Raw genomic sequence first — 144,179 nt, 5'->3', positions numbered from 1 at the left:
AGGGATGCATTGTTGCATTTGTTGTGTGACCCTACATTCCTGGTAGGCCTCCAGTTTGGCTGCATTTCTTTCTGCCTCACTGCGAACCTTGTGGAAGACCGTCTCCAGCTTGGTCGATATTCCTACAATATCAGCCCTAAGGGCAGCTGAGATTCTACTTGCGGAGTCTTTCAGTTTGTTTTCAAACTCCACCCAGAGGGCTAAAACCTAGTCCAGTACCGTTCCATCCGGCAATCTGGGGTGTATGGTAGGCTGAGGCTGCTTACTTAATTCTTCGCTGTTCTCTGGTTGGGGGGGTCCTCATTGTTTTGCTGGTCTTTCGATTCGCTTTGCGATCTTGTCTCCATTCCCGTACTCGGGGCGACATATTTCTTGTATTTCTTTTTTGAAGTTTGTTGTGGCTGTGCTCCATCGTCGTGATCATTCTTCTCTATGTTTTGCAAATCATCATTTGCTCTAGGATAGGTTGTTGCCTTCTTCGTTGGTGTTCATCTTCTGGCTGAAGTTCAGTCAATTTCTGACTATGGGTAATCATTTTGTCGGATTTTAAGAATCAGTTTCATATTTGCAACTTTCCAGTCATCAGGGAAGGTGCTAGTGTGTAGGCAGAGATTGAGAAGGTGCAGCAATAGCTCCGGGGAAAGCTCCACAATCTTCTTCACAATCTCAGGCTCAAACAAGTCAGGCCCCGGAATTTTTTCCCTTTGATAAGAGCTGCTACGGCTAGGAGTTCTTCCTGTGTGAACTGCGGTTCAACTTGTCCAGTCCAATAGGTTTCATTTTCTCTGCAGATCTCATGCTGCTCAGTTGTTGGATTAATGTTTGGATGAAAAACGTTGTTTAAGATGTTTGAGACTGAGTCCCTCCAGGTGGTGGTTAGGTTTCCCTGTGGGGTTTCCGTAGCGGTGTTCACTTCCCCCCTGGGGAGTTTGTTTGTGGTGATTTTGTACACCACCCCCCAGGAGTCAGAATTTCCCGTGTAAGAGACAAGTCGCTCCCAGGATTGCTGCTTTGATTTCTTTATTCTTTCCGTATACGCGTTTCTTGCTGTTCGATATACTTGTTTAAGTTCTTCGACCTCCACATCAGGCCAAGATCTTCTCGCCCTTTGGAACGCTTTTCGTTTGGCTTGTACCTCCTTTCTCATCCTTCGAAGCTCCTCATTCCACCAGGGCACTGCTCCCGGAGAAGGTTTTTTCCTTTTAATTGTGGCATTGCAGACTTGTGTTAATAGGGTGGTAATCTCTTTTTGAAGAAGGTTTGGATTTTGAGTTTGCCTGAGTTTCTGCTGCTGTTTTCCCACCATTTCCAGCAGGGCACCCCTAAAGGTGTCCCAGTTTGTTTTTTCTATTGCATATCTATGTTGCATTACTCTGGAAATTGGTTGTCTATTACGGTTTTTTGTGATCCTGAATGTAATGGCTCGGTGGTCCGAGGTCGTCCAATCATCTTGGACCTTCCAGTAGGAGATATAGCTGGCTGTGTTTCTTGTAGCAAGAGAAATGTCAATGGTGGCCTCCCAAAGGGTGCTGCTGAAAGTGGGGAGGTTGTTTGGCTGATTGAGAATTCCGAAATGGAGTTACCCAGGTAGTTCTCCAGTCTTTGGCCGTTTCTTGCTCCTCGACGGTCTGGTGTTGTGCTGTACCACGCGGAAGACCTGCAGTTTACATCTGCCCCAACGATAATTCTCCCTCCAGGAAGAGTGTTTAGTACACTTTGAAGGTATCTTATAGCCCTGATAATATCTTCGCCTGGACGGCAATATAGGGCGAGGACGTAAAAGTTTCCAAGCGCTGTAATAATGTGGGCACATACGGCCCAGGCTGTGCAAAGTTGGGTTATCTTTGTGGCTGTGATGTCAGGGTTTCTTACAGCTATTGCTGCCCAGGGGGTTTCTCCTTCCACCTGGATGACTTTGTAGGTCAGGGGATAGCCTCTGACCTGGTTCTTATGGGTGTACGGCTCTTGCAGGATAATTACATCCGTGTTGTCCTCGTCTGCCCGAATCCCGATTTGGCCGACCACAGCCCGGGCCCGCTGCGCGTTAATTTGCATTATTTTTACCTCTTCGGAGTTAAATTTTTTAAGGTGTCTCCCCATAATCGATCCTTTGTTGGTGCTGACCCTTGGCTTTTATATATGTTGGACATATTCTGTCTCTGATGGAATGTGCTGAATCCATTTTGAAACTTTTACAGTTCACACAAATAGGATCTTTGGTTTTGTTAGGACAGCTGTTAAATTCGTGGCCTTTTTCAGCACAATGGCCGCACGTTGGCACTGTCTGGATACAATGTGTGAGGTGTGGCCGAACCTGCAACACTTGAAGCATTTAGGCACAGCCACGTGTTCGCGAAAGTGGTGGCTGCCCCAGTTTATGTATACCCTTGCTTGATTGTTAAGGACCTTCCAGGCGATTGGGTTGAGTTGAACAATCCAGTTTTTGCCTTCCTCCTCCTTTGACTTTTTTTGAGTATTTAGGTGTGATTAAGGCATCTGCCTCTAAGTGTGGGAAGTACTCCTGCAAGTTCCTACAGTATAGTTCCTCAGTGAGTTGCTGTGGGGTCAGGTTGTCACTGAGATCAAAAATGATGATAGAGGGCCCCAACTTTTTTGGCGCCTCGGCCTTTAGACCCATTGTCATTATTTTTGCATTGGTCATAATTTTGTTAGCTTCTTTTTTAGTTTCCGTTTCGATCACTATGCCTGTATTTCTAGTTTTTCTTATTGCTTTTATTTTCGTAGTTTTGAGATCATCTTTCAACTCTGTCATTATTTTGGTCTTGATTTGTTCACTTGTATGTGATTCTTTGGAGTTAATGGGTCTGATAACCACCAGATTCTGCTGTTTTATCAGGGTTCTCTTTCTTATATGCTGAGGGTTTTGTCGACTGGTCTGTGGTGGATGCCCTTGGATGAAGGCACCCAGTTTAGGGGTTGGAAGGTTCTTAAGTACAGCACCGGCATAAGAGGGCACTGTAGATGATTCAGGTTCTGTGGTTGGGCCCAGTTCCCGCTCGGGTGAAAGCTGCGGAAGCTTAGCGCAGATGTTTAAGGCCTTTTCCAGTATTGTAGACCTTGTCTTGATTTCTTCATTGACAGCTTTTAGTTTCTCATTCTCGATTAGAAGAGCTGTTGTGATTGTTTCTAGGCTTGTCCAAAGCTCCTGGACATAGTTTCCAGTGGCTTTGGTGAATCTTATGCAGTATTGGTTGAGGAGCGCCACCAAGTTCCTGTGCAAGACTGAGATGATCTGATGGAAGGAGGTGGTGTCTCCCTCATTAAGGAGGCCAGCCAGAACAGGTGGTGCAGGAATGGTAAGCATACTGGATGGAGGGATCCCAGATAAGACCACTTGGTCCAGAGCAGACGGTAGTTGTGTAGCCAAGAAGTCTGCTGGGGCAGTTTGAAGTGGCAGAGCTGATGAAGTTTGGTGAGCACCTGAGGAGATTCGCATCTCAGGAGCAGCAGCTACAGGAGTGTTTGGAGCTGCAGGTAAGGCTGCAGTTGAGGTGGAGTTTGGCATCGATTCGAGGATGGAGGCAGCTATTGGTGTAGAGATTCTTTGGTCCAAGGTGGAAGCTGAGTAATTATGGTCTATGAGAGGTGATATACAAATATTATTCATCTGTGCAGGAAGAGGAGTGCAGAGGAAAAGCTCTGGACCTTCCCTTGAACTTCTTTCTCTTGGAGGAGAATTTGCCAGGTACTCTAAGAAGCAGTGAATTAGAAGTCTCCGATTCGTCTCTCTCAGACGTGCTAACCTCATCCTGTGAACTTTCAGCATTTTCATTATTTTCAACCATCTTACTCTGCTGGGATGAAATATTTAAGTTCAGGGGGTGAATGGTTCTACTGAATTTTAGTCAAATCTCCAGAAATGGCTAGTGAAGAATTTAAATACTTAACTGAAAAGAATAGTTTCCAACTCTTGTCGGTAGGGGGCGCTGAAAGAGATGGGAATAAATTTGCATATTGTATTCTTGGGCGACAGAGGATTGTGACGTCACCCGAGGATCAGTAGTCAGATGTATCAATGCACAATAAAAGAGAGTCCCCTTCAAAAGCTGCTATGTAAATAGTATGTTCCAAAATGAATAACCACATATTAATTAACTCAATAGACAATCAGTATTAATTACTACTGACATCATAATTAATAAATAAATGTTCCTAATTAAAAGTTCTAACTTAAGTTCCGGGCTTCAGGAGAACCAATGGCCGATCGCCCTGGAGGTCACGTGATTTGTTATTTCAAACAAAGTGGCCGAAGAAAAAAGGACGAAATTATTCGCGCCAAAACAATATGTTCCTCAAATCACAGCAATCAACACAATTTCACTAAAATCAGTATCAGCTGATACGAAATTAATTATGGTATCCATAACTCTCTAAAAGATAGAGATATCTAAAGATAAGTGGTCTAAAACTATGGCAAAGAATGATAGTAAAAAACAACGGCCGGACCTATAGGGCGTAGCCATTATGAACGAGCCGTGAATGAACGATAAGGGTGAAGATTTAAAATCGTTCATAACTGGAGAACGCCTTAGAAGTTAGGCATAAAATAAACATCAGTCGACTCACCGAACCAAACAGATCCACTTCGACTTTAATTTCATCCAAAATGATAAATTGGCACCACTTTAAAAAACACACTCTGAAGAGCACCAATTAACACAACCGGACACATGAATAGGTCGCCTCGTAATCTCACCCAAGTATAGTGGGAAAGTGAATGCTGTGAAAAGCAGGTGGTCGCTGCTTTTGGTGGCGATGATGAAGCTACTGCCAAAGGCTTTAGATGGCAACCAGGAGCTCTCGCTAATAGAGGCTTAAGCATTAACACACATGGGGGGTCACCCTCCCCACTCAATAATGCAGATCACTGTAGTCACACCCTCCAGTTCAAGAACAATGGGTGAAGCAGAATGTGTGTCGTCGCAGGCCGTCCCAGTGTAGCACGCCTCAGTAAAAAATAGTTCTCTACACTAAGTAGAGAACTATTTACACTAAGGTAGAATGGTGATATGGTTGGTTAAGGACCTGAATTGGAGAAGACGAGAGGAAATCTTCTAAGCGCTGTCCATTCTGGGAAACTGCATGGTCATCTATCCGGCTATGCCACAAGCGAGATCTACAATTGGCATCCATCGTTATGAGGATTTTGCTGGAAGGTAAGAGAGTTATGACTGACTGGAGATATCCAATATATGGTACAATTTTATCAGTTCGCGGTCAACAGTACAAGGAAACTATGTTCAGAGAGCCTCTGGTCTGGTTTATACGTACTTGCCAGGCCGCTGGGCTCAGCTCTACAGACCAGTACATGTTCAAAGCACACGATTTTACAAAATTCGGCGGTTTACGGTACAGTTTTGGAGCGGTCTTACAGCTCAGTTTTAAACACAGTTTGGGCAACTCCCCAGTCAAGTGTAAACTACCAACGTGGCTTCTACTTTACATCAGTGCCTCTCTATGGCCCTTCTGCCAGCCACATGGTGACCATTGTAGTCTGACAACAAAGGACACAGATAGTAACGCTGGTAATTTACTAAATTCCCAATAGATATTAAAACTAATCTCACCTACGGAATCCTCCAGATAAGCTCTTTCAGGTTGAACACGTTTTTAGACTGATTTAACATTTTAAACACTTAATTTCCACACAAATTCAGGAGCGCGAAATAACGTGTCCGGTCGTAACGGCCGGCCAAGGTCAGTCCATGCATGAGGTTGTGCCAGCTCTCCAACTCTCTGCAGATGCAAGGAAGGTCATCTGTGATTCCCAGGGCTGCGAATTTAGCCTTAAAGGCACCATCGCCAGTTAGCAAGAAGGTCGCATGGAGTCCCGGCATGAACCATGTCGGAGCCATTGAGTAGAGTTTTCCAAGGTTGGGAAGGAACCACCTGGTGATTTCCCGCTTTGGGGAGTTCTCCCATCTGGTTTGCAAGGTTTGCTTTAGATGATTTGTGAGTCCCATCTTTTCTGTCGAATGGTTGACAGTGGGATCCACATCGAAGGCACAGTCATTTCCCTTAGAGAATTTGTAGAGTATTCTTCTTTTTGCCACATCGAGGTCCAATGCTAAGGTTCCAGCCAGAACCTGCACTGCATGGGTACTGACGGTGCTACAGGCCTCGGTTATAGCGAGCCACATGGCTCTATGGATGGAGTCTAGGATTCTGCAGTTTACCGCCATGGTCGCTTTAGTCTACCATTCCCCGTAGGCTTAGGTGGCAATCGGGAGGAAGGCAGCTTTGTAGAAAAGCTTAAGGGTCTTGCTTTTCAATCCCCAATCCCTTTTTGCGACTCTGGCGACAAGGTCTGTATAGCCCTGTATCTTCCAGATGTACTTCAGGTGTGCCTTGAAGGAGAGAGAGAGAGAGAGAGGGGGCCCAGTATTACTCCCAGGTATTTCAGTTCCTTGGAGAGTCATAATGTGAAACCATCAATCTTAATTTCCAGGGATCTCCTATAGTCTAGGGTGCCCTTGAGGTTGGAATCCGTTTTGGTTGCTGAGATCCTAAGGAAGTGGGTATTGATCCTCTCCTGTAGGGTTTGAAGGGCATATTTTTGCCTTTGTTTCCAACTGGGCTGTACTGTTGCCTCTATCATCAGAATTAGGTCGTCCGCAAAAGCCTGTGTGGATGCCTCTTCAATATCAGTGTTTAAAAATTCGTCCATGATGACATTCCATAGTGTAGGTTCTAAAATGGAGCCTTGCAGACAGCCTCTGTTTATTTTTCTGGTAAGTGTTTTATATGGAGTGTTCGCCATGATGAGCCTGCAGGAGAGGTAGCTTCAAATTGCTCTATATAGGTTTTCCAGCATCCCGGTGCCGGCCACCATAGGGTGTCAAACACCACGGCAAAGCCAGGAAGTATTTGTTATCCATGATAGCTGCACGTGCAAGGGGGCTCCTCAGGGCATCCACGATTGATGTTCCAGGGCGGAAGCCATACTGGTTTAGGGACATTAGGTTTGCCTGTGAGTAGTGAGCCTGAATTGTGATTAGTAGGAGTCGTTCCAGGAGTTTACTGCCCACTGTTATTACAGCTATTTGTCTGTAGAAAATCAGTCGTTCTGTTGGCTTTGTCGGATTTTTCATTATGAGTTTAATGTTTGCTTTTTTTCCAGTACTTCAGTAAGGTCCCTGTTCTGAGATATAATTTGAAGAGGTTCAGTAACATATCTGGCGATATACCCCACCACCCTCCTGACAATTTCTGACTTCAATAGGTCCGGACCTGAGCATTTCTTACTTTTAATAAGGTTTGCCGCGGCTTGTAGTTGCTCTATTGTGAAGTCCTGTTCCCTTGTCTTCTGTGCAGTACTTGTCATTCTCTGTGCACATCTTGATTCGTTGGGGTTTCTGCGGCGGGTCTCTATGAGGTTGGAAGGTTGCATCCAGTATATTACTAATAGATGCCTCCCAGAAATTGGTGACATCTCGTCGAGTTATGGTTGTTGATATTCCCTCTCCCTGGGGAGTTTATTGGTAGCGACTTTGTAGACCCCCACAACGGTCAGTGTTGCCAGTGGTTGTGACCAGATTTTCCCATGATAGTTGTTTGCTCCTTCGTATAAGCGAAGTGCAGTGATTTCTGGCTTCCTTGTAAATTTCGTGCAATGTGTTCACTTCAGGAGCATCTGGCGCTTTGGAAGGCTTTTCGTTTATCCTGGACCTCTCTCCGACATCGCTAGATCTCCAGACTGACTCCACCATGGTACAGCAGCTGGGGCAAGTTTCTTTGCTTATGGCAGCGTTTATCGCTATAGTAATAATGGCTGTGACTGTTTTTTGTATTTATCCGGGTCTTTGATGGTTTGAATTGCGGCTTACTGTGCATCCTGTTCCGCTATTAGTGCATCTCTCAACTACTTTGCCGTTTGCAGTATCTGTGTAACGTTTTCATCTCGGGATGATGTCTCCGATGGTCTCTATCTAGTTGAAGTTCAAGACCCTGTCGTCAGATGTTCAGGAATCCTGAACCCTCCAATCCGTTATATTGCCGGCAATATTTCTAGTGGCTGTTTCATCAATGTTTCCCTAGTGGCTGTTTCATCGATGTTTCCCTAGTGGCTAGGGAAACATCGATGGTTGGCTTCCATCAGAGGTTGCAGTAGGTTGGTAATTGGTTTCATTGGTTTCTTCCAGGCGCTGCCCATTTCTTTTCCCCTACCTGTCCGGGGAATGGCTGTAATAACCTGGCGACCTGCATTTCACACCTGTTCGGGTTATAATTTTCTGACAGTGGAGGATGTTAGTTACATTTTCTAGGTATCTTGTAACCAACGTTATGTCCTCTCCGGGGCGGCAACACAGGAATACGACATAGAAGGCTCCCAGTGCAGAGATAAGATGTGCACAGACCGCCCAGGCTGTGCAGAGGTGAGTGATCCTGGTGGCTGTTATGGCGGAGTTCCTTCCAGCAATAGTGGCGCATGGGGTTTCATTTTCAGACTGAATGATCTTGTATTGTAGGGGGTATCCCCCTTACTGTTTGACAGTTACATATGATTCTTGAAGTAAGATGTTAACAATGTTCTCGTCATCGGCTTTCATCCTTACCTGGTCGGCAGTGGCCGACCAGGTAAGGATGAAAGCCGATGACGAGAAAATTTTTCCAACCGTTTAGCTGGAAAAATTTTATTACCTTGGTGTTAAATTGTTTACGGTGTGTTGCCATAATCGGTTCTGGATTGGGTCAAGCTCTTGTATTTCTGGGACACAAGCTGTCTCTAAGGGAGTGTGAGGCACCCAATTTCTGCTTTTGCAGTTCGCACAAATGGGATTTGCACTCTTATTTGGACAGTTGGTGAAGTTACGACCCTTACCAGCGCAGTGGCCGCTGGTCCGTACAGCCTGCAGCATGTGTGTGACGTGTGTCCGAACTTGTAGCAGTTGTAGCATATAGTGACATAGTGTTTTTTGACAAGCGGCACCAGTGCTTTCGCACAACTCCGCATTTGGATCTCTTGTGAAGTAAGACAGTACTGTCAAGGCCAGATAGCATATTTTATTTTTTATTATTATTTTAAGGTTGCCCGTAATTAAATACATTAAAAACCTGTGGTCGATTCTATGGTCGATTTGCCTGTTTTGCTGGACCAAAAAACCCCAGTTACTGGGGAGAAAAACCTTGCTATCTACGCCTGAGAGGAACTAACTCAGCCACGGAGTGAAAAAGGCCCACTAAAGTTCCTCCCGTCACCGACGGGATTCGAACCCGGGCCTTTTCCACCCGGTGTGGGGAGGACGGTGACGGTACCACTGTGCTACCCACGCAGTACCAGATAGCATATATTAGTGTATGTTCATGTTTGCTTAGTGTGGGTTATGTTGTTCGTCAGGCCGCTTAGCCTACAGTCCGTGGAACACCACAGACCGCTAGTTACCGTCACTGGCACTGTGAGCCGGACCAGGTAAGTAGGAAGAGAACTCTGGCTGGCCAACCCCAGGGTTAGCCTTAGCTCCTCAGGGAGGATCCAAAAAATATGTTTTTTGAAATAGGAGAAGGGGTGGGAGACTGAGGAGAAAAGACAAGGTAAGCAGAAGAAAGAGTGAGAGGTAGGGTGGCACCCTCCAAAGGGGGAAACCACCCAACCTCAGGAAAAGGAGAAAAGATTGTGAGGTCAAGTTACCCACAACGTCAGGTTGCCTAATGGCATGATCCTGCATTTGATAAGTAAAATGCCAGTCCCACTCCTGGAGGGGTATTTATGTGAGTTCCTACTCATGTAGGAAAATCAGATATTGTCCTACACCTCAAAGAGAAGAGGTGCCACCAAGTGATGGATCCCACACTTGGCAAAAGCAGCGTCAGCAATTAAATCTTCTTTGGCCAAGGGTAACTTGTAGGCAATGAGCAGTGTCCCACGCTGGGCGGGGGATTTGGATCATCTTCTCAAGTTAGGGGATGAGAGGAGGCACAGGGATTCATGAAGCTCAACGATTGCTCGGAGTTCTTGTGTCTATTGTAGAAAAGTCTTTTTTGGGTTGGTGAGTTTGTTGGAGAATTTCCTTTGTGAACGTCGAAAGATTCCTGTTATGTCAGGATAAAGATCAATATCCTGTTGGTGTTTTCTTTGATTCCATTCAGGAGATGTTCTGTGAATTGAGTTTTGAGTCATTATAGGATGGGGGTGCATTGAACAGTTTGCTGTAAGTGGATTTGATGCATTTCAAGTACAGTCTGGGCAAAAGTAGTGAAGGCTTTGTAATCGGTTTTGTCAATTATGTAGAGATGTTCCTGCCCGTGGGGTATATTTCCAGTTCTGGTAATTGGGAGACTTCTGGGTAAATCGTAAAGAGAGCAATTATACATGAGGTGAATCCAGTCTTTGTTGTCACCGCAAGTGCAGACTAGAGAATCGGTGTGACCCTGGGCATGCAGCTTGGCCCAGAACGAGACGTGAAGGCCTGGTGACTGCCACGGGGGAGATTTTTTGGTGCAGTAATCATAACTTGTTAAAGAAATCTTTTAATGGTTTCACCTTTGGCTATTTGCTCTCAAGTTCGTTGCCAATTCCGCAATACCGATTCTTGCCTTTGTCTCCTACTGGAACCAACTGCTATATCACTGCCCTGTTTATGCTGACCTATGGAAATCCCCACAAGACCGTATAAGCACCTTCTCACCTGGCAACGAAAAACATTTAGTAGAATCTGCCTCACACCTTGCAATCCTACAACAATTTGCTTCTGATTTATTTGCTAGAAGAAAACTTCTGTTGTGCAGTCCCACTTCAACTTCACCTCCTCTAGCACCTTCAATAATGTCAGCCTCAACAGTGAGCGGTGCCTTGCAAAGATAAAATATTGTCACCTTGAATAGCTCTTAGAAGATCACATAGATCCATTTTTTTTTTTTTTACTTTTATCCCCTTAGCCTGGGCAACCAGAGGATTGCTGGCACCCACTGGTATTGCACTGCCTCCAGTGGATGAGGGATTTGTCCACTCTTAGACAATTTACTTTTATTTTTTTAACTATTTTTTTTTATTTTATTTATCTATTTATTTTTTAATATATTTTATTTATTTATTTTTGTGTAATTTTGTTTTCTTCTGTTTTCTTTAGCTGTGCTGTACGGCTAAAGAAAATAAAAGAAAGCCCAGGCAACTGGGGTTTTTTTATTTTTATTTACCTTATTTTATTTGATATATATTTTTATTTTATTTTATATTTACAATCATTACTTATTTATTTTTTTTGTTTTATAATTTTTTTATTTTTTTTAATATAATTTTACTTCATCTTCATTTTATTTATTTATTTCTTGTATTAGTAATTTCCTTTTTTTACTTTGTATCTATATATATTTTTATTATTTTATTTTATTTTATTTTACATGTTTTTTCTTTTCTGTTTTTAATACTGTTTTGTTTTATTTTATTTATTTTTATTTTTTAAATTTTTTTTCTACTCTTATCTATAATTTTTTATCTTAGTTTATTTTATTTTACTTTTTTTTAACTAATTTATTTACTTTATTTTTTTTAAATTATGATTTTATTTAATTATTTTTTTCTCTATGCTGGTACCCTAAATTTGGGTAGCAGTGGGTACTGGAATTGCTAGCACCCACTGGTATAGCACTATCTCGAATCGGTGCGGGACTTCGCCTCTTCGGGGCAGACAAAGATTTTAATGGTCACCTCCTCATGGTGTGATGGGCACCGGGCACGCTTTCCATTATATCGCCTACCCGGTGGCAAAGAGTCCAGAAACAACTAAACAACACAACAACAACAACACATAATATACACAAAAATAACACTACACGCTTCTGGCCGCTCTGCACAGTTTTGGATCATCACAGAGTAAGATTGGGGAGATGAACCGGAGAGATAAGAATGTTAACGGAAGAGAGGAAGACCTGCAAGGCAGGATTACTGAGAGTACAGCAAGCTCTGGTCACAGTGAGTAGGACATTACGTTGAAGTGTATGTAGCTTTGCTTTATTACGTGCCATGATGCCACGAGGAAACCATATGCCTGCACTATAGCACACAGCTGGTAAGAAGATGGTTTTGTAAAGTCTACCCTGCTAATTCTTACAATCATGGCGTATAACAACATAGTTTGTTGGAGAGGTAATTAAGATGAAGTAAGAATGTTAATGGAGAATTAAAGGTTACTCCTAGATATTTGAGTTCTGTTTTGAGTTGCAATGTCTGCCCAGAGATTTTAATTTGCGGCGGTCTTCTTATGTCCAAGGATCCTTTGAGGAGGATAGTCTTCGTTTTGTAGTTGTTTGCCCAATTTTGGAGGATCGTTAAGGCAGGGGAGGCAATTTGCTCAAGCTGAGTTCTAGAATTAGCTTTGAAAAGGAGGATGAGGTCATCTGCATATGCTTCTTATTCCCTTAAGAAGAAATTCATCTAGTATTAAATTCCAAAAGTAGCGGCCAAGAACTGAGCCCTGTAGACAACCTCTAACAATTGGTCAGGAAGTTTTCTGAAAATTTGTTTGAACAGTTACTGTGTGATATAAGAGGTAGTTCTGGAGACAGCGGTAGAGGTTAACTGAAATGATGAATTCACATAATCTCCTGACAATGCTGAGCCACCAGATGGAATCGGAGGCACCAGCAAAGTCAATGTAGATAGCCAGTAGATATTTTTCTGTGGTTGAGTTTGGTGTGTTGAGGGGATTGTTCATAGTGTCTTCAGTGGAGCATCCTGGCTTAAAGCCATACTGCTTTGGAGAGTCCAAGTTGGCTGTCTGGCAGTAGGTAGATCATCTGGATTGAAGCAGCTGCTCCATTACCTTGCCCAAGACCGGGAGAAGAGCAATTTGGCGGAAAGATTTGGGGAGAGTAGTATCTTTTTCTGGACCTTTTAGGACGAGTCGAAGCACCACCTGTTGCCAAGAATCAGGGATTATTCCTTTGGCAAGGCATTTGTTGAACAGTGCTAATAGGTAGTTCGGAAGATGTATAGCTGCTTTCGTGATGACCTCAGCCTCAATATCATCGTGACCAGGGCATTTATTTATTTTTCTTCTGTCAAGGGCTTTGTTCATTTTCCTCAGAGGTGAAAGGAGGTGCTATTTTTTGTTGGAGAAGGCCCATTTGTCTTGTTCCATTTGCGTTTCTTCATCATTGATGGGACTGTCATCAATATATGGTGTGCTTGGGTGTCACATGAAGTAGCAAATTCAGAATATTATTAATGGATTTAGGCCATGTGTGTGTTGGATTGCCGTCGAAAGTAACGGTTGTATTTAACATCTCTCCCCTGGGCAGCTTGTTCATAACGATACAATAAACGACCCCCCAAGTATCTGCATTACCATTAGTTGTCACAAGCTGCTGCCAAGACACTTCCTTGTTCTGCCGAATGAGGCTTGTGTAGTCATTACGATATCTTCTATATACTTTCTGTAGAGCCTGGATCTAAGTGGGGGGGCCAGCAGTGCCTGGCTCTCTGTTAGGCTTTTCGGGCAGTGTTGACGTGGTGCCTTAGGTTTTCTAGGGCCCTGCACCACCATAGGACTGCTTTTATGTGCTCCCGATGTTTTTTCATAGTTCTCTCATTAGCCTCTTGGACTGTCGTTGTTAAAAGGGAGAGGTGCTCATATGGATCAAGATGGTTTAATTGGGATGTATCCATTTGTAGCTTTGATTTTATATTATCCTTGAAGGCATTCCATTCAGCTGTTTTAGTGGAATATCTGATGATATCGTGGTATATGGGAGGGGTATTATCAAGTTGTCTAGATAGATGGAAGGTGATGGCCCTGTGGTCTGAGATGGTCCAGATTTCATGAACCATCCATGATAAGAACTTTTGTGCTATAGACCGTGTGGTATGGTCAACGGTGTTTTCCCACAAGGTATTGCTTAAGGTAGAATGGTGATGTCGTTGGTTAAGGACCTGAATTGGAGAAGACGAGAGGAAATCTTCTAAGCGCTGTCCATTCTGGGAAACTGCATGGTCATCTATCCGGCTATGCCACAAGCGAGATCTACAATTGGCATCCATCGTTATGAGGATTTTGCTGGAAGGTAAGAGAGTTATGACTGACTGGAGATATCCAATATATGGTACAATTTTATCAGTTCGCGGTCAACAGTACAAGGAAACTATGTTCAGAGAGCCTCTGGTCTGGTTTATAAGTACTTGCCAGGCCGCTGGGCTCAGCTCTACAGACCAGTTGACTGTTCTCAAGGATTTTCTCTTGAGGGTGTTCTTGGTCTTCACATGATCGTTTAGATTTGTCTGGCATACTTTTGAACAAATTTTTGTCAAATAGTTTTCTTGCGACCACGAGTTTGATGTCCTTATCTATATCATATATAAGTATGGAGGGCCCTTTCCTTCTTGGGGGTTCAGCCCTTAGTTGCAATCTTTGATTGGCTAGATTCTTTGTTTCTTTGTTTTTCGTGCCGATTTTATTTTGTGGTCCTCAGGTCATCCATTATTGTTGGATGACCTGAGAGGTTATCCATTATTGCCTGTTTAATGCCTTTGCCAGAATGATTAGCCATTTATTTAGGGGTCTCAGCAACACAAGGTTTGGTGGCCGTGTGGTCGGTTTCATCTTGGTTTGTACTGGTTGGGTGGCTGTGTGGTCACACTGTGCCAGAGTCCTCGGTGCATCTGAATATGAGGGAGTGCCTTTGTGGCAGGTTTTTGCTTCTCCTTCCATATAGGCCTCTAGTTTGGCTGTGGCTTTTTCACATTCTAAGCATGTTTGGAATAAAACACTCCATTTTATTCCATAGATAAAAATTTGGCTTCTGAGGTTTGCAGAAACTCTACTGGTCCCAAAATAGGTCCTCCAGAGCTGTCTTGAGAATGTCTTCAGGGGAGGATCCCTCTGGGAGTGCAAGGTTCAGGAGAGAGTCCTTCAGCTTGTTTTCCTAGTTGTAGGGAGCTAATGTCATCATGATCTTTGGTTTGCTCTGGTTTCTAGTCTCTCTGTCCGATTTAGGGATCAACGGTCAGCATTCACGAGCCGTTGCAGACGAGATTAGAATAGCTGCCGAGAATCATTCTGTTCACATCATTTCAATCCAAGAACCTTATGCCTCCAGAATCCCCACGGGTGAGGGCCACAAAATTATGGGGTACTCAACGCACACCAGAGTGATACAACCTGTCAAGGTTGATCCAAAAACCTGTAATGTGGTGCTGAACGATTAACTGGACATATTGGTAATCCACGGACTCTGCACACAGTTTGCCCCATGTGTTCAGCTCCGCTCCTCTCCTTTTTCTTTTTACCTAATCTCATTATACCGCCCCTCCTCCAGGGACTGTGCTGACTCACTCAACTACTTGGAGTATGCACTTGATTTTCTGAATGCCAGGAATACAATTATTACAGCAGATACCAATGCAAAATCCAATTTCTGGCACTCCCCAGCTACTGATTACCGCGGCCTGCTGCTCGAGGATCTGATACTAACTAGAAACTTAGCACTTCATAACCAGCCTAATCAGCTGACCACATATTGTAGCTCAACTGGACAAACCAACATTGATATCACGACTTCAACTAATGATCGACGAACGCAGATTTCCAGACTGGACACTGAGTGATCATAGGGTCATTCTCTTTTACCTCTCTCTCAACACCCCTCCCGCAGCCTCCAGCGTTAGACCGACTGACTTTGTGCGATTCTCAACTAAAAAGATCGATTGGAAAGCCTTTGACGAACTAATCAGGCGCGACCTCCCGAATACAGATCACTCCTGCTTTGAGTTAACAACCCCGGAAGACTTCGTCGAAATAATCCAAAATTCTCTCGTGAAAGCCGCTTACTGTTCCACCATGAAAAAGAAGACATACCCGATGCCCCGCCTTTGGTGGACACTGGAATTGTCTTGCCTTGGGCGAGAAGTATATCAAGCAAGAAAACGATATCAAACTCACAGGGACTGGCCGGCCGCAGAGGTTGAAAGACTCCACAGAGAATATTTTAGAACAAAAGCCAGTACACCATGGCAATATCTAAGAGAAAAAAAGAAACTTGGATCTCTTTTGTGAAAGAATCAGGCAATGCTAACCCCTGGGGTCTCCTTTACAAGATCGCTAGAGCTAAAAGCTTTGCTCAGATATATTCGGTACAGTCCAAACGGATGCTTCTGAAACCACTTGTTGGGCTGATTCGATTTATCCAATTCTGGACAGACTCTTTTCCCATGGCGATCCCTCAGAAGACCTGCCAGAACATCAGACTGTTAGGCGACAGAATGCTGCATTCAACCCACCAGACAATGCTGATCCATTTAATGATTGAACTAGAGACAGTGCTCAAAAAGATAAATAATAAAAAATGTCCTGGAATTGACTGTATTGAATATCTAAAGAATTCAACGATTCTTTAGAGTAAAACCTAACCACCTTCTACTTCTGTTTAACAAATGCCTCTCCTCCTCTCAGTTCCCTAAGGCTTAGATGGAGGCCCATCTTCATCTCATGGCCAAGCCCAACAAACCACTGAACCCAGGGTCCATTGCCCTGCTGGCCAACCTTGGGAAAATCCTTGAGAGACTGATGTCCTACAGGGTTACAAACGTCCTATTGTTAAAAGACTTGATATCCCCTTCACAATATGGCTTCGCCCCTGGTAGATCAAGTGAGGAGGCCCTTTCTGACCTAGTCCTTCATCTGGAGAATTCCCAGTCCAAATATGAGCTGGCCATGTTCATCGACTTTGAGGGCGCCTTCGACAGAATATGGTGGGAGAGTGCCCTTCAATGCAGATTGTCCGGCCAATCTATACAAGCTTTTTTAGAAATTACTTTACTGAACGCACCATTATTGTCAAATCCAAGCATCAACAGGTCTCCAGGGTTGTTCACAAGACATGTCCCCAGGGTTCGGTCTTGGGCCCCCTAATTTGGTACATGGTCCTATAAAGTTGGCTCGGCAATACATTTGAAAACACAAAAATAATAGCATTTGCAGATGATCTCACCATCACTGTTTCTGGTCGGTCTCGCTCAGTAATTGAGATGAATGCTCAGTGGGGTCCTCGACCATCTGTCTTCCTGGGCAAGACTGCACAAACTCCATATTAATGCAGCAAATCTTTAAAACATCGATGGCACTCAGTCACCACTGGTCCTGCAAACTAAAGTCCTAGGAGTAGTTACAGACCACAAGTTGTGATTTCTTCCCCATCTCCAGCACTTGAGTACAAAAGTCAAGAAATTCACAGCAGCATCTATAGTTAGGATTTCGAGATGTGAGTGGGGACTGTCTCGCAGGACACTCCTCTTATACTATAAAGCTGTATTCTTGCCGATTGTAACTTACGCTGCAGGGGTCTGATTTCACCGAGTGACTGTTGTAAAAATGCCAGAGAAACTCCAATCAATTCAAAGAAGTATGATCCTTGCCACCCATCGTTTCTGTCGCATTGTGTCCACGGCGGCCATCCAAGTCATCGCGGGGACAATCCTGCTGGATTTGGCTGTGATCTTCCGAGGCCTCTGCTTTCGACTAAAGAAAAGATTCCCAACCTCCATACTTGGCATAGAGCTAAACCTCGATAATGACATCAAGCGAGAAAAGACTAGATGTTACAATGAACTTATCAATCTGTGGCACACCAGATGGGACACCTCTACCACTGGAGAAGTAATTTAAAAATCCTCCCGATGGTAACCGTTACAACATCTAAAACCATCTCATGGTTTCATCTCATGGTTTTCATTGAGTCTAGAAACTACATACATTGTCACCGGTCATGGTTCCCTTAATGATAAGCTCCACCAACTGGGATTGATCAATACAGATCTTTGGATCTGTGGCAACAAAGAAACTGGTTCCATATCCTTTTCGAATGTGATCTATATGAAGAACAACGTGAACAACAAAAGACAATTGTCTCTAACTTTGCAACTGAACAACTGGAGCAACTCATCCAGTACCCTGAGAACCTCCCCTCCTTCCAGGAATTTACCAAGGCTGTCTTTTCGAGGCGTCGGACCCTGCTGGCCAACGCTAACCCAGCACCTGAACCCAACAATAATTAATACCATAATCTCATTATAATTATTATTATTAGTCTTTTTTCTTTTTTATTTTAATATTAATTTTTTTTTCTCCCTTCTCCTCTCTCCGCACTCCACTCTGACTCTAGGGCTGTCCTCGGAGTTGCTCTTCTCTGCACTCCCTTTTACCTTTTAGTCCCATGCTGGATGGAAAAAATAATTTTTTTTTTCTTTCTTCTTCGCCTTCTGCTTCTCTGAACCGCGGCCTTCCCAGGGCAGGGCAGCCCCTCTTTCTCAAAAAAAAAAAAAAAAATAATAATAAATAAATAAATAAATAAATATATATATATATATATACAGTATATATATTAATTTATTAATTATTATTATTTGTAAAATAATAAGAGGAGTTTACCTCAATATAGTGCTGTAGAACACTTCCCTATGATACTCTCCAGAAATTAAAACGAAAAAATTGAAAACTTACATTATAGTAAAAAATAAATAATTAAAAACCAATTTAACGCAATTAAAAATTAAAAAGAATCTAACGAAAATATTCAAAACGATTTTCTTTCCTGAAGCTGACAATGCTTTTCGACCTATGTCGTGATCACAGGAATGAAAATTACCGAATAGGGTTGAACCTGAAACTTAAATAGTGATTATTTGTCTTCCCGCATGCGCGTAAAGGTCCACGCATCGGAGATCAAATATGGCCGCCGACCATTAACGGAATTCTCGTGTAATTTAATTTCCACGGTTTCTGCAATTAATAGTCGCGTATAATTACGTTGAGCATTAAGTATTTTGACCTATTAAATAAAAAAGTATGTTTTTCGTTATTGGCATGAAAGGCTAATACTGACGCTGCTGAACGAGAAGCACGAACTGAGGCTTCATATTGATTTACACGAGTATTCAGAGAAAATCGCGTCGAACCTTGGTAAGACGAGTCGCAATCACCGCAAGAAATGTATACCAGATCACTAATTTGTGTTGCAAACGCAGAAAGAACTGAGCGATTGCTTTCAGGTAGCCAAGAGGCCAATACACAACACAGTATAACAAGGAACACACAGACAGTATTTATTCTCTTTCCTGTCCTTCTGTGCGGGATGAACTTTTTTTTTTTTCTGTTCTTCTTCTTTCCTCTTTTTTCTCTCTCTCTCTCAACTATCCATTTCCTGCCTGTGCAGGAAAAATTTTCCTTGCGAAATTTTTTTTTTCTTCACTACTCACAAACGGGTCTTACCTTTATAGTCTGTTTTAAAAAAGAGTAAAAAGTAACCTGGCGGAGTTGAACTTATGTTCTAGGAGCCGCCCACACATATAATACATACATACATACATGGCCGATTTAGGGAGTGTTTGTTTTTCTTTTGGACAACGGTGTCAGCTTTATTTCTTGGGAATGGATCTGCTGTTCGGGGTTTATCTTGCAATCGGAATCAAGTTGTAGCACCTCAAGCTGATCACTGTCTTTTCTGTGAGGTTCTCCCTGCATGTTATCCATTTCGGTTTATCGAGTATCCGGATAATTGAGTCGTCTTTTGTGTTTTCTTGTAGGGGCAGAAATTCTGAGTCAATCGACATATCACACAAGTCCTTACGTTGAATACTCGCCTAGTAGGGTGCGGTTGATTGTTTGGGCTATCTGCTCAGTCACTCAAGGGGAGAGAAACATCCGGGCTCAAAAATTCCCCTAGAAAGATGCAGTTAATTTTTTATGAGGTTTTGGGGACTTCTAAACACGGTGATAGCGAATTTTCAGCAACGTGCACAGGTAAAGAGTTATAGCTTTCCATGGACAGTTTATTATTATTATTAGCTACATGTGCAAGGAAATCTGAAGCTTATGCTGCACCAGCCAAAAAAAAAAAAAAAAAAAAAACCCCGAGTTACCCTGAGAGAGTCAAAAGTAGAAGGAAATCACTAAGAAATAGAAGAATGATGATATCCAGCTCAGGACCCTGGGTTTGCCAAGTTCACACTCACCAGATGTGAGTCCCTGTTTAGTACATGTTTCCTTAGTAAAATATTCGCTAAAGGCACAGTTTAATGGAGCACTGGGTAGAAATTCAGTACCCCTTTCAAAATGGCGGCGAGTAGAGGAGGGGGAAAGCAGTGATTGACGAGTTGTGACCCGGCCACTCACTGCTTTCCCCCTCCTCTCCTCGGCTGGCGGATGTCAAGCGACACGCGGATGGCACGTGGCACAGCAACAAATATGGCTGCTGAAAACAAAGGATAAATCCAATAATTTTAAAAATTTAAGTAACAGAAATGAATGTTTTTCTGGATCACAAAATGTTAGTTACCCCGAACAGCTGCGTATGCGAGACGAAATAAGAAAATTTTGACAAACTTTGTATTGTTGCAGTCATATGACAAATACTTGCAATCATACTTACTGCAGGAAGTATGATTTGACGTCATACTATTCAAATATTCCAAAAAGTTAGAACTGGAGATATCGTAATGGTCACGAAAAATGCGTCAAGCACTCTAAACATACTACTAGTGAGTGCTTCACACAGGCTAGTGGTCTGAGCGTGGGAATAGCATCTGGCAGACGCCGCCTAAGACGTCACTGCCGTGACCGATCAGATTTACTATGTAGGTACCCCTCCCCAAAGGATGTTTCACATCAAAAAGTCGGCAAAAGTGCGAGCCCATTGTTAAAATATTTACAGCTCACCACTGAGTATGCTGTACTAATATCATGTAACTATATTTTGTGTGAAGTTTCTCGCGGTTTCCTCATTTCATGATTTGTTTATGGCACACCATCATACCAAATTTTGTCTCGCTTCATTGCAAGTTGCACCAGATACACCTCGTTTACTACGCATTCTGTTAATTTTGTCGAGTAGTGTAGAAGTTTTGCTTTAAAATGTGAGTAAAATCACCAGGCTTTGAACATCTTGACCATGACAGTGATGTTTTAGAGAAAATTTGTTCCTACCCCGCCAAGTGGCGCTGCTTACTTCCCGCGTGTTTATTTTCTATTCTGCCAGGTGGTGCTGCTTTCTTTCAGTTGTGTTTCTTTTTTCTTCTGTCAAGTGGCAACTGTTCATTTTATTTTTATTTTTTCTCCCTAGATGATGTTAGTAGTATTTTTTCCTTGAGATGGTCTCGATCTTCGTTCAGCACGCTGCTTGTTGGCGAGGTATTCTCAAGGCTGGTTTGAACATGAAAATGTTCAAATTTTCATGTTCAATCAAACACTTTGGTACAATCGATGAAGCACATGTATATGAGCTTATGTAGCATCAGCCGAAAAAAAAAGGAAAAAAAAAAAAAAAATTCACACAACTATTCCCTCTAAATGTGCATGTGTTTACCAGTGCCTCTGTGGGGGGTGGGGTTTCTGTAATTATTTTTATTTTTATTTTATTATATATATATATTATATATTATGGTAATATATATTACCATAAGCCTCAGGCTTCCTTGCACTACATGGCTAGTAATAATAATTTGTGTAAAGAGATTGCCCATGTGCCCTGTTTTTGTTATTATTTTCTGTTTCTTTAGAACGCTCGTTCCAGTATTATTCTTTGTATTTTCTGGCTGTCCTTTGGAATTCTGCATTAAGCCTTCTTGTCTCATCTTTATCTTTAGCAGCTTTAACTTTCCTTCCTTTTTCAGCAATTTTGATGGTTTTCTTCTGACAGCCACTTACCCGATTTTGCACATTTTTTGTCTGGGACGTATTGCTGTGCTGTTTCATTGTCTATGTTTCTTATTTTCTCCCAAAGTATGTCTTGTTGCCTTTCCATATAGTTAAACAAGTCGAATCTATTTTTTACCTCCACTTCGTACAATAGTGAAAATTTTCTCTGTCATGTTTTCGTGGTGCCGCATTTGTTTTGATGCTACAGAATTCGAACTTGACTTTGGTTACTAAAGGTAGCCCGAGCAACAGGTAACATTTTCACTGAAAAAAATAGAGCTTTTCCATCTTGGACTGTTCATGATGTAGTCAATTTGACTGCGGTGCAATCCACGTGGGGATGTCCTTTGGTTGGATAAACTAGGTGTTTGTAATCCTTAATTGATATTTTTTGACATAACTGCACCAGTCAGTTTCCTGTCTCATGCCTATCCCCACACCAAATCTATCAACGACCCCATCTCATTCTCTGTCTCCTATTTTTGCATAGAATTCTCCAAAGACATATACAATGGGTTTTTTTGGTGTTTGATTCAGTGAATTCTGAGCTTCAGCATAAAATGTTCAATTTTGTGTTCAAGTGCATTGTTGGGTGTATAGACTTCAAGAACTGTGATTAAGTGGTTTTCGATTAATGCGGATGGCCATTACTTTCTTATTTACTGATCTATAACTTTCGACTGATCTGGCAATTCTCTTGTACCCTATAAATGCCACAACACATGCTTATGGCTGATGCTGCATAAGCTCATACACTTGCATCACATGCCACAACTACTACTACTACACTCCTGATTTTTTCATTCCCAGAGTAGTAAACTGTAAAATCGTCTGACTGAAATTAGAATTTCCCGTCCAAGTTATTTCACTGACATCTTCGGTGTCAGTGAAATCTTGGTCTAACCATTTCTCTCTTAATAATAACCAGCTTTTCATGATTTAAACTCCCAACATTACATGTCGATCTCATGTGTTTTTATAAAGCGTAGACTGTTCCCTCCATCGTGAACTGCCTTAGCAAACAGGCCTCCCGAAGGCATTAACCAAATTGGCCATCCTACCCACATTACTAGAAAAAGGTCGTCACTTTTCTCCCGTAAAATATTTGATACTTTCCAGCCGGAGGATCCGCCTTTAGGTATCATCTCCGATAATAAATTCTTGAGCTCGTTCATAAAGTTTTCTGGTGGAAAATACTGGAGTAAGTCTTTCTCCAATCCCCCAATCCCATTTATCCAGACTTGGGACCGGCGTATGTATGCGTTAACATCCATACTTTGGTCCCAAGGCGTATGGATGGGATTCGAACTCGGGCCTTTTTCAACCAGTGTGGAGAGGACAGTGACGATACCACTGTGCTACACGCGCAGACAAATTGCTTCCATAGTTAAGGGGAAGTCTTGCCTGACCAACTTGATTGAATACTATGATGCAGTCACAAAAGAACTGGATGCAGGGAATAACTTCGATATTATATACATGGATCTTAGAAAGGCTTTTGATACTGTTGCACATGGAAGACTGCTGCACAAATTGGAGCAGTGTGACATTGGAGGCAAATTGCTGCTATGGATAAAGGGGTGGTTGAGGGGGAGAAGACAGAGAGTGGTAATCAATGGACACTGCTCATCGTGGACTAATTTTATTAGTGGAGTCCCTCAGGGCTCAGTGTTGGGTCCATTATTGTTTTCTGTATTTATAAATGATATTGATGATGGTATATCAAGCTTAATGTCCAAGTTTGCAGATGAAACAAAGGTTGGCAGGGTTGTCAAGGACACTACTGACACTATGCTGCTGCAACAGGATCTGGAAAGGTTGAGCAGATGGGCTGAGAGGTGGCAAATGAAGTTTAACATTGACAAATGTAAAGTACTACACATGGGAAATAGCAACCCCAGAGCAACGTATCAACTCTGTGGTACTACACTGACAGTGGTAGAGAATGAAAGGGATTTTGGGGTGGTTGTTCAGGCAGATATGAAGTTCTCTGAGCAGTGCAGACGGGCTGCAAGAGTAGCTCATGGAGTATTGTCAATGATATATAGGAATTTTTCCAGCAGGGATAAGGAGGTGATTATTCCATTGTATAAGGCAATGGTCAGGCCACACCTAGAGTATTGTATACAGGTCTGGAGGCCTCATTTCAAGAAGGATGTAGAGCTGCTGGAACGAGTACAGAGAAGGGCAACAAGATTAGTGAATGGAACAAAGGGGTGCTCTTACGAAGAAAGGCTTAAGTTTTGCAAATTACAGTGTCTGGAGACTAGTCACCAGCGAGGTGATCTGATAGAGGTGTATAAAGCCTTGAATGGTTTAAGCATGCTCAATGCTGATGGGATTCTTCCTCTAGCTCAGAAAAATCACCTGAGAGGGCATAAATTCAAATTGAGGAAATACAGATGTAAGATAGACGTGCGGAAATTTGCCTTTAGCCAGCGGGTGGTTGGTTGGTGGAACAGACTTCCATCCCTTGTGGTGGAGGTTGATAGCCTAAATAAGTTTAAGGCTCAGCTGGACAGATATTTTGAACGAACAGAGGGGTGGAGTGGAAGTGGGTTTTTTTTTTTTTTTTTTTTTGGCTGATGCTGCATAAGCTTGCTTTCTTGCATCAAATGCCTCTACTAATGCTAATGCTAATGCTAGTGCTGAGATGACACATTAAACCAAGTGCCACCTCCGCCTACGTTTGCTTGGCCTTGAAGTCGACTAACGGGCTGCCATCTCAATGAGACATCTAAACGACGATAAGTCTGCACTTGTAGCACAGTGGTATCGTCACCGTCCTCCCCACACAGACGGGAAAAAGCCAGAATTGGAATTCCATCAATGATACGAGGAACTTTAATGGACTTTTTTCACTCCGTAGCTGAGTTAATCGGTCTGAGGCGTAGATGGCAAGGTTTCCCCACCCTCCAGAAAATGTGTTCTTTCGTCCAGCAAAACCGACCAGAGATACACAATTTACAGACATAATACATAGACGGGCTATGTAATTATTTACGGGTGACCCTAACATAATATAATAATTTCAACGACGATGCCTTGCCATCCTGAGCAGGGGCGGGCCTTCTCGAGGGTGAAAGGGGTGCACTGTACTCGGATGAAAACGTTCAAGGGGTTCCTGAAAATCTGTAACTTACATACACATATGAAGAAAATTATAAAGGGGTGCCAAATTTCAATTGGCATCTCGGCGTGATATTGCGATTGGCACCCGGGCGCCACGTACCCTAGGAATGCCCCTGATCCTGAGTATTAGAGATGTGGTCACAACCCGTGTTTTTATAGTACGAATAATTTGCATAATGTGCGGGTCTATAAGGTGGTAGATCGATTTATTATTATTAGCCGTATGGTGAAAGAAAGCCTGAGGCTTATGCTGCACCAGCCAAAAGAAAAAAAAAAAAAAATTCTGAATTACCCTGAGAGAGAGAGAGAGAGAAAACAAGAGTCAGAAGTAGAAAGGAATCACGAAGTAAGAGAAGAATGATGATATCCAGCTCAGGACCCTGGGTGTGTCAAGTCCATACTCACCAGATGTGAGCCCCTGGGGTTATCAACTGGATACTCGGAATTTGCATGCCAGGACAGCTATTATATCAAATATTCGCCTTCGGCGATACTGTTAACAATAAAATATTCATGAAAAACATACTTGGTTTTGTTAATTTGTTCCAGCAGTGTATTTTTCATTTAATAACAGCGAACACGAAAACACTGTAGCTTCCTTCATCAAAATTAACAACGTTGATTGTAGTTGGAGATATAATGATGCTACAAGCTAAAATTAAGCTGGAATGAAATCGTCTTGAATTTTTAACTAACCGTTATAGAGTATGCAAAACCAACAGCTACCGTAGTTTTAGTTTACCTGGTTCAAGCTCGCGTTAATGCGAAATATGGTGCTGTTCTATTCTTCCCATCTTGTTAGTTCCAATGTAGTAGCCCAGGAGCATAAAAAAAAAAAATTGAATTTATTTAACTTTCTCAGGATCGGGGAAGGGGGTATAGGCCCGATCATCCATCTCTAAATACAAAATTTTCAATGCTTTTTTTTTCTTTTTCATCCGTTTGTACAAAGATAGATTTGACAATGCGTGTTCAACGCTCTCTATATTGAAGCGGTAAATTCGATTTCTTGTTTGTTTTTGTTGAGAGTTCATTTATTTATCATTAGTATGCCCAAAATACAATTACCTAATTGGTATGCAACCGTAGTAATATAAAATATAATAATAAACATTTTTCGGTAAGTCATCATAATATAAGCTGGGAATTAAACACCATTCAGTATTTACTTAAGCACAAACAACTGATAATAGAAAATTCTCAAAAATAATCTTTTTGAGAATATTCTTGAATACTCTCCAAATTGTCAAGAATACCATTCCCTACAATATTTATGTGACAAAATTATATATTCACATGTTATTTATAGGCATATCTGTCTTATCGCGATTACTTTCGTTTCTGTCAGTCTGTGATTTGGATGTGCCCTTTCGCGAACGGCGAAATATTTGTACGTGGGATGACCTTATTACCTTTGGTGAAAAGACGATCCGTTGTAGGTTCCAGATAAAGATGGAACGGCGAAAATAGGGTTGCCAACTCTCACAGACTTGGGTCAGAGATTTAGCATTAGTAGAGGTATACGATGCAAGAAAGCAAGCTTAATCAGCATCAGCCAAAAAAAAAGAAGAGAAAAAAACTCTCCCATTTCATCCCTCCCTTCGTTCCAAATGCCTGTTCAGCTTAGCCTTAAATTTATTTAGGCTATTAGCTTCCACAACAAAAGATGAAAGCCTGTTCCACCAATCAACTACCGACTGGCTAAAGGCAAATTTCCGCACATTTATTCTACAACTACTTTTCCTCAATTTGGAACTGCCCCCTCAGGTTCTTAGTCTGAGCAAGACGAAGAATCCCATCAGCATTCAGCTTGCTCAACCCATTCAAGGCCTTATGCACCTCAATCAGATCACCTCGCAGGTGCCTACTGTCCAGGCGTTGCAATTTGCAGAACTTTACGGGGGGAGGAGTGGATTGGCTTTTGAAATTTGAAAGTAATATTTTATATACAGACAGTTAAATAAGCAATAAAATTTTAAAACTTTTATTTCATAAAGCTTCATAAAACAAAGTTACAAAAAAAGTTATATTTATATTTTAATCAAAGATCGTAAGTTAAGGGTTAAGGTTGCTAGTGAGTTGTAGTTGTTACCGTTGAGGTACATTTAATACTACTCAAAATGTCTGTAGTAAATTCAAGTTAAAGATGAAGTGGAAATAAAAACACGCCCGCCGATCAATAAGAAGTTCGTTCACGTATGGTTCGCGCAAAAAAGTAGTTTGGTAGCATTGGCCTCCGCGGGGGGGGGGGGGCAAACGGGGGACTCGCCCACCATGGGATCGAGTAAAAAATTCCACAAATTATAATCGTAAAAGTGATTGAGATATGTGACCTTACACCCTCGACTAAGGGATGCTTTGTCTGCCTTAAAATTTTATTATGGGTTAGCCGGTTTCGGCCCTCAGTGGGGTAACCATAGAACACGTGTTTCATCGATTGCAGCAATAAAACACGTGTTCCTGTTTTTGGTTCATCTTTTTCTGATTTGTGAAAAAAATGTTCATTACTGTTGTGAACAGCGCCAGTTTGTTTGTCCTCTGTGGCTAGATTAGTGGATGTAAAAAGTATTAGTTCTGCTATTTTAAATAAATGTACTGAATATGGTTTGGACGTGAACAAATTAATTGAACAAGGATACGATGGCTGTGCAAGTATGGCAGGAAAGGAGGCTGGTGTTCAAGCCCAGATAAAAAATATATATCCAAAAGCCACTTACATACATTGTACTTCTCACAGATTAAATCTAGTTGTGAATGACCTAAACATTGTACCAGAAGTTCGCTAGACAATAGGAATTATAAAATCTATAGTAAAATTTTTTAGAGAAAGTCCAAAATGAAGAGCTGCCATCGCGCCAACAATTCCTTTACTTTCAGAAACTAGATGGACTTTGAAATATCAAACTATATCGGTTTTTTCAACTCATTTTCAATAAATTAGAAGAAATTTCTATGAACTGGACAGGATCAACACATCAAGAAGCGAATCATTTAGTGACATCATGTAGTACTTCAATGTTTATTATTTGTTTAAATATAATATCAAAGTATTCTGCTATTCTCGAACCAATAACCCAAACATTACAAGCCATAGACGTAGATTTGCTAGCCGCTCACCAACATATTGAGGACTTTAGCATTAACATTAGCATTAGTAGAGGCATTTGATGCAAGAAAGCAAGCTTATGCAGCATCAACCAAAAAAAAAAAAAAAACACTTCCACTTCACCCCTCTAAATTCCTGTCCAGCTGAGCCTTAAACTTATTTAGGCTATCAACTTCCACGACAAGGGATGGAAGTCTGTTCCACCAACCAACCACCCGCTGGCTAAAGGCAGATTTCCGGACGACTATCCTACATCTGTCTTTCCTCAATTTGAATTTATGCCCTCTCATGTGATTATTCTGAGCAAGAGGAAGAATCCCATCAGCATTGAGCATGCTCAAACCATTCAAGGCTTTATACACCTCTATCAGATCACCTCGCTGGTGCCTAGTCTCCAGACACTAATTTGCAAAAATTAAGCCTTACTTCGTAAGAGCACCCCTTTGTTCCATTCACTAATCTTGTTGCCCTTCTCTGTACTCGTTCCAGCAGCTCTACATCCTTCTTGAAATGAGGCCTCCAGACCTGTATACAGTACTCAAGGTGTGACCTGACCATTGCTTTATACAAGGGAATAATCACCTCCTTATCCCTGCTAGAAAAATTCCTATATATCATTGATAATACACCATGAGCTACTCTTGCAGCCCGTCTGCACTACTTACTTAAAATACTTACTTAAAATACTTACTTAAAATATTTGCATTTCATAGGGAAAAATCTAAAGAAAACTTTGAAGAGATTTATAAACTTTCACTAGATATGGCTGAAAAATTAACAATAAAAATCGAAATACCTAGATGACGTTCCAAACAGAAATATAGATGCAATTATCCTGGAATCACACCTGAAGACTATTATCGGCAATCAGTATTTATCCCATACTTAGATACTTTAATTCCATCCTTAAAATCAAGATTTTCCTCAGATAACGATATAGCATTTTCAGTATTTCAGTTTCATCCCAAGAATATTCTAAAAGTAGATAAAATAAAGTTCCAAAACAACGTCAAAAGAGTAAGCGAAAAATACAATTTACAATATTTAGAAATAGAGGTAACAACATGGTATGAAAAATGGACAAATTTTCCTTCGACTGATATTCCCCAAACTTTACCAGAAGTTTTCGAACATTGCGACTATTTCCCTTCTATTAATTCGGCAGTAACTATTGGTATGACATTACCTGTTATGACCTGTACCATTAAAAGAAGTTTCAGCCTCTTGAGACATGTGAAAACATGGTTCACTAGCTCAGAAACTCCCTTATCAGGTTTATGTATGATTTGTGTGCACAAGAAGAAACTAGAAGAGGAAGCGGTAAAGAACAAATTTATTGAAAATGTCATCAATAGGTTTGCAAGTGATAGAGGGAGAATTCAATTCTTATATGATATGTGATTATTGAAATTATTATTATTATTATTTTTTTTTTTTTATGTGAACCCCAAACATGAGAGGTATTAGAACCTATAGTACTTAGTACCGTGCTTGGGTTGGAGGTTGAGAAGACGAAAGAAGATATTTGTTGACATTGGATTTGAACTTCTGTAGATTGTAATTTTCAGGAAATATGTATGAAGGAAGGTTGTTCCAGAAAACAGCAGTTGAATGAATAAATGAGGAAGATGAAAAGTTGGTTCTGTGAGTTTGAAGTTGGACAGTAAATGGATGTTGGCTGGTGATGGCACGTGTTTCGACTGTTTTGAAAGGGAGAGCGGGAATTATAGAAGCCAATTCAGAAGAATAGTGCCCATGGAAGTATCTGTAGAAGAGGCATGCAGCAGAAACAGTATGTCTATGAGAAAGCAAGTGGAGAGACTCTGTTAGAGATGAATCATTAATTAACTTAACTGTACTCTTCTGAATGGAATCAAGAAGCCTGAGAGAGGTTTTGGGGGCACCACCCCAGATGTGAGAACAATATTCCATGGCAGGGCAGATTTGCGATTTATACAGAGTGAGCAGCTGTTTGAAAGAAAAGTAACGCCAAGAGCGAAAGAGAAAACCATATTTTTTATATGCAGAGGAAGCAATATTTGTAATGTGCTTGTGCCAAGAGAGATTAGAAGTCAGGGTAATCCACAAAAGAGATATATCATTTTGCCTAGAAATCGGAGTGTCACCAAAGATAAGCATAGGAGCAGAAGAATCCTTTTTGCGAGATATAAGACAAGACTGAGTTTTAGAAGGGTTGAAATCAACTAAGTTGTCTTTGCCCCACTGAAGAATTACCTGAAGATCGGCATTTAAGGAATTGGTAGAGATTTTCGAGAAGTTGAAGCTGATTGAGCAGGACAAGTTTTCTCAAAATGGAAAGTGGAATGCAATGTGCTATCATCGGCAAAACTATGGATAGGATTTCCAGTCAATGGAAGAAGGTCATTAATATACAAGAGGAAAAGAGTGGGGGAAAGAACTGAACCTTGGGGGACACCGGCATTAGTGGAGAAGTTAGAAGACAGCGAGCCATCTACCATCACCCTCAGTGAGCGATCAGAGAGAAAACTGGATAACCAATTACTAAAAACAATTGACAAACCATAAGATGGAAGCTTGTTTAGAAGACCTTTATGCCAAACACGATCAAAAGCCTTTGAGATGTCAACAGCAACTACTTGTGTTTCACCGAACCTTTTCACTGAATTAGTCCATAAATGGGTAACATAAGCTAGAATATCACTAGTGGATCGACACTGATGGAATCCATACTGGCAATCGATGAGACGGAAGGTTTCTAGGTAGTTTAAGAGTTGGCAGTTAATTGATTTCTCCATTACTTTAGAAAGAGTAGAAGTAATTGCAATGGGACGATAATTGGATGGGAGGGATTTGTCACCCTTTTTAGGAACTAGCTGGATATGAGCAAATTTCCAAGCAGAAGGAAAAACACCTTTGGAATAAGAAAGTGAAAAAAGGTAGCAAAGAATAGGAGTAAGTTCAGGAGCACAGATTTTGAGAACAAGTGGAGAAATACCATCAGGACCTGGAGCTTTCTTAGCATCAAGATTCATCTATCTATATATATATATATATTAATTCTGGTTTCGTTTATAATGTAAATTTATTTACATTATATATGTGTTTTTGTATTGATATAATCTACTTGTGAAAAAAAAACCCTTAAAACATTAAATAATTAAATAAAAATTTATTGATGTAATTATTTGTCTCCAAGCTTTCCCCGTCCCGTGGAAAATTATCAGTGGATGCCCACGTTTGGTAGTAGTTTAATTGTAGGCCGCAAATTTAATTTAATTTAACTTGATACTTGATACTTTTATTATTTTGATACTTGGCCTTTTGTTGGGCCAGCCGGAGAACTTGAAACCTGAGCCGGAACATGAAGAAATTAGAGGAAAGCTGGAGTCTCCGGCCCAAAAGTACACAGTTGTCAACCATAGGCGAAAATAGCCTCATTTTTTAAAGCAGTGTCATTTTATTTATAAGTAGTATATGAATACACATGCATTTCATAAGTGGTACTCTTAAAATTTTGTTAGATGTTGGTCAAGTTTACTGCAGACCATTCGAGACCATTTCATGGCTATACTCCAAAACGTGGGTACAAGTTTTCTCTACGCAGTGGGCGTGGTCTTAAACGGAGATATAGTATGGCCGAGTTCTGTGATTGGGTAATCACTGTGAAAGCGTAATTTTTGTTTCTGATTGTTTCAGTGGATGTAGTAGTAGTAGTAGTAGTGGCATGTGACTCAAGAAAGCAAGCATATGAGTTTGTGCAGCATCAGCCAAAAAAAAAAAAAATTACAAAACAATCCCCTCTAAATATTTGTCCAGTTCCTCCTTACATTTATTAAACCCATCAACTTCCACAGCGACAGGTGGAAGTTTGTTCCAGCAATTAACCACCCGCTGGCTAAAAGCAAATTTCCGCACATCTCTTGTACATCTAACCTTCCTCAATTTCAATTTATGACCCCTTAGGTTCGTAATCTGAACAAGTGGAAGAACCCCATCAGAATTCAGCATGCCCAACCCATTCAAGGCCTTATTCACATAAATCAGATCACCTCGCAGGTGCCTAATCTCCAGCCACTGCAATTTGCAGAACTTAAGCCTCTCTTGTTAAGAAAATCCCTTCATTCCCATTACCAATCTTGTTGCCCTTCTCTGTACATGCTCAAGCAAATCTACATCCTTCTTAAAATGAGGCCTCCAGACCTGTATGCAGTACTCAAGGCATGGCCTGACCATTGCCTTATACAGAGGGACAATCACCTCCTTTTCCCTGCTAGCAAAATTCCTGTATATCATTGACAAAACCCCATGACCTGCCCTGGCAGCCTGTCTGCATTGCTCAGAAAACTTCATATCTGCCTGCAGATATGAAGTTTTCTGAGCTTTTTCCCAGGTCTTTTTCATTTTCTACCTCCTTACATGTAGTACCACACGGTTGGTACATTTCTCTGGGGTTACTTCTATCCATATGCAGTACTTTGCATTTTTCAATGTTAAATTTCAGTTGCCACTTAGCCCATCTGCCCAAATTTTCTAGATCCTGTTGCAGTAACACACTGCCATTACCGTCATTAATTACCTGATATACCTTCATTAATATCATTGATAAATATACAAAGCAACAGTGGACCCAACACTGAACCCTGTGGGACTCCACTATATTAGTCCACGAAGAGCAGCCCCCAATGATTACCACCCTCTGTCTTCTTCCATTCAACCATCCTTTAATCCATTGTAGAAATTTACCATGAATACCATTCTGCTCCAATTTCTACAGTTATCTTCCATGTGCAACAGTGTCAAAAGCTTTCCTGAAATCCGAGTATATGATATCAAAATTAGTTTTTGCATCCATTTCCTTTGTAACCACATTATAATAACCAATCAAATTTGTCAGATAAGACTTTCCCTTAACAAACCCATGCTGTGTCTGAATTACTGCTGCAGTCTTGTCTAGATGATCGTGCAATGCATCTTTAACCAGTGATTCCATTATTTTACCCCTAACAGAAGTTAATCTAACTGGTCTGTAATTACCCGTGTCACTCTTCGATCCCCCTTTTGTGAATTGGGGACACATTTGCACATATCCAGTCTGTGGGGACCTCTCCTGAGTCCAAGGATGCTCTCATAATTATGGCTAAGGGTTTGCTTACTTCCTATGCCGCCTCCTTTAATATAACTGGATAGATCCCATCCCATCCACCCCAGGTGCCTTTGTTATGTTTAACTTCAACAATTTCTCCTCCACTTTTTTTCAGTTATTACAAAATCATTAAGCACCCTGTTACAATTTGATAACCTTGTGGCATTTTCAAACTTTAATAACTCCTCATGTGTGAATGTTGATGCAAAATACTCATTCAGTTTGTTTGCTCTCTGAGCAGGATCATCAACAGTTGAACCATCGAAGTGGACCAATCAGATTCAACCCCTTCCTTTTAGAGTTTATATAAGTAAAGAAATCCTTGCTGTTTTTCTTAGTATCCTTTGCCAAAGATTTCTCGTAATCTACCTTCGCCTGCCTAACCTTCTTTGTGACTTGATTACAGACTAGCTTATATATATCATAGGCTTCTGTGTCGCCTGATAATTTATAATGTGAATTTAGTTTGGTTTAGAGGGAAGTATGAAGTTATCATTTGCACATGTTTCGGTTGGTTATCTGCAGTCTTAGTTAGGGTGTTCCTCCCCTGCTGTTTTTATAGTGGAAAACGAGTGTTCCCTATTTAAAAACATTGTTAACGGATATTTTAACCAAAGGTTATGCCCAGCCCTCGCTATCTGCAGTCTTAGTTAGGGTGTTTATCCTCCCCCCCCTTACCGCCGTTTTTATAGTGAAAACGAGTTCCCTATTGAACCCCCGCTTTACCGCCATTTTTATAGCGGAAAACAAGTTCCCTATTTGAAAATAGCTCTAACGGATATTTTAACCAAAGATTATGCCCAGCCCTCGCTATCTGCAGTCTTAGGGTGTTTATCCCCCGCCTTTCTGCTGTTTTTATAGCGGAAAACGAGTTCCCTACTTAAAAAACCAACTGAACTGTAAAAGATATTTTAACCAAAGATTAGGTTTTTACGAAACTTCGGAAGTGATTTAAGTAAAAAACGGACTTAGTTTTCAAAATTTGTAATTATTTTCACTTATTTTAATAACGTATTGCAGTTTTTATTTATGTTCATTTAAGCTTTCATGTATTATGATATCATGTGACTTTAGCGTGTTACATGTGTGCAGGGAAAGCAGTGAGTGGCAGCTGTCAACCACTGCATTGTTTCTGACCATTAGTCAAAATTAACCCCAAGGGGCTCACATCTGGTGAGTATGGGCTTGGCACACCCAGGGTCCTGAGCTGGATATCATCATTTTTTTTCTTGGTGATTCCCTTCTCTCTCTCTCTCTCTCTCTCTCTCTCTCTTGGTAATTCAGAAATTTTTTTTTTTTTTGGCTGGTGCTGTATAAGCCTCAGGCTTCCTTGCACCATATGGCTAATAATAATAATAAAAGATAATAATATTGACTTGTACCCAAGATCTGGAGTATTACCCATTTCATTTATACCACGACAAAAGTATGTCCATGACATCACAAAAAAACAAAACAAAACATAAATATATGGGACTTGACACAAGATCCACTGGTGTTATCTCTCCCCCATAGATATTCAACAGGATGCGCCTCCCTTGTGCTCATAGCAACTATATGGAACAATTTGGCAGCATGTGCAGTGGCAGAGCTGGTGATATTGTAGCTTTGCTACAGTGACCATTCTTCCAGTCTTGTGCCTGAGGGCAGAGCAGGTGTTTCAGTTGAGGTGATAAAACAGTTAAGGAATTTAATTGTTTAAGTTCATGTCATGTGGTTAGCTGTGGATGAAGGAATGGGATGCGGAAATCTAATTGAGCAAGGACATGCACAACGAACCTAACACGGATTATCCGTTTCCTAATATCTGTTAGAATTGCACAAATTATTTCTGTGTTAATATGAAATGTTTCTTCCATTGCTCAGAGTCATCCCACAGTCTTAGAAGCCAGTGAAACATGTGAATGAGATTAACATAGTTACCATACATGCTTGTTTTTGCACTTGTGTGGAAACAAGTGCTTCAGTTACACTTTCTCCTGAAACAAAATTGAACGTTTCCTCATTGTTCCATCATATAACAACAAAACAGCTTTAATGTAATGAAAAACTCACATCAATGAACTATGGATAAAAGGGTGGTTGAGGGGGAGAAGACAGAGAGTGGTAATCAATGGACACTGCTCATCGTAGACTAATGTTATTAGTGGAGTTTCTCAGGGTTCAGTGTTGGTTCCATTATTGTTTTCTGTATTTATAAATGATATTGATGATGGTATATCAAGCTTAATGTCCAAGTTTGCAGATGATACGAAGGTTGGCAGGGTTGTCAAGGACACTACTGACACTATGCTGCTGCAACAGGATCTGGAAAGATTGAGCAGATCGGCTGAGAGGTGGCAAATGAAGTCTAACCTTGACAAATGTTATGTACTACATATGGGAAACAGCAACCCCAGAGCAACGTATCAACCCTGTGGTACTACACTGACAGTGGTAGAGAATGAAAGGGACCTGGGGGTGGTGTGCAGGCAGATATGAAGTTCTCTGAGCAGTGCAGACAGGCTGCAAGAGTAGCTCATGGTGTATTGTCAATGATATATAGAAATTTTTCTAGCAGGGATAAGGAGGTGATTATTCCCTTGTATAAGGCAATGGTGAGGCCACACCTTAAGTACTGTATACAGGTCTGGAGGCCTCATTTCAAGAAGGATGTAGAGCTGCTGGAACGAGTACAGAGAAGGCAACAAGATTAGTGAATGGAACAAAGGGTTGCAAAAATTTGCAAAAATTAAGCCTTAAATTTGCAAAAATTAAGCCTTATGAAGTAAGGCTTAATTTTTGCAAATTAGTGTCTGGAGACTAGGCACCAGCGAGGTGATCTGATAGAGGTGTATAAAGCCTTGAATGGTTTGAGCATGCTCAATGCTGATGGGATTCTTCCTCTTGCTCAGAATAATCACACGAGAGGGCATAAATTCAAATTGAGGAAAGACAGATGTAGGATAGTCGTCTGGAAATCTGCCTTTAGCCAGCAGGTGGCTGGCTGGTTGGTGGAAGAGACTTCCATCCCTTGTCGTGGAAGTCAATATTGGTTGATTTTAATTAACAATTAGTGTAATTTAATTAATTGATTTTGATCAATTAATTCAATTTAATTAATTAAATTAATTTTTAATTTTTTTACTAAATTGAAATGGCAATCTATTAATTATGATCTGGTGAACTCAGTTAAAAAATATCGAGCAAAATTAAACAACAGAAACGAATAATAATAATAATAAAAAGTTTTTATCATATTTTTTAGATTTTTCCATGTCACTCATCCAAATTTGCAGCATTTGGCAGATGTAATTTGAATGTCTTTATTTTTGTTAGCTGTTCACATTTTACCATTGAAATCTCTCTTCCAAGATTAGACATTTGTTGTTTACATCTCATACTTGCAATGTGGGAATGAGAGTTGCCTGGAATATAGATAGACAATGTTTGCTCACCTGGCTGGCATATGCTAAATACCAAAAAAAAAAAAAAAAAATTAATGTGTCAATTCACAGTATAGAAGTAGTAGTAGTAGTAGTGGCATGTGATGCAAGAAAGCAAGTGAATCATCAGCCAAAAAAAAAAAAAAATCACACCATTCCCTCCAAATACCTGTCCAGCTCCTCCTTAAATTTATTTAACCTATCAATTTCCACAACTACAGATGGAAGTTTGTTCCAGCAATTAACCACCCACTGGCTAAAGGCAAATTTCCGCACATCTATTCTACTTCTGTCTTTTCTTAATTTGAATTTATGCCCCCTTAGGTTCGTAATCTGAACAAGTGGAAGGATCCCATCAAAATTCAGCGTGCTGAACCCATTCAAGGCCTTATACACCTCAATCAGATGACCGCACAGGTGCCTAGTCACCAGCCACTGCAATTTGCAGAACTTAAGCCTCTCTTGGTAAGAGGATCCCTTCATTCCCCTCACCAATCTTGTTGCCCTTCTCTGTACACGCTCAAATAAATCTACATCCTTCCTAAAATGAGGCCTCCAGACCTGTACGCAGTACTCAAGGTGTGGCCTGACCATTGCCTTATACAGAGGGACAATCACCTCCTTTTCCCTGCTAGCAAAATTCCTGTATATTATTGACAAAACCCCATGACCTGCCCTGGCAGCCTGTCTGCATTGCTCAGAAATCTTCATATCTGACTGCACAATTACTCCCCCAGGACTTTTTCATTTTCTACCACCTTAAGTGTAGTACCACACAGTTGGTACGTTTCTCTGGGGTTACTTCTACCCATATGCAGTACTTTACATTTGTCAAGGTTAAACTTCAGTTGCCACTTTTTAGCCCATCTCCCCAAATTATCTAGATCTTGTTGCAGTAGCACACTGCCATTTTTGTCATTAACAACCCTGCCAACCGTTGTATCATCTGCAAACTTCGACACTAAGCCTGATATACCTTCATCAATATCATTGATAAATAAACAAAACAACAGAGGACCAAACACAGAACCCTGTGGGACTCTACTAATAACATTAGTCCATGAAGAACAGCACCCATTAATTACCACCCTCTGTCTTCTCCCACTCAGACATCCTTTTATCCATTGTAACAACTTACCCTTAATACCATTCTGCTCCAATTTGTACAATAATCTTCCTTGCACAACAGTGTCAAAAGCTTTCCTGAAATCCAAATATATGATATCAAAATTATTTTTTGCATCCAGTTCCTTTGTAACCACATTATAATATGCTATCAAATTTGTCAGACAAGTCTTTCCCTTAACAAACCCATGCTGTGTCAGAATTATTGCTGCAGTCTTGTCTAGATGATCCTGCAATGCATCTTTAACTAGTGACTCCATTATTTTACCCCTAACAGAAGTTAAACTAACTGGTCTGTAATTACTCGTGTCACCCTTCGATCGCCTTTGTGAATTGGGGATACATTTGCACATCTCCAGTCTATGGGGACCTCTCGTGAGTACAAGGATGCTCTCATAATTATGGCTAAGGGTTTGCTTACTTCCTTTGCCACCTCCTTTAATATAACTGGATAGATCCCATCCACTCCAGGTGCCTTTCTTATGTTTAACTTCAACAATTTCTCTTCCACTTTTTTTGATTCATGAATGAGATGTGTTCTTATAATTTATATAGTGTATTAGCATCTAAGATGTGTAGAATTGTGTGCTTATGAATTGATTTGGATGTTATGCACATGAATAACTTGCAGTAAAAAGATTGATTCCTTTGCTTGATTAACTACAGCCTCCATCAAGAAGATTTTTTTTTAAGAACTTCTCCAGTTTCCAGCAGGATTTCGACCCAGACCTCTCTGATTGAGGGACATGGCGAAACCACTATTCTGTGATGGAGTGATTGAGATGTGGGAGAAATAATTACAGTATAATGTTATTTTAAAAAAAATGTGAAAGAAGCAAATGATTTTTAAATGAATATAAAAATAATTATCCCATTTAGTACACCCCATTGTTACTATTCTGGTGTTTCTTCCTCCCTCTCCTGAATGCTATTTTAAAAAAAAAACATTAATTTATTATTATTTTTTTTTTTCATTTTTTTAACAGTTAATTGATTTTTAAATTTCCTTCTTAACTAAATTAAATTCTTAATTACATATGCTTCAGTAAACTTTCTGGGTGCTTCAAATGCCCTGCTTTGAAATTAGTAAAACTGCCAACAAATTTAAGTTCTTCTTTAAAAGGTGTCTTTCAAAAAAAAGAAATACACAAAAACTCGGAATAATACTGCAGCACACAAGATGGATGCACATTCACTTTATCACATATTTGCTGTGGACTGTTTCAAATAAAAAAAAAAAAAAGAAGTAAAATTATTCTTATATCTAGGAATAATTTTTTTTTTTTTTTTCAGTTTTTTAATAAAGTTAAACCTATTTTCCCCATGTCTTTTTGGGCACAAATAAAAAAAGTGATATTGTTTACAGTTAAATAATGCCCATAATACTTCTTTATCGATAATGTTTATGGCATGAGGAGTTTAAACCATTCTCTATATTTTAGCATATTGCACTTAAATTATAGTGGTCAACTTGTAAAATGTTACGAAAACGAAAATACCCAATCGTGACTAATTTCATTGTGCTTAACATGAAAATTACATTAAATTTGTCAATTGGCTCTTGTTTTTGAATTACAGTTGGGGTCTCTCATATTAGGGAAATGGGGAACATGCTTTGTAAAAAGGATAGGTGGAACAGGACCAAGGTATGTCTGCCAGGGGGCAAAGGATGATGACGTTGTAGAGCGGATATCATCTTTTAAGGGCACAAAAGGTGATATAGTTGTACACTTTGGCACTAATGATATTACCAGCAGAATTACTTAACAAATACAGATCATTGTTGAAAAAAAGCCGTGAATTAGGGTTGAATTTGAAAGTGTCTGCAATTCTGCCCAGACATGATAGCAGGGAGTATATGATGAGAGCCTTGTCAATCAATTCGGCCCTGGAAAGATTGTGCAAGGCTCCAGGGGTAGAATTTTTTTCAGCCTGGACTGTACTTGTTAACAGGAGAGATTGCTTCTACAGGGATCGCATCAGCAAATATTTGCTGATGCTATCGACGCAGTGTTAGGTGGGTTGGAAAACTGCTAGCTTGGGGGGATACAAGGACTAATAGATTAACACTAGCTACTGGCAGAGGTGAAAGTGATTCTTGCAGTGCTTCTATTGGAATGAGCAGAAGCCTGAAAACAAGATGCAGGATATTTCAGAGACTGCTGGGAGTCACTGCGGTACAAGAAAACACATGGATTGTGTTAGGGTAGCTAAGAATAGAAACAGGTGCATGTATACTTGGGTGTACACCAATGCTAGGAGTTTGGTAAATAAATTTGATGAATTTGAGGTATTGCTCAAAGCATCAAAGACAGATATTGTTGGGATATCAGAGATATCCTGTTGTCTATCCTTTCTGTAGACAATGTCTACAGAAAGGATAGACAGGATAGGAAGGGAGGAGGAGCTATGCTATTAGTTAAGAAACACATAAAATCCAAGGAAGTGAAGCCAGTCGACATCGATGGACAGGGCAGTGTCGAGTCAGTTTGGTGTGACATAAGCATAGGGAAATCAAAATTGAGAATAGGAGTGTGCTATAGGCCTAATGACTCTGATGAGTATAATAAGAAACTGTACAGGGAAATAGAGTGGGCCAGTAAATCAGAGAGTCTTATAATGGGGGATTTTAATTTCCCAGATATTGACTGGAATTTGTGGTTTGGTCACTCACACACTAGCAATGCTTTTGTGGATTTATTGGATGATTGTTTTCTACATCAGCATGTTCGGGAAGCAACTAGAGGGAGTAATACTCTTGATTTGATTATCAGTAGTGTTTCTTCATGCATTAAGAATCTGCAGATAAAGGAATCACTAGTTGGCAGTGATCACAGTGTGCTGAAGTGGGATTTACTCAAAGTGGTAACTACCATGAGGGGTAAAGGGAAGGGTTATTGCTTTCGTAAAGCGACTACAATGGTCTGAGACAGTATTTAAATTCTGTACAGTGGGACCAGCTGATGATGTTACCAACAGCAAATTCAAAATGGGAAGCATTTAAAGAACTTATTTTGGAAGCTACTAGGCTTTACATACCAACTAAGAAATATTGTTCAAGGTTTATGCCTAAATGGATGGCAGATGAACTAATGAGACATATGGCAGAGAAGAAAAATGCATGGGATACATATAAATTAACACGTGACACAGAAGCCTATGATAGATACAAGTTGATCTGTAACCAAGTTACAAAGGAGATTAGGCAGGCGAAGGCAGATTACGAGAAAGCTTTAGCAAGGGATGCAAAGAAAAACAGCAAAGAGTTCTTTACTTATGTAAACTCTAGAAGGAAGAGGATGAATCAGATTGGTCCACTTGATATCGATGGTTCAACAGTCGATGATCCTGCTCAGGTAGCTAACAAACTAAATGAATATTTTGCATTGACATTCACATGAGGAGTTATTCAGTGAGGAAAATGCCAGAGGTGTATTCAACTCTGGCATTAAGCTAGAGAATCTTGTAATAACTGAGAGTAAAGTGGAGGAGAAATTGTTGAAGATAAACATAAGAAAGGCACCTGGGTGGATGGGATCTATCCAGTTATATTAAACGAGGCAGCAAAGGAAGTAAGCAAACCCTTAACTATAATTATGAGAGCTTCCTTGGATTCAGGGAGGTACCCATAGCCTGTAGATGTGCAAATGTGACCCTAATTCACAAAGGAGGATCAAAGGCTGACAAAAGTAATTATAGACCTGTGAGTTTAACTTCTCTTCCAGGAAAATTAATGGAGGCACTGGTTAAAGAAACACTGCAGGATCATCTAGACAAGACTTCAGTTATAGCTCGGACACAGCATGGTTTTGTTAAGGGGAAGTCTTGCCTGACCAATTTGATTGGATACTATGATGAAGTCACAAAAGAACTGGATGCAGGGAATAACTTTGATATTATATACTATATAACTTTAGAGATTATAGTAGATTATATACTATATAACTTTAGATCTTATACTATATGATCTTAGAAAGGCTTTTGATACATGGAAGACTGCTGCAAAAATGGCTGCTATGGATAAAGGGGTGGTTGAGGGGGAGAAGACAGAGAGTGGTTATGAATGGACACTGCTCATCGTGGACTAATGTTATTAGTGGAGTCCCTCAGGGTTCAGTGTTGGGTCCATTATTCTTTTCTGTATTTATAAATAATATTGATGATGGTATATCAAGCTTAATATTCAAGTCTGCAGACGATACAAAGGTTGGCAAGGTTGTTAAGGACACTACTGATACTATGCTGCTGCAACAGGATCTGGAAAGGTTGAGCAGATGGGCTGAGAGGTGGAAATGAAGTTTAACATTGACAAATGTAAAGTACTACATATGGGAAACAGCAATCCCAGAGCAACGTATCAACTCTGTGGTTTAGGCGCATTATAGCCAAAGTAGCTTATGTGCCATCAAACACCAATATCAACAACAAACAACATCAACTCTGTGGTACTACACTGACAGTGGTAGAGAATGAAAAGGACCTGGGGATAATTGTGCAGGCAGATATGAAGTTCTCTGAGCAGTGCAGACGGGCTGCAATCGTAGTCATGGTGTCTTGTCAATGATATACAGGAATTTTTCTAGCAGGGATAAAGAGGTGATTATTCCATTGTATAAGGCGATGGTCAGGCCATCGCCTTATACAATGAGTACTGTATACAGTACTGTATACAGGTCTGGAGGCCTCATTTCAAGAAGGATGTAGAGCTGCTGGAACGAGTACAGAGAAGGGCAACAAGATTAGTGAGTGGAACAAAGGGTTGCTCTTACAAAGAAAGGCTTAAGTTTTGCAAATTACAGAGTCTGGAGACTAGGCATCGGCGAGGTGATCTGATAGAGGTGTATAAAGCCTTGAATGGTTTGAGCATGCTCAGTGCTGATGGGATTCTTCCTCAATAATCACCTGAGAAGGCATAAATTCAAATTGAGGAAAGAGAGATATAGGATAGATGTGCGGAAATTTTCCTTTAGCCAGCGGGTAGTTGGTTGGTGGAACAGACTTCCATCCCTTGTTGTGGAAGTTGATAACCTAAATAAATCTGGTGAGTATGGGCTTGGCAAACCCAGGGTCCTGATCTGGATATCATCATTCTTCTCTTTCTTGCTTTCTTGGTGATTCCCTTCTACTTCTGACTCTCTCTCTCTCTCTCTCTCTCTCTCTCTCTCTCAGGGTAACACGGGAATTTTTTTTTTCTTTCTTTGGCTGGTGCAGCATAAGCCTCAGGCTTCCTTGCACCATATGGCTAATAATAATACAGTAATAATAATAATAATAATAAATCTAAGGCTCAGCTGCACAGGTATTTCGAACGAACGGAGGGGTGAAGTGGAATTTTTTTTTTTTAGCTGATGTTGCATAAGCTGCTTTCTTGCATCATATGCCTCTACTAATGCTAATGCTATTAGCAAGTTAGAATACATTATAAATTACAGCTCTCAGCAAAATGCACAGTAACACTACAGCTTCAGTACCAACACGCTTTTCTCATGTGATTGGCAACTGTCACCTCGCTCTTCATCACATGATAAGTTGTTGTTACTTCAAATGTGTCTTTGACTCTTTGCTGTAATCCTTGAATACGGCTAGGTGTTGGGTGATTTGTTCTCAGTTAACGGTTGTTTTCTGCGAGATTTCTACTTTTTGTGCAGTATTTGTGTCATATAAGATTAATATGCCCTAATTGTGTGAATAGTCTGGATGACATTCAGTTATGAATGTGGAGGTCACGTTAGCTTCAAGAAAGCATCCCTTAACTTGAACCATAAAAAAGGCCTACTTCTTATACTTTGGGTGTAAAGTAGGCGACCAGGATAATAATTGGGCTCCACATATATGGTGCACTACCTGTTCATCAAAATTCAACATGTGGGTGAATTGGAAGTGAGGGAGACAACAAATCATGTCACAGACTGTTACTTATGTATGGTACCTCCTATTTGAAAAGGGATAACAATGAAGAAGTGGACAGGGATGTACCCAAATATACCGTCTGCAATTCGTCACGTGCCTCACGGTGAAGTACTACTTATTCCCGAACCATCCAACCATTTCTCTCTACACTCTGATGAAGATGAAGATACTGATGAACATCAACTTGATATACACAAAGAAGTACAGCAGCTGCCATTTTGTCCAAACTTTTATCCTTCTGATCCACGTAAGTTCACAGAAAGGGAGCTTAATGACCTCATCAGGGATCTTGAACTGCCGGACAATAAGGCAGAGCTTTTGGCCATTAGGTTATAACAGTGGAATCTTCTTGATCATTCTGTAAAAGTGAAAACCTTTTGTACTTGAAATAAAGATTATGATAAATTCTATCAAACAGAAAGTGAACTCACTGTTTCTAAGGATGTTGATGGTCTAATGGCAGCAATGAACAAGGGCATCTCCATAGCCAGGTGGGCAGGAGCATCAGTGTGTTAGCACACACTTCTTGATTAAACCGGGGTTCGAGCCCGTGACCACCAAATACAGAGAATACGGAAAGGTCAGGGAATGACCACCGCATATCCCCAGAGCAGTATGACCTTAGTTGCTAATGCTCCTAAAAATCAAATAACAACAACAGCAATGAACATGAGGCATGTTCCTGAAGAATGCCGACTATTTATAGATGCATCTAAGGTTAGCCTTAAGTCTATGTTATCACACAATAGAAATATGCTGCTTTCAATACCTCTTGCATACGCTGTCCACAAAAAATCCAACATGGAGAACATCCTCTTAGGTGTACGCTGAAGAAATTGTTGAAGATAAACACAAGAAAGGCACCCAAGGTGGATGGGATCTATCCAGTTATATAAAAGGAGGCAGCAGAGGAAGTAAGCAAACCCTTAGCCATAATTAAGAGAGCTTCCTTGGACTCAGGGGAGGTACCCACAGACTGGAGATGTGCAAATGTGACCCCAATTCACAAAGGAGGATCAAAGGCTGACACAAGTAATTATAGACCTGTGAGTTTAACTTCTGTTCCAGGAAAATTAATGGAAGCACTGGATAAAGAAGCACTGCAGGATCATTTAGACAAGACTTCAGTTATAGCTCGGACACAGCATGGTTTTGTTAAGGGGAAGTCTTGCCTGACCAATTTGATTGGATACTATGATGCAGTCACAAAAGAACTGGATGCAGGGAATAACTTTGATATTATATACTTGGATCTTAGAAAGGCTTTTGATACTGTTGCACATGGAAGACTGCTGCACAAATTGGAGCAGTGTGACATTGGAGGCAAATTGCTGCTATGGATAAAGGGATGGTTGAGGGGGAGAAGACAGAGAGTGGTAATCAATGGACACTGCTCGTTGTGGACTAATGTTATTAGTGGAGTCCCTCAGGGCTCAGTGTTGGGTCCATTATTGTTTTCTGTAAATGATATTGATGATGGTATATCAAGCTTAATGTCCAAGTTTGCAGATGAACAAAGGTAGGCAGGGTTGTCAAGGACACTACTGACACTATGCTGCTGCAACAGGATCTGGAAAGGTTGAGCAGATGGGCTGAGAGGTGGCAAATGAAGTTTAACATTGACAAATGTAAAGTACTACACATGGAAACAGCAACCCCAGAGCAACGTATCAACTCTGTGGTACTACACTGACAGTGGTAGAGAATGAAAGGGACCCGGGGGTGGTTGTGCAGGCAGATATGAAGTTCTCTGAGCAGTGCAGACAGGCTGCAAGGGTAGCTCATGGTGTATTGTCAATGATATATAGGAATTTTTCTAGCAGGGATAAGGAGGTGATTATTCCCTTGTATAAGGCAATGGTCAGGCCACACCTTAAGTACCATATACAGGTCTGGAGGCCTCATTTTAAGAAGAATGTAGAGCTGCTGGAACGAGTACAGAGAAGGGCAACAAGATTAGTGAATGGAACAAAGGGGTGCTCTTATGAAGAAAGGCTTAAGTTTTGCAAATTACATTGTCTGGAGACTTGGCACCAGCGAGGTGATCTGATAGAGGTGTATAAAGCCTTGAATGGTTTGAGCATGCTCAGTGCTGATGGGATTCTTCATCTCGCTCAGAATAATCACCTGAGAGGGCATAAATTCAAATTGAGGAAAGACAGATGTAGGATAGACGTGCGGAAACTTGCCTTTAGCCAGCGGGTGGTTGGTTGGTGGAACAGACTTCCATCCCTTTTCATGGAAGTTGATAGCATAAATAAGTTTAAGGCTCAGCTGGACAGGTATTTTGAACGAACAGAGGGGTGAAGTGGAAGTGGATTTTTTTTTTTTTTTTTTTGGTGATGCTGCATAAGCTTGCTTTCTTGCATCAAATGCCTCTACTAATGCCAATGCTATCAGAAATATGAGTGCCAGATATGTGGTGATTTAAAGGTAATTGCCATTTTATTAGGAATACAAAAGGGTTACACTAAGTATTGTTGCTTTTTCTGCAAGTGGAATAGTCATGCCAAGGATATGCGCTACGAGAAGAGGAGTTGGCCTCAATGTAAATCATCAACACCTGGAATGAAGAATGTAGCTTTTGAACTTTTGGTAGATCCAAAAAAAGTTTTGGTTCCATCACTCCACATCAAACTGGGGCTCATGAAAAATTTTGTGAAGGCTTTGGAAGTGGATAGTCTTGCATTCACATATTTGCAAGAAAAATTCCCAAGACTTAGTACAGAGAAGATTAAGGTAGATGTTTTCATTGTTTCACAAATAAGGCAACTCTTCAAAGATGAACAATTTGAATATGTGCTTAGTGATAGCAAGAAATCAGCGTGGAAAGCCTTTCGAAATGTTTCAACTGGTTTTCTAGGAAATGTGAAAGCTGGCGACTACAGGCAGCTTGTGGAAGATCTGAAATTTGTACATTGATGTAATTTTATTTAGTAAATTGAATATGCCTTTGTATAAGAAAATTTATTTTCAGTTCAGAATGAATGCCAGAATGGCACTTTTTCATTGTATGCATCCACAATACGTGTTAACTACCTTATGTTTATTATTTTATCTAATATATTATTGATATCAGTAAAATATTTAATTTTTTGAATATGCATGGAGTCTACTGTTTTTAATTTTTGTAATTTAATTGACAAGCAGCTTTTGATGCCATAAAAATAATTTGGGAAGTATTTTTATCCAGTAATCAAATTGGTCTGGGATGATACTGATGTTCTTGTTGTTAAAATTTTTCATTTTGAACATTGCATCAACATTTCCTGACATTTAAAATTTTTCAGTTTGATTTTTGCTTGTAACCAAGCCTCTTTCCATAGTCTTGTCTTGATGACAAGGATTTCATGGTGGATCCAGAAACATTGTGTATAAAATTTAGTAGTTTAAATTAATGGATGATACCAAGTTAAGCAGTTTACTATCAGTTCTCTGTACCTATTATTGCCTTAATGAACTTAATGAAAAATTAACTTAATAATTAAGCGTAAAAAGTGTTTATTTTATTTATTTTTAAACTTAGGACTCAGAATGGCACTTGGTTCTCATCTAGAATACATGTTAACTTCCTTTTATCTGTTATCCCGATGAAATTTTTGCTTATATTAGGTTTAACTTAGTTAAATCTATTATAATCATGTATGTACTGTTCTTTTTGCATAATATTACAGCTGTTATGGTCCAATACACTTAGGAGGCCATTCATACTTGGAAACTAAAACAAATCAGTTTTATAAAAATATTTAAAATAAAAATAGCGAAAAAATTATTGTAAGTGGATAATAGCAAACTGAAAGAAATACTTGGTTATCTGATGAGCTAAAAAAAATTTGTCCTTTCAGTAATTTTTTTGGCTAATTTTAATTTAAAAAAATTTTTACAAAATCGACTATAGTATTTTTATTTTAACCCACCAGAAGGTGTGTAGGTTTTATAACTCATTGGAGGATCAGGGAGTCTCATTATCCTGTTTTCAACTTTTATAGTACAGCTAATTTTTGGTTTTTTCCCCTCACCAAATGCCAAAACTATGTGGAGTATAAATACAAAATATCATTTAACCTGAGTTTAAATTAAAAATGTTCTTAGTTTGAGATTACAGTACAGAACATTAGTATTTAGTAGAGGCATATGATGCAAGAAAGCAAGCTTATATAGCATCAGCCAAAAAAAAAACAAAAAAACCTTCCCATTTCACCAATCCATTCACTCCAAAAGTTTGTCTAGTTCAGTGTTGAATTTATTTGAGCCATCAATTTCCACAGTGAGAGATGGAAGTTTGTTCCAGCAATCAACGACCCGCTGGCTAAAAGCAAATTTCTGCACATCTGTTCTACAACTGTCTTTCCTTAATTTGAATCTATGCCCCCTCAGGTTCGTAATCTGAGCAAGCGGAAGAATCCCATCAGAATTCAGCGTGCTCAACCCATTCAAGGCCTTATACACCTCAATCAGATCACCTCACAGGTGCCTAGTCTCTAGAAGCTACAATTTGTAGAACTTAAGCCTATCTTGGTAACAGCAACCCTGTGTTCCACTCACTAATCGCATTGCCCTTCTCTGTGCTCATTCTATTAGCTCAACATCTTGACTAAAATGAGACCTCAAGACCTGTATGCAGTATTCAAGGTGTGGCCTGACCACTGCCTTATATAAAGGGATAATCACCTCCTTATCCCTGCTAGAAAAATTTTTATATATCATTGACAAGATCCCATGAGCTGCAGCCTGTCAGCACTGTCCAGAAAACTTCATATCTGATTGCACTATTACTCACAATCTTTTCCATTCTCCACTACCCTGAGGGTAGTACCGCACAGTTGGTATGTTACTGCTACCTATATGCAGTACTTTGCATTTCTCAATGTTTAACTTCAGTTGCTACCTGTCAGCCCATCTGCTCAATTTCTAGATCCTGTTGCAGCAGCTTACCATCCTTACTGTCATTAAAAACCCTATCAACCTTCATATCGTTTACAAACTTGGACAATAAGCCTAATATACCTTCATCAATATCATTGATAAATATAGAAAACATCAATGGGCCCAACACAGACCCTGGGGAACTCCACTAATAACATTACTCCATGAAGAGCAGTGTCCATTGATTACCACTCTCTGCCTTCTTCCACTTAACCAACCATCTCTTTATCCATAGCAGCAACTTGCCCTTAATGCCATACTGCTCCAATTTGTACAGTGGTCTACCATATGCCACAGTATCAAAAGCTTTCCTAAAATCCAAGTATATGATATAAAAATTATTTTTTGCATCCAGTTTCTTTATGATCACATCATTGTATCCAATCAAATTGGTCAAACAAGACTTCTCCTTAACAAACCCATGCTGTGTCTGAACACTATACCTGCAGTCTTGTCTAGATGATCCTGCAGTGTTTCTTTTACCAGCAACTCTATTTTCCCCGGAACAGAAGTTAAACTAATAGGTCTGCAATTACTTATGTCACCTTTTGATCCCCCCTTTGTGAATTGGGGATACATTTGCACATCTCCAGTCCGTGGGGACCTCCACTGAGTCCAAGGATGCCCTCATAATTATAGCTAAGGGCCTGCTTACTTCCACTGCTGCCTCCTTTAATATAACTGGATAGATCCTATCACCCAATGTGCCTTCCTTATGTTTAACTTCAGAAATTTCTCCTTCACTTTGCTCTCAGTTATTACAAAATCTTTTAACTCTTTGTTAGAGTTTGATAAGCTTCTGGCCTCCACTTCCCTACAGAATTCCTCATACATGAGGAATTCTGTAGGGAAGTCAAGGCCAGAAGGAATTCTGTAATTATTTCATCTGACATCCATTTAGGCCTAAACCTTGAACAGTATTTCTTAGTTGGTATGAAAAGCCTAGTAGTTTCCAAGATTAATTCCCTGAATGCTTTCCATTTAGAATTTCCTGTTGGTAACATCATCAGTTGGTCCCACTGTATAGAATTTAAAAAATCTCTGAGACCACTATAGTCCCCTTTATGAAAGCCCTTCCCTTTACGCCTGATGGTAGTTACATCTTTGAGTAAATCCCACAATAATACACTGTGATCTCTCCTACCTTGTGGTTCCTTTATCTGCAGATTCTTAATGCATGAATAATCACTGCTGATAATCAGATCAAGAGTATTACTCCCTCTGTTTGCCTCTCAAACGGCACCTCCGTAGCCAGGTGTGCAGGAGCAGCAGTGCGTAGCACATGCTTCTTAATTAGACCAGTGTTTAAGCCCATGACCACCAAATACGGAGGATGCGGAGAGGTCAGGGAATGACCACTGCATATCCACGGAGCAATATGGCCTTAGTTGCTAATGCTCCTAAAAACCAAATAACAACAGCCTCTCAAACATGCTGCTGTTGACAAACATCATCCAGTAATTCCACAAAAGTGTTGCTAGTGTGTGAGTGACCAATCCACATATTCCAGTCTATACCTGGGAAGTTAAAATTCCCCATTATAAGACAATCTGATTTACTGGCCCACTCTATTTCTTTGTACATATAAATATAATGAATTGTAAACTGCTATCTTGGTATGTGAGACTGATGGTGTCTTAAGGGTAGCATTATAAGGGTATAAGTATTTGTGATTATCTATTTACTTAATATTAATTTATTTAATTTTAATTATTAATCTTATTAACTAAATTAATAACAAATGTAAAATTATTTAAAACTGTTAAAATTTAATCTTTACCTGACATTTGCTTATAGCTCACTCAAGATCGAATCCTAACAAATAATAAATGTGTAATCAAATTAACAACTTTATGTAAATAAAGTCATTATAATTTAAAAATAATCTGTAATTCCTTAAGGAAGTAAATGCAGATTACATGCCCCATGCTGGTTTAATTGCTCATTATTTCACCAATTTCCAATTCTGAAATAAACCAATACTGAAATAAACAAATATTTCCCATTGAATGTTTTTCTGTTAGTAGAGAATAGTATAATCTTTGAGAATGTTTAATATTAAATTCATATCTAAAATAGTTATTTTTAATGAATTTTGAAAATTTTTAAATAAACAACTCTCAAAACGATAACACAGTGGCATATGAAGATTCATTATTCTGGCACCCTTTCAATGGAATTAAATGCCTTATGAAGGATGACGTGTTACATAAACAAATGAATAAAAACAGCTATTCTAAATTGTTTACATGTTTCCTTGCTTTCCATGGGAGCATGAAATGAGAAGTTTCAAGCAAAATATACAATGGTCAGATATCGTCATGTGAAAAGTTTAAAGATATAGACTGCCGCCTCCCGTGAACAGATGCTGGTCAAATAGCTACACTGCTTTACATACATGACTTGTCACAAAAATTTGTCTGAGTTACAAAATAATGGCTCTTCTTTCAAACCTATTGGGATTAACCAACACAGTTTTAGATTGTATTTTGTTGTACAGTGACAGCAGATAGAGGTGGTATTATTAACAAAAAATTTGTTATACTTTTATTTGAATAATGAGTTTCTTGGCAAGTTAGGACTATTCTATCTTTGTTTTCAGATACTCTAGATATCCTTGGGGCTTGAGTCAACCCCCAAGGATATCTAGAGTATCTGAAAACAAAGCCCAATCGAGTATTAATTGGTTTATTTACTTTTTTTTTTTAAGGCACATGCTCTGAAGTTGACACCAAGGGTGGCCATCATTGTTCATTAATCTTGAATTCTTCATATGAATACTTGAATATTTTACACTAGTGCTTTCCACAGTGAGTGTTGTGTCATGTCCAAAAGGGTGTTGCCAAATTAGCATCGTATCATATTGTTTTCACTCTAAGTTTCTTTCAGTGCATATAATGAGATGATTGATTGATTAAAATATAATCATTGGGTAATGAATTAAAATTTTACTACATTTATTTTTTCACTTGCTTAACACGTGGCAAGCCCCAGATGTGTTCTATCTTTCTGAAAGCTGAAAACTGATATAGGCAATTTCAGATGGCCATGATTAAGCTTGTGATCAGCTGCATGTCTTCCTTCTCTTTTACTTTTGATACATGTTTTTGACTAAAAAAAGAAAAAAGAAGTTGTGCACCTTTTGCATTTAATATAATCTTAAAGATAAGGAACAAAAGGAGTGTGGATGTTGAATAATTACAAAATATGGAATTATTTTTGTCATGTATGCAATGCGTCAGATTTAAAAAAGTTTGGATAGCATTGCTTAGCACAGTACAATATCATTTTTAATTAAAACTGAATATTTGTATTTCTACATCCTAAATTTAACACAAAAATTTTTTTCTTATTTTTAAAATAAGAAAGAAAAATGGTTAAGGAAATTTTATACATAAACTCAACTAATTTCTCATTAAAACATATATATATATATAGTCTGAATGGCTGTTTTTTATATAAATAATATTAAGTTTTACATTAACCATAAGTAATATTATATTTGTATTTCAGTATCTGATCTCTCACTTTCATATATGACTGTTCAGTGATGGAGCCAAACTCAGGTAAAATTCATTTTCATCACTAAATGTTGCATTATATAGATCACATTCATCATAAGTATAAAGTTTAAAGTTAGGGCCAGTTATCATTAGCATTAGCATTAGTAAAGGCATTTGATGCAAGAAAGCAAGCTTATGCAGCATCAGCCAAAAAAAAAAAAAAAAAAACACTTCCCCTTCACCCCTCTGTTCATTCGAAATACCTGTCCAGCTGAGCCTTAAACTTATTTAGGCTATCAACTTCCACGACAAGGGATGGAAGTCTGTTCCACCAACCAACCACCCGCTGGCTAAAGGCAAATTTCCGCACATCTATCCTACATCCGTCCTTCCTCAATTTGAATTTATGCCCTCTCAGGTGATTATTCTGAGCGAGAGGAAGAATCCCATCAGCATTGAGCATGCTCAAACCATTCAAGGCTTTATACACCTCTATCAGATCACCTCGCTGGTGCCTAGTCTCCAGACACTGTAATTTACAAAACTTAAGCCTTTCTTCGTAAGAGCACCCCTTTGTTCCATTCACTAATCTTGTTGCCCTTCTCTGTACTCATTCCAGCAGCTCTACATCCTTCTTGAAATGAGGCCTCCAGACCTGTATACAGTACTCTAGGTGTGGCCTGACCATTGCCTTATATAAGGGAATAATCACCTCCTTATCCCTGCTAGAAAAATTCCTATATATCATTGACAATACACCGTGAGCTACTCTTTCAGCCCGTCTGCACTGCTCAGAGAACTTCATATCTGCCTGCACAACCACCCCCAGGCCCCTTTCATTCTCTACCACTGTCAGTGTAGTACCACAGAGTTGATACGTTGCTCTGGGGTTGCTGTTTCCCATGTGTAGTACTTTACATTTATCAATGTTAAACTTCATTTGCCACCTCTCAGCCTACCTGCTCAACCTTTCCAGATCCTGTTACAGCAGCATAGTGTCAGTAGTGTCCTTGACAACCCTGCCTACCTTTGTATCATCTGCAAACTTGGACATTAAGCTTGATATACCATCATCAATATCATTTATAAATACAGAAAACAATAATGGACCCAACACTGAGCCCTGAGGGACTCCACTAATAACATTAGTCCATGACGAGCAGTGTCCATTGATTACCACTCTCTGTCTTCTCCCCCTCAACCACCCCTTTATCCACAGCACCAATTTGCCTCCAATGTCACACTGCTCCAATTTGTGCAGCAGTCTTCCATGTGCAACAGTATCAAAAGCCTTTCTAAGATCCAAGTTTATAATATCAAAGTTATTCCCTGCATCCAATTCTTTTGTGACTGCATCATAGTATCTAATCAAATTGGTCAGGCAAGACTTCCCCTTAACAAAACCATGCTGTGTCTGAGCTATAACTGAAGTCTTGTCTAAATAATCCTGCAGTGCTTCTTTAACCAGTGTCTCCATTAATTTTCCTGGAACAGAAGTTAAACTCACAGGTCTATAATTACTTGTGTCAGCCTTTGATCCTCCTTTGTGAATTGGGGTCACATTTGCACATCTCCAGTCTGTGGGTACCTCCCCTGAGTCCAAGGAAGCTCTCATAATTAATGCTAAGGGTTTGCTTACTTCCTCTGTTGCCTCCTTTAATATAACTGGATAGATCCCACCCACCTTGGGTGCCTTTCTTGTGTTTATCTTCAACAATTTCTCCTCCACTTTACTCTCAGTTATTACAAGATTCTCTAGCTTACTGCTAGAGTTGAATACACCTCTTGCATTCCCCTCGATGAATAATTCCTCATGTGTGAATGTCGATGCCATTTAGTTTGTTAGCTACCTGAGCAGGATCATCAACAGTTGACCCATCGATATCATTCTTTGTAATATACCTCTAGCTTTGTTGTGATGAAGGAATATTTGACATTGCTAATTATACTAATACATTTTTAAAAATTGTTTACAGTAATAAGTTCATACTTCTACACTTCTGAATTAAAAATGCTTAGTATAATTATAAGTTTAATAATTATTAAGTAATAAGTAATTATTACTTATTACTTAATATATGCAACTTGATATTATATATATTGTATTATATATTATATTATATTATATACTTGATATTATATATACGCAACTTGAGGCTTTTCCCCTAAAATGCGATGTAATAAGTAATATTAAAATATATAATCACATGTGTACTTAGAAAAAATAATCCCTTTTATAAACTGACATATGGGTTAGTGCAATTGAATAATTTTTATATGTAGCAAAGTACTCAAAGTAGGTAAATGGCATCATTTTAATTATATCTTGTATTGTGAATACCTTCACAAGAGGTTTCCATGATATTACACTACCTTGAATAAGTAACCGCTAGTATCCACTGAGAATAAGTAGCAATAATCTTCCGACTGGTGAAGCATTACTTATTCGAGGTAGTGCAATATCATGGCAACTTGTTGTGAAGGTATTCACAATATGAGATATGGCCCCGGGTGCCAAGCGAATGTGATCGAGCGTTTTCTCTGTGCTTAAAAAGTGATTATATAAAAGCGATTTAAAGTTATATTAAGTTACTGCCCTTAAGAAATTTATTTTTTATATCAGCTACTGTCACAAAAAGTACTTGTACAGAGCAAGAAAGAAAAGCTACCTTTCTTTATTTTTCATACTTCTTTTACTAACACTTAATACTCTACGCTTGGTCACACCGGGCACTGCTCCTGCCTCCTCGTGGCGGGGCCGGAAGTCTTGGCAGAAAAGCTCATCTGCCAAGGACTAAAAGGAGCAAACATGGATCAACATGCCTTTCCGCCTCTCGAGCCGACAAGCTCTCGGCCAGAGTTAGACCCTGACCATAATACGTCGCAACCCAAGAGGTTGAAAACCACTTCCTCAGCGACAAATTGTCCTGCATTTCTTATAATGCACTCTCTTGCAGATCAGCCTCTCAGTAAGCTCTCTCCGTTCCTTATCCAGAAACAACTGGAAAGTTTGGCAGGATCTCCTAAGACAGTCAGGAGATTACAATCAGGCGACCTGCTATTGGAAACAGCGAACAGTAGACATTCAGAGAAACTGCTAAAACTTACAAGTTTTGCTGGAATTCCAGTAAAGGTTTCTCCCCATGCCACCCTAAATACATCTAAGGGTGTTATATCCAGCTGGGATCTATTGAATGTCACGGAGGAGGAGTTAACACAAGAGCTTCAAGATCAAAATGTCACTGCTGTGAAAAGAATTATGGTGAAAAGAGAAAATATACTCACACCTACAAGGAATATTATTCTAACTTTTAACACGCCAAATCTACCACCATCGATAAAAGCAGGCTACCTACTCTGCCGCATTAGACCATATATTCCTAACCCATTGAGATGTTTTAAGTGCCAGAAGTATGGCCACTCTCAAACGGCATGCAGAGGAAACCAGGTTTGTCCTAATTGTGGGTCCGCTGACCACACCCAAACTGACTGCTTGGCAAAAGAAATGACTTGTCCCAACTGTAAGGGAAACCATCCTGCCTACTCAAGGACGTGCGATAGATGGAAAACTGAAAAGCAAATCGTTAAATATAAGATTGAAAATAAAGTGAGCTTTCAGGAAGCACGGAAATTAATTGCTCCCAGTATGAATAAACGTACGTACGCCAATATTACGCAAAAATATCAATCAGTAGCCACTCAAACTGATGTTACAGTCCCTTCTACCACCTCAATCTCTGACTGGGCTCGGACTGTTCTCTCTCAGCAACAGTCCAATGTCCCGAAACAGTTGAACCAGGCAAGTAATACTGCACTTACAGTACCAGCTACAACTTCTTCTCCTTCCCCAGTGATTTCTTCTATACCGAATAATCGCAACTCAAATTTAAAAAAGAATATCCAAGAAACGTCTATGGATACTATTGACTCATCCAGACAGGAAGAACCGATCTTAGAAATATATGCGGAAGAAGAAATGGACACCGGTCGACCATTATTCCCAAAAAAAGATAAACCAAGGCCTGAACGTCACAAGACAGTCACATTAAAAAAACAGTCAGAAGCAGCTTCTTCTACTAAACATCAGTAATGCCTTACATTCTACAATGGAATTGTAGAGGATTTCGTAGCAACCTTAACGATATTCAAGTCTTAATTAACCGCTACTCTCCAGTTGGTTTCTGTCTACAGGAAACCTATCTAACTCCGCAAATTTCCACCAACATAAAGAACTATGTAATCTATCGGCACGATCGTAATAATTCAAATACTGCCCGTGGGGGTGTGGCCATCTTAGTCAGCTCAAATATCCCGACCAAGCAAATTTTTTTGCAAACTACAATTGAAGTTGTCGCCGTACGTTTGATAACCCAGATTGCTTTAACACTGGTATCAGTCTATCTCCCACCAAGTCATACCTTCTCTTACCAAGACCTTGAAAACCTGCTAATGCAACTAGAACCCCCTGTCTGTCTCTTGGGTGATTTCAATGGCCACAACCCCTTATGGGGATCGACAAAATTAGATATCCATGGCCGCTTAATTGAAACCTTTCTGGATAAGGAAAACCTTACTGTTCTTAATACTGGTGCACCTACTCACATACAACTACCAACTGGACAAACCTCTGCAATCGATCTATCAATATGTTCCCCGATTCTGTATCCAATTATAGAATGGTCTGTTATAGACGATCCCATGGGCAGCGACCATTTTCCGATTATTTGCGACCTGCTCACTGCACAACCACCATTAATCATACCCTGCAGGAAATGGAAGTTCTCTCAAGCCAACTGGGTCAAATTTCAATCAGTTGTCACCCTGGATGAACAATATATACAAACACAGTCGATAGATGAAGCCACAGAGTATATCACTTCACATATAATATCTGCAGCTAAATGTTCGATTCCATTGTCGAATCCCCAGTCCCGACGGCACCTTAACTATTGGTGTAATCAAGAATGCACAATAGCTAAGAAGTTAAAAAATAAAGCGTGGAATTTATTTCGTAGATCCCCAACCACAGCTAATCTTATCAATTACAAGAAACTAAGAGCAAAAGCACGTCGCACTCAAAGAGAAGCAAAGAAGAATTCTTGGATTCGGTTTGCATCCACCATAAACAGAAACACTAACTCCAGGATAATATGGAAGAAAATCAGGCAGATTTCTGGAAAATTTCCAACCACCCCTTCACCAATTCTTTCATGGAATGGGCAAGAACTATCTGCTCCTCAAGACATTGCAAATGCCTTGGCTAAAACTTTTGCCGAAGTTTCTGCGGCATCAAATTATTCTCCGGATTTCCAGAAAATAAAGACCCAGACTGAACAACGAGCCATCAACTTTCGAACTTCAGTTTTCTTTCCATATAATCAGCCTCTGCAATATCATGAACTTATACATGTCATTAAAACAACACGCAACAGTGCCGCTGGACCAGATGGAATCTCTTACATTATGTTACAACACCTTGGTGAGAGAAATTTACAAATACTGCTGGTCTATTATAACCGGATATTTATGGAAAACATTTATCCCAGCTCTTGGCATCATGCCACAGTTCTTGCCTTTTTGAAACCCGGTAAAGATCCTACCAGTCCTAACAGTTATAGACCTATTTCTCTATCCAGTTGCCTCGGTAAATTACTTGAAAAAATGATCCATAATCGCCTTGTTTGGATCATCGAAACGCAACAACTAATTAGCAATAATCAGCATGGCTTTCGAAAGAACAGGTCCTCCTTAGATCTCATGATCAAAGCTGAGTTTGCAATTCGTAATGCCTTTGTGAAAAACGAACATCTTGTTATGGTTTCCATAGACATAGAAAAGGCATTTGATACTACCTGGCGTCGTGGCATTCTCAGTGACCTCCATGCTCTAGGTCTACGAGGCAACCTTCCTATATTCATCAGGAACTTTCTCAGGACTCGTTCGTTCCAAGTTCAATACCGCAACTCGCTTTCTATGACATTTTTACAGGAAGAAGGAGTGCCACAAGGGTCCATACTTAGTGCAACCCTGTTTGCCCTAAGAATCGATTCCATCACAAAAGATCTTCCAAATACTGTTGAGACCTACCTTTATGCCGATGATCTCTCTATTTCTTGCCATTCTCTGAATATGAGATCCATTGAACGGCAGCTGCAGATATGTTTAAATAAAGTCCAAAGGTGGGCAGAGTTAAATGGCTATCATCTATCACAGCAGAAAACTGTTGCAATCCACTTTTGTAATCAACGGAAAATGCATACAGATCCCGAACTTCAGATGCAAAACTTTACTGTTCCAGTGACTAACAGCATCAAATTCTTGGGCTTAATCCTTGACAGGAAACTGAATTTCCTTGAGCACATTAAATCTGTGCGTATATCCTGCCTCAAAAAGCTGAACATACTAAGAGCTTTATCTGCCTTGTCTTGGGGAGCAGATCGTACATCTTTGTTGCTCTTATATAGAGCATTGATCAGATCCCGATTGGATTATGGTGCTCCTCTTTATGATTCCGCCCGTAAGAGTACATTGAAATGGCTGGATCCTATACAGCATAGCGCATTGCGGATTGCACTTGGTGCTTTCAGGACATCTCCTACTCATAGCTTGTACATTGAAGCTGATGAGCCCCCCCTTCACCTCCGCAGAAAAACGCTGCTTCTAAAGTATGCAGCCCGAATACAAAATTGTGGTCATCATCCTGTTCAGCCATACCTCTTTAATCCACCACTTCAAAACCTCTATAGAAATAAACCCAGTAAAATAAGACCAGCAGGCTTACGCCTCATTGAGTTAATGCAGAGTTGGAATGTTCAGATTTTCAACAGGCAACATTTAATGAATTACTCCCAACCGCCATGGATTCCGCCTCCTCAGTTATATTTCGATACTTATCTTGACAAATGGGGAAAGAATCGTCTACCAACACTCAATATGAAGCAACTCCATGCAAGTCATATTCAGAAATACGTTGATTTTTTGCCCATATATACTGATGGCTCCAAATCACATTCAGCCGTTGGAGCAGCGGCAGTATTTCCCTCTACTATCATCTCAGCTGCCCTTCCACCTGAGTACAGCAGCTTCTCCGCAGAACTTCATGCAATAAAATTAGCTTTAGAAAACCTGAATCTCAACCCATCTGTAAAATATGTTGTATACACAGACTCTCTCAGCTCAATAACTGCAATGCAAAACTCCTCCTACAAGGCTCATCCTGTGTTAAATCAAATCGGAAGACTCCTATTACAAATTGAAGAACGTCATCAATCAGTGACCTTTTGCTGGATCCCAGCACATTCGGGGATAAAGGGTAACGAACTTGCTGATGAAAATGCTAAAAATCCGTCAACCTTTGATTTAACCTCCAGTCCGGTTCCAGCCTCTGACTACTGTCACATCATACGAACAGCAGGTTTCGCGAAGTGGAAAGAGCTATGGCACACACAAAAGAATAATAAACTCTATCAGTTGAAACAGGATCCAAAGCATTGGCGCTCTAGCACCAAAACAGTGCGAAGAGAAGAAGTGGTTCTTGCACGGGCACGTATTGGACACACATATCTGACCCACCTCCATCTGCTCAGAGGCGAAGATCCTCCTCAATGTCCATACTGTTCAGAAAATTTAACAGTAAAACATATTCTGATAGACTGCCCTCAATATCAACAGGACAGAACATCCGTCCTCTGTTCCCTGAGAAATCTACGAGAACCAATGACATTGCAACATATTATTGGAGATGATGCAAACATCAACGAGTTTTTCTCTTATCTGAAAATAATTGGACTTTATGATAAATTCTAAAGTATCTCTGTAAACGCAACCAAGCTGTTATGCCTAAATTATGTTTTTAGCTATGCTTAAATTTTGTGTTTAGCATTTTCATGTGAATAGGCGCATTATAGCCACAGCAGCTTATGCGCCATTAAACCCCCATAACACACACACACACACAATATGAGATATAATTAAAACAATGCCATTTACCTACTTGGGTAGTTTGCTAAATATAAAAATGATGCGATTGCACTAACCCTTATGTCACTCAACTTCCATGTAGCTTGAGGCCTTTGCCCTAGAATGCTTTTAGTCTAAATTACTGCACACCATCAGGCATCTCTCATATTGTGGAGTTATACTTCATAACTGAGTCATCACTATTCAATATCTACAACAGTCCACTGGTCTTCTCCAACAATAGTCTTCTCCATTGGTGAAGCATTACTTATTCGAGGTAGTGCAATACGATGGCAACTCATTGTGAAGGTATTCATGCACAATATGAGATATTAACCCCAGGGGCTCACATCTGGTGAGTATGGGCTTGGCACGCCCAGGGTTCCCTTCTACTTTTGACTCTCTCTCTCTCTCTCTCTTTCTCTCTCTCTCTCTCTCTCTCTCAGGGTGTAACTCAGAAATTTTTTTTTGGCTGGTGCAGCATAACCTCAGGCTTCCTTGCACCATATGGCTAATAATAATAATTAAAACAATGTCATTTACCTACTTGGGTAGTTTGCTAATATGAAAATGATGCAATTGCAGTAACCCTTATGTCAGTAACTCCCATGTAGCTTGAGGCCTTTGTCCTAGAATGCTTATAGTCTAAATTACTGCACACCATCAGGCATCTCTCATATTGTGGAGTTATACTTCATAACTGAGTCATCACGATTGCAACACCAGAGTACCTGCCCAAAAAAAAGCCAAAAAGCCTTGAAATGGTGCCGTCTGGGTGGTGCTGGTGGTATACACCAAGAATAAGTAACAATAGGCTTCTCCATTGGTGAAGATATAATATAATATAGTGAAGATATAATAAAGGTAAAGGGAAGGGTTTTTGCTTTCGTAAAGGCAACTATGATGGTCTGAGACAGTATTTAAATTCTATACAGTGGGACCAACTGATGATGTTACCAACAGCAAACTCAAAATGGGAAGCATTCAAGGAACTAATCTTGGAAGCTACCAGGCTTTACATACCAACTAAGAAATATTGTTCAAGGTTCAGGCCTAAATGGTTGTCAGATGAACTATTGAGACATATGGCAGAGAAGAAAAATGCATGGGCTACGTACAAATTAACTGGTGACATGGAAACCTATGATAGATATGAGTTGGTCTGTAACCAAGTCACAAAGGAGATTAGGCAGGCAAAGGCAGACTACGAGAAATCCTTGGCAAAGGATGCAAAGAAAAACAGAAAAGAGTTCTTTACCTATTTAAACTCAAGAAGGAAAGGGATGAATCAGATTGGTCCACTGGATATTGATGGTTGAACAGTTGAGGATCCTGCTCAGGTGGCTAACAATCTAAACGAGTATTTTGCATCTACATTCAAACATGATGAGTTATTGAGGAAGGAGAATGATGTAGGTAAAGTAAACATTGGCAGTGAGCTAGATGATTTTGTAATAACTGAGAGGAAATTGGAGGAGAGACTGTTGAGAATAAACATAAAAAAGGCACCTGGGGTAGATGGAATCTATCCAGTTATATTAAAGGAGGCAGTAAAGGAAGTAAGCAAACCCCTAGCCATAATTATGAGAGCTTCTTTGGAGATGTGCAAATGTAACCCCAATTCACAAAGGAGGATCAAAGGCTGACACAAGCAATTATAGACATGTTAGTTTAACTTCTGTTCCAGGAAAATTAATGGAGGCACTGGTTAAAGAAGCACTGCAGGATCATCTAGACAAGAATTCAGTTATAGCTTAGACACAGCATGGTTTTGTTAAGGGAAGGTCTTGCCTGACCAATTTGATTGGATACTATGATGTAGTCACAAAAGAACTGGATGCAGGGAATAACTTTGATATTATATATTTGCATCTTAGAAAGGCTTTTGATACTGTTGCACAAAATGAAGACTGCTGCACAAATTGGAGTATTGTGGCATTGGAGGCAAATTGCTGCTATGGATAAAGGGATGGTTGAGTGGCAGAAGACAGAGAGTGGTAATCAATGGACACTGCTCAACACAGACTAATGTTATTTGTGGAGTTCCTTAGGGTTCAGTGTTGGGTCCGTTGTTGTTTTCTGTATTTATAAATGATATTGATGATGGTATATCAAGCTAATGTCCAAGTTTGCAGATGATAGAAAGGTCGGCAGGTTTGTAAAGGACACTACTGATGCTATGCTGCTGCAACAGGATCTGGAAAGGTTGAGCAGATGGGCTGAGAGGTGGCAAATGAAGTTTAACATTGACAAATGTAAAGCATATGGGAAACAGTAACCTGAGATCAATGTACCAACTCTGCGGTACTACACTGACAGTGGTGGAGAATGAAAAGGACCTGGGGGGTAATTGTGCAGGCAGATATGAAGTTCTCTGAGCAGTGCAGACGAGCTGCAAAAGTAGCTCATGGTGTCTTTTCAATGATATACAGGAATTTTTCTAGCAGTGATAAGGAGGTGATTATTCCCTTGTATAAGGCAATGGTCAGGCCACACCTTGAGTACTGTATACAGGTCTGGAGGCCTCATTTCAAGAAGTATGTAGAGCTGCTGGAACGAGTACAGAGAAGGGCAACAAGATTAATGAATGGAACAAAGGGTTGCTCTTACGAAGAAAGGCTTAAGTTTTGCAAATTACAGAGTCTGGAGACTAGGCACCTGCGAGGTGATCTGATAGAGGTGTATAAGGCTTTGAATGGTTTGAGCATGCTCAATGCCGATGGGATTCTTCCTCTTGCTAAGAATAATCACCTCAGAGGGCATAAATTCAAATTGAGGAAAGACAGATATCGGATAGATGTGCGGAAATTTGCCTTTAGCCAGCGGGTAGTTGGTTGGTGGAACTGACTTCCATCACTTGTTGTTGAAGTTGATAGCCTAAACAAATTTAAGGCTCAACTGGACAGGTATTTCGAACGAACGGAGGGGTGAAATGGGAGTGGTGTTTTTCTTTTTTTTTTTTTGGCTGATGCTGAATAAGCTTGCTTTCTTGCATCATATGCCTCTACTAATGCTAATGCTAATGAATGAAGTAGTGCAGTAGTGCAGTATCATGGCATATTCATAATATGAGAGATAATTCAAATGATTTACATACTTTGAGTAGTTTGCTACATATAAAAATGATGCAATTGCACTAATCAGTATGTTAGTAAACTCCCACATAGCTTGAGGCCTTTACTCTGGAATGCTTTTAGCCCTTTTATAACTTTAGAAGTTGGCAAAAAATAATTCAAAATTGTTTAATTTATTTTCAGCCTGTTGGGATCACAACCGTGAAAAATCTATTTTTTATACACATCGGTAAAGGTAAAGTGCAGCCATTATCAACCCACTGCAGGATGGAAGCCTCCTCAACAATTCATGCTGAGGGAAATGGGCCATAATCTGCCACGCTGGTCCAGTGTGGATTGGCAGATCAACCGTATTCAGCAGTCAGGGGCTTGAACCCCGGTCTACTCAAAGAGCATGTGCTACTGCACTCCCGCTCCTGACCACTTGGCTACAGAGGTCGCTTTTGACGCTTGCCAACCATGGGGGGATATGTTGCTGATAAGTACTGCATTTGGCAAGACTAACAATGATAAGACTGATGATGTAGCCAGACATACACAACACACATTCACTTTAAGTATTCAATTGTGCATTTAGAGGACATAATAAAAGATAAAATAAATGCCAATCAAATAAATTTTCAAAAGATTATTAGCACATATGAAAACAAGTTCAAAATGTGTCCAGGAAAAATACAAATGTTAATCAGAAACACGAAAATCTACAGAGGTGGCAATACATCAACATGCAACACTGTATATATCAGGTTTCATAATTGACTGTCTGCATCCAGACTGTTAATGATATTTCATAATCCACATGGTTTCTGAATATGAGCTAATAATTATTAGCTCATATTCAGAAACCCCAGATACTCTGGTTTACAGTGTATCTGGAGTTTGAGTAAAAATATGTGGCAGTTATTTATGCATGTTTACTGATTACTACACCAAAGTCCGTTTGTTTCTATCACGTAAAGATTTTTCACAATTCATTAACAAAATATTACCTAAGTATCATATGCAAATGTGTACATAACTATAGTTTCTGCAACAGTTTACAAGTTTTATACCCCTATATTCGTAATCAGTATCAAACATTTGCCTCAAATACAACAGATTGTGCATCTTTAACCCGTAATTATACACACTGCAAGGTAGCCGACCTTGACCCAGGAAGGTAGATGGCCCCCGCCCCGCTCATCTGGCCCATCTGTGATTCCCAGAATTCTATTTTTCGAGTGGAGTCTGGGAGACTCCTGTGTGTAGTTATGGGTTAAACTTGTCTGAGCATGCACTCACTTGTTTGTATAGTCCACTCAACCACAGAACCAATGCCGACCGGGCTAGCCAGGTGGGTAAAGTGCCTGCCTGGCAACCCGAAGGTCGCGGGTTCGAATCCCGCCTCGGGATCAAAGTACTGCAAAAACCTTGGAAGGTGCATTATGGCCACAGAAGCCGATGCGCCAACAACTACCAAAAAAAAAAAAAAACAACCAATATAACTGGCACATCCCTTATCAGTCATAGTACTCCTGTAAAAGCCATTGTGAGCTCTCATTGTGTGTTAGTTTTCTTTTAGTATGGCAATCAGAAAGTGTATAAACAGTCCCGACATATTTTGTTAGATATGTTATTGTTTTGTTCCTGTAAAGCAGAGGCAAAATATTACTGATTTTGTAAAAAAATCGTATTATGTATACTTGGACATAAAACTAGGCGATCAGGATAAATCGTGGGCACCGCATAAATTATGCCATACATGTGTTGAACATCTTAGAAAATGGAGTCATGGAAAAAAGGTGTGCTTGCCATTTGCTATTCCTATAGTGTGGTGCGAGCCAGTAAGCTATGCCGAATGTTACTTTTGTGTATGTGACATTAAAGGTTACAATTAAAAAAAAAAAAAGACATCAAATATCCAGATCTACCGTCAGCCATAAGACCGGTTCCGCATGGACCTGATCTGCCGGTAAAACCTCAACCAGAAACTTTGGAGTTTTCACCGAAGCAGAAGCTAAAGAGGTTATTGAAGAGGAATGTCATCAACCAGAAAATATTTTAACGCCACAGCAATTCATGCAAGTCAAACTGAACGATTTAGTAAGGGACTTAGGTCTTCCAAAGTATGCTGCTGAAATTCTGGGTTGCAGACTTCAAGCGAAGAACTTACTTGTTCAAGGTACATCATTTTCGTGGTACAGAAATTGTGAAAGGGAGTTTATACAGTATTTTTCAAAAGAAGGTCCTCTCATATATTGCAGTGATATTGCTGGTTTAATAAGTGCATTAGAGCTCCATCATATGTTCCTAATGAATGGAGACTATTTAGAGACTTTTCTAAGACTAGTTTAAAAGGTGTTCTCTTGTATAATGGAGATAAGTACACATCTGTGCCAGTTGCTCATTCAGTGTACTTAAAAGAAACTTATGACAATCTAAAGTTGCTTCTGGAGAAAATTAAATATCAATGTCACGAATGGAAACTGTGGAGACTTAAAGGTGCTATGTATGTTGTTGGGGCAACAGTACACTAAAATGCCATGCTTTATTTGTGAATGGGATAGCAGAGCTAAAGTGCTGCATGCTGTTAGTTAAGAAAAACATAAAATCCAAGGAAGTGAAGCCAGTCGACATCACTGGACAGTGCAGTGTCGAGTCAGTTTGGTGTGACATAAGCATTGGGAGATCAAAATTGAGAGTAGGAGTGTGCTATAGGCCTAATGACTGATAAGTATAATAAGAAACTGTACAGGGAAATAGAGTGGGCCAGTGAATCGGAGAGTCTTATAATGGGGGATTTTAATTTCCCAGATATTGACTGGAATTGTTGGATTGGACACTCACACACTTGCAAGGCTTTTGTGGATTTATTGGATGATTATTTTCTACATCAGCATGTTTGGGAGGCAACTAGGAGGAGTAATACTCTTGATCTGATTATCAGTAGTGTTTCTTCATGCATTAAGAATCTGCAGATAAAGGAACCACTAGGTGGCAGTGATCACAGTGTGCTGAAGTGGGATTTACTCAAAGAGGTAACTACCATCAGGGGTAAAGGGAAGGGTTTTTGCTTTTGTAAAGATGGTCTGAGACAGTATTTAAATTTATACAGTGGGACCAACTGATGATGCTACCAACAGCAAATTCAAAATGGAAAGCATTCAAAGCACTTATCTTGGAAGCTACTAGGCTTTACATACCAACTAAGAAATATTGTTCAAGGTTTAGACCTAAATGGATAGATGAACTAACGAGATATATGGCAGAGATGAAAAATGCATGGGATACATATAAATTAATGGATGATAGATATAAGCTGATCTGTAACCAAGTCACAAAGGAGATTAGGCAGGCGAAGGCAGATTATGAGAAATCATTAGCAAAGGATACAAAGAAAAACAGAAAATAGTTCTTTAATGTAAATGTAAACTCTAGAAGGAAAGGGATGAATCAGATTGGACCACTGAATATTGATGGATCATCAGTTGATGATCCTGCTCGGGTGACTAATAAACTGAACGAGTATTTTGTATCTACATTTACACACGAGGAGTTATTCAGGAAGGGGAATGCCAGAGGTGAAGTATACTCTGGCAGTGAGCTAGATGATTTTGTAATAACTAAGAGGAAAGTGGAGGAGAAATTGTTGAGGATAAACATAAAAAAGGCACCCGGAGTAGATGGGATTTATCCAGTTATATTAAAGGAGGCAGCAAAGGAAGTAAGGAAACCCTTAGCCATAATTATGAAAGCTTCTTTGGACTCAGGGGAGGTACCCATAGACTGGAGATGTGCAAATGTGACCCCCAATTCACAAAGGAGGATCAAAGGCTGATACAAGTAATTATAGACCTGTGAGTTTAACTTCTGTTCCAGGAAAATTAATGGAGGCACTGGTTAAAGAAGCACTGCTGGATCATTTAGACAAGACTTCAGTTATAGCTTGGACACAGCATTGTTTTGTTAAGGGAAAGTCTTGCCTGACCAGTTTCATTGGATACTATGATGCAGTCACAAAAGAATTGGATGCAGGGGATAATTTTGATATTATATATTTCGATCTTAGAAAGGATTTTGATATTGTTGCACATGGAAGACTGCTGCACAAATTGGAGCAGTGTGGCATTGGAGGCAAATTGCTGCTATGGATAAAGGAATGGTTGAGGGGGCGAAGACAGAGAGTGGTAATCAGTGGACACTGCTCTTTGTGGACTAATGTTATTAATGGAGTCCCTCAGGTTTCAGTGTTGGGTCCATTGTTGTTTTCTGTATTTATAAATGATATTGATGATGGTATATCAGGCTTAATGTCCAAGTTTGCAGACGCTACGAAGGTTGGCAGGGTTGTGAAAGACGCTAATGAGAATATGCTGCTGCAACAGGATCTAGAAAAGTTAAGCAGATGGGCTGAGAGGTGGCAACTGAAGTTTAACATTGGCAAATGTAAAGTACTACATATGGAAAACAGTAACCCCAGAGCAACGTATCAACTCTGTGGTACTACACTGACAGTGGTAGAGAATGAAAAGGACCTGGGGGGTAATTGTGCAGGCAGATATGAAGTTTTCTGAGCAGTGCAGATGGGCTGCAATAATAGCTCATGGTGTCTTGTCAATTATATACAGGAATTTTTCTAGCAGGGATAAGGAGGTGATTATTGTAGAGCTGCTGGAACGAGTACAGAGAAGGGCAATAAGATTAGTGAATGAAACAAAGGGTTGCTCTTACAAAGAAAGGCTTAAGTTTTGCAAATTACAGTGTCTGAAGACTAGGCACCAGTGAGGTGATCTGTTAGAGATGTATAAAGCCTTGAATGTATAAAGGTGTATAAAGGTGAACGTAGAGATGTATAAAGCGTGCTCAATGCCGATGGGATCCCTCCTCTTGCTCAGAATAATCACCTGAGAAGGCCTAAATTCAAATTGAGGAAAGAGATGTAGGATAGATGTACGGAAATTTGCCTTTAGCCAGCGGGTAGTTGGTTGGTGAAACAGACGTCCATCCCTTGTTGTGGAAGTTGATAGCTTAAATAAATTTAAGGCCCAGTTGGACAGGTATTTCGAACGAATGGAGAGGTGAAATCAGAGTGGGTTTTTTTTTTTTTTTTGGGCTGATGCTGCATAAGCTTGCTTTCTTTCATCATATCCCTCTACTAATGCTAATGCATCGGACAAAGAAACAGTGGCCTCTGAGGCACAACCTTACCCCAGGGTCAAAAAATATTGTACATGACAGTTTGGTGAAGCCAGATAAAATACTTTTATCTCCACTGTATATCAAGTTAGGCATAATGAAGCAATTTATTAAAGCATTTAATAAGGATTGCAACTGCTTTAAGCTTTGCAGAAAATTTCTCGGGTTAACTGATGCAAAACTTAAGGAGTGTATCTTCATTGGTCCCCAAATTATAAAATTGGTATTAGATGGTCAGTTTGAAACTACTATGACTGACATTGAAAGCCAAGCCTTTGCTTTTAAAAGTGTAATGAAAAACTTTCTAGGAAATCATAAATCACAGGATTAAGAGAAAATTGTTCAATATACGCTCGAAAAGCTTCGCAATTTAGGTTTCAATATGAGCATCAAAATTCACTTTTTGCATGCCCATCTTGATTTTTTCCCCTGAAAATCTTGCACAGATGAGCACAGAACAAGGAGAGGGATTCCATCAAAACATAAAGGAAATGGAGCAGAAAAGGTGGAATACAAGCATGATGGCTGACTACTGCTGGTGTTTAAAAAGAGAAAAACCTGGCACTGTACATAAAAGAAAAAATAATTAAACATGCTTTTCAAACAGAGAGACGAAGGTCTGATTAATGAAAGTTTCAGAATTTTAATTAATACTTATTAGTATTTACATATTTTTTTTTTTGATATATGAAAATGTAATCCTATCAATTTGTCATTACTAAATACAATAAAGTTATATACTTTCGTAAAAAAGAATACTTTTTTATAGGCGTCTCCGCAGCCAGGTGGGAAGGAGCAGCAGTGCGTAGCACATGCTTCTTGATTAGACCGGGGTTTGAGCCCGTCACCACCAAATACGGAGGATGCGGAAAGGTCAGAGAATGACCACCGCATATCCTGGAGCAATATGGCCTTAGTTGCTAATGCTCCTAAAAACCAAATAACAAAACAACAACAACATACTTTTTTATTTCTTAAATTGTTCATTAAATTTTTCACATTTGATATCACAGCAACATATTTCGGCAGTAGGACCTATTGAAATTCAAACACCAGTGAACAAACTTAAATTTTTTAGTCTTTCATTTTTGTAAGTTTCCTTAATTTGACATGTGATTTAAAAAACCTTTCACACATTATATTGAATGCACCTATCTTTGTGTTCTATTATAAAAGGAAATTAAAATGCAATACCATAATATTTACTTGGTGTTAATTTTATACCAAAAAAGGGTATGCAAAGAGCTGCATTTTTTTATTAATTATGGACTATAATGAGGTTGATGTCTTTTAATACACACTACAATGCAGTACCAGATTAAGGTATAGTTTAGTGGGGCTCCGCCTGGAGCATCATATTTTAAGGGGCACCAGAAACAGAAGAACAATGAGGCAAAAATATATATATCTCCAGTGAAGGGTGCTGAAAAATCATTCTGCCTATTACATGGGAATACCTTGGTTTGGCATTGCTACAAAGAAACTGAATTGGTGATCCCTAATATATATGATACCAACTAGTGTCACTAAGAGGATAGAATGTAAAAAAAAAATCCACACCCTCTGCACCATGCACTAGCAACAAGGTGATTTACAGAGGTGCAGTTACTCTAGAGTCTCAAAGCCTTTGGGAGACCGTGGAACAATGCTTTTAGTTTTAGTCCAGAGGTCCCCTGCAAGACCTAATATGAATAAGGTCTAAAAATATGTATACCAGGGTCCCAGATGATATAAATTTTCTATATTAGATTTGCCTGTTGATTTACAAATTTATAGGATGTGGGAGTTAACAATGGACTGAACCATGTATATGTAAATATAAGAAAAAGAGGTTAGATTGAAAAATTTTTGTATACAAATATAAAACTGCATTATCTCTGTGAATGTTAAAAACTTATATGGTATTTTAACTTGATTGTGCATTTTTCTTGTTTGTACAATAACTAACAGAAATTTCTGGATATGGAATTTTCAATGGAGATATTAAAGAGAAAACACTTCTATTGAAAAGTATTAGATGTTTCAGCTGTGTGGATGAATAGAATAGTGCAAAATCACAGTCTTAAAGTCTCCACATATTAAGCTGTTGTTGTTGTTGTTATTTGGTTTTTAGGAGCATTAGCAACTAAGGCCAGATTGCTCCGGGGATATGTGGCGGTCCTTCCCTGACCTGTCTATATCCTCCGTATTTGGTGGTCATGGGCTCGAACCCTGGTCTAAGTAAGAAGCGTGTGCTACGCACTGCTGCTCCTGCCCACCTGGCTATGGAGGTGCCCCACACACACACACACATTAAGCTCCAGGTTAACATAAATTGTTTTCTGGACTTCATACATCATAAGTTATGATAGGTATGTTTACATATTTGGTTTTTCAAAAAGATGTAACTTTTAAAATCTCAATTTCAATGCATGTTTTTTAATAACTACTGTTAACGATTAGCCCCCCCCATCATTGTTATTAATTATTTATTGTTTTGTATTGGATATTGTAGTTGTGTTTATTGTTAAAAAAAAAGATTACTTTAAATACACAGGCATTTTGTTTTTAAGTTAAGTGAATTTGTTGAGTGATGTGACCATTCTGTGGTTGTTAGCCAATTCATGTAAGTTTGCATGGTGTGTTGTAGCTATCTTCAACCAGCCATGGAACTTAAAAATTTTGAATACCAATATACACTGGTGTTCAGCGAAAGTACATCACCCCTTAAAATTGTAATTGTCATCCGAATAACGTAAGTATATGGCAATATTTCTTACAGATTGCATCAGATAAGATTGGCACGCATAAGTGATGACATAATATTGCATCAGCTGTCACTTTCAGCTATATAAGCACACTCTGCAAGATTTGCAGTCATTCCTTGATTGTATCAGGATGGTGCCACGAAGTGCAGTTGATGCCGCAAAGAAAGAGTGTTATTGTTGCTTTACGTGAGGAATGAGGTTCTTCCTGTCATATTGCTTATAGAGTGTTTTGTAACGAGTCAACAGCGAGTAGATTTCTTTCCCAACTCAAGAATACTGGTTCTGCTGATAGGAAAAAAGGAACGAGTCTCAATGCCAAAACAGGACTGCGTTTTGAAGTGCTTATGCCTTAAAAACCTTAAAGCTTCTTCATCTGGAATTGGAGTGGCATTGGAGGCAAATTGATGCTATGGATAAAAGGGATGGTCGAGTGGGAAAAGACAGATACTGGTAATCAATGGACACTGCTCTTCGTGGACTAATGTTATTAGTGGAGTCCCTCAGGGTTCACTGTTGGGTCCATTGTTGTTTTCTGTATTTATAAATGATGTTGATGATGGTATATTGGGCTAAGTTTGCAGACGATACAAAGGTTGGCAGGGTTGTTAATGATACTAATGACAGTACATTGCTGAAACAGGATCTAGAAAAGTTGAGCAGATGGGTGAGAGGTGGCAAATGAAGTTTAACATGGACAAATGTAAAGTACATATTGGAAGCAGTAATCCTAGAGTAATGTATCAACTCTGCAGTACCACACTGACAGTGGTAGAGAATGAAGAGGACCTTGGGGGTAATTGTGCAGGCAGATATGAAGTTCTCTGAGCAGTGCAGATGGGCTGCAAGAGTAGCTCATGGTGTCTTGTTAATGATATACAGGAATTTTTCTAGCAGAGATAAGGAGCTGATTATCCCCTTGTACAAGGCAATGGGGAGACCACACCTTGAATACTGTATACAGGTCTGGAGGCCTCATATTAAGAAGAATGTAGAGCTGTTGGAACGAGTACAGAGAAGGGCAACAAGATTAGTGAATGGAACAAAGGGTTGCTCTTACGAATAAAGGCTTAAGTTTTGCAAATTACGGTGTATGAAGACTAGACACATGCGAGGCGATCTGATTGAGGTGTATAAAGCCTTGAATGATTTGAGCATGCTCAGTGCGAATGGGATTCTTCCTCTTGCTCAGAATAATCGCGTGAGAGGGCATAAATTCAAATTGAGGAAAGACGGTTGTAGAATAGATGTGCAGAAGTTTGCCTTTAGCTAGCGGATGGTCGATTGTTGGAACAAACTTCCATCTGTCATTGTAGAAGTTGATAGCTTAAATAGATTCAAGGCAGAACTTGACAAAATTTGGAGTGAGTGGATGGGTGAAATACGGGTTTTTTTTTGGTTGATGCTATGTAAGTTTGCTTTTTTGCACCTTGTGCCTTTGCTAATGCTAATCTGAGCTGAAAAGAGGATGAGAAAATGAGAAAGGAGTGGAAGCAAGTGCAGTAACAGTCAGAAAATACCTCTTCTAAAATGGACTTGTAGCCCATTGGCCTAAGAAGAAGCCCCTCCTCACACAAAAAATGAAAAAGACCTGATTAATTTGGTGCAAGGAGCATGTCAAATAGAAATAACTGACTTCCACTGCTCCTCCGAGCAGTGGAAGTCAGGTATTTTCTCAGATGAGAAGAAATTCAACCTGCATGGCTCTGATGGGAGACAAACAATTTGCTGTAGGCGTGGTGAAGAATACCATCCAGACTGTATGGGGTCTACAGTGAAATTCCCTACCAGCCAAATGATATGGGGTTGCCTTTTGTATCGTGGAGTAGGTCACCTGCAGTTTATAAAAGGTTCCATAAATGCCAATGGATACCTGGCTATATTGGAAGGCAAATTGCTGCCAACCATTACAGACCATTTCAACTTGCCAAGTATCTTCATCTTTCAGGAAAACTCTGTTCCTTGTCATCGAGTGAAAAGTGTAAGTAGGCACTTCTGTAGTTACTTTAGCTTCATTTCTGTATTAGAGGTTTGACAGTAACATTTGTTACAGTCAAACCTCTAATGCAGAAAATGGTTGGAAGAATGGTCCAATACAACTCTTAGCTGACCAGGAAACAGTTCTGACCTGAATCCTATAGAGAACTGTTGGCAGCGTGTGGAATCTGCAGTTGCCAGAAAGAAACCCAAGGCCCTTCAGGAAGCCATAATTCGTGTTTGGAACCACGAACTATCAGTTGATTATCTTCAGAAATTGATCCTGTCAATGCCTCAACAGTGTGCTGCTGTCATCAGGGCCAGAGGCGGTTCAATTAAATATTAGTTTGCACCTGGTGAACGTTTCATTTTGTTTTCCATTTAAAATGATAAACTGAAGCAAACTGAGTGCTTCTGATAACATTTCAGCCATAATTGTCATGTTTACTAAAACTGTATGAAGGTTGCAAATGCTCATTTTGGAATATTTTGAGAGCACCTATCAAATTTACTTATCTTTGCTTTAACTATTAATAAATATCTTTTGTTTATATTTCTATTTGTGATGCTAGTCATTAATGTAGCATAGCATCGCAAAAAAGGGTTAGAAATGTGAAATTCCTTGGTGATGCACTTTCTTTGAACACCAGTGTACATTCTACATAATTGAACAGAATCAGAGAGAGAGAGAGAGAGAGAGAGAGAGAGAGGGAGAGAGGATGAAAAAAAAAGCAAGCAAGCAAAGAACTTTAAAATCCAGTTATTTCATTTCATGCATAATTTATTGTTGCAGAGTATATTAAATGAATTAAATAGTTATCATTAATTTGGAAGAAAAGCCTAGGAAGAAATCTAAAATCTGTATACTTTCTAGACTGATGCATTGAAAAGAGCTCTGGAGGCATGGCTTACATAAAATGAATTACCAAATATGTTAGGAACAAGTAGGGTTAAAATGTTTATTTCCCTTTGGTTTGGATTTTGTACATAAATTTTTTGTCTGCCCCGGTATAATGTCTACAGAAAAGGCTGGAACATTCAGGTGTTTCAGTTGGCCATTATGAGGCTAGGCATGTAAAATATTTTTTTAACAGCAAAATATGTTAAGAAAAGACAAAGTGAATCTAGAAAGTGATTGATTAAGATATCTTGAAAAGTGTAATGTTGTATGTAGTGGGTCTGTCAACAGTGGCACCTTCGTAGCCAGGTGGGCAGGAGCAGCAGTGCGTAGCACATGCTTCTTGATTAGACCGGGGTTCGAGCCCGTGACTACCAAATACGGAGGATGCGGAAAGGTCAGAGAATGACCACCACATATCCCTGGAGCAATATGGCCTTAGTTGCTAATGCTCCTAAAAACCAAACAACAACAACAACAACAGCAACAACAACTGTCAACAGTGAAACAACTCATTACTTTCTTGCAGCAGTGTTGCAAGAAAGTAATAAATGTTTTAAATGTCACAGTGAGCTACCATTTTCAATGTCAACAGGTAAGCAAAGAGAAAGAGAGGGAAAAAAAGAAAGAATTGTAAATTATTTTGGCAGATGTGGAATTTGTAGAAAGAGTTGTGAATTTTATGTCAAAAAAATGCCAGCCATCAGGAAATTTCTTGCTGTTTTGCTTTGAAATAAGAGTTAAACTTGGATTTTGGATGCTAATATTATATTGAACAAGGTGTGGCTATTAAATAATGAGACTGCAGCCACTATTCACCAAGCGCTACCTGTGAAACAAAGGCACAACAGTTGATCTTGAACTTTCCCTAGTTGTCTTTCAAGTCACTTTCCAACATGCTCATTTGCTTTGCAGTGAGATAGGTTTTCATTACCTTGTGTTTTGCAGTTTGCCAAAAAAATGACAGACAAAAGAATCAACCTAAAATTTTTAACAAAACTAAAGAAAACATCAACTGAAAGTTGAGTTCTTACGTCAAGTTTATGGGCATGATACTCTGTCAAGGAATCATATGTTTAGCTGGCATAAAAGATTTTTAAATGATACTCTGTCAAGAGATTGTGTTTAGATAGCATACAGGATTTTTAGAAGGAAGAGAGAGAGAGAGAGAATGTGGAAGACAACGAATGACCAGACAATCTGGTATCCTTGGAAACTGACGGAAATGTGGACTGGGTAGGGACATTGATTAGAAGTGATAGCTATTTAAGCATTAGAATAGTTGCATCAGAACTCAATATGGACAAAGAAACAGTTCGACAAATTTTAATGAAAATTTAGGCATGAGAAAAGTGTGTGCCAAGATAGTGCCAAAAATTTTGAATGAAGATCAAAGAATGAGATGTTTTTAAAGAAAAAAAAATGAAGAAGATCCAGACTTTCTGAGTGCTGTAATTACTTGTGATGAAAGTCTGCCGTTCTTGTATGACTCAGAAACTAAAAGATAGTAAATGCGTTAGAAGGCAGAACCACACCAAAATAGCATGAATGTCAAAATCTTTCAAAATTGATATTAAAGGAATTATTATGGCATTGAGGTTCTGACAAGGCTGCATGAAAAAATTCAAAGGAAAAGAGACCTGAATTGTGGAAGGATGGTTGGATGTTCCATAAAGACAATGGTCCAGCACAAAGCCTGCTCTGTTCAGCAATTTCTGGCCAAAAAACAAACCTCATCTCGTTATTTAATTGCCACACCTAGTATTATATTATATGACAGCTTTCAAACAAATGGGCTTTTTGTGAATCTAAATTATTTTTATAAAAGCACTGATCTAAATTTTGATTGAATAGCAGGAAATAGCAAGCTGGAGAGCTACTTATCTTTGGGCAATTAAGAAATGTGTAACAGAGAGTTGCCCTGTTGTATATTTTGACAAATCTTATGTTCATTCATCACATATAAAAACTTATGATGGCAGTTGTCTGACAAGTGCAAAATTAAAATGCCTGCTGAAAAGGCATTTGACTTATCATGCAGGTGCATGCAGGTGGAAATGATGTCTTTATCAACAACACACATTTAATGTATAAATCAAATATAATGACTCAGGATTATCACTAAGTATGAACTTCAAAAATTTCAGCAGATGGGTAGGCAATGCTTCAGAGTGACAACTTTTGCTAAATTTACCATCCAGTTCTGTCATAATGAACAACAAAAGCTATCATGATGTGCAAATCAATGTAAAGCCTATTAATTCATCTCCAAAAGAAGATATCATAGAATGGTTATCAAAAAACAATGTATCACATGAATCGAACATTAGAAAATTGGAACTTTGGGATATCATTCAGTTGCATCAGAACTGAATGATACCCATATATTAAATAGATGAGATAGTTTCAGCGTGTGGGCATGTTGTTTTATTGATACCGTATCATGAATTAAATCCTGTTGAACTAGTGTTGGGTAATATTAAAGGATTCGTGGCTAAAAGTAGTACCAGTAACTGGTATTACTTTTTACCACAAATATACCCTGACACAATGGAACAATTGCTGCAATCATGGCTTTCGGAAAAGGGATTTCCCTAAAATGAACTGCAAATGTAATAAAAAGTAAGTTGAACTTTTTTTTGTTGGTATCGTTCTTGTTATAATCATCTGAAAATGAATAATCAGTTGTATGTGTAAACTAGCTATGCAACATTTAATTAATTTTCAGTATAAAATTTGTTTGCTGTTTCTCCTATCACTGCTATAGAATACCCCTAAAATTTCAATGTGGAATTGCCTCATGCCCTGGTGTGTAATTTTTTTTCAAAGTGGTCAAGCTATACATGCATTTCAATCTGATGGTGGAGAGACTTTCTACTCTCATTGAATGCCAAATACTTAGTACTAAGATATGTTCAACTTAGAGACAAATGCCATTTGCTGATAGAATAAAGTTCTATCAGCAAATGGCATGGCGCCTCCGTAGCCAGGTGGGAAGGAGCAGCAGTGTGTAGCACATGCTTCTTGATTAGACTGGGGTTCGAGCCTGTCACCACCAAATACGGAGGATGCAGAAAGGTCAGGGAATGACCACCGCATATTCCTGGAGCAATATGGCCTTAGTTGCTAATGCTCCTAAAAACCAAATAACGACAACAGCAAATGGCATTTGTCTCTAAGTTGAATATATTGGCATTTGTCTCTAAGTTCTATCAGCAAATGGTTTACCTTTGCTAATTAGAACAATTGGAAAATCTCTTTACCTTTGCTGGTAGAACTTTGTACTATCAGCAAAGGTAAAGAGATTATGAAAATCATGGAAAACCACAGGATTTTGATTGGCAAACTGCTTTCCTATTAAGCACTTTTTTTTCTCAATTGCCAGTCAACTACTTTAACCTATGATGTTAAAGCAATTGACATGCAGGTCTGTTAGGCCTGCATGTCAATTGCTTTGTCTGGTACACCCATATGTCATCTATCATCTGTTATTCCCACCGCCACTGTCAAAGTGTTGTTCAATATTATGATATATGATGATATATTTTATGATGCCAACTTGTGAATTGAAATGAACTTTGTTCTTTTTTTTTAATTTTTTTTTTCAGTTTGGCTTTTCTTCATTTCAAGCAAATAAAGTGTATGAATTTTGATCTATCTAGCATTTCCAGACTTTTCTTTATCTTACTCAGGCCTTTAAGAACATTGAAAACTTCTGTCAATCACCTTGCAGATGATTAATTTCAAAGTGCTACAAATCACAAAATGTTGTCTTTTCCAATAAGACATTTCGCACTTCTAGCTAGCATTAGTAGGAATTTCAGGGTGGTTTGACTTCTTTCCAAAGTGCAGCCTACAAACTTGTGTGTAGGAGCCTCCGTAGCCAGGTGAGCAGGAGCAGCAGTGCATAGCACACGCTTCTTGATTAGACCGGGGTTCGTGCCCGTGACCACCAAATATGGAGGATGTGGAAAGGTCAGGAAATGACCACCGCATATCCCCAGAGCAATATGGCCTTAGTTGCTAATGCTCCTAAAAACCAAATAACAAACAAACTTGTGTAGATTATGTCAGAAAACTGGGTCGGAAAGCTGCTAGCTTGGGGGGGGGATACAAGGACTAATAGATTAACAGTAGCCACTGGCAGAGGTGAAAGTGATTCTTGCACTGCTTCTATTGGAATGAGCAGAAGCCTGGAAAACAAGATGCAGGATATTTCAGAGACTGCTGGGAGTCATTGCGGTACAAGTAAATCTTATATCTGTGAGACGTGGTGTCACACAGATATAAGAAATGCAGAACTGGAATTTGGGGAGTACAACATCTACAGAAAGTATAGACAGGATAGGAAGGGAGGAGAGGTTATACTATTAGTTAAGAAATGCATAAAATCCAAGGAAGTGAAGCCAGTCAACATCGGTGGACAATGCAGTGTCGAGTCAGTTTGTTGTGACATAAGCATTGGGAGATCAAAATTGAGAGTAGGAGTGTGCTATAGGCCTAATGACTCTGATGAGTATAATAACAAATTTTACAGGGAAATAGGGTGGGCCAGTAAATCAGAGAGTCTTTTAATGGGGGATTTTAATTTCCTAGATAATGACTGGAATTTGTGGGTTGGTCACTCACACACTAGCAAGGCTTTTGTGGATTTATTGGATGATTGTTTTGTACATCAGTATGTTCGGGAGGCAAATAGAGGGAGTAATACTCTTGATTTGATTATCAATAGTGATTATTCATGCATTAAGAATCTGCAGATAGAGGAACCACTAAGTGGCAGTGATCACAGTGTGCTGAAGTGGGATTTACTCAAAGAGGTAACTACCATCAGGGGTAAAGGGAAGGGTTTTTGCTTTCGTAAAGATGGTCTGAGACAGTATTTAAATTCTATACAGCGGGACCAACTGATGATGCTACCAACAGCAAATTCAAAATGGGAAGCATTCAAAGAACTTATCTTGGAAGCTACTAGGCTTTACATACCAACTAAGAAATATTGTTCAAGGTTTAGGCCTAAATGGATGTCAGATGAACTAACGAGATATATGGCAGAGAAGAAAAATGCATGGGATACATATAAATTAATGGATGACATGAAAGCCTATGATTGATATATGCTGATCTGTAACCAAGTCACAAAGGAGATTAGGCAGGCAAAGGCAGATTATGAGAAATCGTTGACAAAGGATGCAAAGTAAAAAAAAAAAATAGTTCTTTACTTATTTAAACTCAAGAAGGAAAGGGATGAATCAGATTGGTCCACTTGATATCGATGGTTCAACTGTTGATGATCCTGCTCAGATAGCTAACAAACTAAATGAATATTTTGCATCGACATTCACACATGAGCAGATATTCAGTGAGGGGAATGCTAGAGGTGTATTCAACTATGACAGTAAGCTAGATAAATAACTGAGAGTAAAGTGGAGGAGAAATTGTTGAAGATAAACACAAGAAAGGCACCTGGGGTGGATTGGATCTATCCAGTTATATTAAAGGAGGCAGCAAAGGAAGTAAGCAAACCCTTAGCCATAATTATGAGAGCTTCCTTGGACTCAGGGGAGGTACCCATAGACTGCAGATGTGCAAATGTTACCCCAATTCACAAAGGAGGATCAAAGGCTGACACAAGTAATTATAGACCTGTGAGTTTAACTTCCGTACCAGGAAAATTAATGGAGGCACTGGTTAAAGAAGCACTGCAGGATCAACTAGACAAGACATCAGTTATAGCTCAGACACAGCATGGTTTTGTTAAGGGGAAGTCTTGCCTGACCAATTTGATTGGATACTATGATGCAGTCACAAAAGAACTGGATGCAGGGAATAACTTTGATATTATATACTTGGATCTTAGAAAGGCTTTTGATACTGTTGCAAATGGAAGACTGCTGCACAAATTGGAGCAGTGTGGCATTGGAGAGAAAAAGCTATGGATAAAGGAGTGGTTGAGGGGGAGAAGACAGAGTGGTAATCAATGGACAATGCTCATCGTGGACTAATGTTATTAGTGGAGTCCCTCAGGGTTCAGTGTTGGGTCCATTATTGTTTTCTGTATTTATAAATAATATTGATGATGGTATATCAGGCTTAATGTCCAAGTTTGCAGACGCTACGAAGGTTGGCAGGGTTGTGAAAGACGCTAATGAGAAAATGCTGCTGCAACAGGATCTAGAAAAGTTAAGCAGATGGGCTGAGAGGTGGCAACTGAAGTTTAACATTGGCAAATGTAAAGTACTACATATGGAAAACAGTAACCCCAGAGTAACGTATGAACTCTGTGGTACTACACTGACAGTGGTAGAGAATGAAAAGGACCTGGGGGTAATTGTGTAGGCAGATATGAAGTTTTCTGAGCAGTGCAGATGGGCTGCAATAATAGCTCATGGTGTCTTGTCAATTATATACAGGAATTTTTCTAGCAGGGATAAGGAGGTGATTATTCCCTTGTATAAGTCAATGGTGAGGCCACACCTTGAGTACTGTATACAGGTCTGGAGGCCTCATTTCAAGAAGGATGTAGAGCTGCTGGAACGAGTACAGAAAAGGGCAGCAAGATTAGTGAATGGAACAAAGGGTTGCTCTTATGAAGAAAGGCTTAAGTTTTGCAAATTACAGTGTCTGGAGACTAGACACCGGCGATATGATCTGATAGAGGTGTATAAAGCCTTGAATGGTTTGAGCATGCCCATTGCTGATGGGATTCTGCCTCTTGCTCAGAATAATCACCTCAGAGGGCATAAATTCAAATTGAGGAAAGAGAGATGTAGGTTAGATTTGCCTTTAGCCAGCGGGTAGTTGGTTGGTGGAGCAGACTTCCATCCCTTGTTGTGGAAGTTGATAGCCTAAATAAATTTAAGTCTCAGCTGGAGAGGTATTTCGAACAAACGGAGGGGTGAAGTGGAAGTTTTTTTTTTTTTTTTTTGCTGATGCTGCATAAGCTTGCTTTCTTGCATCATATGCCTCTACTAATGCTAATGCTAAGATGTACCCAACCAATGCTTTGTATCAATTCCTTACTGGTGAAGTGATACCCCTCTCTATTGGTGAAGTTTCTGTATGTATTGTGGGCAAAATCCCATGAGCTCTTCTGCCTGTATGACTGTATTTATTCAGTATTGCTGAATAAATTATACCAGATTGAAATGCTACTCTGAAGTCCTTTTCATTAATTTCAGTTTCTTTCCACTTTCTTACCTATGGAAGGTACCCTGGACTTCCCCATTTGGCATCACAACACAATTTTATTAATCAACCGGACAGGAAATGGGTGACTTTTTCCTCTTAATACTGGGCTGCATTTGCCCTACACAGAAAAGTATTAGAATTAGTGGAGGCATATGATACAAGAAAGCAAGCTTATACGGCATCAGCTGAAAAAAAAAAAAAAAAATACCCTTCCCATTTCACTCAACTATTCGTTTCAAACATTTGTCAAAGTTCTGACTTGAATTTATTGAAGCTCTCCACTTCTACAATGGCAGATGGAAGTTTGTTCCAGAAATCAACACCTGCTGGCTAAAGGCAAATAATTTAACCATATCTGTTCTACAACTGTCTTTCCTCAATTTCAGTTTATGTTCCCTCAGGCAATTAATCTAGGCACGAGGAAGAATCCCATCAGAATTGAGCTTGCTCAAACCATTCAAGGCTTTATACATCTCAATCAGATCAACTTGCAGGTTCCTAGTCTCCAGACACTGTAATTTTCAAAACTTAAGCCTTTCTTTATAAGAGCAACCATTTGTTCTATTCACTAACTTTGTTGCCCTTCTCTGTACTTGTTCCAGCAGCTTTACATCCTTCTTCAAATGAGGTCTCCAGACCTGTATACAGTATTCAAGGTGTAGCCTGACCATTGCCTTATACAAGGTGAAAACACCTTACCCTTGATATAAAAATTCCTGTATATCATTGACAAGACACCATTAGCTACTCTAGCAGACTATCTACTATGCTCAGAAAACTTTGTATCTGACTGCACAATTATCCCCAGGTCCTTTTAATTCTCTACAACCCTGAGTTTAGTACCACATAGTTGTACTGGGTGGGGTTACTGCTACCCATATGCAGTACTTTACTTTTGTCTGTGTTAAACTTCCGCTGCCACCTCTCAGCCCATCTGCTCAACGTTTCTAGATCTTGTTGCAGTAGTGTTCTATTATTAGTGTCATTAACAACCCTGCCAACCTTCATATCATCTGTAAACTTAACATTAAACCTGATATACTTTCATCAATACATTAATAAATACTGAAAACAACAATGGACCTAACACTAAACCCCGGGGGATTCCACTAATAACATTAGTCCACGAAGAACAGCAGTATATGATATCAACATTATTCTTTGCATCCAGTTCTTTTGTGGCCACATCATAGTATCCAATCAAATTGGTCAGAGAAGATTTCCACTTAACAAACCCATGCTGTGTCTGAAGTATAACTGAAGTTTTGTGTACATGATCCTGCAGTGCTTCTTTGACTAGTACCTCCATTAATTTCAGAAGTTAAACTAACAGGTTTGTAATTACTTGTGTCATCCTTTAATTCTCCTTTGTGAATTGGTGTCAAATTTGCACATCTCTAGTTTCCAGATTCCAGAAGCTTCCCTGAAATAGTTCCCTGATTCCAGAAGCTCTCATATGGCTAAGGGTTTGCTTACTTTGTTTGCTGCCTCCTTTAATATAACCAGATACATCCCATTCACCCCAGGTGCCTTTCTTATGTTTATTTTGAACAGTTTCTACTGCACTTAGCTCTCAGTTATTAAAAATCATTTAGCTCATTGCCAGAGTTTAATACACCACTGCCATTCCCCTCCCTCAATAACTTCTCATGTGTAAATGTAGATGCAAAATAATCATTCAGTTTGCTAGCTACCAGAGCAGGATCATCAACAGTTGAACCATCAATATCAAGTGGATCAATCTGATTCATCCCCTTCCTTCTGGTGTTTACATAAGTAAAGAACTCTTTACTGTTTTTCTTTGCATCCTTTGCCAAAGATTTTTTGTAATCTGCCTTTGCCTGCCTAACGTCCCTTGTGACTTGATTACAGACCAGCTTATATCTACCATAGGCTTCTGTGTCATCTGTTAATTTATATGTATCCCATGCATTTTTCTTCTCTGCCACATGTCTTGTTAGTTCATCTGACATACATTTACGCCTAAACCTTGAATAGTATATCTTAGTTGGTATGAAAAGCCTAGTAGCTTCCAAGATGAAATCTTTGAATGCTTCCCATTTAGAATTTACTTTTGGTAACATCATCATCATCATTGGTCCCACTGTTTAGAATTTAAAAACTGTCTCAGAACACTGTAGTCACCTTTACAGAAGCAAAAACCCTTCCTTTTATCCCTGATGGTAGTTACCACTTTGAGTAAATCCCACATCAGCACACTGTGATTACTGCCACCTAGTAGTTCCTTTATCTGCAGATTCTTAATACATGAAGAATCACTACTGATAATCAGATCAAGTGTATTACTCCCTCTAGGTGCCTTTCGAAAATGCTGACAATCATCCAATAAATCCACAAAAGCCTTACTAGTGTGTGAATGACCAACCCACTAGTTCCGTTCAGTATCTGGGAAATTAAAATCCCCCATTATAATTCAATATAATTTACTGGCCCACTCTATTTCTCTGTACTGTTGTTCATTATACTCATCCAAATCATTGGGCCTATAACACACTCCTACTCTCAATTTTGCTTTTCCCGTGTTTATGTCACACCAAACTGGCTCAACACTGCACTATCCACCCATATCAACTGGCTGCACTTTCTTAGATTTTATGTTTCTTAATTAATAATGTCAACCCTCCTCCTCCTCCTCCCTTCCTATCCTGTCTATCCTTTCTGTACATTTTGTACTCCCCAAATTCCAATTCTGCATTCCTCATATGTGTTTGACACCACGTTTCTGATATCTCTACAATATCTGCCCTTGATCTTTTGACCACCTCACTTCATCAAATTTATTTATCAAACTCCTAGCATTGGTCTACACACAAGTATACATGCACCTATTCTTATTCTTAGCTATCCTAACACTGCCCATGTATTTACTTCTTCCACGGACTTCCAGTCTCTGAAATCTCCCACACCTTGTGTTTCGGGCTGCTGCTCATTCCAATATTAGCAGTGCAAGAATCAGTTTCACATCTGTCAGTGGGCTACTGTTAATTTATTAGTCTGTGTATCCCCCAAGCTAGCAGTTTTCCGACCCACTTAACACTGCCTCGATAGCATAAGAAAATATTCTTTCACCCTTTCTATTTAAGTGTACTTCATCCTTGTAGAAGCAGTCTCTGCTGCTAACAAGAAAAGTAATAAAGTTTATAGGATTATATTTTAAAGCAGCAGTGCAATAATAATTTGCTTATCCACAATAAATTTTGATCTTGGGGATACTTTGGTTCTTCTCTTACTTTACCCTCAAGTTTTAAGTTACCTTAAGCAATAATTATACTGAGGTATGTGTGATCTTTAGTATTTTATTAATGTAATGTGGTGAAATTGAGTTAATTTCTCACATGTAATAACATAGCATTGTTATGGAGTGGGAAGCCAAGTGAGTGACCTTGAATTGGCTGTTTCTGACTTTTTGTGTGACTAGTTAAAATGGCAACAAAAAAAAAAAAAACCCAAGTTTTTTTGCTTCCATTATAACTAGTCGCACATCTGGTGAAGTAGAGAATTAAATTTATTGCTTGTGCTCATTGATATTTTGGTGTATATTGCTGAAGAGAAAAACTTACATTTAATAAAAATATGTCAAACATTTTTTCATCTGTATTTTCTATCTCGGCATTTTCTATCTCTTTTTGCTCTGAGCTTTCTAAAGTAATATTAAACTGGTTACCAGCTCATGCAAAAACTATATGACCAGTCACATAGCTATAATTTTCAAAGGCAGTTTGTGCTAAGTTATGAAATTTACTGAATAAGAGATAGTACTAAAAAAAAAAAAAAAAAGTTCAAAGTTATAAATAGGTAAAGCTATACGGCCTCAGAAATTATAAGATGTTTGCAGGAATATCTTACCCTTTCGTCATTTTTTTTTTGTGGCCATTATCTATGCAATTTAAATCTAAACTGCATGGATAACGCAATGGTCTTAATTCTCACAGCAAAAACAACTTGCTTTTTTAATGAGCCACCCTGGTATTGCACTTTTTTCAAAAGTACAGCCTCTCAAATGGTTAATTTGCTATTTGTTTAAAAGATGAGACACTTCTATGACAGCCTATTTCGGGACTAGAGATCACCAGCTATCAGATGAGGAACTAGTTCATCCTGAAAAGGCTGTCATAGCAGTCTCATCTTTTAAACAAATGACCAATTAACCTTTTGCTGAGACCATCTGTTTGAAATTAGTGCACTACTAGGACAATTTGTTTCCAAAGCAAGTTTGTTCTTTTGTGAGAATTAAGACCTTTGCATTATCTTACAAAAACAGATTAAAGGACAAGATAGTCCTGCAAGCATCTTATACAGACAGAAATATCAGTCTTTTTACATGGATTCTTAAATACAAATGCCATTGCTGATATGAGTGTCAGATTGCTTTCTTAATTTTTCTGGATTATAAAATGTTCATTTTTTTGATGTGCCAGATTTTTATTTATTTTTTATTTTTAACATTAAAGTAAAATTCTTTCAGCTGCATATTATAATAATAATAGGTAACAAAATATACTTTTCTAAATTAATTTCTCCTCTGGAATAGATAACTGGAGGCATACAGTTGTAGGAACTAGGTGACACATTAGGATATCAAGTTAATAAAAGTTAATAAATTCTTTATTTTATGTGTCTGTCAGACACTAATATTCTGTCATACCGCTTTATTTGGGGGAACAAAAACAAACAGGCATACTTTATGGCCAATTTCATAGCCATTTAACAACATAGTGATATTGGTTTTGTGCCTAGTAATAAAATTTATACTGTTTGCCTATAATTAAATGGAGTACTTCTACGAAAGAATTTGATTGGTTATTACTGATGAACAGCTTATATAATAAATTATTGTATAAAAGACCACAGTTATTTAAATTTCTTATGATAGATTTATTACTCAAATTAAGATATATGCTAGAGGAGAAATCTTATAAGTTTACTAAAAATTATAAGATTTCCCAACCTAACTTTATAAATTGCTGAACTTAAAATTTTACCCACAAAAATTCACAGATATTGGGCATTAGAGTTTACAAATTATTGTTTTACTCAAATTTGGAGTAGAACAATAGAACATTTCAGTAATTATTTTCCAATTTCAGTTCCCAAATTGCCATGCACAAAATTTTACTTCTAAATTCTGAGATTTTGTAAATTATTCTCATAGTTGCAATGCTGGGTTAGTGTTTTCAAATGGAGTGCACTTTTAAAGTATTTTGCAATTTACTTTTTACTTTTCATATTGTTTCATTTAATGTTTTGAAATAATTTTTTTTATAGCTGAGAAAAAGCATAGTCAAGAGAAACTCCTACCACCAGAAATTACTTTGCAGCCACATTTATTCAGTTCTCAGTTTCGTAAAAGTTCCTATAAAAGCAGTTTATTGCTCCCAAGGCTTCATCATATTGAGAGCAAGTTTCAGGAATTGATCACTGATGGAAACATAGAAGAAGTTAAGAAGTTTGTTGTGGTAGGAACAGTTAAAACCTGTTTTTAAATGTATTTTTAAAATTTCAATTTAATATCAATTTTTTGATTGCAGAAAGTGCACACACACACACACACACACACACACACACACACACACACACACACACACACACACACACACACACACACACACACACACACACACACACACACACACACATTCAATACAATGAATTTATGAATTGATTAATATTCATCAAAATAAGGAAGGAATTAAAACGAGTTACAAAAGAAAGTGGAACAAAACAGTTCGGGAACCAATAGTAAGTAATGACCATAATGTCATAAAATTGATAGTATCCAATTGCTGTGGTCAAAGGGAGGGCTTCAATTTCAGGAGAGGAGACTATAATGGAATGAGCAGTGCAGACGGGCTGCAAGAGTAGCTCTTGGTGTCTTGTCAATGATATACAGGAATTTTTCTAGCAGGGATAAGGAGGTGATTATTCCCTTGTATAAGGCAATGGTCAGGCCACACCTTGAGTAATGTATACAGGTCTGGAGGTCTCATTTTAATAAGGATGTAGAGCTGTTGGAACGAGTACAGAGAAGGGCAACAAGATTAGTGAATGGAACAAGGTGCCGCCTCCGTAGCCAGGTGGGAAGGAGCAGCAGTGCATAGCACACACTTCTTGATTAGACCGGGGTTCGAGCCCGTCACCACCAAATACGGAGGATGAGGAAAGGTCAGAGAATGACCACCGCATTTCCCGGAGCAATATGGCCTTAGTTGCTAATGCTCCTAAAAACCAACCAACTAACGAATGGAACAAAGGGTTGCTCTTATGAAGAAAGGCTTAAGTTTTGCAAATTACAGTGTCCGGAGACTAGGCACCTGCAAGGTGATCTGATTGAGGTGTATAAAGCCTTGAACGGTTTGAGCATGCTCAGTGTGGATGGGATTCTTTCTCTTGCTCAGAATAATCACGTGAGAGGGCATAAATCCAAATTTAGGAAAGACAGTTGTAGGATAGATGTGCGGAAGTTTGCCTTTAGCCAGCGGGTGGTTGATTTTTGGAACAAACTTCCATCTGTCATTGTAGAAGTTGATAGCTTAAATAGATTCAAGGCAGAACTTGACAAAAATTTGGAGTGAGTGGATGGGTGAAATAAGGGTTTTTTTTTTTTTTTTTTTGTCTGATGCTATGTAAGCTTGCTTTCTTGCATCATGTGCCTTTGCTAATGCTAATGCTAATACATTTGTTCCAGTGTAAAAGTTTTGCAAATGAAAGAAGCCTAAGTGGATGACCAGAGAGGTTAAGGGTTTAATTGAACTAAAGAAAAAACACTGGAGAGTTACAGACCATTGTGAGATAATGATTTATTATTATTATTAGCCATATGGTGCTAGGAAGCCTGAGGCTTATGCTGCACCAGCCAAAAAAAAAAAAAAAAAAAAATTTCCCTATTACTCTGAGATAGATAGAAGTAGAAAGAGAAGAATGATGATATTCAGCTCAGTACCCTGGGTGTGCAAGCCCATACTCATCAGATGTGAGCCCCTTGGGATAATATGAGTGTTATAAGTGTATATATAACAAAATCGCTGATTGGTATAAAATATTGGTGAAAGCTGAGTATGCCATCACTAGCAGAGAGCTAAAAATGCTGCCGAAGCTGAGCAAAGGTAAGACTCCAGGAATAGATGGTATACATTTTGTTATAGCAAAAAAGCTTCATGTTAGTGCATCATTACATTGAAAATGTTAATGAGATCATCATCTTTAGACTTCAGGGAAATTTCCCTGGAATGGAGAAGTATTAATGTCTTGCCAGTCTATAAAGGAGGTGTGACAGACACGATGAGCAAATATAGACCAATGAATTTGAGTTATATGGTCGGTGAGATCATACGTCTCTGATTAATGATACAATACTGGGCTATCTCCATAGGAATGGTATCTTTAATGGATCACAGCACTGACTCATAAAGGGGTTGTCTTTCTTGACAAGTCTAGTTAATTATTATGACTTTGTCATAGAACAACTGGATACAAGAAATAACTTTGACATTATTTACCTTTACATTAACTTTGACTTTTGTAAAACTTTTGATATGGTTCTTCCCCATGAAGGGCTATTATATAAACTCGAACATATTGGAATTAATGGCAAGGTCCATATTTCTCTCTCTCTCTCTCTCTCTCTCTCTCTCTCTCTCTCTCTCTCTCTCGAGAGAGAGAGAGAGAGAGAGAGAAAGTCATAAATGGACATACTTCAGGGTGGGCATGTAGCAAGTGTAGTCTCTCAGAGATCAGTGTTGGAGCACTTCTGTTTCTTATTTTCCTTACTGATGTTAATGAGGGAATGCAGGGGAAGTTGTGAAAGTTTGCTGATGATTTAAAGGTAGGAAGAGTAGTGTTAATGACCAGAATCAGTCCATTTTGCTCTTCAAAATGACTTAGATTGCTTGTACAAATGGTCTGAATAATATCAACTAAAGTTTAATGCTCCTAAATGTATTTGCACTTAGGGAACAGAAATCCAGGAGTTACAAGCTAGGGAAAGTGGAGTTAAAAGTGGTCCAGGACAAAAATAAGACTTAGATGTTACAATTCAGTCAGATGTGAAATTTTTCACAGAGCATGAAAGTCACTAGGAAGGCATATGGTGTCGTGCCTGTGGCATACAGGACCTTTGCAAGTAAGAAAAGGATGTCATTGTCCCTTTGTATAAGACAATGGTGAGATGACATTTAGAATTTTGTATTCAGGTCTGGAGGCACACTTGAAGAAAAACAGGACTTCTAGAAAGAGTTCGAAGAAGGGGAACTAGATTGGTGAGGAGTGCTAATTGATGTCCATATGAAGAACAGCTTTTAAAGTTTGACAACTAAATATCTTGGAGGTGGGGGCCAAATAAAGGTACACTGGTGTTCAAAGAAAGTGAATCACCTAGGAATTTCACATATCTAAAGCTTTTTCGCGATTCTGTGTTGCATTAATGACTAGCATCACAAATAGAAATATAAACAAAATATATTTATTAATAGTTAAGGCAAAAGATAAATAATATTTGACAGGTGCTCTCGAAATATTCCGAAATGAGCATTTGCAACTTTATACAACAGTTTTGGTAAACACAACAATTATGGCTGAAATGTTATCAGAAGCCCTCAATTTTAAATGGTAAACAAAATGAAAAGTTCACCAGGTGCAAACTAATATTTAGTGAACTGCCTCTGCCCCTGATGACAGCAGCACAGTGCCAAGGAATTGACAAGATCAATTTCTGAAGATAATCAACTAATAGTTCGTGGTTCCAAACATGAATTATGGCATTCTGAAGTTCACAAAGGGTCTTTGGTTTCTTTCTTGCAACTGCAGATTCCACACAATGCCAACAGTTCTCTATAGGATTCAGGTCCGAGCTGTTTCCTGGCCAGCTAGGAGTTGTAATAGACTGTTCTTCCAACCATTTTTTCACCTGTAACAAATGTAAACACATTACTGTCAAACCTCTAATGCAGAAATGAAGCTAAAGTATCTACAGAAGTGCCTACTTACACTTTTCGCCCGATGACAAAGAACAGAGTTGTCCTGAAAGATGCAGTTACTTAGCAGGTTGAAATGGTCTCTAATGGTTGGCAGCAATTTGCCTTCCACTATAGCCAGGTATCCATTGGCATTTATTGGAACCTTTTATAAACTGCAGGTGACCTACTCCACGATACGATTCATGGAGTAGGTCACCCCATATCATTTGGCTGGTAGGGAATTTCACTGTACACACCATACAGTCTGGATCGTATTCTTCGCCACGTCTATGGCGAATTGTTTTTCTCTCATCAGTGCCATGCAGGTTGAATTTCGATTTCTTCTCATGTGAGAAAATAACTGACTTCCACTGCTTGGGGGTCCATTTGACATGCTCCTTACACCAAATTAATCAGGCCTTTTTAATTTTTTGTGTGAGGAGGGGCTTCTTAGGATGACAGGCTACAAGTCCATTTTTGAAGAAGCATCTTCTGACTGTTACTGTACTTGCTACCACTCTTGTATGTTCTTCCCATTCTTTTTTCAGCTCAGATGAAGAAGCTTTACTGTTTTAAGGCATATGCATTTCAAAATGTGGTCCTGTTTTGGTGTAGAGACTCGATTGTGTCCAGTTCCTTTTTTCCTATCAGCAGAACCAGTATTCTTGATTTTGGAAAGAAAGCTACTCACTGTCAACTGATTACAAGACACTGGTTACAAGATACTGGTTAAGCAATATGACGGGAAGGACATCGTTCCTTAAGCAATAACAGCACTCTTTCTTTGTGGCATCAACTGTACGTAACTTGCCATCCCGACACAAGCAAGGAATGACTGCAACTCTTGCAGAACTTGCTTTTATAGCTGAAAGTAACAGTCGATGTAATATTACGTCATCACCTACGTGTATCAATCTTATCTGATGCAAGCAAATGGTAAGAAATATTGCCATATACTTATGTTATTCAGATGACAATTACAATTTTACGGGGTGATGCACTTTCTTTGAACACCAGTGTATACAGGGTGTCTCAAAAATATTGGTACAAACGTTTAGGGGGAGGTAGGTAACATCTAAAGGAATGTGAATCACATAGGAACCCATAACCGGAAACATCACGGGAAAGTAGTAGCAGAGGCGCAAGAAGCAGAAATGACACAAGACAGTAATTAGTGGCAGACATTTATTTGACATAATATTAACAATGGAGTATGAGATGGATGCATTTCATGATGTTACAACAGATGCTCGAAGGTTCCACTATGAGACACGATGCATGCGTGACACACGCAGCATGGATTGGCAGACATGGCCGAACACACTTGGAGTTTCTATGACAGTAGAAGCATCACAGATGAGTATTGCCACAAGATCCATTTCCATCTCCACAGGCGATTCATACACGATAGATTTGAGGGCCCCCCCCAGAGAAAGAAATCAAGGCTCGATAAATCAGGTGAGCGTGGGGGCCAGGCAATGGGTCCACCATGGCCAATCCATCAATGCCCAAAATGCCTGTTCAAATGGTCACGAACACACTTTCCATAATGGGCTGGCACCCCGTCATGTTGAAACCAAATGTTGCGTCTCACATTTGCTGGAACATCGTCAAGTAACCGTGGTAGAACTTGTTTAAGAAAGACCCGATATTTAGCGGAGTTCATGCGGGATGGTAACAGGAATGGGCCGACTAAGCAGTCCCCAACCATATCTGCCCACACATTTATTGCGAAGCGATGTTGTGCTGCATGGGGACACACCATGTGGGTTGTCGTGAGCCCACACATGAGTATTGTGCTGATCGAATAAGCCTTCCCCAGTGAAATAAGCCTCATCCGTGAACAAAACATAGGCTGGAAAATTCAAGTCTTGAACACTTTCTTGGAGAAACCACTGTGCAAAAGCCACACGTGCAGAATGATCTTGGGGGAGCAGTAACTGAACCCTTTAGAGATGAAAGGGGTGTAAAGAATCGTCATGCAGACATGCGTGCACTGCAACGAGATACTCCTAAGGCAGAGGCAACGACACGTGTGCTGGTAGTAGGATTATTCTGGACGGCATTCAACACACTTTCTTCCATGGTGGGAGTTCGCGTTGAACGTGGTCTGCCCGCACTACTCTTGTTACCTCTAAATGACCCATAATTGCACAAATTTTGATGCACATGTGCAAACAAACGGTGGTCTGGGAAGCGTTCTCCATAAATTCGTTGAGTGGCTCGTCCATTGCTCTCTGCTAATCCATACACTAGGTGCATGTCTGCCAGCTCACAGTTCGTATATCGATGCATGCTCTTCATGCGGCGACTACTGCGCCGTCTGCCGACTTACGGTGATATTTCCTGTTATGGGTTTCTATGCGATTCACATTCCTTTAGATGTTACCTACCTCCCCTAAATGTTTGTACCAATATTTTTGAGACACCCTGTATAAGGCCTTGAAGGGAATCATTAAAATTAAAATTTTTGGCACTCATGAGAGTAGATCATTGGAATAAATTACCTGCAACTTTGGTTGAGGTAGATAATCTGATAAAGTTTAGAGCATAATTGGACAGATGCTTTTTAGCAACAGAAAAGGTATGAATGATCTTTCTCTTTTTTTGTCAGATGTGGGAACAAGCTTGTTCCCTTGCATCATTTAGCCATTATAGTAATAATACTAATACTAATAATAAAACATTTTGAGTAAACTGAAAATCATTCTTTTTCTGTGATTTATAAAATAAAATGAATATATAATTCGTGTTTTCCAGGTGTTTGTTGTAATTTTTGCTTGTTTACATTCTAATCTTAAAAAATTGTCCCCATCAGATGGAACATACTGCAGCATCATTCAACACAGTTCCGAATCAAGTTTGATAAAATTCAACAAATTGCTATCTTGCCTAAGTTTTAAATGCCACTTTCATTTCATTTACATTTTATTGTTATTCATGAATACTATTCCTTTCGTGAAGTGAAAAAATTGAAGTAAAGGATTGTGGCATAGCCATGTAAGAATGAGAATTAACATGGTGTAGCATATTGAAATTGAATGTGGATCATCCTTTCTTTTGGAAGGATGATCCACATTCAATTTCAGAAGAAATTTTGCGTTATTGAAAGAAAAGATGACCCATATTCTTGAAAATTTCATTCTTCCATGAAAACGATCCCCTGGTAATCCCAAAAAAAAAAAAAAAAAAAAGTTATTGCTATAACCTTGCATACAGGACTGTCTTTTAGTTTCTGGATTGTAAGGTTAGGCTAACCGAATGTAACCCAACTCAACACAGTATGACTGTGTATATCTGTTACCACATTTAAAAATAAGCTCTTCTCTTTATTCATCAAATGTCACCAACATATGTATACACTGCCACCTGAGATCCCCTCTCTTTAATTTGTTAGGAATCCACATACTGCATGCATTTCTAAATCATTAATGATTGTTTTCAGTGCATTACGTTGACATTGCATCTCAGTCTTCCTAACAGTGATCCCCCCCCCGCGGGCGCCTCCGTAGCCAGGTGGGCAGGAACAGCAGTGCGTAGCACACGCTTCTTGATTAGACCAGGGTTCGAGCCCGTGACCACCAAATACGGAGGATGTGGAAAGGTCTGGGAATGACCACCGCATATACCCGGAGCAATATGGCCTTAGTTGCTAATGCTCCTAAAAACCAAATAACAAACCCCCCCCCACCTAAGAAATGCTTTCCACCTGTTTGCATTCCTCGCCTGCCATTGCAGTGTTGCTTATCCTCAATGTTTCAGCACCTCCATAGCCAGGTGGGCAGGAGCAGCAGTGCGTAGCACACGCTTCTTGATTAGACTGGGGTTCGAGCCCGTGACCACCAAATACGGCGGATGTGGAAAGGTCAGGGAATGACCACCGCATATTCCCGGAGCAAAATGGCCTTAGTTGCTAATGCTCCTAAAAACCAAATAACAACAACCTCAATGTTTCTTTTCCCTGCTTAAATTTCTTCATTGGTTTTTGGGCATTACTGATATCAGTTATCTCTTTGTTCTCTACTATCATCAGCCTTTTAGAAAATCAGTAGTAGTACTTCTCTCTTTGTACAGAAATTCAGTAATGGTTGTTTGTTTTAGCTTAAATATCTATAGTTAATATTCAAGGACCTTAAAAGAAAAATACACATTTATAAAAAAAAGTTTGTAAAAAAAAAAAAAAAAAAACATTAATATGCAGTAACGGCCTTTACACAGAAAATCTTAAGCATGGGATTGGTTAGAGCATATTCTTTCAAGCAAGTGTAATTATTATTATTATTATTAGCCATATGGCGCAAGGAAGCCTGAGGCATATGCTGCACCAGCCAAAAAAAATTTCCAAGTTACACTGAGAGAGAGAGAGAAGCAGAAAGGAATTACCAAGAAAGAGAAGAATGATGATATCCAGCTCAGGACTCTGGGTGTGCCAAGTCCATACTCATCAGATGTGAGTCCCTGGGGTTAATTCCTCATGTAAAGGTGAATGTAAGTCAGAGGAAAATGTGTGTTCTCCTGACAGTTTTCCCTGGTCAATAGTGTGTTTGTAAAGACAACGGGAACCATAGATAAGAACACAGGCATGGGTGCATGGTTGTCTCTTGTCTCAGTAATAACGGCCTTTACATGAACAATCTGTACTGCGTGCAAGAGTGTGACTGGAACAGTAAGGGTTTGCTCGCACTTGTAGTTATAGTAGGTTGCTCCTGAATTTGGTGGTGGTTCAATTCATATGTCTTTGCCATCTATGGCTGCTCCAATTTATAAACTACTACCTCTCATCAAACTCCTTCACACATCTGCTCACTCTTCTTTTTTTAGTAGGAAACTGGAAAAAAATATATAATAAACTTATCTACACAAAAAGAATAATCAATGTACAATAACATTTTTCTTACCACAACAAAATATCTTCCTTCCTATGAAAATTAAATGAATTCTTTACTGATTTTTAAATACTCCTCTTTTAGAACTTCAAAGATTGCTTTCATGTTTCTGGAATTAGAATACTGAGAGCAGTGGCATAACTACCATATAGTCAGGCAAGGCAATTGCCTCTGAGCCCGGGCCCGGCATCTTTTGCTGTCTCCCGTTTTTACAATTTTCATTAATTAAGTAGGGGCCCGAACGTGTTTTTTGCTCTGGGCCTGAAAAAGGGTAGCTACGCTATTGACTGAGAGCCTGTATTGAACTTTAAATCTTCGTATGAATATCCTGTATCCTGTTGCTAGAAATCTGAAGGTGGCTGTGAGTAATCACCCACAGCTTTCCTCATCACCATGTTGTTTTTGGTGATTCTATTTCAAACTAAATTTAATAAGTGATCAAATGAATCGCTGACCATTCTTAGATAATTTTTATAATCAATGGGGTAATTCTCCTGTAACTCAGAAATTAATGGCATATGCCCAGAATGTTTTCTATACTGCTTAACCCATACACTAAGGTATCTAATTTTTTCTTTGTCCAATAATACACTTAGGGTAACACGTGCGGTTGTTCGGCAATGATTTCTTCTTCTTAAAATGATTTCAATTTCATTGCACACACACACACACACACAATGCTGCTAACTTGAAGACAAATACTTGATTACGAACCAGAATATGTTGGAAATAGATATATAATTGCAAACAGCAGTGGCTAGTCCGCTTCAGAACTCTGAAGTGTCATCAAAACTTTTTGAAACTCGATCGCTCCATGTACTATTCAAGAGTGTGGTACAAACAACATTTTTTTCGCATTTGGATGCACATTCTTGAATGAAAGCTTAAGTCTCCACTCCAGTTGCACATGCAAGAGCTTTGCTGAAGTTTGGTTACCATGCTCTTGAATGGCACAGTTTTAACTCACACTCAAAACCACAGTAAACAACATACGCAAGGGTGTGGCTGCTTTTTAACAGACCCATATTCAAAACTGTGGGCTTGCATGCAATCAAACCCTCACTGTTCCAGTCACACTCTTGTGTGCAGTCTGTGTAAGAGCTCTAATAGATGGACCAACCAGCATTGTTTTGGTATAACTCTCATAAGATGGAGCTTTAGAATTAATCACTATAGAGAAATTATAATTCAAACTTTTAGGATAAGGATTAGAATCTAGAAGTAGCAAAGTTAGTAGTATTACATGAACTTCTTCATTCTGACAATTGTGAGATGCCTCTTCAGTTCACATCTTTCTCAATAGAAATTGTTCAAGTCATTCTAGTTTGTAGATCTACCTGTGGTCTGTATGAAATGTTCTTATTAAATAAAGTAATATTTTATTACATGTATTGAAGAATCGAGCCTGTATGCTGTCACAAAAAATGTACGGCCCATTCTTTACTGTTGTACTTTTATATATGCTGCAATAAAGCAGTTATAATGAAGTTATAAACACCTATAGCTCTGGCAGTACAAAGTATAAATGGAAATTTGTTTATTTATTAATGCTGACACATTTGTCTTTAAAAAAAAATTAGGCATGAATAAACAGCACTTTAATATCTATAAATAAAACAAAGAATCATGAAGTTAAACAGCTTACTGCATGCATGTAAGGATGAGTCATATCTAAACACATTATGAGTTGTAGTGTGCTAGGTTGTCTCAACTTTGAACATAAGCATAATCTTGTGATTTTTTGAACAGACCTTATGTTTCAGCTGCCAAATTGTAAGGCGCCTCCGTAGCCAGGTGGGAAGGAGCAGCAGTGTGTAGCACACGCTTCTTGATTAGACCGGGGTTCGAGCCTGTCACCACCAAATACGGAGGATGTGGAAAGGTCAGGGAATGCCCACCGCATATCGCGGAGCAATATGGCCTTAGTTGCTAATGCTCCTAAAAACCAAAAACAAACAAACAGCCAAATTGTACTGATTTGTTTTAACTTTTGAAATTAGCACATTAGCAGATGCATATGATGCAAGAAAGCAAGCTTATACGGCATCACCCGAAAAAAAAAAATTTTCCCACTTAACCTATTCAAAAGTTTGTCCAGTTCTTCCTTGAATTTATTTAAGCTATCAACTTTCACAGCGACAAATGGAAGTTTGTTCCAGCAATCAACTACCCGCTGGCGAAAGGCAAATTTCTGCACATCTATTCTACAACTGTCTTTCCTCAATTTAAATTTATGCCCCCCCGCCCCAGGTTCATAATCTGAGCAAGAGGAAGAATCCCATTGCCATTGAGCCTACTCAAACCATTCAAGTCCTTATACACCCCAGTCATATCACTTCACAGGTGCCTAGTCTCCAGATGCTGCAATTTGCTGAACTAAGCCTTCCTTGGTAAGAACACCCCTTTGTTTCCCCTCACCAATCTTGTTGCCCTTCTGTGTACTCGTACTAGCAACTCTGCATCCTTCCTAAAATGAGGCCTCCAGACCTGTACACGGTATGCAATAAAGCAGTTCAGTTACTCAATAAAGCATTAAATGCTATAAATAAATAAAGTTATAAATAAATTCTATAAATAAATAAATAATAAATAAAGCAATATTATGCAATAAAGCAATAAATGCAGCAGTTCCACCAGCCATTGTTGATATGTGCACCACTGCATCCCCATATCCTCTGATATGGTGGTGCAATGTTTGACTTCCTTTTTTATTTTAATTCTTAATTATTATTTGTTTGTGGTTTTTACTTTGAGCCTCATTTTAATATTTCTGTCTTTGGTTTCAGTGTTGTCGAGGGTAGATATCTGCTTGAAATAATAAATTACAATTTTTCTAGACTATAAGATAATTCAGACCGTAAAATGCACCCAGGTTTTAGAAGGCTTATTTTGGAAAAAAGTATTTTATTACATATATCAGAAAGACCATGTCATCCCATTTGTGGTTATCACAGTTCAATGTTTAATCCTTATGCATATGTATGAAGGCAATTAATAAGTAATGCACAATTACTCACAGATGCACATGCATAAGAAATAGGAGAGAATTTATGATATACACTTGTACTACCAATTACCTATTTGGTAATTGGTAGTACAAGTGTTACCAATTTGGTGTTTTTAGATCTGAAGATATGGATGGACAGAGTGACAGTCGTTTCTGGAAATGCTGTGTGATGAATTTCCTGTTCAAATCGGGTGATCAGTAAGCCAGATCTTTTTGAAAACAAAAACTCCTCGCAATCTTTGGGGACCAGACAATTGATCAAAGTAATGTCCAGAGTTTGCTTAAGCAATTTTGCGAAGGTGATTTTGATATCAAGGACAAACCAAGAGCTGGAAGACCAATGTCTGTTACAAACACTGAAAACAAAGAACTCATTGACCAGATCATTTGAAATGAGAGGGGCATAACAGCCAGAAAACAGATGGACATTGTGAAAATATCAAAAGGAAGTGTTTTTCTGTACCCTAGTCTGTTAACAGGCTGGAATACAGAAAAATCTGTTCTCGGTTATGGCTGCGAGGAAAGAGATCTGTGAAGATCTTTTGGAGAGGTTTGGTGTTAGCAGTCCTGAGTGCTTCGAAGGGGTCATTACGTGTGATGAAACATGGTTCTTCCATTATGACCCACACGCCAAATGACAATCCATGAAATGTACACACCTGACGTCACCCTTAAACAAAAAGGCAAACTTTCCAAATCATCAACCAAATTTATGGCCACTTTCTATTAAAATGACATCATTTTTATCAATTTCTTGGGAAATTAAACAATTATCAGCAAAGAAAAGCTTGTCCCTGGAAAAGCTTAATTGAACTCTGAAAACCAATAGACCTGACTAAATCAGCAGGACATCATGTTTTATCAGGATAATGCAAGGCCACACACACAGCACAGATGACACTGTCAAAGATCAATCGGCTGGGGTAGGCTCCACCCCACTCTCAAACACCTCATCCTGTAAGCGCACATTCAGTTTATGTGGTAAGGTGTTTGAGAGTGATACGGAACTCATTTCTGACATTAAACATTGGTATAAATGTCAGCCTCCTGATGATTTTTACCAAAGTGCCTTCACTACCTGGAAAGAACACTGCAGAAAATACAGTGTTCTTGAATGTTCTCGATGTAAGAACCACCACACCAGTGAGTGTGGTGGTTCTTACATCGATTGATATTTTCACAAAGTTTAAAGAATGTATTTTATGTATATTAAGTATGGTTACAATATCTCAGATAATAAAGATGTTACAGCTTATAGTGTGTTACTTATTGACCTGCCCTTGTACATACAGTAACGTTTGTGCTGGCTGTATCTGATGTGTGTTGTTCTTGCTTGTGCTATTTGCTGTGTTCTTGTTGCTTCACTCTATTTATTTATTATTTATTTCATTTCCCATGGAAATTGTTGAATGAGGAAGTCATCCACAACTTTGAATGGATAACCACAAATGGGTAGTTGTGGTTTATTTAAAATTCTAAAGACATCAGAACATGTCTGTAGAGCTGAACTTATGTTGGGGGAAACTGACAGTAAGAAGTGTTCCCTTGCCTTTATTGAGGGGGATCCCTCCTATATTGGGATGTAAGTCCCTTTTTAGTGGGGTTTCTGAGTCATTGCGTCCAATGTACTTTCCCTTCTGAGAACTCTCTCTCTCTCTGGAAAATTAAATCACTTTCTTGTTATAGATCGTTTTCTATAGCGAGACATTTAATGGACAGCACATTTAAAAGTTTCTCTGAGCAATTTTAATATACAGGAACTCCCTGTATATTAAAATTGTGACTTACGTAATACTCGACTTATGCAAATTCGACTTTATGACTTTTTCGACTTTTTTGTAATTCGTTCCAAGTCCTTGGAAGTTAAAAATTTCACTATATAGTAATACCCCGAAGTTACGCGATAGGTGGGTCTGACGAAAACTGCTTAAGTCGAATTCGCGTAAGTCGGGGTACAACTTTGCATATAAATACATATAAATTTTGTTTAATTGGGACCAAGGACTAACAAAAACGCTAGTTTAGAAGAAAAATATTTAATAAAATTGCAGTTCTTTATACATATTAATACAAAATATGTATTAAAAAAATAAATGAGTTACGTAAAAAAGTTATTTCGATGTCGATGGCTTCATAAAATCTAACAAATTCGTCTGATGACATAGCGCCTTCTTTTTTTTCATGAAGAATTTCTTCGTAGCAAGCTAATAATTTTTTTAATTCTTGCTTTGTAGCTATAACGCATTCTTCGTTGGAGTCTATGTTCTCTAAAATTTTTAAGCCCTTTTCAATTGAGCTGAGACCTTCTGTCAAGCTTGCAATTGTCATGTGCTTTTCTGGTGGAACTGGGTCTGAAGTGTCGGATACTTCAGTGACATTTTTCTCACACAGCTCTATGAGTCATTCATTTGTCAGCTCCTGACTATGTGAATCCAACAGCTTGTTGACATCATCACCATTGACTTCCAAATCTTATTGCCTGGCAAGATTAACAACTTCTTCTATACATGAACGACATGATCAGTTTCTGGCGTTGTTTTTGTCTCGGTTTTGAAAAAAAAATGGAAAAAGTTACTTCCAGACACCATTCAATGTTTTTTTTGTGAATTTCATCCCAAGATTCTTTAATGATTCTTACGGCATCTAAAACATTGAATTGTTTCCAAAAGTCTTTAACAGATATCTCACTATTTTGTCTCATAGCTTCATTCAGACGTGCAAATGAACGCCTCGTGTAGTAAACCTTGAATGTTTTGATGACTCCCTGGTCCATCGGTTGAAGCAAGCTGGTTGTGTTTGGAGGCAAAAACACAACTTTCATACGTGGGTCGAAATTAATTAGGGTGACCGGGTGCATTGTCAATAAGAAGCTTTATTTTAAATGGAATCTGTTTAGGCTTGCAATAACGTTCGACTTCGGGTATGAAGTAGTGACCAAACCAGTCCTCAAAAACGGAAGCTGTCACACAAGCTTTATAATTTGACTTATAATTTTAGATATACACCAAACTAAAAAATCAAGAACCGCGTAACTCAGAGTGCGTGTAAGTCGGGGTATTACTGTATTACTAAACTATTTATCTCTGTAAAAGGTCATATTTATAATGGAAATTGCAATTTCATTGTTATCATATGTTCCCATTATAAGAATCAATTTTGAACGCCTTTGTGATATTTTTCTAAAGCACGTTTCTGGAGGTCATGACCAAAAAAAAAAAAAAAAAAAACAATTTGCACTTTCTGGATTATTGGGCTTTTCTATTAGCACAATATATTATAAATGGGTAGTAAACTCGATCTTATTGCATTTGCGATAATCCCAATAACTGGAATTGTATGGATTTTTACGTTATGGTATTATGGTGAAGTGTGTTTCTCTTCATTTAAATCTTCAATCATATAAAAAACAAATTTTCATAAACACCTCTTCATTCTTATTTATGTATTACAATGATGAAGGGCAAGGGACCAGTGAAAAGTGCAAGTGCTGGCAGTGCCAGGAAACGAAACAAAATTGATTTAGAAATGAAGATGAACATGATTAAGAAGTACAAAGCAGGACAAAAAAGTTTGACATCTATTGTACAGAATTAGGTCTTACTGCTTCAACTGTAAATACTATTTTAAGGGACAAGGCCTATATAAAAGAACATGTTAAAGGATCAAAGTACTTAAAATCAACAGTGATCACAAAACAATGTTCAGGTGCTATATTGAAGGTGGAACAGCTATTAATAATATGGATGGAAAATCAGATTCAGAAGCAAGTGCCCCCAAGTCCAATGGCCATTCAAGCAAAAGCCAGAAATATTTATAAAGATATTAAGGATAAGTATGGCAAACCCCAAGCCAAGTTTGTGGCAAGCAACGGGTGGTTTAATAGGTTCAAGCATCGCGCTGGTTTCCAAAACATTAAAGTATGTGGTGAAGTATCGATTCCGCAGTTGCAGAGAAATTTTATGATGTGTTGGAAAAAATTATTGTGAAGGCTATTCAATACAGCAAATTTTTTACATTGATGAGACTGCTCTGTATTGCAAAAAAATTCCAGATTGAACATACATTGTCAAAGAGGAAAAGACAGTACCAGGTTTCAAAGCTTCAGAAGATAGAGCCAAACTCCTGCTTGGGGCTAATGCAGCTGGAGATTGCAGATTAAAACCATTGCTTGTGTACCATTCTGGAAATCCTCATGCATTTAAGGACATAAGTGAAGTCACACTACCCGTGCATTTCCGATCAAACCAGAGAACATGGATAACAGTATCTCTCTCTTTGAGGATTGGTTTAAATGCTGCTTTATTCCCGAGGTTGAAAAATATTGTAAAGACAACAATGTTCCTTTCAAAATTTTGCTTCTATTGAATAAGTCTTCTGGACGTCCTACGCATCTAGATGATTTCAATTTGAACGTGAGAGTCATATTTCTACCACCAAACACAACTTCACTCATCCAACTTATGGATCAGGGTGTTATTTCGAATTTAAAACCATACCATTTATGCACAACATTTGCTCATGCATTGTCTGCAGTAGACAATGAGAAAAATTTTACTTTAAAAGACTTTTGGAAATCTCAGAATATTTACCATGCCATCTTAAACATTAATAATAAGAAATTACTAAAAGTTGTTTAAATAAAGTACTACATATGGGAAACAGTAACCCCAGAGCAAAGTATCAACTCTGCGGTACTACACTGACAGTGGTAGAGAATGAAAAGGACCTGGGGGTATTTGTGCAGGCAGATATGAAGTTCTCTGAGCAGTGCAGACGAGTTGCAAGAGTAGCTCATGGTGTCTTGTCAATGATATACAGAAATTTTTCTAGCAGGGATAAGGAGGTGATTATTCCCTTGTATAAGGCAATGGTCAGGCCACACCTTGAGTACTGTATACAGGTCTGGAGGCCTCATTTCAAGAAGGATGTAGAGCTGCTGTAACAAGTACAGAGAAGGGCAACAAGATTAGTGAATGGAACAAAGGGTTGCTCTTACAAAGAAAGGCTTAAGTTTTGGAAATTACAGTCTGGAGACTACACACCGGCAAGGTGATCTGATAGAGGTGTATAAGGCCTTGAATGGTTTGAGCATGCTCAATGCCGATGGGATTCTTCCTCTTGCTCAGAATAATCACCTGAGAGGGCATAAATTCAAATTGAGGAAAGGCAGATGTCAGATAGATGTGCGGAAATTTGCCTTTAGTTGGTTGGTGGAACAGACTTCCATCACTTGTTGTTGAAGTTGATAGCCTAAACAAATTTAAGGCTCAGCTGGACAGGTATTTCGAACGAACGGAGGGGTGGTGTGTTTCTTTTTTTTTTTTTTTTTGGCTGATGCTGAATAAGCTTGCTTTCTTGCATCATATGCCTCTACTAATGCTAATGCTAAATGGCACATGGAATAAAATATGCCCACGGCATATATGTTGTTATTTGGTTTTTAGGAGCATTAGCAACTAAGGCCATATTGCTCCGGGATATGCGGTGGTCATTCCCTGAATGACCTTTCCGCATCCTCCGTATTTGGTGGTGACGGGCTCGAACCCCGGTCTAATCAAGAAGCGTGTGCTACGCACTGCTGCTCCTTCCCACCTGGCTACGGAGGCGCCAGGCACGGCATATAAAAGGCTTCGAAGGGTTTGAAAAAGATGAATCATATGAAGAGATTACAGATAAGATTGTAAAGGTTGCAGAGCTACTTCAGTTGGAGGTTGTTGCCAAAGATGTGGAGGAGTTAATAGAGGGAGAAGAGAAGGAATTATCTAATGAAGAATTTATTGACTTGCAGGCAGCGATAGTGAAAGAAGAAAATGCTGATGAAGCTCAAGATGAACCAAATGAGGAGCCGAGACACTTCATCACCAGAGAGATGGCAATGGCAAGGTTTGAGAAGATGGATCCTGACAGCGAACAATTCTTAAAAGTTAACAGAGGGGTGAATGATATGTTTGCTTGCTACAAAGAAATCTACGATGAAAAGAAAAAAGCCGCCATCCAGTCATCCATTAAAATGTTCTTTCATAAGGTTGAGTGGCCGACCCCTTCTAAATCTCCAGAGCCCTCAACCCCTGCAGCGGCCTACTTATCAGCTGAAGATGTGAATTCTGGCAATGATGCTCGAGAGGTAAAACTTACTGACGTTATGCCTGTCTCCTCTCTTTTTTTGTAATTTTTAAATTTTTTAAATTGCATGCTTTTGTAATTTTTTCTGTTCATGAGATAAAAATTGAATAAATACAATAAATAATTCTATTCACATGTTCGTTGAACTTTTCTTTTTTGATTCAGTCAATTCAGTGAGCACAGTTGCAAGTGTTGCACAAGCATGGGGGAAATTCTGACTTATGTAAAATCCAACTTACGTAGAGTTCTGTGGAATGCAACCCTTACATTAATCAGGGAGTGGCTATATATATACATTCTATAATTTATTTATACCTTTCATGCGAACACTACGATACCCGTAATTTTTGCATTGTTACATATAAAAGACTGTTCAAGCTGATACATAATGCATATCAGAGTGGATTCTTACAAACGTTCCCATAGATTTTGAAGAAGTGGAAATTTCATCTTTGAAAGGTGTTTCTGTCAGTATTGAAGGTTGCTACTTTTATTTTAATCAGCATATGTGACGGACGTTTTGGGAGTTGTAAATAGTAAACAAGTACAAGAAAATGATGCCAGATTGCATATGTACTACTCTTTTATGATAGAAGTTTTTATGATAGAAGATTTAGATAATGATATGTCTTCCAGGAATATGCATAGGAGTGTACAAAAATTCTTTGACTACTTTGTTAACCGTTGACTCGACAGTACAACAATTTCTGATGTTGAACTACCACTTCAGACTCCACAGAATTAACAACTTACTGGAATGATGGAATTATAAATTTGAACACCTTGATATCCAGATCTTATTTGAATGTTCTTGAATTGAAGGGGTTATGTACAAGGTTATACATGTGTTGGACAAGATTTTGGAGCTCTGGAAAATGCAAAGTTTTTGATAATATAGCTGTTTTATTGACTTAATTGTTATATTAATTTATTATATAGAAGTAGTTTATAGTCCTAGTCACGCTTCTTAGTTTATTTTGAAATTAGATAACAATTTTGAAAGTTAATACTAGTTAATAATCAGGACATGATCTGTCCTTAGAGCCTCCATTTATAACTTTTCGCCATTGCTAAAGTATATTAGATCGATACAGAATAGTGTGACGTATATCTCAAGCTTTATAGTGTAAAGTATAATGTAAAACTATATAGTGTAATACGTAGCACTGTATTTGGAATCTTATAGCTTAGCTCAGTATTATCAATTATTCAATAAAATTTATTAATCTTATTAAATTTCATTGTTAATTAAATTGTACTTAAATGGAATCATAACTCAGATTAGAGCAGCAAAGCAACAGGCACAAAGTAGTGGGAGTGCTGTGGCTCAGGGGCAATTCGCCAGTGCATCACAGTCGAAAAAATTGTGTGAAATGTGAAATGTTTTCGGAACTTTCTGGAACAGGACATGATCTAACCAAGGGGGATGGCTTTATGTGTGCTAGGTGCAGAAAGCATCAAGAAATTAGGTGTCAACTCAGCGTTCTGATGGGCATCTATGTCATGTCTATGAGCATTTGAGGTGTTGGGTAGATGCCCTCGAAGAAGTTAATTTGAAGGCCCATCAAGCTCTCAGCTGCCCAACTCAATGCCAGAGCTCACTCCTGTGCATCAGGCAACACAGCGGCAATCTCCAAGGCATAATGCACTGGTCCCACAGGAGCTAGTTATTGTCGGTGACTGTCAGGGAAATGAGGAATATATTATGCAGAAAGGATAGGTGGAACAGGGCCAGGGTATGTCTGCCAGGGGCAAAAGTTGATGATGTTGTAGAGCAGATATCATCTTTTAAGTGCATAAAAGGTGCTATTGCTGTACACCTTGGCATTAATTACCTTAAGAGTAAGAGATATGCAGATTTACTTAACAATTACCAGTCAGTATTGAAAAAAAAGTCATGAGTTAAGTTAAATTTGAAAGTGTCTGCGATCCTGCCCAGACACGATAGGGAGGGGTATATAATAAGAGCCTTATCAATCAACTGGTACCTGGAGAGATTGTGCAAGACTAATGGGATAGAATTTTTCTCAGTGTGGTCTGTGCTTGTTAACAAGAGATTGCTTCTACAGGTATTGGATACACTTAAATAGAAAGGATGCAAAAATATTTGCTGATGCTATCGAAGCAATATTAGGTGGGTCGGAAAACTAATGGCTTGGGGGATCCACAGTGGGAGAAAGTGATTCTTGCACTGCTTCTATTAGAAAGAGCAGCAGCTTGGAAAGCAAGGTGCTGGAGATTTCAACAACTGCTGGGAGTCATCATGGAACAAGTAAATACTCAAGCTGTGTTAGGGTAACTAAGAGTAAGAACAGGTGCATGTATACTTGCATGTACACTAATGCTAGGAGTATATTAAATAAATTTTGATGAATTTGAAGTGTTGGTCAAGACATCAAAATCAGATATTGTTGGGATATCAGAGACATTTTGTCACATAGATATAAGGAATGCAGATTTGAAATTTGGGGAGTACAATGTGTGCAGAAGGGATAGGAAGGCAGGAGGGGTTATGCTGTTACTCAAGAAACACATAAAATCTAAGGTGTGCATCCAGTTGACATTGGTGGACAGTGCAATGTTGAGTCAGTTTGGTGTAAAATAAGCACTGGTAGAGCAAAAATTCGAGTAGAAGTGTGTTATAGATCTAATAAAACTTGATGAGCACAATGAACAACTATACAGAGAAATAGAGTGGGCCAGTAAGCCAGAGTGTCTTATAATGGGGGATTTTAACTTTCCAGATATTGACGGGAACTTGTGGATTGGTCACTTGCACACTAGCAAGAATTTTGTGGATATACTGGATGATTTTGTGGATATACTGATGTTTCTACAGCAGCATGTTCGAGAGACAACAAGAGAGAGTAACTCTTGATCTGATTATCAGTGGTGATTATTCATGCTTTAAGAATTTGCAGATAAAGGATCACTCCTTTATCTGCAAATCACTGTCACCAGGTGGCAGTGATCACAGTATACTAATATTGGATTTACTTAAAGATGTAACTACTGTCGGGTTAAAGGGAAGGGTTTTTGCTTTCGTAAAGGTGACTACAGTGGTCTCAGTCAAAGTTTTAATTTCTGTACAGTGGGAACAACTGATGATATTATAAACAGCAAATTCTAAATGGGCAGGAAGGAAAAAGGAAAGGAAGGACAGTTGTAGAATAGATGCGGGAATTTGCCTTTAGCCAGTGAAGAACTGGTAAAACCTTTGGAGCAAATGGATTGCTGAAATGGGAAGGGTGGATGTTTTTTGCTGTATGAGCTTTCTTTCTTGCATCATATGCCTTTGCTAATGCTAATTTAGCTTTAATTCTGCTTATTAGTCATGCAGCAGGTAATCTATCATTTCCGATTTAAAACTTGCTTAAAAATTGTTTATATACCACATTATCTCTCTCTCTATACATTAAAAAAGTTTTCCTCCTGGTGATATTTATTCAAGCCTATGGGCGAGGAGGGATGCTGGTTATGTTGTACAAGTGGGCGGGCTAATTATGTCACTACAAATGCACACGTAAATAATTACATAGGTCATTTCCTGATTGAATATCGAACAGTGTGTCTGGAATCCGTGGTGTTTTATTTGATTATTACACGTAGCAATTAACAGAATTATGGACCTAGATTGGCAATCACCGATTCTGAGAATAAACAATGCTGTCAGGAGTCTGCATGGAAATATCGAGAGAAACATGCCAAAAGATTATGAACTAATCAGAGAATAAGTTCAATGATGATGGAGCAAGTGAGAAATCAATGCATCAAGAAGCGGGTAGCTAATATGGACGAAGAACAAGCTGAAACTCAGCAAACTGTTAAATGGCTTAGAAGTAACGTAAGATCTTCACAGTATCCGGATAACGAAGAAACCACTGAAGAATCATATTGTGATTTAGGTGATATGGTAGACAAATGTCAATGTTGCAGTGGATTTTCTTTTCTCGGCAAACTTAGAAGAGCCACACATTCGTGTTGTCACAGAGGGAAGGTATGTTTGTCGATGGCAGATACATATCCGGACGCTTTAAAGACTTGGTTGTTTGACAACACAGAAAAAGGAAGATACATCTGAGAAAATGTTTGTATCTTCAACAATCTTTAAGCCTTTGCATCTTTTAATGCTGAAAACATGGACTTTCAAGGTGGCGGTGGACCGTGTATAATGCAAATACGAGGAGGTGCCATGGTGAAAGGAACAGTAAGTTTAATGTCCATTAGAGATGTTCCAAAATTTGGCCAAATCTGTATTTACGATGATGAAGCATTGATGGAACGAGCTAAAATAGAAAAAGGACTGATATCTTGGAAATCATTCAGAGTATAATGAACAAAAACCCATACGTGAGGATGTTTAAAACCCTTAACGGAGTGTATGGATCTGGCAAAGACAAAGAAGTGAGTTTGGCATTAAGAAGGGGGGTTCGTGAGCGAAGCGAGCAGGGGTGGACCCCTAGTTAAAAATTGATTTAATTTTATGTTGGCTTTATTATACAAGCTAAGCTACAAGATGTTAAAAACTAGATTATTTAGAAAGAACTTATTCAAAAATTTACATTTGATATATCAAAGGAACGAAGGTCTAATTTTTCTGTTAATTGTATTACATTTCTCCTAATGTAACTAATTTACCTTTAATATATAAGCTAGTTCCAAAGGAACTAGTTATTGTTGGTGACTATTGTCGGAGACTTGGAATATACTACACAAGAAGGATAGGCGGAACAGGACCAGGGTATTCCAGAGGCAAAAGTTGATGACGTTGTAGAGCAGATATCATCTTTTACGGGCACAAAAGGTTATATTGTTGTACATGTTGGAACTAATGACATTAAGAATAAGAGTAAGAGGTATGCAGATTTATTCAACAAGTACAGGTCAATGTTGAAAAAAAGTCATGACTTAGGGTTGAATGTGAAAGTGTCTGCAATTCTGACCTGACACAATGGGAGGAGTATATGATGAGAGCCTTGTTGATCAATTCGGCCCTGGAGAAACTGTGCAAGGCTCAAGGGGTAGAATTTTTCTCAGTGTGGTCTGTGCTCGTTGACAGGAGAGACTGCTTCTACAGGGATGGGGTACACTTAAATAGAAAGGGTGCAAGAATATTTGCTGATTCTATCGAGGCAGTGTTAGGTGGGTCGGAAAACTGCTAGCCTGGGGGGGGATACACGACTAAAAAGTTAACAGTGGCCGCAGGCAGAGGCAAAAGTGATTCTTGCACTGCTTCTATTAGAACGAGCAGCAGCCTGGAAAGCAAGGCCATGGAGATTTGTTATTGTTATTCTGGTTTTTAAGAGCATTAGCAACTAAGACCATATGTGGTGGTCATTCCTTCACCTTTCTGCATCCTCCGTATTTGGTGGTCACGGGCTCTAACCCCGGTCTAATCAAGAAGCATGTGCTACGCACTGCTGCTCCTGCCCACCCGGCTATGGAGGCATCCCATGGAGATTTTAAGGACTTCTGAGAAATAAATCAATGGGCTGTATTAGGGTAACTAAGAATAGAAACAGGTGTGTACTTGCATGTACATCAATGCAAGGAGTACAGTTAATAAATTTGATGAGCTTGAGGTGCTAGTCAAGACACCAAAGGCAGATATTGTTGGGATATCAGAGACATGGTGTCACACAGACATAACCAGTGCAGAATTGTAATTTAGGGAGTACAATGTGTACAGAAAGGACAGGAACGGAGGAGGGGTTATGCTGTTAGTTAAGAAATGCATAAAATCTAAGAAAGTGCATCCGATTGATGTTGGTGGACAATGCATTGTTGAGTCTGTTTGGTGTGACATAAGCACTGGGAAAGTAAAAATGAGAGTAGGTGTGTGTTATAGGCCTAATGAATCTGATGAGTATAATGAGCAATTGTGCAGAGAAATAGAGTGGGCCAGTGGGCCAAATATCGACTGGAACTTGTGGTTTGGTCACTCTCACACGAGCAAGAATTTTTTGGATTTATTGGATGACTGTTTTCGACAGCAACATGTTTGAGAGGCAACCAGAGGGAGAATACTCTTGATCTGATTATCAGCAGTAATTATTCATGCATTAAGAATTAGGAACCACTGGGTGACAGCGATCATAATGTATTGATGTGGGAATTACTTAAAGATGTAACTACCATCAAGGCTAAAGGGAAGGGCTGTTGCTTTCGTAAAGGTGACTATGGTGGTCTCAGACAGTTTTTAAATTCTGTACAGTGGGATCAACTGATGATGTCACCAACATTGAATTCTGAATGGGAAGTCTTCAGGGATGTAATTTTGAAGTCTACTAGGCTTTTCATTCCAACTAAGGAATACTGTTCAAGGTTTAGGCCTAAATGGATGTCAGATGAAATAATCAGGCTCGTGGCAGAGAAAAAAAAATGTATGGGATGTGTACAAGTCTGCATATAAAGTATCAGGTGACAGAAGTCTATGGCAGATATAAACTAGTCTGTATTCAAGTCACAAAGGAGGTTGGGCAGGCAAAGGCAGATCACAAGAAATCTTTGGTAAAGGATGCAAAGAAAAATAGCAAAGAGTTCTTTACTTATGCCAACTCTAGAAGGAAAGGGATGAATCAGATGGACCACTTAACATAGATGGGTTGACTATTGATGATCATGCTCAGGAGCTGATACACTGAATGAGTATTTTGCATCTACATTCACACATGAGGAGTTATTCAATGAGGGGAGTGAAAGAAGTTTATCAAACTCTAACATGGAGCTAAGTGATTTTGTAATAACTGACAGCAAAGTGGAGGAGAAATTGTTGAAGTTAAACATAAAAAAGGCACCTGGGGTGGATGGGATCTATCCAGTTATATTAAAGGAGGCAGCAAAGAAAGTAAGCAAACTCTTAGCCATAATTATCAGTGGAGGTCCCCATGGACTGGAGGTGTGCAAATGTATCACCAAATCACAAAGGGGGTTCAAAAAGGTGACACAAGTAACTATAGTCCTGATAGTTTAACTTGGACTAAATAATGGAACTAAATAATGGTACTAAATAATGGAATCACTAGTTAAAGTGAAATAATGGAATCACTAGTTAAAGTGAAATAATGGAATCACTAGTTAAAGAAGCACTGCAGGGTCATCTAGACAAATTTGCAGTAATAGTTAAGACAAAGCATGGGTTTGTTATAGGGAGGTCTTTTCCAACCAATTTGATTGGATACTATGATGTGGTCACAAAGATACTGAATGCTAAAAATAATTTTGATATCATATACTTGGATTACAGGAAAGCTTTTGATATTGTTGCACATGGAAGACTGCTGTACAAATTAGAGAGATATAGCATTAAGGGTAAGTTGCTACAATGGATGAAGGGATGGTTGAGTGGGAGATGACAGAGAGTAGTAATCAATAGACAGTGCTCTTTGTGGATAAATGTTATTAGTGGAGTTTCCCAGGGTACGGTGTTTGGCACATTGTTGTTTTGTATATTTATCAATGATATTGATGAAGGTATATCAGGTTTAATGTCCAAGTTTGTAGATGATACAAAGATTGGAAGGGTTGTTAATGACAGTAAAGACAGTACGCTACTCAATTGGATCTAGATAAGTTGGGCAAATGAGCTGAGAAGTGGCAACTGAAGTTTAACATTGACAAAAGCAAAGTACTGCATATGGGTAGCAATAACTGAAGAGAAATGTACCAAATGTGTGGTACTACACTGAGGGAAGTATATAAAAATTCATATTCGACTGCAAAAGTACCTTTTGCAGTCGAATATAAAGTTTTCTGAATAGTGCAGATGAGTTGCCAGGGCAGGTCACAGAATCTTGTTGATATATAGGAATTTTGCTAGCAGGGACAGGGAAGTGATTATCCCATTATATGCTAGAGAAAGTACAAAGAAGGGGAACAAAAGGGTGCTCTTATCAAGAAAGGTTTAAGTTCTGTAAATTGCTGTGCATGGACAGTAGGCACCTGCGAGGTGATCTGATTGAGGTATATAAGCCCTTGAATGGTTTGAGCAAGCTGAATGCTGTTGGGATTCTTCCTCTTTCTTTCTTTTTTTTTTTTTTTTTTTTTTATAAAAACCCCAAACATGAGAGGTATTAGAACCTATAGTACTTAGTACCTGACTTGGGTTGGAGGTTAGGAAGATGAAAGAAGATATTTGTTGACATCAGACTGGAACTTCTGTAGACTAGTGTATAATCTTGCTACCTCTACTCTGCCAGATAGTGACTGGATGGAGTCCGAGTAGTGTGTATGCGGGGGGGGGGGGCATTGTCGAGGCAACGTTATGTCAAGGATCTGGGTATATTCTTACCACGTGTACGTCATATCCAAAAATTTCATTACTTCATACAGCATGTCCCACCCACTTTTTCTTACTATTGTATACACCATGAATTGTCAAACTAATAGAGCAAGCTTATCTGTGAAAAGATCTAAACCTCCCATGGACTTCCTATTTCATTTCACTAATATACGTGGTCTCAGTTCTAATCTCAACGATGTCCATTTCCACTTGCAGTCTGCCAAACCCCATGTACTTTTTCCTGACAGAATCTCAGTTATCGGTTGATTCAACTACTGCTCATCTCAGATGCCCAAATTATTCGCTGTATGATTCCTTTCGCCTCAAAGGTGGTACTTGTGCATATGTCCGTTCTGATATTCCCTGTCAGAGACTTGGCAATTTGGAATCTCCTCTCTTTGATCTTCTCTGGCTTAAAATCTCTCTACCTCATTGTGCCAAATTCATCTGTTGTCTCTACGTTCTCCCAACTCCACTAATCACTTGGAGCTCTTTGACTTCCTCTCTTTGCAACTTGACTTTCTCCAGTCCAACTTTCCTAACAGTGACGTAATTTTCCTTGGTGATTTTAATGTTCACAACAGCACCTGGCTTCCGTTTTCTAGTCACACCAACCCAGCAGGTCGAGATGCTGAGGCTTTTGCAATTACTAATGACCTAGCACAGATTGTTCATTTACCTACCAGAATACCGGACAATCCTAATCATACAGCCAATATGCTTGATCTTTTTCTCATAAACAATACTTCTAAGTACACGGTCGAAGTGAGAGGTCCTTTAGGCACTTCAGATCACAACTTGGTGATTGTCTCTTCTCCAATGGAACCTTTATCTCATGGCTATTCCCAACCTCGTGTTGTTTGGCATTACAAGAATGCAAAATGGGATGACCTGCGAGACTTCTTTTCTTCTTTTCCTTGGTCGGATTACTGTTTCCAAACTTCTGATGTCAACGTTTGCTCAGATCGTATCAGTGAAATTATTCTTGCAGGAATGGAATCCTTTATCCCACACTCCACTTTAAAATCTCGTCCTTTATCTAAACCTTGGTTTTCCAATAAATGTGCTAAGGCTGTTCAAGAGAAGAATGTTGCATATCGTAATTGGCTTGTTTCTAATTCTTCAGTTTCATTTTCTGCCTACACCAAAGCTCGCAACAATTGTAAAGCAGTCATTAATCAGTCCAAACTAGAGTTTGAACAGGCTAAGAGTAGAAAACTTGTTTCTTGCCCTAATGGTAGCCGAGCATTCTGGTCTCTTGCCAAAGCTATTGGCCGCAACTTTTGCCCATCTCTGCTCCCACCTCTGTCCAAACCAGATGGTTCTGTTGTCACTTCAGCCAAGGATAAAGCTGACCTTCTAGCATCCCATTTTTCTTCCAGCTCATGTATTAATGATCTTGGTAAAACACCTCCCACCATTCCCAACACTGTCCATTCAATGCCTCCTGTGGTCTTCCGTCAAAAGGATATCAGAAGGATTTTGAAGAATCTTGATGCTAAGAAAGCTCCAGGTCCTAATGGTATTTCTCCACTTGTTCTCAAAATCTGTGCTCCTGAACTTACCCCTATTCTTTGCCACCTTTTTTCACTTTCTTATTCCAAAGGTGTTTTTCCTTCTGCTTGGAAATTTGCTCATATCCAGCCAGTTCCTAAAAAGGGTGACAAATCCCTCCCATCCAATTATCGTCCCATTGCAATTACTTCTACTCTTTCTAAAGTAATGGAGAAATCAATTAACCGCCAACTCTTAAACTACCTAGAAACCTTCCGTCTGATCAATGATCGCCAGTATGGATTCCGTCAGTGTCGATCCACTGGTGGTATTCTGGCTTACGTTACCCATTTATGGACTAATTCAATGGAAAGGTTCGGTGAAACGCAAGTAGTTGCTCTTGACATCTCAAAGGCTTTTGATTGTGTTTGGCATAAAGGTCTTCTAAACAAGCTTCCATCTTATGGTTTGCCAACTGTTTTTAGTAATTGGTTATCCAGTTTTCTCTCTGATTGCTCACTGAAGGTGATGGTAGATGGCTCTCTGTCTTCTTTCTTCTCCATTAATGCCGGTGTCCCCCAAGGTTCAGTTCTTTCCCCCACTCTTTTCCTCTTGTATATTAATGACCGACCTTCTTCCATTGACTGGAAATCCTATCCATAGTTTTGCCGATGATAGCACATTGCATTCCACTTTCCATTTTGAGAAACCTTGTCCTGCTCAATCAGCTTCAAGTTCTCGAAAATCTGCTACCAATTCCTTAAATGCCGATCTTCAGGCAATTCTCCAGTGGGGCAAAGACAACTTAGTTGATTTCAACCTTTCTAAAGCTCAGTCTTGTCTTATATCCTGCAAAAAGGATTCTTCTGCTCCTATGCTTATCTGCTTCTGCTATTCTTCTGCTCCTATTTTGGGGATTACCCTGACTTCTAATCTCTCTTGGCACAAGCACATTACAAATATTGCTTCCTCTGCATCTAAAAAACTTGGTTTTCTCTTTCGCTCTCGGCGTTACTTTTCTTCCAAACAGCTGCTCACTCTGTATAAATCGCAAATCCACCCTGCCATGGAATATTGTTCTCACATCTGGGGTGGTGCCCCCAAAACCTCTCTCAGGCTTCTTGATTCCATTCAGAAGAGGGCAGTTAGGTCAATTAATGATTCATCTCTAACAGAGTCTCTCCACTCGCTTTCTCATAGACGTACTGTCTCTGCTGCATGCCTCTTCTACAGATACTTTCATGGGCACTGTTCTTCTGAATTGGCTTCTATAATTCCCGCTCTCTCTTTCAAAACAGTCCGAACACGTGCCGCCACCAGCCAACATCCATTTACGGTCCAACTTCAAACCCACAGAACCAACTTTTCATCTTCCTCATCTATTCATTCAACTGCCGTTTTCTGGAACAACCTTCCTTCATTTGTATTTCCTGAAAATTACAGTCAACAGAAGTTCAAGTCCAATGTCAACAAATATCTTCTTTTGTCTTCTCGACCTCCAACTCAAGCTCGGTACTAAGTACTATAGATTCTAATACCTCTCGTGTTTGGGGTTCACATAAAAAAAAAAAAAAAAAAAAAAGACTGTAATTTTCAAGAAATATGTATTAACGAAGTTTGATCCAGAAAACGGCAGTTGAATGAATAAACGAGGAAGAAGAAAAGTTGGTTCTGTGAGTTTGAAGTTGTAATGGATGTTGACTGGTGGTGGAGAAGCCAATTCAGAAGAACAGTGCCCATGTAGTATCTGTAGCAGTGCGTAACACACGCTTCTTGATTAGACCGGTGTTCGGTCCCGTCACCACCAAATATGGAGGATGCGGAAAGGTCAGGGAATGACCACCGCATATTTCCGGAGCAATATAGCCTTAGTTGCTAATGCTCCTAAAAACCATATAACAAACAGTAGCAGAAACAGTATGTCTATGAGACAGCGAGTGGAGACACTCTGTTAGAGAGGAGTCATTAATTAACCTAACTGCTCTATTCTGAATGAAATCTAGAAGCCTGAGAGAGGTTTAGGGGGCACTGCCCCAGATATGGGAACAATATTCCATGGTAGGGCAGATTTGCAGTGAACAGCTGTTTGGAAGAAAAGTAACACTGAGAGTGAAAGAGAAAACCAAGTTTTTTAGATGCAGAGGAAGCAATATTTGTAATGTGCTTGTGCCAAGAGAGAGAGATTAGAAGTCAGGGTAATCCACAAAAGAGATATATCAACTTGCCTAGAAATCGGAGTGTCACCAAAGATAAGCATAGATGCAGAAGAATCCTTTTTGTGAGATAGATAAGACTGAGTTTTGAAGAATTGAAATGAACTAAGTTGTCTTTGCCCCACTGGAGAATTACCTGGAGATTGGCATTTAAGGAATTGGTAGCGGATATTCGAGAACTTGAAGCTGATTGGGCAGGGCAAGGTTTCTCAAAATGGAAAGTGGAATGCAATGTGCTATCATCGGCAAAACTATGGATAGGATTTCCATTCAATGGAAGAATGGCATTAATATACAAGAGAAAAAGAGTGGGGGAAAGAACTGTACTTGGGGGACACCAGCATTAGTGGAGAAGTTAGAAGATAGAGAGCCATCTACCATCATCCTCAGTGAGCGATCAAAGAGAAAACTCGATAATCAATTATAAAAAACAGTTGGAAAACCATAAGATGGAAGCTTTTTTTTTTTTTTAGAAGACCTTTATGCCAAACACGATCGAAAGCCTTTGAGATGTCAAGAGCAACTGCTTGTGTTTCACCAAACTTTTCCATTGAATTTGTCCATAAATGGGTAACATAGGCCAGAATCTGATTAGTGGATCGACACTGATGGAATCCATACTGGCGATCATTGATCAGATGTAAGGTTTCTAGTTAGTTTAAGAGTTGGTGGTTAATTGAATTCTCCATTACTTTAGAAAGAGTAGAGGTAATTGCAATGGGACAATAATTGGATGAAAGGGGTTTGTCACCCTTTTTAGGAACTGGCTGGATATGAAGAAATTTCCAAGCAGAAGGAAAAACACCTTTGGAATAAGAAAGTGAAAAAAGGATCAAAGAACAGGAGTAAGTTCAGGAGCACATGTTTTGAGAACCAGTGAACAAATACCATCAGGACCTGGAGCTTCTGAGCATCAAGGTTCGTCAAAGTACTTCTGACATCCTTTTGAAAGAAGACCACGGGAGGAATTGAATGGAGCGTGTTGGGAATGGGGGGAGATGTTTTACCAAGATCATTTATACATGAGTTGGAAGAAAAATGGGATGCTAGCAGGTCAGCTAGTGAACACTTCGGTCCTTGGCTGAAGTGGCAACAGAACCATCTGGTTTTGACAGAGGTGGGAGCAGAGATGGGCAAACGTTGTGGCCAATAGCTTTGGCAAGAGACCAGAATGCTCGGCTAATATTAGGGCAAGAAGCAAGTTTTCTGCTCTTAGCCTGTGTTCAAATTCTAGTTTGGACTTATTAATAACTATTTTACAATTGTTGCGAGCTTTAGTGTAGGCAGAAAATGAAACTGAAAAATTGGAAACAAGCCAATTACGATATGCATCATTCTTCTCTTGAACAGCATTAGCACATTTATTGGAAAACCAAAGTTTAGATAAAGGATGAGATTTTAAAGTCTGACAATCTGAGCAAACGTTGACATCAGAAGTTTTGAAACAGTAATCCGACCAAGGAAAAGAAATCTCGCAGGTCATCCCATTTTGCATTCTTGTAATGCACAATACGAGGTTGGGAATAACCATGAGATAAAGGCTCTATTGGAGAAGAGACAATCATCTAGTTGTGATCTGAGGTGCCTAATGGACCACCTACGTTTGACCGTGTACTTTAGAAGGCTTGTTTGTGAGAAAAAGATCAAGGATGTTAGATGTTAGGGTTGTCTGGTCTTGCTCAGATTAAGAACCTGAGGGGACACAGATTCAAATTGAGGAAAGGCAGAATGTAGAACAGATGTGCGGAAATTTGCCTTTAGCCAGCGGGTGGTTAATTGCTGGAACAAACTTCCATCTGTCGTGGAAGTTTATAGGTTAAATAAATTTAAGGGGGAACTGGACAGGCGTTTGGAGGGAATGGTGTGATTTTTTTTTTTTTTTTTTTTGGCTAATGCTGCATAAGCTCATTCACTTGCTTTCTTGCATCACATGCCACTACTACTACAGATGTAGAATACATGTGCGGAAATTTGCCTTTAGCCAGCAGGTAGTTGATTGGTGGAACAGACTTCCATCTTTTGTTGTGGATGTAGATAGCTTAAATAAATTTAAGCTGGACAGGCATTTGGAACGAATGGAGGGGTGAAATAAGATGTTTTTTTTTTTTTTTTTTTTTTTTTGGCTGATGCTGCATAAGCTTGCTTTCTTGCAACCTATACCTCTACTAATGCTAATGCTAATTTAGTTGTTTATTGTCAAAATATACATTATATGTAATTACTGGAATTATTGAAATAATAAAATCAGTTGTATTAACATATATACAGCATCATTCATCATTGTTGATAGATCTGAGAAAAGCCAGCAGTCAACTGCTGTAGAGGAATGATTTTGTGATTGAATTTATATTTAGTGTTATATTTTTGGGAATTGATGGTTTAAGTATGAAAAAGTTAAATTTCTTTTCATTAGGATCATCCCGAGCTTGAAATTAACTGCGTAAATTACCAAGGATTAACAGCACTTCACCTTGCTGTGAAAGAAGAAAATGTAGAAATAGTGAAGTATTTATTATCATTTCCTGAAATTGATTTAAAGGATTCTATTCTTCATGCAATTTCTGAAGGAAATTATAATATAACCTCACTGCTATTAGATGCACTAAGGTAAGTGTTATTATTGTAGTAAAAGTAGAGAGAGGGAGAGAGAGAGATTTTCACAATTATTTACATTATTTTATATTTATATATTGTGTAGTTATGAAATAATTTAAATGATATATAGTAGTTTCATGGTGGACCATATTTCTATACTTTCATTTTTATGCACAGGACACAAACCAACCAGTTAAAAAGCTTAAAAAATATTAATGGCTAAGAGGTGGTCAACTTTATTAGTTCTTTGCTGAGATGGCACAAATTTATTATTAATAAAATTAGAAATGGTTATTATTATCGAATTAAAAAAGTATTATTATTAAATGATTTATTAAAATTATTATTATTAAATGAAAAAATATTAAATGATCGTTAAAATGTTATTAAAATAATGATTATTATTATTATCAAATTTAAAAAATTATTATTAGAAATTGATGCAAGGAAGTAAGCTTATATCAGCCAACAACAAAAAAACCAAAAAAAAATCTGCCCACTTCATCTGCCTATCCCCTAATAATATCTAATTCTTCCTTAACTTTGAATATGGTAGTTTGTTCCAACAATCAATTTCTGTCTGAAAGTAAATTTTCACACATTTATCCTGCAGTCATCCTTTTCAATTTATGTCACCATGTGTGCATTTTCCAAGAAAGGGTTTGAATGCCATCATTTAGTTTATTCGGTCAACTTAAAGCCTGAAACACTTCAGTGGTGTCCTTGGAAGTGCCTGGTTTCCAAACAGTGCAATTTGCAGAACTGAAGTCTTTTGTGGTAAGAGTACTATTCTGTGTTCTTGACTAATCTGGTTGCTCTTCTCTTGTTTATAGTTCAGCATGACCACCAGGTCAGTTGAGTTTACAATAAATCAATCAATACAAATGTTAATCATATTTAACAGTCACTGGCTTGAACCTCGGTCCATTCAAAGAGCATGTGCTACTGCACTCGCACTCCTGACCACTTGGCATGTCAGGCCTGTCTGTATCCTTTCCAAGAGATCAGCAACTTAACCTGGCAGTAGTGGTGGGACACCTGACAGGCATGCCTCAAAAATAATATTCTTGCATTAATCAGTGATTAAAAGTGAAATTTTTTTTACCTTCCTAAATTAAGTTCTAACTTTTACTGCAGTTGTATATTGAAGTGATTTTCTTCTATTTTTCCAATAGAAATTATGCAGTAGAGCCTCTCAGGTATCATATCACCACTTTTGCAACTATTTGTATTTTGTTTGAAGAGTGACACAGTATAAGTGCCAATGCTGCATGTGTTTAAAGCTTCACTTTGCTTGTTTTCCAACTCCCACTAGATCAGTAAACATCTACTGTCCTACCCTGGTTATTTTTGAAAGATTTATTATTGTTTTCACAGCACAAAGATGATAACATGAAACCTGGTATTTTCTCAAGATGGATGCTACTTTGTGGGAAGCAGTTTCAAATTTTGTGTGCTGTGAAGGTGCCAAATTTTAAATAAGCCTGGATATGTATTGAATATATATAATGGTTTTTTAAATTTTTTTAATAATACAGTGGGGCCTTGACTTATGATGACATCAACATCTGATATTCTCAGAAACCAATATACCTTCCATACGATTGTTTATTTTAAGGACTGATGATATTTGCAGGTACCAATGGCTTTCCGATATAGCTGGAATGATACATGGGTGAAAATTTTCAGACGCATGGTGCACAGAACATCACTCATACTATTGTTTCAGATCTATGATGACCTGAAACTTAAAGCTCCATCAACCAGTGGCAGTGCTGTGCACTTTGAAGACTAAAGCCAGCAGAGGCTGGTTCAAGCGCTTCAGAAAAAAGGATGAATAACAAAGCGTTGAAAAGCATGGGGAGGCATCTAGTGTGGATAAAAAAAGCAGCTGAGACCTTTAAAATTGAATTCCAAGAGTTTGTTGATCAGGAGGGTTATCTTCCCCAGCAGGTTTTTAACATTGACAAAACCGGTCTCTTCTGGAAGTGAATGCCCATGAGAACGTACATCACTAAGGATGAGGCTAGTTTACCTGGGCATAAGCCTGTGAAAGATAGGCTCACTCTCTCTATTGGGTGCCAATGCCTCTTGAGATTTTAAGCTGAAACCTTTGTTTGTGTATCACTCTAACACCCTCAGAGTATTAAAACAACAAAAGGTTGACAAAGGCGTGCTGAGAGTGTTTTGGAGCAGTAACAAGAAGGCCTGGGTTACAGGATATGTCTTCAATGAATGGGAGCTTAAAGTTTTCTGTCCTTCAGTGAGGAGTTATCTTGAAAAAAAATAAGCTTCCTGTGAAGGCACTGCTCCTGCTGGATAATGTGCCAGGCCATGATCCCAATCTTGTTTAATCCTTCGAGGCACAATTTGACTTTGCTCAAGTCAAATTTTTGCCACCTAATACCATTCCTCTTCTTCAACCAATGGACCAACAAGTGGTTGCAAATTTCAAGAAAATTTACACCAAGAAAATGTTCGCAAGTTGCTTTGCACTGAACTCTGGTGAAAATGCTGTCACCCTGAAAGATTTTTGGAGGTCGAAGTTCAACATGCTGGATTGTGGTGAGGCAGATTGTAAGTTCTTGGAATGATGTTTCCACCAGGTGCTTAAATTCAGCCTTGAAAAACATCTGGCATTTAATTATCTGTAACATTAACTGATTTGAAGATGATAGTACTTTGACAGATGATATTGTTACTCTTGGTAAATCAATGGGTTTTTGATTTGATTTGATTTTGGGTTTATTGGCGCAAAAACAACTAAGGTTATACTGTGCCAAGAAACGGTAAATCAATGGGCTGGAGGTTGGCAAAGAGGATGTGGTTGTTAGCTCATGGGCATGAGTTAACAACAGAGGAGCTACAAAAGTCGGAGAAAATTACGGAGAGTGACACCAAAGAGGAAGAAAAAGAAACCCAAAAAAGTGTCAGCTGAAAAGTTGAAAACTGTCATTTCTTGTTGTGAGCGTTTGAGAGAAGTAATAAAAACACACCGACATTGAAAACACTGAACTCATGATGAGCAAAATGGAAGATGAAGTCATTTCTTACTTCAGGAAACTACAAAAAAGTTATAAAAAACAGTCCACTTTGGACAGTTTGTTTGCCAGTAGCAACAAAAGACTGAAAAGACACCTGATGTATGATATAGTTCCACCACCAACACACCACCATTTATTTCATCAGCTCTGCACTTCAAGTCTAAGGTAAATGCCAATTTATTGTTTGTTTTTTATTTTAAGATGTTTTATAATTATTTATTAAATAATCTGTATAAAACACTAATTTTTAATGTAAAAATGAAGTATAACATGTAAGAAATACCTATTTTATGTGTTGTTGGGGAACAAATTACAGGAAATCAATGTATTATTGGTTTCAACTTACAATATTTTTAACATACAATGATTTTGTGGAATGAATTACTATTGGATATTGGGGCCCCCACTGTATTTATTTATTTATCATAAGTAAGGAGAATATATGTGCAAGCACAATTTGAAATATCATATACTTAGTAGTCTTATAAATTAGAAAATGAAAGAGACTAAGAGACTGATGCTTCTGTTTTGTGTCTAATATATTTCTTTTTTTTTGTATATTTTTGCAAAATTAATATTTTTTATTTTTTTAAAAATATTAGGTGTAAAACACAGCTTGTTTTAAAAATTTTAATATTTAAATGGGGCACTGTCAGGTGTCCCACCACCATTTTTGCTACAAATAGGGATGCCACCATTGCCTCATACAATGGGACAACCCTTGTCTCTGCTAGAAAAGTTCCTGTACATTACTGACAGAATACCATGAGCTGTTCTAGCAGCCATTTGCACTGCTCAGAGAACTTCATGCCAGACTGTACAATTATCCCTAGTCCCTTTTATTTTCTACCACTTTAAGGGTGGTATACTTATTCTGGGATTACTGCTGGCCTTATGCACGACCTTGCATTTTTAAATGTTAAACCTCACTTGCCACTTCTCAGCCAGTCTGATTAATTTTTCCAGGTCTTGCTGCAGTATTTCCTTTGCCAACCTTTTTATCATCTGTAAAATAGCTGATAAGCTAGCTTGATATACCTTCATTGATATTGTTAATAAATATTATAAACAGTAAGGGGTACCCACTGAACTCCGAGGGATTTCACTATTAACATTTGTCCAAGAAGAGCAGTCCCCCTTTATAACTACCATCTATCTTCTGCCACTTGACCATCCCTTTATCCATTGCAGTAACTTGCCCCTAATACCACACTGCTCTAATTTGTAAAGCAGACTTTTGTGTGGAACCAGGATAATAAGTCACACTGAGACAATTCCAGAGTTTACTCAAGAAATCATTTACCTGAAAGCTAAGGACCAAGATGCAGGAAACCTAGAAAAATACAGCCCAATCACCTGTATCACCAGGCCAACCACCCAACGATGTATAACATTCTGACCGGCTGCATAATCAAGAAGATATCAGACCATTTGGAGAGCCAGAACATTATGACTGCACAGCAGAAGGGATGCAAGGAGTAGTTAACCATTGATGCGGCAGCTATGGAGCAAGCCTACAAGAAGCACCACAACCTGTACACAGCCTATATCAATTACCGCAAGACTCCATGTCTCATAGCTGGCTAACAAAGACACTGAAGTTCTGTAAAGTCAATCTGACAGTGAAAAACTTCTTAGAAGCAACCATGGCAAAATGGATTACCATAATCAAGGTGGAGAACATTGCAGCTAGACCAATCCCCTCAGGGGAGGACTCTTTCAGGGAGATACTCTCAGCCAACTGTGGTTCTGCTTAGCCACTGAACCTGCTATCTACCATGCTAAACAGTAGCAAGTATGGATATACCCTCAAAGAAGGAAGGAAAAACCTGTACACCCTCTCCCACCTGATGTTCATGGATGACATCAAGCTCTATGCAGCAACTGAGGAACAACTCCAACAGCTCTCCAACAACTCCAGACCACTGAAGAATTCAGCATTGATATCAGGATGGAATTTGGACTTAACAAATGCAAAACCTAAGGATTGCATCAGGGAAAATTAGTCAGCTGAAACTACCAGCTGCATACTGGTAAAGAGATTAAAGCAATGATGCAAGAAACACCTACAAATTAGCATTAGTAGAGGCATATGATGCAAGAAAGCAAGCTTATACAGCATCAGCCAGAAAAAAAAACCCTTCCTATTTCACCCATCCATTCATTCCAAAAGTTTGTCTAGTTCTGCCTTGGATTTTTTATTTAAGCTGTCTACTTCCACAACCACAGATAAAAGTTTGTTCCAGCAATCAACCACCCACTGGCTAAAGGCAAAGTACCACACATCTATTCTACAACTGCCTTTCCTCAATTTAAATTTGTGCCTCCTCGGTGCATAATCTGAGTAAGAGAAAGAATTCCATCGGCATTGAGCTTGCTCAACCCATTAATGGCCTTATACATCTCAGTCCGATCACCTCGCTGATGCCTAGTTTCCAGACGTTGCAATTTGCAGAACTTAAGCCTTTCTTGGTAAAAGCAAATCTTTGTTTCACTCACCAATCTCATTGCCCTTCTCTGTACTCATTCCAGCTCTACATCCTTCCTAAAATGAGACCTCCAGATCTGTATGCAGTACTCAAGGTGTGGCCTGCCCATTGCCTTATACGGGGGGGAGGGGGGGAATAATCACCTCCTTATCCCTGCTAGCAAAATCCCTGTATCATTAACAAGATCCCATGAGCTACTCTTACAGCCTGTGTGCACTGCTCAGAAAACTTAATATATGAGTGTACAATCACCCTTAGGTCTTTTTCATTCTCCAATACTCTGAGTGTAGTGCTGCATGGTTGGTACATTACTCTGGGGTTACTGCTACCCACATGCAGTATTTTGCACTCGTCAATGTTAAACTTCAGTTGCCACCTCTCAATCCATCTGCCCAACTTTTCTAGATCCTGTTGCAGTAGCATTACTGTAATTAACAACCCTGCCAACTTTCATATCGTCTGAAAACTTGGACATGAAGGCTAGTATACATTTATCAATATCATTGATAAATACAGAAAAGAACACTGGGGTACTCCACTGTTAATGTGGTCCCTATTCAGTTTAAATTTTGTTTTAATTTTTTTCTGGGTCTCTCTTAGTCGCATTCCTAACCCTATGTATTAAAAGAGCTACTGGAAACTATGCTCCATCACTACATGAAGGTGGAAACCCGTCAATGGAGTTTTTATTTATTTTTTTCTTTTTTATTTTTTCTTTCTTAAATTCTTTTTCTTGTTTTTATTTTTTGAGCAGGACGTAAAATACAAAGTAAAATAATACTATATCGTTGAAGACTGAGAGGTTATCATATGACAAATAATAGAACCAGTACAGTGACCAACCGCAATAATGCTGACTATGGTGTGGAAAATCTACATAATACAATTCACAGTAAATTTGTCGATCGGCAGCGGACATATAAGGCATCCATGATGTCACTTTGCACGGAGCATAGCGGACACTTAAAAATTATAATTATATTATATAATTATAATTACATAATATATATAATATATAATTATATATATATAATATTAATTTATAATCATAAGGGAGAATTAAATTTATTAATTATTTTTCTAAATATTAATATTTTCTCCACTTTAAACTATTTAAAGAAAGCCAAAAACATTATTCGTATATCATTATGTTTCTCTACAGAACATAATGATATGCTGTGACAGGTTTGGCAGATCAGCCGCTTAAGTTTATTGCTTTCAACAGAAAAAGAAGCCTCAAAGCTAATTAGCCTGGATGTGGTGGTATCTGCAACCAACAAGGTCAGCTGATGATGACAGATATTAAACTAGCCACACTCAATATTATGATATTGTCAGGAAAAATTGAGGAGTATGTGGACATCTTAAAGGACAAAAAAATAAGCATACTTGGATTGAGTGAATTAAAATGGAAAATAAATGAGTGTAGAGAGTTACGAGGAGGCTATTGCCTTTATTGGTCTGGGGGTGATGTAGTGAGGAAGGGTGTAGCCATCATTATAGATCACAGGATTACGGAAAGGCTATTGGAGGTGAATAATATCAGCGACAGACTCATATCAAACTGCAAATGAATGACAGCGAAACATTGAAGATAGTACTTCACAAACTGGTTGCAAAGAAATGGAGAAGCTGGAGTTTGAGGACAAGTTTCGAAGAGAACATCATAAGTGAAGATATAGTTATCATGGGTGACCTGAACACAAAAATCGGAGTGAAGAGACAAGGACTAGAATATGCTATGAGTCTGCATGGTTGGGGACCTAGGAATGATGATAGCGACAGGCTGTTGGATTTCTATTTATGGAAGCTTGGTCATAGGAAACACCTGGTTCAAGAAGAGAAAGAGTCACAAAGTGACAAGATACGGTTGGGACAGTCAACGGGAATCCCTCCTTGACTATATATACCCGTGGATAAAGAGCGACACAGAAGACTAGTGGACGTCAAGGTCATTCCTAGTGTAGTGATCTTGGGTAGTGATCACAGGTTAGTTGTTGGAGTTTTAAGATTCCCTAAATTGAAGAGGATCAAAATAACAAGAGAGAGAGAGAGAGAGAGAGAGAGAGAGAGAGAGAGAACTGTGGGTGTGGAAGTTGAAAGAAGAAGAAAAAGGGATGATGTTCAGAGAAGAGTTTAGGAAGGCTGTACCTAAAACAGTGGTGAACAGCATGGAATCAGAATGGAAAGCATTCAAAGACTGTATAGTAGGACTGACAGAGCAGGTTTGTGGGACAAGCAATAGAAGGAGATGGAAAGAAACCCCATGGTAGAATGATAGGATGAGAGAGGCTGTGAAAATCAAGAATAATGCATTCAGAACCTACTTTCAGAACAGAAATGATGAGAATAAAGAAAGATATGAAACCATGAAGAGAGAGGCTAAGAGGATAGTTAACAACGAGAGAAGACTGTGGTTGGAAGAATGGAGTGAAACTCTATGACAAGATATTGACAGTAATAAAAAGACACTGTATGGTATGGTAAGGAATGGAAGAAGAGATGTTGAACAGAGCAAGTACTTGATGGATGAGAATGAGAACCTAATAACCAAGGATGAAGAGATAAGAGAAACACGGAAGAAGTATTTTGCAAATGTGTTGAACATGCAGGACAGCCAGCAAAAGGGACAAATGCAGGTTGATCATAGAAGAGGGGATGAAAGAGAAGATACAGAGAGAGAGAGAGCAGACAGACTTGACATGGAATGATGTAGTGCAGGCATGGGAATACATCAAGACAGATAAATCTGCTGGTATGTGTGAGATAAAAGGAGAGATGCTGAAGGCTACAGGTGAGGCAGAGATAGCGTGATGTACAGACTGTTCCTTAAGACCTGGGATGAGAAACAGGTGCCAAAGGAATGAAAAGAAGGTTTGATCATCCCGTTGTTCAAGAAGGGGAACAGGAAAAAGTATTCCAATTATAGAGGCATCACACTGACATCACATGTGAGTAAGCTGTATGAGAGAGTGTTAGAGTGGAAGATAAGAGGAGCGATTGAAAATAGGATGGCCAAGGAACAGTATGGCTTTAGGCCTGGCAGATCGATGGTGGATCTAATTTTCTGCATCGGGCAACTGATGGAAAAGTGTCATGAACGCAATAAAGAATTATGGATGGCATTTTTGGATATAAAGAAAGTGTTTGATGCTGTAAAGAGAGAGAGAGAAAGTGTAGGAGGTTTTGAGAAACTTGGGAATAGAAGAACATCTTGTAGAATTGAGAATATGTGCACCAATACAGTGAGCAAAGTAAGAACAGTGATGGGTTGATGGAGAGCTTCGAAATAACATCAGGGTTGAGGCAAGGAGGTGTCCTGCCACCACTATTCATAGCTGTCATGAATGATGTGCAGTGTAGAGTGGTGGAACAACTTGGACAGGACCATATGAAAGTGATGCTCTTTGCAGATGATCTCTGCATATGTGGAGAGGCAGTGAATAAGTGCAACGGCAAGTTGATATATGGGCTAATATGGCCAATGAATTTGGACAGGTTTTCAGTCAGGAGAAGAGTGAAGTAATGGTTCTAAAGAGGAGTGACAAGCTTGACGGATATATTACAATGGAAGGGAAAGAGCTAAAAATGGTTAACAACTTCAAGTATCTAGGAAGCTCCATTACAAAGACTGGACTGATAGACAAAGAAATAAGTAGAAGGATTCAAGTGGGCGGGAATTTTTATAGGCAGACAAGAGATCTGATCTGGAACATGAACATACCATTGAAGTGTAAGATGGCTATATATCAGGCCTATTATGTACTAATTCTGACGTATGAATCTGAAACTTGAACTATGAGGAAGAAGGATGAAAGGAGAATTCAGGGGGTAAAAATGAGATTTGTGAGAAGCATAGCCGGAAAGACTATTAGGAAGAGAATTCAGGTTGAAAAACTCCAGAATAGGATTGAAAGTTCCCATATGGTTTGGACATGTCAAGAGGATGAACGAGAGGCATTTCCAAGAAGAATGTTTGATTTACAATTAAGGGAAAAAAGACCAAGGGGGAGACAAAGAATGAGATGGCAAGACATGATAAAGACAGGCATCATTAAGAAAAGAGGAAACTGGAGTGAAATCAACAACAGAGAGAAGTACACGGACAGGGTGAGGCTTCATACGTCAATCCGTGGAATAGTGGAACAATGACAGATGATGATGATGGTTATGTTCTGTGTTTGTGGTGCTTTTGACTGCATCATAACATATGGAACAGAGGGTCTTTTAAAAAATTATTTAAGATCAACAAGTGAGGCCCCCAGTAGGCTGAGGCCCCTGGTGTCTGCAGGGTACACCCATGCGTTAAAACAACCCAGTCCACTAATAACATTAGTCCACGAAGAACAGTCCATTGATTACCACTCTGTCATCATCTACTCAAGTATCCCTTTATCCGTAGCAGCAACTTGCCCTTAATGCCATACTGCTCCAATTTGTACAGTAGTCTTCCATTTGCAACAGCATCAAAAGCTATGTTGAAATCCATTTATGATATCAAAATTATTTTTTGCATCCAGTTCCTTTGTGACCACATCATAGTATCCAATCAAATTGGTCAGAATTATAGCAGAAGTTAAACTAACAGATCTGTAATTACGCGTTCCAACCTTTGATCTCCCTATGTGCATTGGGGATACATTGGCACATCTCCAGTCTGTGGAGACCTCCCTTGAATTCAGGGATGCTCTCATAACTATGGCTAATGGTTTGCTTACTTCTTTTGCTCTTTTAATATAACTGGATAGATCCCATCTGCTTCAGGCACATTTCTTATGTTTAACTTAAACAATTTTTCTTCCATTTTTCTCTCGGTTATTACAAAATCATTTAGCTCTGTGCTAGAATTTGATAATCTTCTGGCCTGCACTTCCCTAAAGAATTCCTCATGTGTGAATGTAGATACAAATTACTCATTCAATTTGTCAGCTACCTGAGCAGAATCATTGCCAGTCGAACAAATGGACCAATCTGATTCATCCTCTTCCCTCTAGAGTCTACATAAGTAAAGAAGTTTTTGTTTTTCTTTGTATCCTTTGCTAAAGATTTCTCATAATCTGCCCTTTCTTGCCTAATCTCCTTGGTGACTTGGTTACGTACTAAGTTATATCTATCATAGTCTTCTGTGTCTCCTAATAATTTATATCCATCCCATGCATTTTTCTTCTCTGCTACGAGTCTCATTAATTCATCTGACCATTTAGGCCTAAACCTTGAACAGTATTTCATAGTTGGTATGAAAAGTCTAGTTTCGATTAGTTCCTTTAATGCTTCCAATTTAGAATCCAGACCTGTGTGCAGTACTGGGATGCACTGCATACAGTACTGGGAAATAGCTGGAATGATGCAGGCTCAACGATTAGAGTACAAGGAGATCAAGGCCTGCCTGACAGAAAAATGCCATCAGACTCAGAAACTTGCTCAGTGCAAAACTGAATGGAGGGAATATAGTTAAATCCATAAATATGCTAACATACTCCTTTTGGATCATAGAATGGACTAACATCTTGCTGGGGGAGATTGTGAGAAAGACCAAGAGATGCCCAAAACTTATCTGTGGAAAGACTGACTGTAGCTCGGAAAGAAGGAGGAATGAGCTTGAAAGACCTCAACGAGCAAAATAAGAAAGAGATAGAGAACATGAAGAATACTTCCAAAAAAACACAGTGCTAATCTACCAGGCCATTGGAGATAGACAAGTGGCACACCCCACTCATCCTAAGTGAGGAGGCTTGTTTGTTTGTTTGGTTTTTAGGAGCATTAGCAACTAAGGCCATATTGCTCCGGGATATGCGGTGGTCATTCCCTGACCTTTCCGCATTCTCCGTATTTGGTGGTGACGGGCTCGAACCCCGATCTAATCAAGAAGCGTGTGCTACGCACTGCTGCTCCTTCCCACCTGGCTATGAAGGCGCCTGGTGAGGAGGCCCCTCCTACTCAGACAGAGCAAATTAAACTAGAAAGTTGGGCAAAGAAGACACTACAATGACCCACATAGATTAAGTGATTTCCAATGTATGGCACACAAATGGGATGCTCTTCCCTGAGACAAGGATTCATGCTTGCCATCCAAGACCGTGTAATCAACACCTGGAACTATAGAAAATATATTGCCAGGTAACCTGGAGTGACACACTTTGACGATGCTACCTGGCTTCAGAAATGATCCAGCATATCACTGCAGGATGCAAGTGGATCACCTAGATGGAGTACATTTGTAGACATTATGAGGTCGCCAGGATAATACATTTTCATTCATTCATTTATTGAGTAAAGTGGCCTCTACCCAAAAAAAAAATCTGGAAAATCTGCCATAGAAATAGTATAGTATAGTACAATATACATAGTACATAGAAATAGTATAGTACTGTTTACAATACAAATTTCACGTTCACATTACAAATCAACTGTTCTGTGCAATGGTCATCCCCTCAGCTGTAGCACAACAACCTGGCAAGTAGCTACAGTAGAAACCGATGAAGAGGCACTGTCCACAGATGAGCACAAGCATCACATCCTAGAGATTGATCATCGCCAGTATTCTCCAAAAGATGAAGAGTTCAGTGAACAGCCATCTATGAGTAGCCAGAGAGCTCAACAGAAGTTACTCATATTAACCAGCAAAACCAAGCTGGAAGAAGGTGTTATTGCAGGATCAAATCCAAGAAAAACAACTAAGGCTTCTTGCCAACTGCGTTGGCAGGAGCACAAGTGGACACCCAGACCTCATTTCAAGCTCCTTTCTGGTGTTTCCGTGCACAAGTATTACCATATCATCTGCATAAGCTATTGTGTGTAAGTGGTCAAATTCTCTCTTGAGCCAACCTTCCAAAACCAAGTTCCACATTAAAGGACTAAAGACAGATCCCTGTGGACAACCTCGAGTCACACAATACGTAATTGATCCAAAATTCGACTTAACTGTTACTGTGCGATCCCTAAAGTAATCTTTAATTATAGAGAAAATATTAAAAGAACATTTAGCCATGCGCAACATCATCAATACACTGTTTCAACTAATGGAATCGAAGGCACTGGCAAAGTCTACAAAACTTCCCAAGGTATATTTATAATTTGATTCCTGAACATTGAGAACTAAAGGGCAAAGCACGTCCTCAGTACCTACACCAGGAGTGAAACCATATTGTTCACTTTGGGTATCTCCTAGCTTATCAAGAACACTATCCATATAAACTAAATATGGCCGAATGTCAGAGTTGTATTTAAAATATATTGAAACAAATACAAATGCATGAACACTAGACTGAATGTTAACACAAACCACATGACTGCTACATAAGGATTCAATTATGGTTAATACTAAATCAGAATTAAAAACAATTATTGCAGCTTTCACTTCTGGACAAGGATTATATATGACTCTACAAGAAAGGGGATAACCAACTATCTTATCATTCACATAATAAGGTTCTTGGATGCAAGCAACATCGATATTTTTTTGTTGACATACAATTTTTATTTCATCCGCAACAGATTGAGAATGCTGCGCATTCAGCTGCATTATTTTCAACCCTTTAAACAAACTTATATTGTGAGTGTACTGATTTCAGTTGCAGTAATTTGGACTATTGGCTATAGTTACGAAAGAAATCAGCTGTACTCAGTTTAATTAGTTTAAGTACTTTTTGATATTCTGGACACTTTTTGTCATGAACAGAATGGTCCCCCATACAGTTCGAACATGCAGCCTCTTTGTTAATGTCTTTGCAATTTTTATATGTATGGCCTTTCCCAGAACAATGGCTGCATATAGAATCTCGTTGTCTACATGTTTTGGTAGTATGCTCAAAACCCCGACAATTGTAACATACAGTAACGAGATAGAAATCATTTAACCTGTATGACATCAGTCCAACTTACAAGAGCTGCTGTTGCATTAGAAACATTCTAATTCTTTGTGAAACCTCCAAAATCCAGTTATTCCTGGAATCACTCCTGTTTCTACTTGAAGCGAACAGTGATCTCAGCAGCCATCTCCTCTTTCGTTAATCCCAAATGCAAAAGATTTTTCTCATACATGTCATGTAGAAGATCATCCTTCTGAACTTCCTTACTAACATCATACACAGTTAACTTCATTCGGAAAATTTTTTTGGAAATCCAAGCTGTGGCAATTGTTCGCACTTTTTTATATCTTCTATGTCTTTTTTTAGTTTGCATCTCTAAAAGAATGTCACAATCAAATACTGTTCTTACCTTCTGTATCCTGACCCCTCTCAACGAGTTTTTCATTTCCTTATCCACAGCAATTCGGACATCTTTACTACTTTTAAGTACAGAGTTGTCATTAGCTTGAATTAATAAAACATGCTCATCATCATATGATCTAGCCACTTCATTGTCTGAGGAACTCACTTTCAAGCCCACGCAACAGGTTATGTCACTCTTAGCTACATCACTATAAAATTTCAGATTTTGTCAGTTATCCGTATTTTGTCTATAATTCTGAGCGGATTCATGTATACATTGTATCCATTCCTTAAATTTCTCATTCTGAATTCCAAGATACAAAACCGTGGCTTCAAGAAGATCCCATATAGACAGTATCCCTCTCATTGAACTCCAATCGATACCACTCTCCTTGGTAAAAAGGAAATCTTCCAAATCTTTGCATGATTTAAAGGTTATTTCTGTAAAGCTATGAGTATTATCTCCTCCGAAATCACCATCGAATTTCGTTCCTAATTTCTTTTGAACATGATGACAAGATACTCGCTTCAGTGTCATTCTCTGTCTCAATTTTAGCTGAAGAATTTTCATTTTTCTCAGCCAAATTCATATCACTCTGAACATTTTTCTTAACTTAATGTAATTTCTTATTCCAATCAATTTTAGACGTATTGATCTTGACTTTCCTCTTATTATTTCGTCTTAAAATGGGAGGCATGCTGCACGATGAACACAGTGATCCAACTGAACTTTCTTCCCCACCATAGCATAACTGCCTTTAATGACGTGTTTTGATGGAATATTCAGGAGATCTACGTGGTGTCAAAAGTGCAATATCCTTATCATCCCTGTTATCCTCACTAGCCATTTCTGTTAACATGATAGCTTTACCCAAGAGAACTTCCTCCCATTCCAACATCTCATCTACACCTCCAGGGATAGAGGCCTCAGAAGATTCTTTGCTTTGACTCAGTGACAATTTACCTAGAGACATACTTGGATCCTGAAATTCTAGCTTATGCAAAGAATTCCAATTCTTCCTTAATCTACATTTGAAATTTGCAGACTTAGTGGTCTCTGTAGCAACAGTGAGATCAGACTCGTTAGGACCACTTTCAAGATTCATAGAACCTGCAACCTCTTTCAATTCAATGCTACAAATTTTTTCACATGTGAGATCAACCCTGTGTGTATCTGATTCCATTTGATAAACAGTTTTTTTTTTATTTTTTTTTTTTTATTATGAGAGACTAATTACCATATGGGGGCACTACCAACCTTCTTCTGTTGTTAATAATGGCTGTATAGGTCTTTACTATTTAAATCTAAAATTTTTTAAATTATATGTCTTTTTTCCGCTAAGAAGATATTTTATTTCAAACTTAGATGAAACTAATCAGCCAGATATACCCTTCCACCTATTTGAAGTCCCCTTCATCCATACCTTGCAGATTTTAAAAAGTAGCTCTTCAATTTTGAACCAGTGCTATGCTAAAGCATAGGCATCTGGAACTGATAATTAGAACAGAGAATGCTCTAACTGCCAAAAGAAACTTATCGTAAAGTGGTTGAGTGGCAGAAGACAGAGAGTGGTAATCAATGGACACTGCTCAACGTGGACTAATGTTATTAGTGGAGTTCCTCAGGGTTCAGGTTAGGGTCCGTTGTTGTTTTCTGTATTTATAAATGATATTGATGATGGTATATCAAGCTCAATGTCCAAGTTTGCATACAATACAAAGGTTGGCAGGGTTGTTAAGGACACTACTGATGCTATGCTGCTGCAAAAGGATCTGGAAAGGTTGAGCAGATGGGCTGAGAGGTGACAAATGAAGTTTAACATTGACAAATGTAAAGTACTACATATGGGAAACAGTAACCCCAGAGCAAAGTATCAAATCTGTGGTACTACACTGACAGTGGTAGAGAATGAAAAGGACCTGGGGGTATTTGTACAGGCAGATATGAAGTTCTCTGAGCAGTGCAGACGATCTGCAAGAGTAGCTCATGGTGTCTTGTCAATGATATACAGCAATTTTTCTAGCAGGGATAAGGAGGTGATTATTCCCTTGTATAAGGCAATGGTCAGGCCACACCTTGAGTACTGTATACAGGTCTGGAGGCCTCATTTCAAGAAGGATGTAGAGCTGCTGGAACGATTACAGAGAAGGGCAACAAAATTAGTGAATGGAACAAAGGGTTGCTCTTACAAAGAAAGGCTTAAATTTTGCAAATTAGAGAGTCTGGAGACTATGCACCGGCGAGGTGATCTGATAGAGGTGTATAAGGCCTTGAATGGTTTGAGCATGCTCAATGCCGATGGGATTCTTCCTCTTGCTCAGTAATCACCTGAGAGGGCATAAATTCAAATTGAGGAAAGGCAGGTGTCAGATAGATGTGCGGAAATTTGCCTTTAGCCAGCGGGTAGTTGGTTGGTGGAACAGACTTCCATCACTTGTTGTTGAAGTTGATAGCCTAAACAAATTTAAGGCTCAGCTGGACAGGTATTTCGAACGAACGGAGGGGTGGTGTGTGTTTTTTTTTTTTTTTTTTTGGCTGATGCTGAATAAGCTTGCTTTCTTGCATCATATGCCTCTTGAGCCTTAAATTTGTTTAGGCTATCAACTTCAACAACAAATGATGGAAGTCTGTTCCACCAACCAACTACCCGCTGGCTAAAGGCAAATTTCCGCACATCTATCTGACATCTGTCTTTCCTCAATTTGAATTTATGCCCTCTCAGGTGATTATTCTGAGTAAGAGGAAGAATCCCATTGGCATTGAGCATGCTCAAACCATTCAAGGCCTTATACACCTCTATCAGATCACCTCGCTGGTGCCTAGTCTCCAGACATTGTAATTTGCAAAACTTAAGCCTTTCTTCATAAGAGCAACCCTTTGTTCCATTCACTAATCTTGTTGTCCTTCTCTGTGCTCGTTCCAGCATCTCTACATCCTTCTTGAAATGAGGCCTCCAGACCTGTATACAGTACTCAAGGTGTGGCCTGACCATTGCCTTATACAAGGGAATAATCACCTCCTTATCCCTGCTAGAAAAATTTCTGTATATCATTGACAGGACACCATGAGCTACTCTTGCAGCTCATCTGCACTGCTCAGAGAATTTCATATCTGCCTGCACAATTACCCCCAGGTCCTTTTCATTCTCCACCACTGTCAGTGTAGTACGACAGAGTTGATATGGTGCTCTGGGGTTGCTGTTTCCCATATGTAGTACTTCACATTTGTCAATGTTAAACTTCATTTGCCACCTCTCAGCCATCTGCTCAACCTTTTCAGATCCTGTTGCAGCAGCATAGCATCAATAGTGTCCTTAACAACCCTGCCAACCTTTGTATCGTCTGCAAACTTGGACATTAAGGCTGATATACCATCATCAACATCATTTATGAATACAGAAAACAATAGACCCAACACTGAACCCTGAGGAACTCCACTAATAACATCAGTCCACGTTAAGCAGTGTCCATTGATTACACTCTCTGTCTTCTCCCCCTCAATTATCCCTTTATCCATAGCAGCAATTTGCCTCCAATGCCACACTGCTCCAATTTGTGCAGCAGTCTTCCATGTGCAACAGTATCAAAAGCCTTTCTAAGATCCAAATATATGATATCAAAGTTATTCCCTGCATCCAGTTCGTTTGTGACTACATCATAGTATCCAATCAAATTGGTCAGGCAAGACCTTCCCTTAACAAAACTATGCTGTGTCTGAGCTATAACTGAATTCCTGTCTAGATGATCCTGCAGTGCTTCTTTAACCAGTGCCTCCATTAATTTTCCTGGAACAGAAGTTAAATTAACAGGTCTATAATTACTTGTGTCAGCCTTTGATCCTCCTTTGTGAATTGCGGTTACATTTGCACATCTCTAGTCTATGGGTACCTCCCCTGAGTCCAAAGAAGCTCTCATAATTATGGCTAGGGGTTTGCTTACTTTCTTTGCTGCCTCCTTTAATATAACTGGATAGATCCCATCCACTCCTAGTGCCTTTTTTATGTTTATCCTCAACAATTTCTCCTCCACTTTCCTCTCAGTTATTACAAAATCATCTAGCTCACTGCCAATGTATACTTTACCTACGTCTTCCCCTTCCTGAATAACTCATCATGTGTGAATGTAGATGCAAAATACTTGTTTAGATTGTTAGCCACCTGAGCAGGATCCTCAACTGTTGAACCATCAATATCCGGTGGACCAATCTGATTCATCCCTTTCCTTCTTGACTTTAAATAGGTAAAGAACTCTTTTCTGTTTTTCTTTGCATTCTTTGCCAAGGATTTCTCATAGTCTGCCTTTGCCTGCCTAATCTCCTTTGTGACTTGATTACTGACCAACTTATATCTATCATAGGCTTTCATGTCACCCATTAATTTGTATGTATGCCATGCATTTTTCTTCTCTGCCATATGTCTCATTAGTTCATCTGACAACAATTTAGGCCTGAACCTTGAACAATATTTCTTAGTTGGTATGTAAAGCCAAGATGCTACCAGGCTTTACATACCAACTTTACATACTTTACATACTTGAATGCTTCCGATTTTGAGTTTGCTGTTGGTAACATCATCAGTTGGTCCCACTGTATAGAATTTAAATACTGTCTCAGACCATCGTAGTTGCCTTTATGAAGACAAAAACCCTTCACTTTACCCCTGATGGTAGTTACCTCTTTGAGTAAATCTCACTTCAGCACACTGTGATCACTGCCACCTAGTGGTTCCTTTATCTGCAGATTCTTAATGCATGAAGAATCACTACTGATAATCAGATCAAGAGTATTGCTCCCTCTTGTTGCTGATGTAGAAAACAATCATCCAATAACATGCTGATGTAGCAAACAATCATCCAATAACATGCTGATGTAGAAAACAATCATCCAATAAATCCACAAAAGCCTTGCTAGTGTGTGAGTGACCAGCCCACAAATTCCAGTCAATATCTGGGAAATTAAAATCCCCCATTATAAGACTCTCTGATTTACTGGCCCACTCTATTTCCCTGTATAGTATCTTATTATACTCATAAGAGTCATTAGGCCTATAGCACACCGCTACTCTCAATTTTGATTTCCCTATGCTTATGTCACACCAAACTGACTCGACACTGCCCTGTCCATCGATGTCGACTGGCTTCACGTCTTTGGATTTTATGTGTTTCTTAACTAATAGCATAACCCCTCCTCCCCTCCTGTCCTGTCTATCCTTTCTATACACATTGTATTTCCCAAATTCCAGTTCTGCATTTCGTATATCTGTGTGACACCACGTCTCTGATATCCCGACAATATCTGCCTTTAATGTTTTGAGCAATACCTCAAATTCATTAAATTTATTTACCAAACTCCTAGCATTTGTGTACATGCACCTGTTCTTATTCTTAGCTGCCCTAACACAACCCATGTGTTTATCTGTTCCACAATGACTCCCAGCAGTCTCTGAAATATCCCACCCTTGTTTTCCAGGCTTCTGCTCATTCCAATAGAAGCGGTGCAAGAATCACTTTTGCCTCTGCCAGTGGCTACTGTTAATCTATTAGTCCTTGTATCCCCCCGAACTAGCAGTTTTCCGACCCACCTAACCCTCGACAGCATCAGCAAATATTCTTGCACATATTCAAGCACACAGAGCTTAAGACAGATCAAAGAGATGTTGCATATGAAACAAGTAATGACCATCCCAATCATTGTGTTAACCACCAGTATGGTGCCAAAGACCCTCCATAAGAGACTAGCTGCAATAGGTCTCCCAGAGAACACCTACAAGGAACTCCAGAAAATCACAATCCTGAACTTGTAGGACAGGAGTTCCTTGACCAACAGTAATCACCCTGTGTACTTTGTACCAGTAACCATCATGGAGTGGAAACCCCCCCCATCAGGGAGAAATAATAATAGTAATAATAATAATAATAATAATAATAATAACAGGAGACCTATAATCAGAGGATCACAGAATACCATGTCACCCACAAGCAGAAGTCCTGGAAGATCTGTCAGCCCAAAGAAAAGTAGATATTTGATGAAAATCAGAGGGCCTTCTATAGGAAAATCGGACAGTAAGAGAGTTCCCTTCCCCAACCAGAAGGTACTCAAGGAGGGTTCTGGGGAAGCCTGTGGAGCAGCAAAGTTAGCCATAACAGTTGTGCATCCTAGATAGATCTAGAAAGGAAGAAAACCAAGAATGTACAAGAGATGACAGAATAGGAGATTTGGGAGGAAGAAAGTACAACATTCGATCAGGAAGTTCAACAACTGGTGAACCCAACTCCTGATACAAGAAATTCAGCTGCACACACACACACACATGCACACGCATGCACAGTAGAGTAGTTCACCCAGATAATAAGGCACCCTAACGCAATCCCAGATTCTCTGACTCAAAGAATCACCTACCTGAAGACTAAGAACAAAGGCACCACAAACCCAGCAAAGTATAGACCAATTACCTGTCTCCCAACAATGTACAAGATACCTGACCTGCTGCACAACTAAGAAGATATCAAACCATTTGAAGAGTCACAGCATGATGGCTGAGCAGCAGAAGGGATGTAGGCAGATGAGCAACGGATACAAGGAGCAATTAACCATTGATGCGGCAGTTATGGAGCAAGGCTACAAGAAGCACTACAATCTGTACACATCCTACATTGACTACCTCAAGGCCTTTGACTCTGTTCCTGAAACCGACTGATTGAGACACTGAAGCCTACAAGAAGCATTGCAATCTGTACACATCCTACATTGACTACCGCAAGGCCTTTGACTCTGTGCCCCCATAGCTGACTGATTGAGTCACTGAAGATTTACAGTCAATCTGACCTGACACATTTCCTAGATCCAGTCATGACAAAATGATATCAAGAATATCACCATCAAGGTCAAGAACATCACGACCAGACTGATACTCATCAGAAGTGGTATTTTCCAGGGAAATGCCTTGAGTCCACTATGGTTCTGTCTAGCACTCAACCCACCACCCACCATGCTCAATAACACCAAGTACAGGTATACCATAAAAGAAGGGAGGAATAACCTGTACATCCCCTCTCACCTGATGTACATGGAAGACATCAAACTCTTTGTGCAACTGACAATCAACTCCAATAGTTACCTTGATCACCAAAGAGTTCAGCACTGACATCAGGATGCAAATTGGCCTAGACAAATGCAAGGCCCATGGATTGCATATAGGACATCTAGTCAGATGAAACTACCAGCTGAAGACCGGTGAAGAGATTGAAGCCATGACAGAGGAAGAGACATACAAATATATGGGTATGATGCAGGTCCACCAGTTAGAACACAAGGAGATCAAAGGCCACTTGACTTAGAAATAGCATCAGAGACTGAGAAGCTTGATGAATGGCAGGAACATTGTCACAGCCATAAACACCTACATAGTCCCAGTACTAACGTACTCCTTTGGGATCATAGATTGGACCAACACTGAGCTGGAGGAGATTATGAGATTGGCCAGGATAATGATGACCAAGAGCCACCAACACCACCCGAGGTCAGCTATCGAGAGATTGGCCATAGTCCATAAAGAAGAAGAGAGGGCACTGACTGACCTTATTGAACAAGAGAAGGTGATTAAGATTACTTCTGAGAAAACGCATCACCAATCTATCAAGCCATAAGAAAGATAGATAAATGGCACACAATAATTAGCCTCAACAAGAAGATCACACTGACACAGACAGTAGAAACAAAGGCAGAAAGATTGGTGAAGAAGATACTCCATGGCAGACACTACAATGACCTCCATCAAGACTACATACATAAGATGGCTTCCAATGCTTTGCTCATGAATGGAAGGCTATTCCCCGTGACAGAAGGATTCGTGTTTGCCATCTAAGACCAGGTAATCAACACTAGAAATTACAGGAAATACATCTCTAAGGATCCAGGAATGATATTGCCAACAGCAAATTCAAAATGGGAAGCATTCAAAGAACTTATCGTGGAAGCTACTAGGCTTTACATACCAACTAAGAAATATTGTTCAAGGTTTAGGCCTAAATGGTTGTCAGATGAACTAATGAGGCATATGGCAGAGAAGAAAAATGCATGGGATACATACAAATTAACACGTGACACGGACGCCTATGATAGATACAAGTTGATCTGTAACCAAGTTACAAAGGAGGTTAGGCAGGCGAAGGCAGATTACGAGAGATCCTTGGCAAGGGATGCGAAGAAAAACAGCAAAGAGTTCTTTACTTATGTAAACTCTAGAAGGAAGGGGATGAATCAGATTGGTCCACTTGAGATCGATGGGTCAACTGTTGATGACCCTGCTCGGGTAGCTAACAAACTAAATGAATATTTTGCATCGACATTCACACATGAGGAGTTATTCAGCGAGGGGAATGCCAGAGGTGTATTCAACTCTAGCAGTAAGCTAGAGAATCTTGTAATAACTGAGAGCAAAGTGGAGGAGAAATTGTTGAAGATAAACACAAGAAAGGCACCTGGGGTGGATGGGATCTATCCAGTTATATTAAAGGAGGCAGCAAAGGAGGTAAGCAAACCCTTAGCCATAATTATGAGAGCTTCCTTGGACTCAGGGGAGGTACCCATTGACTGGAGATGTGCAAATGTGACCCCAATTCACAAAGGGGGATCAAAGGCTGACACAAGTAATTATAGACCTGTGAGTTTAACTTCTGTTCCCGGAAAATTAATGGAGGCACTGGTGAAAGAAGCACTGCAGGATCATCTAGACAAGACTTCAGTTATAGCTAGGACACAGCATGGTTTTGTTAAGGGGAAGTCTTGCCTGACCAATTTGATTGGATACTATGATGCAGTCACAAAAGAACTGGATGCAGGGAATAACTTTGATATTATATACTTGGATCTTAGAAAGGCTTTTGATACTGTTGCACATGGAAGACTGCTGCACAAATTGGAGCAGTGTGGCATTGGAGGCAAGTTGCTGCTATGGATAAAGGGGTGGTTGAGGGGGAGAAGACAGAGAGTGGTAATCAATGGACACTGCTCATCGTGGACTAATGTTATTAGTGGAGTCCCTCAGGGTTCAGTATTGGGGCCTTTATTGTTTTCTGTATTTATAAATGATATTGATGATGGTATATCAGGCTTAATGTCCAAGTTTGCAGACGATACGAAGGTTGGCAGAGTTGTCAAGGACACTACTGACACTATGCTGCTGCAACAGGATTTGGAAAGGTTGAGCAGATGGGCTTCGAGGTGGCAAATGAAGTTTAACATTGACAAATGTAAAGTACTACATATGGGAAACAGCAACCCCAGAGCAACGTATCAACTCTGTGGTACTACACTGACAGTGGTAGAGAATGAAAGGGACCTGGGGGTGGTGGTGCAGGCAGATATGAAGTTCTCTGAGCAGTGCAGACGAGCTGCAAGAGTAGCTCATGGTGTATTGTCAATGATATATAGGAATTTTTCTAGCAGGGATAAGGAGGTGATTATTCCCTTGTATAAGGCAATGGTCAGGCCACACCTAGAGTACTGTATACAGGCCTGGAGGCCTCATTTCAGGAAGGATGTAGAGCTGCTGGAACGAGTACAGAGAAGGGCAACTAGATTGGTGAATGGGACAAAGGGGTTCTCTTACGAAGAAAGGCTTAAGTTTTGCAAATTACAGTGTCTGGAAACTAGGCACCAGCGGGGTGATCTGATAGAGGTGTACAAAGCCTTGAATGGTTTGAGCATGCTCAATGCTGATGGGATTCTTCCTCTAGCTCAGAAAAATCACCTGAGAGGGCATAAATTCAAATTGAGGAAAGACAGATGTAGGATAGATGTGCGGAAATTTGCCTTTAGCCAGTGGGTGGTTGGTGGGTGGAACAGACTTCCATCCCTTGTCGTGGAAGTTGATAGCTTAAATAAGTTTAAGGCTCAGCTGGACAGGTATTTCGAACGAACAGAGGGGTGAAGTGGAAGTGGTTATTTTTATTTATTTATGTTACTTTTTTTTTTTTTTTTTTTTGGCTGATGCTGCATAAGCTTGCTTTCTTGCATCAAATGCCTCTACTAATGCTAATGCTAATGCTAACAGATGACACATGTCGATGCCACCTGCCCCAGAAACAATCCAGCACATCACTGCAGGATGCAGGGTGATTGCCCAGATGGAGTACACTCAGAGAAGCAACCAGATGGCTAGGATGATATATCAGAAGCTAGCAAAAAAATACCAGCTGATCAAAGAAAGTTTACCATATTACAAGTATGAGCTTCTGGCCATAATACTGACGTCTGCTCACAGCACAGACATAATCCTCATTGACAAGAAGGAAATGGCTACCTACCTGATAGAGGATAAAGGTTTTGTAATGCAGTCAAAGCTCTTTATAGCAATCTTCTTTTTAACATCCCAACACATTATAACATCCTATGTGGTTGGTCCTGGCCAATTTCTCATTAACCTAATGCTCTCTGAATTAAACTAATCTCATTGAATGGATTTAAAAGTTCAGATGGATGGTTCCAGAAATTTATTATGAATCATCATAGCCTGCCTTACAACAAATTGTGTGGGGAAAGTGCAACTTTGGACATTGATGCTACAAAGAAACTGAAGGAAAATCATTTAAAAAATGTTTTGCTGAGCTGCGACCACAATGACATCTTCAGTACTGATGAAACTGGACCCTTTTTTTTTTTTTTTTTAAATTGCATTTTAGCATTAGCATTATTAGAGGCATATGATGCAAGAAAGCAAGCTTATACAACATCAGCCAAAGAAAAAAAAAATTTCCCATTTCACCCATCCATTCATTCCAAATGTTTGTCTAGTTCTGCTTTAAATATATTTAAGCTGTGAACTTCCATGACAGATGGAAGTTTGTTCCAGCAATTAACCACCCACTGGCTAAAGGCAAATTTTTACACATCTATTCTACAACTGTCTCCCTCAATTCGAATTTATGTCCCCTCAGGCGATTAATCTGAGCACAAGGAAGAATCCCATTGGCATTGAGCTTACTGAGATAATTCAAGGTCTTATATGCTTCAATCAGATCCCCTCACAGGTGCCTAGTCTCCAGACACTGCAATTTACAGAGCTTAAGCCTTTCTTCGTTCCATTCACCAATCAAGTTGCCTTTCTCTGTACTCATTCTAGCAGCTCTACATCCTTTCTAAAATGAGGTTTCCAGTCCTGTATACAGTACACAAGATGTTGGCTGACCATTGCTTTTACAAGGAGATAATCACCTCCTTATCCCTGCTATAAAAATTCTTGTATATCATTGACAAGACACCACGAGCTACTCTTGCAGACTGTCTGCACTGCTCAGAAAACTTCATATCTGACTGCATAATTACCCCTGAGTCTTTTTCATTCTCTACGATCCTGAGTGCAATACCACATGATTGATATGTCACTCTGGGTTTACTGCTACCGATATGCAGTACTTTATTTATGTCAATGTTAAAATTCAGTTGCCACCGTTCAGCCCATCTGCTCAACTTTTCTAGATCCTGTTGCAGTAGTGTACTGTCATTACTGTCATTAACAACCCTGCCAACCTTTGCATCATCTGCAATGTTGGACATTAACACTGTTATACCTTCATCAATATCTCTGATAAATACAGAAAACTCTGGGTTTACCGCTCCCATATGCAGTAATTTACTTATGTCAATGTTAAAATTCAGTCGCCACCGCTCAGCCCATAGAAGATTGCATAGAAGATGCGATCATTGAATGATTTGGGATATGATTTGGTAACATCATATCCCAAATCATGGAAGAGGAACTCATTGCAGACATAATGGAATCTTCTGAAACTTGTCGTGATGAAGATGGTTGAACAAGAAGTTTCAGTGAAAGATGCTCATCAAGGATTGTATGTCGATTTTTTGAAGCACAGCCTAACTGTGAAAGTGAAATAATTACTGTCGCGATCTTCACAATTCTGTTTTAAAACATGCTCTACCATTGAAACATTGTGTT

At 39.1% G+C, this 144,179-nt stretch overlaps 1 long non-coding RNA gene across 1 annotated transcript; it reads left to right on the top strand.

The window, feature by feature from the left end:
* Positions 1-25,715: 25,715 nt before the first annotated feature.
* LOC150077539 (uncharacterized) lies at positions 25,716-86,250 on the top strand. Its single transcript, XR_016547730.1, has 3 exons — positions 25,716-25,768; positions 51,904-51,956; positions 86,198-86,250. It is a non-coding gene; the product is annotated as an uncharacterized LOC150077539 (long non-coding RNA).
* Positions 86,251-144,179: the final 57,929 nt, after the last annotated feature.

Source organism: Mastigoproctus giganteus, chromosome 12 (genome assembly GCF_048544385.1).
Source record: "Mastigoproctus giganteus isolate SK-2022 chromosome 12, ASM4854438v1, whole genome shotgun sequence".
NCBI classification, from domain to species: Eukaryota; Metazoa; Arthropoda; class Arachnida; order Uropygi; family Thelyphonidae; genus Mastigoproctus; species Mastigoproctus giganteus.
The sequence above is the reverse complement of the archived record's forward strand: the minus strand, read 5'-3'. Positions and strand labels throughout refer to the sequence as shown.